Source organism: Lygodium microphyllum, chromosome 4 (genome assembly GCF_053477565.2).
Source record: "Lygodium microphyllum isolate KBCC chromosome 4, Lygodium_microphyllum_v1.1.10, whole genome shotgun sequence".
NCBI lineage: Eukaryota > Viridiplantae > Streptophyta > Polypodiopsida > Schizaeales > Lygodiaceae > Lygodium > Lygodium microphyllum.
In genome coordinates this window covers 169,258,442-169,402,620 of record NC_141138.1, presented here as the reverse complement: position 1 = coordinate 169,402,620, position 144,179 = coordinate 169,258,442, and the positions used below count along the sequence as shown (strand labels likewise).

General features: G+C 41.2%; 1 protein-coding gene across 3 annotated transcripts; it reads right to left on the bottom strand.

Moving 5' to 3' along the window:
- Positions 1 to 52,480: 52,480 nt before the first annotated feature.
- On the bottom strand, positions 52,481 to 129,835 carry LOC148037885 (Polyketide cyclase / dehydrase and lipid transport protein). Of its 3 annotated transcripts, none has more exons than XM_087676847.1 (3): positions 129,169 to 129,830; positions 113,654 to 113,821; positions 52,481 to 52,920 (listed from the first exon to the last, which is right to left on the bottom strand). In XM_087676847.1, exons 1-3 carry the CDS (start codon positions 129,685 to 129,687, stop codon positions 52,702 to 52,704), a joined length of 906 nt encoding a protein of 301 aa, XP_087532973.1. In that variant the 5' UTR covers positions 129,688 to 129,830; the 3' UTR covers positions 52,481 to 52,701. The 3 variants fall into 3 exon arrangements, with proteins under 3 accessions (XP_087532973.1, XP_087532975.1, XP_087532976.1); XM_087676850.1 differs by having other exon boundaries at positions 52,778 to 52,920; positions 113,674 to 113,821; positions 129,169 to 129,833; XM_087676849.1 differs by lacking the exon at positions 113,654 to 113,821 and having other exon boundaries at positions 129,169 to 129,835.
- Positions 129,836 to 144,179: the final 14,344 nt, after the last annotated feature.

Below are 144,179 nucleotides of genomic sequence, written 5' to 3'. Positions count from 1 at the left end.
TACTATGTCGTCATGGTGGCCCATTACACGGGATGTTTCAACCACAAGCATATTCCATCGTATATGAGCACTTTCCCATGGCATTATGGTTTTAGCATGATGACCTACTGATGCCATAACTACCCTAGTTTCCAACATGCTTATTTTATGCCCTCTAGGTTGATGGATGGTTAAATATGATTTCTCTTGGGTAGAGACCACACCAAGGCGAACCTCGGCCCATACCATCATATTAAAGGATGGGGTAACCACTAATTGGCTACTCTTTTCATCACATAAATTATCTTTTGCAGAGGAATCATGCTCTACATAACTAACTAAGTCCATTAGTAAGCTTTGTATGGGGAAAGCCAAGTTTTTCCATCCTTCAACAAACCCCATTTTATGGATAATTTAGGGTCCCTTTAAACCCTAGATTCGAAAACCGCCACTCATAGGCAGCTCCCGAAAAACGCACCACTGATGGGACCTGAAATGGGCCGGCACTGGCTATGGCACTAGCCGGACCTCATGCTCATGACACACAAACACCCTCACAGCCTCGCGGACTAGGAGCGTCAATCTAATGCTAGAGGACAAACTGTCCTAAAGCTTAATTCATGCGTTTATAGTTTATAGTCTAACGTTTCCCTTAAACTCCTCGGAGGGAGATCCCAAAGTACATAGGCATAACGCCTCCTCACATGCACATAGGAGGCACTCCACCGACTAATAGTCGGAGCCCCACTGCAGCTCTCCTACATCGCAGGTATTGGCCCTTTGATGCGCTGCTAAACATATAACACAAACTCCTCTCTTTTATATTTCTCGTATTTCCAGGAGATATACCATGTTTCCTCACTCAACAGTCCCTTAGGAAACCGACCCTCTATCCTACGGCAAGGGATAACCTCACACTCTCAATCGTGGGTCAAAGTCATAAGAAAATAATTGCTATGCAGTCCAAGAGATTTTTCTTCGATGCCATGAACCATGCATAGTGCATAATGTGAATGGTTTAGTGCACAAACAAAAGAAAATCAGCGTTGTGCATCGTGCGAAACCAAACTTTCCATGATTTCCATGCTAGCGTTTATATAATGAAATGAGGAGAGACACCAAGCCTTACGCTCATGCTACCTTTTCCTTTATTTTAAAACAACGGCCTATAGGCATGATGCAACACATAAATCAGAGTTAAGATTATACTTTGACGCTCAAACTCCTCTCTCACCCTACCGTTTAATGTTTTGCATTCGTTGATAGGTGAAAGAGTCATTTTATGTGTATTTCTTTATAGAGAAAGCGATAAATACGAACAAAACCATACAAACAAAGATAAACCGAGGCCAACCTCGTGCTCTACCTTCATTATACATTGCACAAAAACTTATGTAATTTTTTGAAATTTTCTTTTTATCATTTCCTAATTTTCTCCCATTTAAAACCCATTTTCACCATTTTTTATATTTTTTCTCTATTTTTTTCAATAAAAAATGACTAAAATTTAAAATTGATTATGGGCTGTGGCCCTTAGGTTCCTTGACAGCAAAATTTCATGGTTTTGTTGATGTTATGTCTCATATTTCCCCTTCATTTTGCAAAAAATCCCATTTTACCCCTTAAACACGTGTTCTACGGGTTTTATAACACTAATTTCAGCCATATCACTTATGATTTTCCAATTTTCAGAGCATAGACTGATCAAAATCATAGCAAACAACATTATGATGCATAATCAGCCCATGGGAACAATATTTCATCAACCAAATAGCATAAAAACTCATTTTTTCTTCATAAAATTTGAATTACCGTTTAGGCTTTGTGTCTCAGGATCTCAGTTTTGGTATGGGAGTGCGTATCAGCCCTCATTCAATGTCGAGCATCTTCAAAATCAGCAATCTTCATGCCTACATCGATCCGAAAGTAATCCGGTCCCAATCGGACAAGCTTTCCTTCACCCTTCTTCATTTTCCTCTTACACACAAGAACATCCCCTTAAGGGAGAGAGAGGGAGGAGAGAGAAATACTAGATCTGGTTCTCTTCATTCTCACAACCATTTCATGGGCAAAGACAGGCGATAAGACTGGCAAAGAGGGAGAAGATCGGGGGTATGATCGATTAGGTGGGTTATTTGGAGGCTGCAATCATGATCTCCATCTCCACATGGCGCATTTTTTGGCGTGAAGATGGTGCCTTCTTCCTCCATTCTCTCTCCACGTTTTTTTATGGCCCCCAAACTCAAAAATTGAAGGGGGGTTAAAATTCCCCCAAAGGGCACCCCTTTTGGCCCTCTCAAATGTCCACCTTTTCATATCTTGCCCCTTTTGTGGCCATTTCCCCATCCTGGCTCCGATTCAAGTGCTGTAAGTTTCTACGCGTTCGGCTTTACATCCCGCATTGACTGGTAACTCCTGACAACCCGCACGGAAACCTGAAAAATTATCAAAAATCAACAAGTGTTGCTCGGGCGCCTTTTAAGAGTCGTATTTCACTTGGTGCTTAAAATCGTCCTAGCTGGAGTCACCGCCTTCGATGTTAAATATTTTTCCCCTAAATTTTGGATTTTTTGGCAAATTTTAGGCACATCCTGAGCTCAAAACTCCGCTCTCATCATGATAGGAATGCATTCCAGTATGCAAACAAAGTTTGGATTCCTATGAGGCATTGCATGGTTCTCATGAGTTGTTTGCCGCACTAACTAAGTCTTCATTGCAACTAACTCCAGAGAAAATCCTTGATTTAATTTCAAGATTTAAGAAAAATCTTTTAGCTAAGATTATGTCCAATCAGGATAAAGTGCTGAAACATTATGCTATGGATAAAGAACAGATCTCAGAATGTCAAGTAGTGACTCCCACATAGATGGAGATGGTGGATTACAAGGTTCTGACTATTCAAGTGGAGTACTTGGGTAGTAAGTTTGATGATGTTCTTTTAGATGGAGGTTCAGGAGTTAACATTTTGCCTAAAGAGATGTACTTGGCACATAAATTGCAAGGACTTGTTGCATCATCATTTCAAGTTAAAATGTCAGATCAAAGAAGATTACATCCATTGGGAATATTAAAGAATAAGCTTATTCAAGTAGCTGCCGGGTTGAAGTTCAAGGTTAGTTTTGTTGTTCTCCGCATGGAAGGTTTAGGGGATTCATATAATATTTTGTTGGGAAGACCTTGATTTAGATTAGGTAAGTTGAAACAGGATTGGGGTTCAGATACAACAATTATTCCTCATGGGAAGTAAGGAGGTCAAGTTGTCTACAATTAATCAAGTGGTTTTGAAGCCTAAGTACCGTCTGTTAGTTGCTCATACAATTAATATTGCAATGGAGATTGAAGATGATGAGAAGGGACTTTTTCTACAAGCTAATCCTACAATTATACCAGTCTTTGAAGTGGATGTTGAAAAGGTTTTGTCCCAATATCATGTATTTCCAGCAGTATCATTATCAGATGTGGTTTTACTAACCGATCAGCACAATTACTCCATGCAGCAACATACCAAATCTATGCAGCAAAACAATTGCCCCATGGAGTAAAACAGTGAGTCTATGAAGCAGAGTAGTGGTTTCATGCAACAGAGTAATAATTTGGTGGTGGAAAGTAATGTTACTTCTGAAGAAAGTAAAAACACTAATCTAGAAACACTTAACAACCAAAAGAGGCCTTCTTTAGATGCAGAGGAGGATTTAGACAAAGCAAGTTAGCAAGTTATTATCGATGCAGAGCTGAAATATGAGCATACCATGCACAAGTCAGTAGAGTCTTTAAGGATGATGTCCAAGAAGTGTATTTGGAAGCTGAAACAGGTTCTAAACCCATCAAGTCAAGAAGATTGACATCAGTAAACCAACGCATTAAGTAGGGAGATCTTGTTATGGTGTATAATTCAAAGCTTGGAAAGCATCTGGAAAAGCTCAAGTTGAGGTATACTGGTCCTTATGAGGTTGTAAAAGATGTGGGTCAAGGAACTTTTGTGTTGGCTACTTTGCAATGTGAAGTAGTTAAGCCCACAGTGAATGGGTTTAGATTAAGAAGGTCAGTGCAACCAGGCTATGATGAGTCACCTCATGACATTCAGGAGAAAACCACAATTGCAATGAATTTGATTCAAATTTCAGTAGTGTTACCTCATGGAGCAAGTCATGGGATTTTACCACATAGAGTAGTTTTTTATTCTTTGAATCTCATGATTGTTTTTAGGGTTTCTTGGCTTGATTCTTTCCGCAAAGAACCATTATTCTGTTGTTAGATATTGGCAAATGATCTTATCTTATATATTATTCATGGTGTTCATAAAGAAGCTATGCAAACTTCAATAGTGCTCTATGAAGTGTAGGACATTTTGGAGTTGTTTTATGTCATGTTAGAAGTGCAAAGGAGCTTCATGAAGTGGAGGCACTATATGACATTAAAAGTTGGTCATTGGAATTTGCCTTGTGGGGACTATATTTCTAAGGCTTTCTCTCATGATATTATGCCTTGGCAAAGTGGTATCATGGTTATGGGAGATTGTAAATTGAAACGACTTTTACTTTTTAACCTTGGATTTGGGTATGACGGTCTAGAAGATCAATTGACTTTAACTTTAGCTCCTTTGGTACTTAAACTATATGAAGCTACAAAGTTCTAGTTGCATGAGGTGTATTTGAAGGGCCAAGATTCATATGTCAAACTCACTGAGTACAAGTGGTCATCAGTATGTTATCTTATCTCTCTTTTCAAGGAGTTTAACTCATTGTCAAGTAAGGCCAGAGAAAAAAGGGCAAAGTATGGCAAAGAAGGCTCGAGTGCTGACACCTACACCCATACAATAGCACCTTCCTACAAATCCACGTAAGCATACTCCATCATTTTCTTCATCTCTTTTCATCTCTAATTCACATAAGGTCATAGGTGATGTTACCATGGTGAAGGCAAGGCAAAGAAAGATGTCAAAGCTTCTTGTGAAGCGTGGGCGATAGCAGGAAGGTCCAAGAGCATGACGAAAGTTGGAGTGACAGTCCACCTGATACAATTCCATCAAAGGTCAAGGATTCCACACTAAAAGCATCTTCTACTATGTCTAGGCAGGATGAAGGTGAGTTGGCTACTCCAATGCTTGATTGCTCTATTCTTATGGATACCAATGAGGCCAATACCAGGGCTAGTTAAAGCAGATTGGTTTGCTTAGTTTTGTTGAGTTGCCATGGGATACTTGGGGAAACAATGTGCATGCTCAACAACAGTTGTCAACTATTAGAAAAAGTGGAAAGATTGGTGGCAAGTTAGAGCTTACTCCTCCTCGTTTAGCTCAAGTGTTTTCCCTTGAACTCAATAAGACCAAAACATTGGTGGTGTACCGATGAAGCCATGCAACATGAATTTGGAGCTGCTACTAGTGTTCGCAATCAGTATGTATTGAGACATGTTGATCCCAAGAGGAGGCTCTTTATAAAATGGTTTATGCAAAAAAAATTGTTGTTCATTAAGGCAGATGTAATCACAAAGAACACCTTTGGACTTTTATGGTATGCTGAGAATGTTGGGGTTCCAAATTGGCCGGGAACTCTATATGACAGAATTGATGCAGGAAATTTTGCCTCATAGAGCAGGTAGTGCAATTTTTCCTCATAGAGGAGTTTATGATTTTCTTACTCTTTCTCAACCTTATGCAATTTTATAGTAGTCTTTGTGTCTGAGAATATGGAAGCATTGATACATGAGAAAGACATGTTGTTGCAAGAGAAGTTTAATGCTTTATAGGCTGAGTATCATAGGATTGTGGACATGGTTGATGGATTGCAGAGTGCTAAGCAAATTGAGGGTGCTAAAAATCGGCCTGTGGATGTAGTTGATGTGGTCAAAGCTAACATTAGTGCTGTTTTGCAGGATCTTAACCAAGAGGTTAAGATTAGAGATCTCACACTTGAGAAGGTTCATGATATGGATGTTTTACCTCTTGGATCACATGAGCAGCAGTACCAGGAGCAGTCTACTACGGATTGCCATGATGCTCATGAGCCTCATAGTTCATGACTTACTTTGATGTACCACTGTCAAATCTGTTTCTTTCTTTCCATCATGCTTATTTCATATTTGACATGTATGCCACTATGATTATGCCTTTATGTTTTGTTTTGACTGTCTCTTGAGGGGCTTATATAATTGCAGTAGAAGGCTATAAGTACCCTACTAGAGAGGCTCTATTTATGGTTTTTCTCTATGACTTACTTTATGGTGAAAGGCTGTGGGTAAGGCATAATCTTTCTCATTAGGTATGTCAATTTTGGATAAGGCATTTGCACTTCATACATCATGTAAGAGTTCGTGTCATGGCTGTGCCAGGCTGTGCCAAGTGTGTTAGCCATGGTCATGGTCTCACAGTATATTGATCATGTATTATGCCCTTAGCATGGTTAGACCTTAGTTGTGTTAGTTCTATGTGTGAGGCAGCCTCTAATTGTCTCATGAAGTTCTTTGCCTCATGAAGTGCAGTTTTTTGGTAGTTGTAAAAATGTGACCTGATGAGGCATTTTTGTGTATCCTTCTTATCTATCTAATCATCTTTGATGTCTACTTCTAATGTATGATGGATTTACTTCAAAATATGAAGGATTTGGCAGTTGGCGCCATCATTTCTAGTGTATTTGTTCTATTTACAGCATACATTATGCATTATGGTTCTTATTTGCTAATTTGTAGTGCTGAGTAGAGTAGATATATGTTGTCATATGATTATTTCTAAGTTTTTGTGATTTTTGGGCATGATATGGAGTATTTTCTTCATGAAGTATTCTCTATTCTTTTATGCATTCTACATAGAAAGGGTAGCAAACAATTGTCTTAGAGATCAGATATTGTATGATAGTCTATTACTTATAGTTGGTGAATAGCTCTATACTTTGATATTCCCTCCTATTTTATCCTTATTTTGGCTAAGTTTTGGGGGCTGATTTGCGATCATCTACACTATCCCATTCTCTTGGATCTTACATTGGTATACTTTGATTATGGTTGGTTCTTCGAATAATCGCGCTACTCTTAATATTAAAAAACTTGATGGCACAAATTTCATGTATTGAGATATAGATATGGTAAGTATTCGTTCAAAAGAAGCATGTTAGGCCTTTGAAAATCAAGAGTATAAAGCCCAAAGGCATTGATCAAGATACTTGGGATGAGTTGGATGAGCTACGTAAATCCACTCTTATATTGTTATTGTCAAACAAGTTTATTTTAATATTGTGGTACATGAGGATAATGCTTGGCAATTATGGAAAAAAAAATGTAATCTTTATGGCAAGCAAAGTCCTACTTCACAAATGTATTGGTTGAAACAACTCATGGACCTTTACATGAAGGAAGGGACTAGTGTGTCTATGCATATGAATGAATTTCATTCTATTTTCAATTAGTTGACTTTTTCAGCTTACAGACCAAGTGTTCCAAGCCCTCAACTGCAAAACCAATGGGCTGCTGTACATATACTTCCTCATGAAGTTCCCCATGTAAAACTGCAATTTTAATATCCAGCTAATGCACAATCCATCCATAATGAGCAGCCAAAGCAACCATAGACCTGATGGTCATCATACGGGAAGTAGGAGCAAATGTCTCCTCACAGTCAATGCCTTTTTTCTGTGGATAGCCTTTAGCTACAAGCCTTGCCTTGTATTTGTCAATGGATCCATCTGCATTCTATTTTAGCTTGTAGACCCATTTTGTTCTAATGGCTTTTTTCCCAAATGGCAAAGACACCGAATCCCATGTTTGATTCTTAGTGATAGAATCCAATTCAGCTTACATTGCTGCCATCCAATGCACACTGTGTTGTGCATCTTCAAAACATTCAAGCTCCTCATCATCAAGGGTGTTGCTGGCATAACAAACTTCATGGTATGTGCAATATCATGCATACGAGCTTGCCTTCTAGTACGACCAGCCATGGGTGCATCTAGATGACTATCTTTCATAGTCTGTAAATACCATCCAGGCATTTGTCTTACCTCCTGACTGTGCATAAGCTCTTGCTGAATTTTTGTTTCAGCGCTTTGCTGAATATTCATATCAGCCAATGGCTGATTTTCTACATTTTCCAAAGGAGTAGCTGACTGAACATTGAGTTCACTTGCTGAAAGTCCAGCTGAATCACCAAATGTAATGGGCAGCATCCCTTCAAATACATCACGGGCAGCCTGATATGTGTCTAAACCAAATAGGGACAATTCTAATTTTTCATCAAATAATACATCCCTACTGACAAACACCTTTTTAGAAACAGGATCATAGAGTCTATAGCCTTTGCTCTCACTGCTATATCCCATAAAAATGCATTTAACAGCCTTGTTATCCAACTTTTTCTTGAGTACCTTTGGAATATGTGCATATGCAAGGTACCCAAAGGTACGAAAGTGTCCAACAAAAGGTTTCCAGTTGTTCCAAGCCTCAAAAGGTGTAATTTTCTTCAAAGCTTTGGTGGGGCATCTGTTCAAAACATGGCAAGCACACATGATGGCTTCCATCCAGAAACTGTGAGGCAAGCTCTTTGCCTTCAGCATACATCTGGCCATCTCCATGAGTGACCAATTCTTTCTCTTTGCAACCCCATTCTGTTGTGGAGTATAAGCAGTAGTGTACTAAAGGACAATACCCTTCTGCTGCAATAAAAGCCAAGAACGCATCATACACTTCTGACTTTTTGACCAAAGAGTAGATCCAGCAAAATCGAGTTAAAGTCATCAATAAAAGTCACAAAATAGTAACATCCTCCCAATGACTTTGTTTGCATAGGCCCACATAAATCTGAATGCACTAACTGCAACCTGGCTGTTGCTCAAAAGCAACAACACGAGGAAACGAAAAACGATGCATTTTTCCCAAAATACATCCTTCGCAAAAGTGCTCAAGAAGTCTCTCCAGTAGAGATAATCCATCTAGCATCTACGTACGCTGTAAGAGCATCAAGCTGCCAAAGTTCACATGCCCCATCCTAGCATGCCATAACTCTGTTTGTATCATAGCAGGAGTAAGAGTGGATGTCAAATACGCTGACTAATCAACTAAAAGAGCATCCAACTCATATAACCCATGACATAAAGTGCCTATCAAAACCAAATTCATGTGTTCTTTGTCTCTCACTATGCATCGGTCATCATCAAATGTGACCTGCAATCCACAACATGCCAAAGAAGAGATAGAGAGAAAATTCTTCTTTATGCCTGGCACAAATAAAGCATCCTGTAGGCAAAGAATAGAGCCATGAATGGCTATGAGCACAATCTCCCCAATACCTCTAACAGGGTATGATGCATTATTGGCACACTGTACAGACTTGCCAACTAGAGCTACATGAACAGATGCAAATAAATCTCTGCAAGATGTAATATGCCTAGAAGCACCACTGTCAAAAAACCAAGTGCTTGCATCCTCAATAGAGCTGAAGGCCCGATCTGCCCAAGATGTGTCATAACTACATGTGTAAAAACAATAGTCCCTGTCCCCCACAACAAAGGACACGGACTCAATAGCAATGGAAGGAGCATCAGAAACAGACATTCTTGACTTCTTTTTCTTCTCTTTGGCAATGCGCTTTCTGCACTCAGTGATGTAGTGGCTTGGCTTCTTGCAATAATGGCATTTGCCCTTTTTGGCTTGCGTGCCCCCTTGTTTTTTGTTTGCATGTGATGTGCCAGAAGTCCCGAAACTTTGCAGAGCATTCTTCACTTGGCTGCCTTTGCCCTTCTGTCTAGCCATAAAAGCTTGCTCAGAGGCTATAGCATCCACACTACTATTCCTTCATGTTTGCTTTTTGAGCTATTGTTCTTTGTGGAAGTGGCTGAAGTGGAGCAGGTTGAGGTGCCCATTATGCACATCCTCTTGGAGGAGGAGTAGCTGGAGCCACAACTCCAAGTCAAGCTTCTTCTCCACTGACATAATCCCAAAGATTTTTTGCCACAAGTACATTCTTCATCATGAAGGACCAAAGTGAATAGTTATTTCCATCCAATCTGTCCTCCTTGGATACATAGGTGAAGACATCTCCTCCATGATTTGCCATGATAATCAAGTACCAAAAGAAGCAAAAGAGCAATGTCAAAGTGGGACCAAATTGGACATCTGAAAATTTCCAGAAATTACAGGAAATAACTTTTTGCAATTATTATACAGAGGTGCACTCTGTCAAAACTATCTTTAATGCATGAATCCAAGGTGCAATCAGTATTCAGCAACATTGTATCAGCAAAATCCCCAAAATTTCTTGCCCCAGATTTGTTCAAAACAGTCTATAAATGACTATAACTGCAGCATATATGCCAATGCCCTCAAAAAACATAAAAGCCCAAAAAAATTTATGATTGTGCCCAGAAATTTACATCCAATGTATCTCAGACACATATCCTGAATTCTGTGCATGCTACGTAGAAACCCCCTCTTCCAAAAATTTATTTTGGAATAAAAGGATAAAAAATTTAAAAAAATACTTTAGTGATGACAGGCTTTCGCTAACGACAGGTGGGTGTCAGGGGAGTCGTCAACGTGGCTGATGTGAGGGCAGTCGAGCTGGTCATCGTAGGTGAGTTGGCGGGCGTCAGAGATGTGGCGAGCTGGCACAATGACGAACGGGCAACCTGAGCAGGCTTCGAGATGTAGAGCATGGATGGCATGGCGACTGCTGATGGGTGGCACAAAGAACAGTCTACTGAGGCGTCGTAGGCTGACAAAGCTGTTGAGAAGCGGCACAGGAGACGCGACAGACGGGCAGCACTAGTGAGACTGACGGGCATGACGTGTGTCGAGTGGCACAACAGACAGAACTGGCAGGACAAGCTGTTGGCACTTCAGATGGACTGGTGGGGCAACTGACGTGGCGTGCAGCACAAGGGCGGACAGGAGGCAATCTGGCATGTGGTGCAAGAAGCAAGTCAAGCTGTTGCAAGTCGTGGCGAATCTAACGGGGTAGAGTGAAAAAAGCCAGAAGCTCCCAAAGGCTGAGTGGAGCTGATGAGAACCTTAGCTTTAGCTAAACAAAGCCCATGTTGCTCTAATACCAAATGTGAGATAAAGGCAGGATCGAAGCTCAACACAGAAAACCAGTAGATAGTAGAGAGTGAAGCACGACACCCAATGTGATAGATTGAAAGAGTGTAAACTGAAACTACAAGGTTCAACCCTTAAACCTTAGGGTTGTAGGGGGTGTTGACACCCGAACATGGTAAGTGCCCGTAAGTGTGTGTCATAAGCACATACGAAATAATACCATAAGTCTGGGGGGGAAAACCTCTCCTACCGAGAGTAAAAAGTGCCCTAGTGTCCTACTGATCTGTGAGTGTAGGCGTAAGTGAGGCATGAGTGAAATACCCAACAAAAACCATACATAGGATTTGGTTCCTTTTCCCAATGGGAAACATGCATTGCCATGCAAATGGCTGTACAAGTTGAAAAGTACCCCTAGATGCCCCAAGCCAATATATAAGGCCAAATTGGTTGCTAAGGATTTTAAGCAGAAGCATGCTATTAACTTTGATGAGGTCTTTTTTTCTTAAGTCAAGATAACTATCCTGTGATTGGTTTTGATCTTGGTTGCGTAGTTAGATTTGAACCTTTATCAAATAGATGTGAAAATAATTTTTCTGTATAGGGACTTGCATGATATTTATATGCATCAACCTAAGGGCTTTCAAGAAAAGGGTAGAGAACACCTAGTATACAAGTTAAGAAATAGCTTTTATAGCCTTAAGCAAGCACCTAGGAATTGGTATCATAATTTCAATGCTTTCATGCATTCACAGGCATATACTTGTAGTAATATGGATCTGTGTTTATACATGAAGAAGGTTTGTGATGGTAGCTTTATCATTTTGGTACTTTGTGTCAATGATATGTTGATTGTTGGGAGAGCTTGTGATGAGCTAGATGCTTTAAAGACTCGGCTTCAGAAGAGCTTTGAGATGCAGAACATAGGGCAGGTCTCACATATTCTTGATATGCACATCACACATAATCGCTCTAAGGGACACCTTTACTTGTCACAGCAAGTGCGTATATAGAAGGTACTTGAGCGATTTCATATGCAAAATGTTAATCCTATTGGTTATTCTTTACCTTTCCATGTGAAGGTCAGCTAGGTTAGTTGTCCCCACTCAAATGAGCAAAAGGCCAAGGTAGCTAAGATCTCTTATGCATCCATAGTAGGTAGTTTGATGTATGCCATGATAGCCACTTGTCTCCTGACATAACATTTGTACTAGGATTTGTGACATGTTGTATAGCTACACCTAGCCAACGATGTTAGGATGTCATGAAGGGTAATGTGAGGTACCTGAAAGCCACTGCAGATATATGTGCTTGCTATAGTGGCCAAGATACTATAGTCGTGGCTTAGACTATGTAGAATATGTAGATAATAGGAAGTATAATGTCTTCATCTTTGTTGGAGGTGCTATTTCTTGGATATCTAGGGTGTAAAAATACACGACCTTATCTCCTAGTGAGACATAGTATATTGCAACCACTAAGATTTGTAAGGACACCCTATCATTAGGCCGTTTGTTGGTAGATTTTGGTATTACTATGACTCCTACACTGCATTCGGATTCTATGAGTGCTATTCCATTAGCCAAGAATCTAATCTTTCATGCAAAGAAAAGTACCTTGAGATACACTATCACTTCATCAAAGGAGGTGGTAGAGGAGAAGTCTATTGAGCTTGTCAAGATCTCAATTAACAAGAATCCTACACATCTGCTCACTTAAAGTTTCTCAGCAAAATATTTTGCCTTAGATAGATGATGGGCATAGGGTGAGATGATGTCTATTCCTCATCCTGTTATACTTTATGTACATTTATACATTATCACTTTTTCTTATTTTCTCCTCACTAGAGGCACATTTGCCTTCAAGTGGAAGGTTGTTGGGGATAAAGGTGAATGTGCCTATGCCGCCATATATTTATTATACACACTGTGACCACACACATGTACGCTATAGGTGGTGGGTACCCATCATTGAATGAAGGCCATTCGTATTGAATATGTGGTAAAAAAACAAAACTTTTAAACTAGAATAGGGTACTGATGCCCACTATACATGTATTCAATGCAACTTTATATAAGGTCTATCCATCTTCACAACTTGCATAATGACTGCTCCAATGTATAGGGATACTACTAGAGTATCTCATTTTTTATTTCAAATGCATCAAATGACAATTAATATCCCTACTTATGCAACCATTGTAGGATATATGCAATCTTACCTTAAAGATAATGTGACTAGCTACTTCAATGCATTTACTTGTACCACTTGGATATAATATCTTTTATGATGAAGGTAGGTCAAAAGCACGCTGAAGTTGCTTTAAGCAATGGAGAGACCAAGAACCCTTAACTTGTATCTACTTATGCAACATGCTAATTCAATATCTGAGAATATGATGAACGATGGCCAAGGCAATCAGTATTGGTATGCAATGTTAAGTGTCATATGGAGTATATGCATGCAGACATTATGAGGATGGCCAAGGTAGTCAAGATCTAGTCTAGTCTATAATGATCCTTCACCATTTGGGGTATAATGAATGTGAAGCCTTTACCTAATCGAAATTACTATTATGTAGCTATAATTACTTGATTATATTTTTGCACTTGTATCTATAGTCACCCAATTGCGATAGGATAGACAAGCATGCCTAATATCTACACATGCAGATAAAACTCCCATCACTTTCATGGCCGCACTGACTTTGCATGGTGAAAAAGGAAAAGTCTAAATCAGTCAATAGAAGGAGCAAATATTGCCAATAGCTTCAATGGAAAAATGAATACTTTATTATTGCTAGTGTGCTTGTGTTGCAATAAGTCTCCATCTATCAATCTTGAAATGCTCACCAGGCCTAGTCAAGCATATACTGCAATGGTCTATTTGCAATCAATCTTCAAAGTGGCCTAGCTTTAATCCTTACATATAATCGACACATAGTAGTGTGCCATCCAAGCTTGTGTTTTCATAGCTTGTGTTTTGACTACTCAAAAGACCCATCTCTCAAAGGGTTCTTCTGAGCTAAAGTAGTCGCAATGGTAATAGAAATGAAAGAGATGCAATACTTATATCATAGACATAAGTCATGCTATATCATAGGCATGAGTCATGTTGATTATTAGGCTGATACTCTCTCCTATGGCCCACTTAATTTGGTTTCATTATCCTCCTACTAGTAAGGGAGCAAGTCATGCATTTGCATGCTAGAGACTTGATTAAGGGTTGTATATATTAGTTAACTCTTATGGCCCACCCAATTTTCCACTTAGGAAGGTGCCAAATCATGAGGGGTAATTTCTTTGAATCATTGATACAAAATGGCCCTATGGTGTAAGTGAGTGAGTGATTGAGTGTGTGTGTGTATGCATGTGCATACACATGTGTGTGTGCACGAGTAAAGATGGATAATCCATGAAGAAGTATGCGTATGTACATATGAGGAAAGTGGTGTTAGAAAGACAAGTTCAATGAAATGTGTGAATGTAGGTGTGTATGTCAACATTAACAATAAAGAGACAAATATTAATGTGTACATAAGTGTATATTTCACAATAGGGGGACCAATACTAATGTGTATATGTGAGGGGTTGCATTGTGACCCCTTGCATGCTCCACCCTTCCCTAGTATATATAATTAGTATCAATTGACTAATTTTCTGTGTGTGTGTGTGTGTGTGTGTGTGTGTGTGTGTGTGTGTGTGTGTGTGTGTGTGTGTGTGTGTGTGTGTGTGTGTGTGTGTGTGTGTGCGTGTGTGTGCGTGTGTGCGTGTGTGCGTGTGTGCGTGTGAAGTACATTCATGATTGTATACATGGATTGTAAGCCACTAAGTCCAATTTGTATATTGTGTAACAAATATACAAGCATAACAAAGACATTTACATCAATCCAAAGCCACTTGTTGTGGCTTGTAGTATTTGAACAATCTACCTACTATACTATATTAATCTTCTCTTTGTATTCTTTGTCATAATAATGGGGCTGTCCACTGTTAAAATTCTAACCATCAAAATCCAATATTTGTAAATCACTATTAAAAGAATGTTGTCCAAGAAGAAGGTGACCGTAGGATTTAACTTATGGTGTGCCAAAGTTATATTGTCTTCAAAGCTTCTCTCTTGCTCATTTGACTTGAGCTAGTATTTATCATATTTGGGAAACTCTTCATGTGAAGATCACTCTTGGTTTATTATCCCATGAGAAGATTGATTGATTGAGGATAAAACTTTCATAGAATGGATCACAACCATTCACATCCTCCTCCCTAGGGTTGGAATCTAAGTCCTCATGATGATCATGATTCCTTGGGGTAAGTTGTGGTCTTCCTTTGAATCTTGCATGAGTAACGGCTAGCTAAAATGTATATTTGATCTTTAACAGTCCTCCTAATTCAAATGCATAGTCAACATGCTAATTTGCTTGATTATTCATTGTAGGTCCATTGGGAATTAAAGTAGAACCCAATTTCTCAATTACCGTGCTAAATGCTACCATTAATTGATCAAAAATTGATCACATGCTTTGGTTGGCTGCTATTATTTGATCAAAATTGGAACTCATAGTGTTGTTGAGCTTAAGAATACCTTCATTCATGTGCTTAATATCATTGGAGAGTTGGGCATATTCATTTGAACCATGAGAAACATTAGCTTCCCCCATTTTTCATTGGCATTTGTAGTGTTAATACCCACAACATCTTGGCCAACATTGGAAGGATTTGGTTTACCATAATATGCATGCAAGTCCTCATTTATATTGCCCATTACTCAATCCTGGTTTTTGCTCTTTGCCATGCTTGTGTAGATGCAGTAAAGAATAACTAGCAATATATTGTTGAATACTTGTCCAATCCTAGTGATTTTTGGCTTCAAACAAATCTCATACAAAGGAAAATAGCAGATATACTAACATCTCAATTTGGAAATAAGTTGATGGTTGAAATCAACACAAACAATGATTCCCTATCACGCTATCTAGGTGCCATGTTTTAAAAAAACACTATCAATAAATTGGCTGTAACTTTAGCTCTTGATGTATGATTGCCTAGATTTGTAGTTGAGATCATAGGGTATGAAAACTCTTCTAATTCGATATGTAAGTTTTCCATCTATATCTACTTCTCTGAACCTATCCAAAATAGGACAAATACTTGTTCAAACTTGTGGAAATCGTGTTTAGCCCCTATTTTAGTCTATATGCCTTGTAAACCTTGAGAAACCTATAGGGAAACTTATAGGGACCCTATTGCACCTGGCAATGCCCTATATGTGTTGAGAAATGACAAATGATATATGCTCCAAGAAGAGATGTCCTAAATCCCACATGCATAGTGAGGAGAGTGGAGAAAGGTCAGAGACTATATGATGATGTACTTGGTTCACTTTTCAATGCAATGTCATAGTACTTTTGTCCTTCAATCAAGTGTCTGTGTCATTGCCAAACACATGGGATTGTGTTTATGAGTCCAAGTCTCAATCTTGGAACCTAATTCACTTGTGTGATAGTTGATCTTGTCTGTGTCTATGTCCACATGAGTCATGTCTACATCTTCCATCCTCCATAGCTCATCCCATGCTCTAGATCCACGTATTTTGACATGGTATCAGAGCTTAGCTGAGCATAGCCCAACTTAATCTAGCTCTCCTCTCTGCTCTCTCAAGCTTTCTTAACTTCAGTCTAGCTCAATGCTAGCTTATGACCTCATTTTCACCTCTACCTTCATTCCAGCTTTCATGGCTGTCGTAGCTAGAATAGTACCTACCCTACTTTGAGCAACTAGATCTCTCTCTATAGGTCATATCTTCTAGTTCTTCTTTTTGGGAAAGTGTTTCTTGACTTCTAAAGCTTCTCTATGGCACATCAAACACCAACATTGCCCCAACCAGAGCCCAACATTGTCAAAATTGAGCTCATTGTCTAGAACTGTGCCGTACGTTGATTTGCCTCTTGCACTACTACATGATTTGTCCTGCAACTATAGGGCTTTCAAAGAGCCATCCTTAAGCTCTCTCCCACTTAGAGGGTTCCCCAAATGATCACCTTTATGAGCTGCAATCTAAAAAAAATCAGACCCATGTCTGCAAACCCTAAAGGGCAGCCATAGCCAAAGCTTCAAAGCTTGACATTTTCATTGTTTCTTCTCACTAAAGCTATCAACAATGATTTTAATCACTGAGCTACACTCTCTAGAGCTCACTACAGATCTAAAAGTGCCCGACTAAGCTTAGAATTCATCCACAAAGATTTAAGACAAGACCAAGACTCCATACCCATTTCACCTCAAGCTTTCTTTTCACTTCATTTTCACACCTCTCTTAGCTCAAGGAAATTCCTGCAATTCTGATTTGTTGATTCACTCAGTTTTCAGCAAGTTCTTTCCCATCAAATCAGAAAGAAGGGGAGAAAACACTAGCAACATCAAAGTCAACATAAAGATCTTCAAATCTTCAAGCATAATATCTATTGATACTCAACTAGCATTATTTGGCACTAATCTACTTGTGTTCTTGGGCAACTCACTTTCTGGTATTATCTTAGCTATTTGAAGCTGATCAACATGGCAAAACTTGAGTGAATAGCCAAGTTCAATGGAGAAGGCCATGTACCACCTTATGTGGACGTACTTGTGGGACCTGTTTGAGGATGATATAGATAGCAAGAAGGAAGATGATGAAGACGGGTTCATTGAAGAAGACTAGATCAAAACAAAGGAGTGGAAAAAGATGAACAGCAAGGCTCTAGGCATCATTGCAAGGGAACTATGTGATGATGTATTGCACCATATCTCTGGCATTAAAGATGCTAAAAAGTCTTGGGATGAGCTTGACAAGATCTTTGGAAGTCAAGCCTAAAACTCTAAGGTCAAGTTGTTAATGCTGTTCTATAAGCTTGACGTAAAAGACAACACTTCAATGACTATGCATTTTAACAAATTCAAAAGTCTAAAAACTCAACTTGCCACTTTGAAAAAAACAATAGATGAAGATGAAGCCATTGCTTTACTCCTTACTAGTGTAAACTGGGATCCTTATGAAAATATTGTCTTTACTCTCAGCAATGTACCTAATTTGTCACAAAAAGATATTGAGCACTCTCTTCTTCATGAAGAGAATAAATAGAAGAACAAGAATGCAAAAGATGGTGTCCCATCATCTAGGGAAAATCTCTTATACACCAAAGGAGCTGCTGGAGCAAAAGGCTGAGGCCAAGGATTCAACTCCGACAACAAAGATCGAATGGCATGTCATTATTGTGGTAAGATTGGCCATATAGCCAATGAATGTTTCCATCATAAAAGATCACAAGTGTAGAATGGTAACCATCAAAATCAGTTCATGAATGAAAGAGAAGAAGAAGAAGATGCTTCCACAATCAACAACAACTTTGACAGATTGTTTTGAAGAAATTATCTTTCCATATGGATCTTATGTTTTCCCATAGTGGATATCGTTTCCCTTAGTGGATTTGCTTTGTAAAACCAAACCCTTACCAAAGATGTAAAGTTTCAAGCCTTAACTTGACTAAGCTGCCAAAGAGCTAGTCTCCCGAGCCATGTCATCATAGGGGGGCCAAAAGCTAGCAAGAGTAGAGACTCGTCATTTGAGGGGGGGGTGTTGAGAAATGACAAATAATGTATGCTCCAAGAAGAGATGTCTTGAATCCCACATCCATAGTAAGGAGAGTGAAGAAAGGTCAGAGACTACATAATGATGTACTTGGTTCACTTTTCAATGCAATGTCATAGTACTTTTGTCCTTCAATCAAGTGTCTATGTCGTTGTCAAACACACAAGATTGTGTTTATGAGTTCAAGTCTCAATCTTGGAACCTAATTCACTTGTGTGATAGTCAATCTTGTCTATGTGTCTGTCTACATGAGTCGTGTCTACATCTTCCATCCTTCATAGCTTATGCCATGCTCTAAATCCACATCTTTTGACAATATGTATCCAACTTGCAAATCCTAGTTTAAAGATATAATCAACCTATAACTACCTTGCAACTACCTTCAATTGACTTGAATATTCAAGATGACTTCAAACTTCAATGCTCCACTTAGATATTTGTGGTAAGGAATATAGTAGTAGTCAAGGCTCCCTACATGGGCTTAGGAACATAGAGGGTGTGCAAAGTTCCTGTTCGGGCCTAGTTGTACACCCCTTCAAAGTCCTAAGTAGCAAGAGAGGGTCACCTCTCTTTTTCTTGCTACCTCATCCACCAGCATCAACCTTGTCCCTCGATTGGAATGATTGACATGGCAAGGGTATTCTACTCTGATGGTGCAAAGAATTGAAATGTTATAATTTTCAAGAAAGGAAATAGAAAATGATGGAATGAACTACCTCATTCTTTAAACGTGATTATTGATCGATCAAATGATGTGCCCAATCATTGATCAATAGATGATTTCTCTTTAAAAGAAGCTCCAATATGATCTTTAGCAGCTCCAAGATGGATTACAATGCTCTATTGACAAGATTGGGACTAAATATGTGGTTTTCTCTAAAAATATCTAGCTATATGTATCAATCTTGCTCAAGATATCTTCAATATTGCTCCAATGTTGTGATCTTCAATGTATGTCCAACAATGCTTGATAACGAAGAGACCAAGGCCAAGAAATGAAGCCTTTAAAATAAACTTTGAAGCTTCACTGAAGGTTTAACTGTTGCCAATAAAACTCCATGTGCCCCATTGCAAGAAAGGCATACAATCTTCCATACTTGAACCTTTGTTGGTATTGGCCTTCACAATGGGTGTTGTAAGAATGCTTGAACTTAATCAATGAGTAATCTCAACGCTTATTTAGAGCTCCCATGGCTACCATCTTGCTATCCAAATAGGGTTTTAGGTTGAGGAATGTTAAAAGGATGAGTTCTAAGGTTCAAAGATTAAGCAAGTTCAAGTAGAAAGCCAGAGCAGGAGGTGGAATGATGAGGGATTCATGGCTACGCCAAGCCAAATTTAGAGCAAGAAAATAAGAAAAAATGGCATTAAAAATCACACCAAATAGGCTGATCACAAAAGAAGTAATGGATCTCTAGCACTATTGTGCTCGATCTACAACAAATTAAGTGTAGAATCTTTCTCCTCAAGTCTCACATGAGTTGGAGCAAGGTAGAGAGATATATGGCTTGTGATCCTCCATGGAAGCTTGGCAAGAGCTTGAAGAAGAAAGAGAAGAAGGCTGCTTTCAAAAAGTAGAAGGGAAACTAGTTGCCTCTAGACCATGTGACCTTAATTTTAGTGAAATATCTTCAAAATATCTTCAAACTTAGTGACAACTTGCTAAATCCTCTCCTAATAGCACCAAGATTTGTCATAGTTAACAGTTAGAGAGCTTTGCTAGTCATAGTTATGTCTTGTAACCAAACTATGACTAGATTGTACTTGTTGTTCCATGTTTGTAACTTGAAAGTGACTTGAAATGCTTCAACTAGGATCAAAGCAAAGCTCTAATACCAATTGAATTGGAGGATTTCAATTGAAAAAAAAAAACTATTGCTAAATCTAAGAAAATACAAGAATACTAAAAAGATCATAGCCATTTCTCATTGAGCTACTCATGGATAGAAAGCCATAGCCAAGAACAATGAAAAACTCACAATGGAGTACATGATATACACATCATGCATGGTGGCCATGGAAATACATCTCCATGAAAGGTGGAAGGAGACCCTCAAAGCTTCACAAGGATATGTACAATTGATTGGAAAAAGATGTGTACAATGGCAACTTCTTGCCTTTTGTAGTAAACCCTAGGTTTCATGTTTAGTACAAAGGCTTAAGGTTAGAATGTCTGAAATTTTCTTCATTATGCATGAGCATGCGCACACACGCACGCACGCATACACACACACTCTTTGTCTCTCTATGTCTCTCTCATATGGGTCTCATGCATTAATCTAAGGATATAACTTAATATTAATGTAACTAGGAGAAGAGTATCACCTTTACCTTTTTGATAAGCTTCTATGAAGCCAACATAACTACCAATTGCATTTTCATCATGGTCTTCTTGATCTATGTATCACATTTGCTCATCAAGCATCTTATATCCTATGCCATTTCAAAATTTTCTTGTTCCTTCTAATATATCAAATCTTCCAACTATGTATAAAAAAGGGTCATACATAGTATTTATATATAGCTAAGAAAAGCTTAAGTCATAAGAGAAACCATGTACTTTATGGCTTTGATTAGGTTTACTATAAAGAAAAAGTATTCGCATACAAATGAAATCTTGAAAGCCATTTCCATTGAATCTATACCTAATTTCACACCTCCTTTTTCTTGTTCGATTACTTGTTAAAAATGTCCAATGATAGGTAAAAGACTACTAGGTCTATATTGAACCAAAGATGAATGTGTCTTTCCACGGTTTCACAACCTCAGAGCTTTGACATGATCATTAAGGGCTTATGATTTCTTCCTCACCATATTTAATGCTCTTCTTCCAATATCGCATGATTATGGATCATCCTTTTTGTTGACTCTTGATTTCTATTTGCAAGCTTTGTTTCTTTGACAATTTTACTCTTGCTTTCAAGAGAAAGAGTGGATGACACAAAGCACATATAGAGGGAGTCCACCATGCCATCAAGGTTAGTGAATGCAACATCCTAGTTACACAATCTTTTGTAGAATTGCTTACTTTTGTGTACAACTCCACACATCCAACAATCACATAGCACTATCAGGCCTAAAATACACACCAAGATCATCCCCTAAGTGTATATTCCATTCTTAGACCCTAGATTTTTGTGTGTAGAATTGGACTTCCATGTGTTAGACTGTGGATAACACTTTCTTAGCATGTGCGCATTTTATGTTTGCATGTTCCTTGTATGTTCTTATACATCTAGATAGGTGAATATATTAAAGAGTACTATCTTTGTGTACCTAGAGAAGAAAGGCATAGAAAGAGCATGGGACAACAATAGCTAGTAAGCAACAAGAGGCCACATTGGCTATGATATTAGCATTGGCGGAGCAAGGGGGCAAGGTGGGATACCTAAGGTTGCAAGGGATGCCTCAAAGTAGCTAGCAAGAAACAATGCCTTTATGGAGATCTAGGTCACATGCAAAGGGGGATGCCTTGGCAGGCTTTTTTGCATTCCAACTCCACATTGTTCAATGTGTTCGCACGCGCACGCACGCACGCACACGCACACGCACACACTCACTCTCTCTCTCTCTCTCTCTCTCTCTCTCTCTCTCTCTCTCTCTCTCTCTCTCTCTCTCTCTCTCCAACATGGTGAGTAATTATATCTTCAACAATTACATCCATCTCTCCCTCAAGACCAATGAGGGACATTTTCCACCTATTAAATAGTCAAGCATAAGTTACATGAGTCACAACTATAGGCAATGAAAAGAAATTAGGAGAGAGGGGTAAAGCAACCTCGAGCACCCACACACACACTTTGGGTTGCTATGTATATGACACAATAATGAAATTCATCTCCTCTAATGAAACTCCCAAGTGGTATACATAATATAGGCTATGAGCCTATGTTTGGCGATAAATTGGTCACGATCCAATGCATTTATCTACTGAATGCCCCATGTTGATGATGATTTTCATGAATGATATTTTCCCCTTGGATGAACCTTGGCTAGAAGAGCAAAATGTCACCTATCTTCAATCCCACCTTCCTTAATTAGAACAACATAAAGAGTGGCCTTAGGCTATAAAATCCAGGCCACACAATATTACAGTTGGATTACCCCAAGGCTAATATTCACCATGCACCATTAATGTAGCATCTTTAACCTTCCAAAAAATGGTCCAAAATCATTGTCAAGCCCAAGACTTTAATAATGACTTGAAGTTGTTGAGCTTGCAACTATATTTACCATTGCACGAAATGCCTATTTCTTGCTATGAGTAGTTGGGATGCTATATAACCACTCATGGTAATCATTATAGTAGTAAGCTGTCATCTAGTCCGCATCAATCCTAGGCATGACTTCTAAAGGTGCAAATCTACATGATACATGAGTTTCTAGATTGTGCCATATAGTCTGAAAAATATACTTATGAGTTGTTGGCAAAATATATATGCACTATGTGTAAGATTTGATGCATTGGCACTATTCTCATGATGGGCATGTTATGTTGATATTACACTACTATAATGGCTTAAACACAATGTTCACATAAGGCAGTTTAAGACATGATTTAGTTCCTTATTAGGTGTAATGCTCGATTAAATACCATGTTAATACACTGTATCAACACTAGAGTTTAAGGTGCATATTGTTATCATTACTAGGCTTGCATATAAATAATGTTAACATGATGCATTGGTGCTGCTCTTGTTGAAGCATGATATTGTCTAATTATGATTTTGTTTTAGGTATGCACTAATTGAGCTACAACCAAGATAGTTGAAGTAGCGAGATATACAATTGCATGCCTTATCATCTCCTCGTGGCTTGTTGGATTCCCTAAACAAACCCAGTATTATGACAATAAAAGAACATTGTGGCCATGAAGTTATCTCTATCTTTTGGGTAAATTTATAGTCCATCCATAGTTATTGGCCATGCTATCTTGACAGATGACCTCCCTCACTCTTGCCTCTTTAAGAAAGTTGGCAACATGACTATGCTGTTAATGTTTTGCTTCCATTCTAAGGTAAATTGTTATTTCTTTTAATATTCTTTTTTCAAAAAAGTGGAGACTAAAGTATTGCATGGTCACAGTCTCTTTGATAGTCTAGCAAATAGTGAGTTTTTGTGTCCCTAAACAGGCACGGTAACCCATATTACCTAACCCTCGTATTATGTAGCTCTAAAACCTGCGCTCTTTTCAACATGCAAACTTTGAAGTTTGATTGATTTGGTAACCTTTAAATACTCACGCTTATTGTAGAAAAGGACCAACTATTGCTTTCATATAATGTAGCTCCCACACGATATGAACAAGGTATATAGTTAGTTATGGTGAAGTTTGATTGACTAGTAACCTTCAAATATTCATACTTATTGCATAAAAGGTCTAATTGTTGGTTTCATATAATGTGCTCCTACATTATATGAACAAGGCATATGGTTAGATATGGAGAAGGGGATGGCAACCAAGTTACACCTCCAACACTTGCAACATAGGATAGCTTGTATTAGTCCTTACTAATCAGCTACCATGTGAGTTTTGTAAGTACAAGTAATAACCTCTCCATATCCTTTTGTGTACTTGGTTCTTCAAATTTTGCCATCTTTGTTGTAAGAAATTCTATCATCTCTATAACCCTTCATATGGGCTTAGTTGTATTTCCCATGTAGTCCATAATGTTATATATGCATTTATGTCTATTTAGCAATCTCCTCACTTAATTGTCTCTATGATGCAATTGGTTGTCACTTTGTATACTTAGCTTTGTAATCCTATTGCTTCCTTGTTCACACACACACATATATACATATAATCAAGACTTGAGCACACAGAGAAGTAGGGCTAAAATTTTCTTCTTCTTCATATTTTTCTTCCACACAAAAGAATTTGGTCTACAACATGAAAAAAGACAAATATGAAAGTATTAAAACACACATACATGCAATCACTAAGTGTCAACCTATTAAGGATAGATGAGGTAGCACAATGAGTATGTCATAACTCAGAGTAGACTACATAAGTGTAGTCCAATTGTAGAATCATTGACATATCCTCCATATCAGTAACCTAATGTGCAATGAGTAAAGTCCTACCATATCACCAAGCTATGTAGTCAATGCTAACTCATGTGGAGCTCAATATCTCAACACTCTTCCTCGAGCTCCACATGAGCTCATCAACTCCAAGCATAGTCCTAAAACAATGAAGCTTCTTAGCTCTCGAGGCCTAGGTGAAAGTATATGCAACTTGATCCTTTGTACTAACGTAAACCAAGTCAATATTACATCTAGAATCCTCTCTCCAATCAATGAAGTGATAGTGGAACTCTATGTGTTTGGGTATGTGTATGATATATTTGGTTCTTGGCCTATTGTATGCTACTAAGGTTATCATAGTAGATGATAACCTCTTACTCACCTATAGGCCCAAATCACCAAGTAGCTTGCATAGCCAAGCTACCTCACATGTTGCAACTATAGCACCTTTGTATTCTACCTTAGTACTAGACAATGCAACTATAGGTTGTTTCTCATTGCTCCAAGTAATAACAATTCTCCCAAAGGAAAACATTAAAAAATCACTAGGCAGATCTCTTGTCTGAAACATTACCAATCGGATTTGCATCTATGTAACCATACAAGTTATAACTTTGGGATTTCTATCTCTTTTTATTTGAATCAATGGTAAACATGTAGCATAGAACAAAGCATAACCAAGTGTAAATCGAACATAGCACAATGTGCATTGGACTGCACCAAAATTTCATGGAAGCTACGTAAACCAACTCTCCAAATCAACTATGTAGTTTATGTTTGGCCTAGTAATTGACAAATAGATAAATTTCCCCCAATCTTTCTAAAGATGTTGACATACTCAATCAAGTCACACTTATACAGATTAAACTTAGCATTAACATCTAGAGGTATAGAAATTGGTTTACAATCAACCATAGTATACTTTTCTAGCATATCCAAACCATATTGTCTCTTTGACAACCATATCCCCTTCAGAGTTCTGATTATCTCAATGCCAACTTAGGAAATATTACAACTTTTCCAAATCCTTTATTTCAAACTTAGTCTTGAGAAGACCATATGATCAATCTCTATCTCATTGCTATATCCACAATAATCCGATCATCTATATTATAGTGATGAGCATAGTACCTACATTACTCTCACATACATAATGTGAGTCATCCACATGGGCTCAATGAAACTCAATGCTAACAAGGTATTCTACAATCTTGTCATTGCTATGCCCTAGGTGTTTGCTTTTGGACATATAAGCTCTTATGAAGCTTACATAAATAGTTAGAATAACTCTCATCTATATAACCAAATGGATGCTCCACATAAACTTCTTATTGTGACTCCCGATATAAGAATGCATTTTCAGCATCCATCTGATGCATGATCCAACCCTTTCATGTAGACACTGCTATGATAGAGCTCACATTAGTCATTTTAGCCATTAGAGCAAAGATCTCCTAATCATCAATGCCATGAGTTTGTGCATACCTTTTGACAATCAGATGTGCCTTATCGTGCTCAATAGATCCGTCCAATTATGCTTTACCTTATCAACCAATTTGCAACCAATAGCTTTCCTACTTTTAGGTAAAGGCATCAAATTCCATGTGTCATTTGCCTTAAGTGTAGCCATTTCTTCATCCATAGCATAATCATAATGCTCACTACCCATTGCATTCTCAAAACTAGTAGACTATATATCATGTATAACCTTACGCATGTATACAAAATGATGAACTACATAACTATTATACATCAACTGCTACATTGGCTTTTTCACTCTCATTGACTACATGGACCTATAATACTACCAAGTGCCTTAGCATCATCTTGTGCCTTTCTCACATGAGGTGTCTTAATAGTTGGAATTCTAAACTCTTCATCCAAGTTCAGCTCAAAGCCATCCAAATTTTCATCAACATTAGAGACTTGCATTTTCTCAACACCAATGATGTGCTTGGTGGAGTTATTGTGACTGAAATCTACTACTCTAAGGTCTATCATCAAACCCATGACTAGGAGACTATTGTGGCCCACTCAACATCTATGATTATTGACATGTCTTCTACACAACCACACTCTCATGCACATTAGCCCCAATAGTACTTTGCACATTACTATACTAACTACTCATTTAATCAAAGACAATATCCTTGTTTAACTCTCAGCTCATGCACAATAGGATTATAACGTCTATATCCCTTCTATTCAAGAATATCCCAATAATACACATTTTTTTGCTTCTGCTTTGGGATCCAATTTTCTTTACAACTCATTAGAAATGTGTATATAAGGAATACATCCAAATACCTTTAGATGGAATATATTTGGCTTTTTACCTACATACTTCTTCTCAGGTGTCACACCATGTATAACAGCCATGGATGTCTTGTTCATTATGTATATAAAAGTAGCTTTAGCCAAATAATAATAAGACAAGTTTCTTGTGCATACTAATGCATGATCTAGCTCTATAATATACATGTTTCTCCACTCAAAAACTCCATTTCACTAGGGAATATATCTACATGCAAACTACCTCAGTATATCATTTTTCTGCAAAAAAACAAATACTCATTTGAGAAGTTTTCTCCCCCTGCATTTGATCTTGGGCATTTTATTTACAATCATGTCTTCTTCTCGACCACAACTTTAAACTGAGTGAACACCTTACTTTTATGATGCATAAAAATAAACCTATACTTTTTTAAATATAATATTTGCATCCTTGCATAGTTGCTGTCTTTATAGAAACCCACATATCAAAACATATAAATAAAGTGACTTCTTACATATATTATTTTCATGTGAAAATGCATGCCTTTCCTACTTTTCAAATCGATATGTTACACATGCCTTATGCATTCCGTCAACTCTAAACTTTGGCAAGCCATTGACAATTTGTTTTGACTACACATTTTTCAGATGCTGCACATTTACATTACCAATCCACTTGTGTGAAATTCAATGCTAACCCATGACACTTGAACCTTATGTAAACATAGCAACATTCATTTCATGCAAACTTACATCAAAGGGTAAACAATTTGCTAGCACGCTTACCTTTTACAACCAACTTATAACCATTTCAAGGTCCTCTACATAACATCCATTAGATGTAAAGCAAAATTGAATATCTATTCTATCATTTGACAACAAAAACCAAGTTTTTGGTTATGCTCAATATATATAGCATATTAGCAAAATATTTTGTTTTACCATTCTATATACTCAAAGGAAAAATTTCAATGTGAGTAATGGGGCAAGCTGTAGCATCCCTTGTCTCCATACATATAGCTTGGAGAATCTAAACTTTGCATCTCTCTAAACCACTTTCCATGAGATGTCATATAATTAGAGGCCTTTGAGTCTCCATCATCTATTAAGATCTGTAGTTTGCCCTCTTTGGTTTTGCCTTCCTCATGATTCTCCTCTTCTATTTTGTTATGCATCGTAGCTTATGTCACGATCACCATCTTCACCTTGGCCACAATCTTTGTCTCTACTAGTAAAGTAAAAAATGTGTTCAGATTCATCCTTGCTTTGAGAAAAAGAGGAGTCCAAGCCAATTTTCTTCTCATCGAGTATTAGTATAGAAATCAAATTTGCAAAGTTAGGGATATCATTCATGGTATTCATAGATGACTTGAAGCTCTTATATTCATCTCCAAGTCCATCTAAGCATGCACTTACAATATCATTATCATCAATTGTTACATTGATAGATCCAAGAGATTTCATAATTCTCTTTATCTTTGATGCATAATCATTGATAAACAAATTCATTCTTTTAACATGATTCAAATTTGACTTTACTTGTAGCTTTCTAGCTTTTGTATTTACTTTAAATAGCCCTCAAATAGCCTTGTCATATTCTTCCATGAAATGGTGAGTGTTTCAGCTTCATACAAATAGCCCATCATGCTATCTATGATAGTCATAGATAGCTAATATATTACTTTAGTCAGTGTCTAGTCCCAAATGTTTCTTAGCCTTTACTTATTATGCAGTAGTATCTCTTGAAGGAACTTCATGTGCCATTGAATTGTCTCCTTCAATTCATTCCAAATATCTTTACATTTCAAGAAATTCATGCTTTTTTGGGAGCTTAAATATTATACTTCTAACATGGGGGGTTTTCTTTTGGAGCTAATGGTTCACTTTTCTTGGCTTGTGTAATTGTGACAATGTCAAATTCCACTAAATTGGATGTAGGTTCTTGACTCATCAATACATTATGATGTTACCCTTCATAGGGGCTAGACTAGGATGGTCACTTTAGTAGTATAACCTTCACCTTTGTATCTATTGTGTAAGGGTTTGTAATCCATGGACCTTCTAGGGTTTGGATAGTTTGAGGAAATATGACCCTTCTCTATGCATATGTAGCATTCCATTCTAAACTTTGTTTGTTTTTTGACTATCTTCCTCTGTAGCTTTGAGATGGAAATCTCCTTGGACCAAAATTAGGTCCAAATTCTCTAGCTTTGGTTTGATATCTTGGGTTGCCATCTTGGATTCCAACAGATTGAATCTTGCTTCCTCACCTTTCTTTTCTTTTTCATGTATCTCCTTCAAGGAGAAAATATCCTTGGTGTGGTTCTTCCTTAGGTAATATGAATAGAATGCTTCTGAAATGGTTGATTTTTGGGCACATTGAGTGGCTAAATGTCCCACTTGGTAGCATTTTCTACACCAGACATTAGATCTTAGGGTGTCTAGGAATGCTCTTGTGGGATTAGAGATGCTAGCAGTATTCACTTTCAAAGTCTACAATTGCTCTTTTATCACATCCATTAATTCATTCTTGATATTTGCTAATGAGTTGGACAAGTAGTCCTTCAAACTTTCTCCTCTTGATACACATGCAGTGGGATTTTGAGATGTCCCTATGATTACGGCATAGACCAAATGGATCAATGCAAAAGGGCTTCTACTTTTATTCTCATTCAGAGATCCTATTTGGACTGTTGGCTTGTTAATTCCACTTGGTAGGGTTTCACTATTGTTGTTGATTTTCCTTTGGGGGAACTGTTTGAGGCCATTGTTGCTATGGCTAAGCCATCATTAGAAGCACCATCTATAGACTATTGTTGGGTTGGAGCACCATATTAGGGCATTGTAGTAGGCACCTCTAGTTGGTAGGGTAGGATACAATCCTTGGGACTATGTATAGGCTGGTATACTGCTCCTGGCATTGAGGAAGGAAGGACCCCTCATCCTTGATTCATGGCCAATCTTGCCTCTACTTCATCATACAATTTGGTACCTTCTACTATGGTTTTCAGATTTGTTGGCCTTCTTAATTCTATGAGCTTATGAACTTCTCCTCCACTGTATTATGTGGCTGCTCCTTGAACACCAAATCACTGCTTATTATAGCATTATTTGCCTCTTAGTTATACAATTTGCAAGCCTTTCGCCCATTATTAACTTTACTTCTCTCTTTCCCTCTCTTTATATATTAATCTCTTCCTCTCTCTCTCTCTCTCTCTCTCTCTCTCTCTCTCTCTCTCTCTCTCTCTCTCTCTCTTCCTCATTTTCTTTATTTCTCTCTCATTCTCCCTCCCTCTATTTCTCTCTCCCTCTATTTCTCTCTCTCTCTCCCTCCCTCCCTCTCTCTCTCTCTCTCTCTCTCTCTCTCCCTCTCTCTATTTCTCTTCTCTCTCCCTCTCCCTTTCTCTCTTTGTTTCTCTCCCCCTCCCTCTATTTATTTTTCTTTTCCTCTCCCTTCCTCTCTCTATCTCTCTCTTGCTCCCTCTCTCTCCCTCTCTTTGTTTCTCTCCCTCTTCCTCCCTCTATGTCTCTATCTTTCTCTCCCTCCCTCTCTTTATTTCTCTCTCCCCCGCTCCTTCCCTCTCTCTATTTCTCTTTCTCCCTCCCTCTCTCTCTCTCTCTCTATCTCTCCCTCCCTCTCCCTATGTATCTCTCCATAAACAAAAAAAAGAGAGACGAGAAGAAAAAATGAAAACAAAGAGAGAAGAGAGAATGCACATATCTCAAAGCTCAAAGAACAATCCCTTCATGTTTCCCTCATTCTTTTTCTCCTTCATAGCTTCTCTCATTTTTCTTCTTCTCACCTATCTCCTCCTTCACGAATGGCGATGGCAATGCCACGGCAGTGGCTTCTCTCTCTCTCTCTCTCTCTCTCTCTCTCTCTCTCTCGTTTTACAATCCAAAAATGCCACGCTCGACTTTCAGTGTTTTTTTTTTTCACAATATATCATCCCTGATTGCATCACAAAGCATTGCTATGTGTTGCTATTTGCATCGCTATATATAGCAACACTTTTAGCGACATTGCTAAATCTCATTGAAAACGACCGTCGCTATGCTTCCATTTCTTTGTAATGTTTACAAAATAAAGTATAACTTTACCTTTGCATAATGTATTTGTATTGTGAAAGGTAAAGTATAACTTTTGCTTGACACTTATGCTTGAAAGAAAGTACTAAGCCATGCTATTATTGCTTATTATTTGGAACTTTTTCATATGCACTTTAATACTTTTTAGTTTTGTGCTTGAGGGTGTCACTCATAAATATGTAAGCATATCACATGGGTTCAAAAAAAGGAATTAAAAAACTATTTTTATATATTTTTACATATAAAAGGGTGCTACATAAAGGAGCAATTTACATAAATAAACCTTTACACGTGATATAGAGGGTTTACATATAGTGAGCCCCCTAAGGCTTTGAATGCGTGTGATATAGAGGGTTTACATATAGTGAGCCCCTCGAGGTTTTGTATATGCAAGAACACTGATTCAGATATTTGTGAAGTTAAAGGATTAGTTTCTCTAGTTTACTCATTTCATACTAATAATGTAATCTTGATCTTCAAATTGTACATCTTAATATAAGAAGAAATTTCAAGTTTTGATTTGATAGAATTAAGGTGAAAAGATAGTATTCACAACTATAACTTTAAAAGTCACATGCTTTAATAGTTCTTACAAAAGAACTTAATATTAAGGCTTATACTCGAGAGCATCCAAATAGAAGCATCATTGCTAAAATATGAGTACAAAGATATCATTGCCAACAATGATCATAAAAGAAGCCAATACTTTTCTTTTGTGATGTCTGTGAGGATTGCTTTTGAGCTTTCTTATATTCATACAACTCGATTAATGTTCATTTCTATATTTGATAATTATAAAATCACCCAACTTAGTATTAAAGTAGTTACTAGTAGCTATTAACATGAATGATCATATCCTTAATGGGACCAACCTTACCTTTAGAAAGCTATGTCAACTTTCATGAACGTAATTTACCACAAGTTCATATGTTTTGAAAATTATATACCATAAGTTTTAGATATCTTAATCCTTGTAGTGTTTGCCACCTTTGTTTTGAGGTATTGAGGGACTTAATAATATGCTTATGAGATAAATAAAGTGAAAAGTTAATGACATTATTTATTGAATGAACATAGAATCAATAGAATGGCATTATTGAATATCGAAATCACATCATTGTGGAGATGGCAAGAAGTGTCAAACTAGTTTCGGGCCAAAGCTATGAATACTGTAGTCTACATTCTCAATGGGATTTACACAAAGGCTGTTGAGGAAAAAACTCCCCATGAGGCCTATACTAGTAAGAAACCATGTGTCTCACACTTTAGATATATGTCACGATATACATGGAAATTAGAATTTAATTAATGCTTTAACTTTTCAGAATCCTCTTTCCCCTACCGTTTATGTTTTGCAATCGTGCACCGGTTTAAGAGGGTGTTTCATGTCATTTTTTCCATGTAGAAAAGCGATAAACACACACTTTCACATAAATATGGAGGTAGACTGAGGCAAATCCCCATGCCCTACCTTCACTATATATATACACACATGTACCTAGTTTATTATAACTTTTTATGCATAAAACTAAAAATTTCCATAAAAGATCTATTTTTCATAACTTTTTATCATTTATTTTAATATTAAGAGAAATAGATGGAGAGAGAGATAAAAGAAAAGGAGAGAGAGAGAGAGAGAGAGAGAGAGGGAGGGAGGGAGATAAAAAAATAGAAATTGAGGGTCTGAAAATAAAGATAGAGAGGAAGGAAAGGAGGCAGGGAGAAATAGAGAGATCGGGAGATATATATATATATATATAGAAAGGGGACAAGGGATAGAGGGAGAGGGAAAGAGATAAAGGGAGGGAGAGGTAGAACGAGAGAGAGAGAGAGAGAGAGAGAGAGAGAGAGAGAGAGAGAGGAAGGGAAATAGATAGAGGTCGAGAGAGAGGGATAGGGATAGGGATAGGGAGGGGAGAGAGAGACACGGAGATAAGGAGAGAGAAATAGAGAGAGGGAGAGGGAGGGATAGAGATTGAGTGAGAGAGAGGGAGGGTGAGTGAAATAGAGAGAGAAAGGGATAGAGATAGAGAGAGAGGGAGAGGCAAAAAGAGAAATAAAGAGGGAAGGAGTGATGAATAAAGAGAGAGAAATATATTGCCCATTACATAGAAGAAATGGACAAGGAAGAGGGTTGCGATGTTGGAGATCGAGAGGCATATCTCAATAAATATATCCATGTTCTTGTACTTAGTGCAAACTTGCAATTTGATGAAAATGTTACTTGTCTATAAACTATGCATAACGCTTCGGTGAGTTTAGTCAAAAATCAATGATCAAATGGTCTTTGACTTTGAGTTAACAGTGTATAAAGTGTAAACTAATCATGCTTTGCGATCAAAATCTGATTAAAATAAATTTTAATAATATTAAACATGTACTAAAAATATCCATAGCAAGATACACGTTCATCTTAAGCAATGCCTCTATTACGGGTGATAAGAAGAGTTTGTGGATGTACTATGGAAGGAGCACCCGAGCCGACAAACCTTCCTTAGATCTTAGAGCCTCAGATGGAGGCGATAATTGATGCATTATTACCCATGGATGCTTAGTGATTTGATCCATCAAGAGAGGAGGTGTCCATACTATTATATGATGGGGTCGAGTATCTCACTTAAAAACACTCCTTGCACTCCTAAGTATACAAGTAAAGTACAAATGAAGTGATGCAAGTGTGGCTGAGTTGTTCATGTACATACTAAACTCTGTTTTTACTGTATAAACAAGAAATATTTTTTATTTCTTCAAGGTGTTAGGTTTTTTTCAAACAACTAAAATGTCACATATCTCCATCTCGAAACACGATGTTTGAGTCTCACGATGATGTGTGACAATGTTGCGAAAGTTAGGTATGGATTATAACAACATTTATGGATGTGTCAATGACTGTGCATTCTTTCGAGGAGCATACATGTCTATGGAAACATGTTCGAAGTGTGGTGCTCACATGTATTGATAAGATCTGCAGGGGCAAATTGTCCCTTAAAAGGTTCTCAAATACTTTTCCTAATACCACGCACTCGTCACATGTTTCACATTTTAGGCATGGTGAGCTTGATAACATGGTACGTGCAAAATAGGTCTATAGATGGAATCTAACAAATACCAATAGACTCGTAGACATGGGGTCACATTGATTCCACCTTTCTAATCTTTGTACAAGAGGCAAGAAATCTTCAATTCAGTCTTGGTATGGATGGCGTGAATTTGTTCAAATTCTCCTCAACTTCTTAGTGTGTGTGGCTAGTAATCATTGTAAACTACAACAACTCACCATGTCTTTCTACAAAGAAAGGATACCTAATCCTTAGCTTGCTTGTACTCATACACTATAAAGTCAAGACTATGAATGTCTATCATCGTCCATTAGTTGAGGAGCTTAAGATGCTGTGAAAGGAGGGGGTTACTGTAGAAGACATGAGTAAGCATATTGGGAGGTGGTCCATTAATATGCAAACCATTCTTATGTGGACCATTCATGACTTTTCGGGTTTCGGTGAGTACTCAGGTAAATGAGCTTTTGTTCTCATTGCTAGTATTTAACATCGCACATTTATGTGTGTATTGACTAGATATAGATATTGTGGCAAGCCTAGTCACCTTAGGTTACCATGCATGTCCATTGTGTGGATCAAAGTTGTGGACTCTCAAGGATTGTGGATGATGAAAAAGATGGTTTATCAGGGCCACGCTGCATTCTTGACGAAGGGCCATGATTTGAGAAAATGTTTCCTTAGATTGCCCCCTATACAAATGAATGCCCAAAGCTAGTATGAGTGGAAGATGGTCCATGAGGAGTCGCTTTCAAGTGGAACGCGACAATTTTCAGTTTTCTATGATTTGCCATATTGGACCCATTTATCGATTAACCATTTACTAGATCCTATGCACATTTTCAAGAATGTTGACAGCTTGTTGTGGAACCATATCACGGGAAAGAGAGACACTCTGGAGCCACAGATGGACTTGAAGGAGATAGATAAGATGGAGGCATATTGTCCACATAGAGGAGCTCTAATGGTCGTGTGCAACTACCTCAATGTGCTCCTTGGGTCCTATCCACTAAAGAGGAGTATATGGTACAACAAATTATCACATCTATCCATATGTCGATAGGTATGACGCATTCTCTCGGGTTCACATTTTCTAAAGATGAGCAACTAACATGACTAAAATCCCATGATTGACAAAAGATATGCTAGGTTTGTCTCGGCCTTGATAGTACTTAACTTGAGTACTCCTAGTATTTTTTTAACTTTGCATCAATCTATAGTTCATAATGCAAAGTTTTTGCAATTCATACTTCTGATTGCAATCACAAGTTGTCTCACTCTAGATATATGTTCAATGGTTTATAAGTTATCAAACTTGGTGTAGTGGATCTTACAGAAGGACATAAGGGCATCCTCCATTGAATTTGCAAGGAAAGGAGCTGTGGAGATAGTATGTCTCTTTGAGAAGTACTTACCCACAAGCATCCTCATGATACAAACTTGACTTCTAGTACATCTTGTGATGAAGTAGAGATTGTAGAACCGGTCCATTAGCCGATGGATGTTCTTCTTGGAGTGCTTTATGAAAACCATGAAAGGCTTTGGGTGGCAATGGGCTCGTCCAACAACATGATTGAAGGTTGGCTCATGTCAAAGGCATTTGTATATATTTCAAAGTGGCTGTTGACATTGGACTCAGATAATAAGATGTTGTGTATGCTGAAAAACGATGACAAACTAACAAGAGCTATGGTAGTTGAAAATGGGATAGAGAAGAAAATGGATGGAGCCATGGAGAAGAACGTAAATCATTTTTTCCATATTACGCCGTGTATCCATGGAAAAGTGGCAAGGTAGGTACGAGCATGTTAGAATGAAATGGGAGGCAGCTTTATTAGAATTTTAGTGTAGTATATGTCAATAGTCAGTTCGATATCATAAGGATATGGAGGAGTTGCTGCACTTCATGTCTCTGATATATTTACATGGTGTCCTGACAATAACTTCGTGCAAAAGAGAAGTCTCTAGTGAGGAGTGGGAGTCCTTGAGGGGATGTAATCCAAAGGTAAGCATGTGCTTACGCGTGTTTTCTTTGTTTATGTATCTAGCAACTGTATGTAGCAACTAACCTAGGTGTTTCAATGTACATTATAACCTAGGGCAATATTTTCAAGTGGGATGCATTGACAAAGTACACTCCATGACGGATTGTGATATCATGGCAAAGTTAAAGTAAGAGGATCAACGGTAGGCTACACATCCAAACATTATAGTGGATGAGATGGAGTATTTTGACAACCTATAAAGTGTTATTTCACTAGATTATCATAAATTCTCCATGATAATATTCAATGTACAATGGTTTAAAGTGGTGTTGAAAGGAGCAAGGAAAACCGTACGATGAGGGCCTTTTGGATTCTTGGAGATAGATTCTGAGAAAACATGATACGATTTGTGCGACACGTTTGTCTTAACAAGTCATTGTCAGCAGATGCATGACCTTTTTTAAAAAATTACCACAGTATAAAAAAAGTCACAAATGTTTTTGTTCTCCGTGACATGCTCTTAATTGATTTCAAATAGGCAATCTTCTATCCTAACCCACAATAATCTTGTTGGTGGTATATTGTGTCTGCAACACATTGGATGCAGCAAGGAAAAGTCATGCACCTGGTAGTCATAGTGTTTATTTGGAGGACTTTGTAAGTTCTCTATTAGATATGTTTACTTTCTTATTTTATACATTGGTTGTATTAATAACCTAATTTCTAACAATGCTACTTTGTGTTTTTTGCTACAGTATATTCGAACATACAAATTCCAATCCTATGGGATTGAAAACTCAATATGCAGAAAGATATGGTCTTACTGCACTCATCAACAGATTATATTCGCATGGTGGTCCAGTAAGTCATGCATGTTTCATGTTTCCAGTTTTTAGTCCTTGTGATGCATTGTGTACTTTAGATTAATATTTGGTTGTTTATATTTTAGAGTTCGTTTCACTATCTGTTGCATCAAGATGAGCTCTCAGATGGTGAGAAGCTATAGCAATCGCTTAGATTTATGGAGTGCACATCTCTTCCTTTTTTGGTCCTATGCTCCATGCATACTCTTTCTATGTAGCTTTTCTTTATGTGATTTTGATATGCAAATTTCATACTCATGAGCAACCAAGAATCAATTTCGCCTCCCTTATTTGAATTTCTCCAACTCATGACATCAGTGCAACTTGAGATGTGCAACAATAATCAAAGCACGTGATAATTTATTGGTATTATGTACATAAGGAAGAGTTTTGCATTTGCAGGACCAAGAATTGCAAGGCGATGTTTCTCAAGCTACGAACATTCCACAAATTTATTCCTTGCGACTCGCGAATGTTGCTTGCAGACATATTTCTCATCTTCTTGATATGCAGTACAAATCAACAGCAGCCGTCACAGCACTTGCGAGGTCATAAGGTGTGGCATACCGGCAAATGCCCACTTCATGCTCACACGTGTGCTGGCGGAGCTGCCTTTTCCCCACCAGCTTTTTTCCAGGCGCAGCTGCGGCTCGGTGGTGGCGGCACGATGCCCATCCTCCCACTAGGCCTGCACCTTCGTAGGTTCACCAATCTGCAAATTTAAATCCCACGGAACTTGGTCTCGATTGTTTTGCTAATGATGTTGATCACGATCAGGTTTTGTTCGCGTTGATGTAGGCGCCATCGATTGTCGAGGTCCAGAGCCAAGGTGACGCCATTAATGCGGCATGCTGAGCAAGCTGGGTGATGTGGATACCCGAGGGATGTCTCGTGTGATGAAGTAGGCGATGACGCAAATGTGCAGGGGCGCAGAAGTTGATGAGTCTCGCATGCACGAGGATGGCATTCCCCCTTCAAGCGGTAGCGTCCATCGTGATCATGCAGTCAACGATAGTCATTTGCCTAAGGTTCATGAGTATTGTTGATGATGACGACGAGCTGCAGAACGCAAGACCAATCAGTGCAGAAGACTGGCCTGATTTGACAAAAAGCTGGCATTGTTGATTATGATTGTCCTCGGTGCGCTGATCGATGATCACTTATTACGTTGTTTGCCAGAACTAGCGCTGTCGCTACTAGCTAGAGAGGGGGGATGCCCTTTAGAATTCAGACCGTTAGTATATCAAATGTTAATATAGCATTCAGGAAGTTGAAAAGGGATGTTTATGGTGCCTAGGGCCCCCATTGGACCTATCTTGAGATCCATATCTCTCAAATCAAACAACCCCTTGCATTGTCTACAAAAGCTCCTTCCATATGAGCACTCGTAACTTGGTTAGTCGAGTATCTAATACCTCAAGCTTTATGATTCATTACTCGGTGCTTTTGCTTCGGAGGATACACATCCCAATCTCGGTCCTCATTTAAGCTTGGTGAGCCTAATGGAGAATACCTCTAGCTTATCCCCAATTATCTCAAGCTAAGAATTACATTGAACCCACTTCTCCTTTATGCATAACTCTTTTTAAACTTCAGCCTATTACCTCAAGGCTAGGCCCACATTAGCTCAAGCTTGAATTTACAGGATTTTGGGCACCTAAAGTCTAGCCATAAACCATAGGATCTCTGAGGAGCACCAACTTGGAGATTCCAATCATAGAAGTATGTCCAATTATGAAGCATGGTTAGAAACCCATTTGTCTTGAATCTCCATAAATACAACCTACACTTGGTAGAACTACCCGCTAAATGTTTTATTGCAGAAATAAATGAAGTTTTTAGACCCATTTGATCATGTAGAGCTTGAAGATATTAAGGATTGAAGGTGGTGGTGTAAGTCAATGGAGATGATCTATGGATTACTCAAGGTGTCATGCATCACTTTTGGACCAGTCATGGTGGTGTGGACCATCTTTCGTATTAGTCATAGTGATGTGGATTGATATCCAAAGGGTGTGTAGTACCTAGATTGGATTTCAAAGGTGTGGACCACCTTTCAAGCCAAACTTAAAAGGGAGAGGCTAAGGGTTGAGGCTATTCATGAAAACCTATGCATATAATTTGTAAAATGAAAGGAGAGTCTCATTCTTGAGTGTACAATTTTTGAATTCATGCTTTGAGAGAGAGAGAGAGAGAGAGAGAGAGAGAGAGAGAGAGAGAGAGTGTGTGTGTGTGTGTGTGTGTGTGTGCGTGCACGTGTGTGACAGCTCGTCTTTATCATTACAACCCATGTGGTGTTTCTTCACCTTCATTGCCCATTTGAAAGAGGAAAAAAGTGTAATTGAGTGAGGAACCATGAGGGAGAAGCCTCTTCTCCTCCTATATTATTCTTCTTCTACACGACCTAGACAAAAGCAGATCACCAGGTCATCAAGCTCTCTTTTGCTAGTGGACTCCAATGAAAAAGGTGAGACTCCGTCTATCTATTATAGACTTTTTAGTCTCTATTACTTTCTTGCGTGGGTTGAGAAGAGAGGGCCTAGACAATTCAAAGCTAGAGTATAGGCTAGCTAGGTAATCTAAAACCACAAAACAAGTTTGCTCTTGAACAACTATGTCCAAAGTTCCATTTGTTGTGTGAAAGCCTAACATTTTTCGTTTCATTTGAATGGTGAAGGATAGTTGTACATGGAATGGAATGTAGTCCTCGGATGTCATCGAAGAGGAGAGAAAAGATTACAAGCAATCACCGCACTCCAAAGTTTGAGGGACAGCAGGGCAACTTGCCTCTAATTGAAATGCAACAAAAGAGATCCCAATGACAACAAAACACATCATGCTAGGTCTAATCATGTGTAGGAATAGGAGGTTGTGATTCCTCAAAAGGATCAAGCCATATTGCTCTCTGATTATTAGAGAAGGTATGGCTAATCAAAACATGCACACCTAGTTTAGGATAACTGTAATAGCCAATTAGGATATTGAGATTGTTGAAAGAATACAACCTAAGCTTTGAAGGTTCAATAAATTTCTAATTGACATTCATAGGCTATTCTAATCTTACTTTAAGACCTTACTACTCTCTGTTACTAAAGTTTTTGAGTCACTTTTTCTATATCTCTTCATATTACGTACCAAGAGAAAGCTCTTGCAAAGTAGATTATAAATGTCTTAATTTAGCAAGTTTAGAGTTGATTTCCCATGAATCCATTTCTCATAACTAAAGCTGACATGACACTTCTTAGAGGACCTAAAATTCAGTCCAAACGAGGCCTAATGAGACCACATAGTGTAACAGAATTGATATGTAGCCCAAACATTGTTGTTAGCTTAGTTTTGGATGTGTTTAATCCATCACCCTAACTAAAAGCAACCTTCACCTCAACTAGATGCTCTTCAGACTTAAAACTCCATATTTGAGTATTTATTGGGGCTAGAAACAATTTGAAAGCATCTATGAGATAAGCACTACATTTAGAGTGTCCAAATAAAGCACTATGTGAAGTTTGAGCCCAAAAACAAAAGGTACAAAGCATCACCCTAATTAGATTGCTACATCATTTGAGGCGTAAAATCTTTACTAAACCAGGTTTGATTGTTACACAAATCACAAAGCACCTCTAGGAAACATGTTCTAGCTAGTACAAGTCAAATGGAAGTCTTTTTGGGAAAATAGACTAGTCTATGCACTTGAACTAATCACCTTGACTAAGTTTGACCACCTTTACTAGATCACCTTCACCACTTCACCTCCATTACATCATCTAGACATATTCATTGCATATTTCCACTCAAGTTGATTCTTCACCTTGACTAACTCAAATACACTCCAGGTGGTCATTACCTTGAGGATTCCAACCGTCTTGATCAAGATGATAATTTTCATATTCTATAAAACCACTCGAGGTGGTATTAACCTTGACTAACCCATTCCACTCAAGGTGGCCTTCCCATTGACTGCATGTCATCCATCATCTTCAATCAAGGTTGTTATCACTTTAAATCAGCATCATCTCGACTAACTTGCATCCTGATCAAGGTGATCATCACATTAACTAGAACTATCACCTTGATTAGATCCATTCCACCCAACATAATCTAGCATCACCTCCACTTAAGGTGATTACTATCACATCGATTACATCCATTCGAATTGTATTCCATCACTTTCTCAAGGTGAACCACTTTTAGCCTACATGAAGCATATAGACTAGGACCATTAATAATCTATGATCTCTGCTCGTCTTGGACCATTAACAACCTATTATCTCCACTCAAGGTGATCTTCACTTTAATTGCATAGCATCAAAACCACTCAAGGTTTTAGCCATCAACTTGACTAGAATTATCTTGATTGAAAAAACCGCATTCATTGGACTTTTTCACTCAAGGTATTTCATGCATTACACTTCCACATTGACGAGACAAAAACTAACAAAAAGTTACATAAAATTTATCATAATTGGGTTGAAAAACATCACCCCTAGTCCATCCTAGATTAGACACCTTGTGTAACCTAGGAAAAGACTTAACATCTACACCACAAATCAAAGTAGTGCTTTGCTACCAAGAAGCTAGAAAAGTACCCAACTTCTAACATCACCTCGAGAACCATATCATTACCTCGACTAGTAAAAAATCAAGAAGTAAAGCTACATGTATCTAAACCCTTTCTTGCAAACCATGACTACATAGATTGAGAAGCTATCCAAAAAAAAGTGACTCTCAAATCACGACAACTACATCAAGGGAGGCAAAAGAAGTAGGATTTGACAAGTTGTGAAGGCATAGATCATCTATATATTGCATCTACATACACATGTATCAACACAAACTCCTCTCTTGGCAAGTGTAGTAGAATCATAGATTTTTCATCAAAGAATTGAATCAAAATTTTAAAAATTGGATTGATTGTTCTACTTGTTGGGAATCCGTGTTTGTGAAATTGATGGCATGTGCTATCCTTTATATCACCTCAACTTCTTTACAATCTATAGGATGCACAAAAATATTTACCACAAGTACATCAAAAGCATCTTTGCTGCTTGTGTGATTCATCTACCTTGCATCCTTCAAATTTATCACTCATATCAATTTGAAGCCATCCAAGGTGGAAAAGCATGTAGATTGCTCCGTGTTGCAAAATTTTGGTTGAAAGGCTGACTTTCTTCCCCTTGTGCTATGGTTCAACTCAGTGTGGATGAGTTGCATGGTGGGTGCATCTAGAATGTAGGGCATCAATCTAGGGGCCATGGATCTTATCCATATGTTAGCCTATGCAAACCAACATCCTATGTCTCCTCCTATGGCAATCTATTGTAAGAATCATAGTGCTAGGTAGAGGTACCTATCTTGAGTCAACTCATATAGTAGGAATGTACGTGACTTCCTAGAAGAGAGACTCAACCACACCATGAGGTAGCAACTAGCTTTTCTCACACAATCTCATGTGGCATGGATGGTTTGTTGCATATCATCCAAAAATTAACACCAATGGATCCAAGGCAATGTCTCTCTAGGGCTACAAGGCTAGAAAACCTCATATGATCCTAGCATTAGAAGCTCTCCTCATAGAGAATTTTGGCCCAATGAAGGTGACCCCAATGCAAACATAGGATGATTCTCATGCTCCACCCTTGTAGATAAACCATGATGCTACAATGGCAATCCAACTAGTTAATGCATTAAAGATTGTGGTCTTAGTCTTCCCTACGATCATTGTAAGATCCCTCTCTATGCAATAATCATGTACGACATCAAGATGATGGCATAGTCCGCAAAACAAGCTAACAATAGCACAATGGCATAGGCATACTGTAAGATTGGAATCAAGACTCCAATGAGAGGCTTCCTTGGTCCACAAATTCTATTATAGAATGAGTAATCTATAGTCCAAAGAGTGTGGGAAAAAGTAGGGTCCCTGCTTCACATAATTGCGATTTGGACTCTCAAAAATACCACTGGGCTCTCATATCCTACTTGTCACACTAAATCACAATTGTGCACAAATCCCCCACACAATCTCTAGTGTTACTCCTATGGCATGTATTTAGTATAAGAGTGTAGCCCATTGTACTTTATCGAATGCCTTATTAAAATCTAAAAAGAAATAACATATTCTCAATCTATGTGCCCAACCCTCCTTAATGATGGAATATAGCATGAAAATATCATGAAGGGTGGAGCCAACATGTAGCCAGTCATAGTCATTCTATAGTTGTTAGGCTCGATGGGGTCTCCTACTTTGTGAACAAGTCCAATATTGTTGGTGCCCAACTAGATGGGAATGTCTCACATAGGGTTTTATAAAAAATGTACACTAGAAGGGGGATAGGAACAAGTCCCTTACATGTGAGAAGTGCTCACCAACTAGTCCATCACGATCATGAGCCTTGCCATTTTGTAGTCAACCAATAGCTTCCTTACCAGGGTGGTCTAAAAGAATAATGAATGGGTAGGACACAATGTTGAGGGATAAGTGAGAGGGGGATGATATGCATAGTAGAGAGAATAAGCATATGTATACCTAACCTCTAGTGAGATGATGGGGATCATGTGAGGGTGTGTCTAGAAACTCTTCCAAGCCTCATTTACAATGATGCTCACGAAAAGCTAGTTGAACTAGTCAACCCTTGCATAGTGGGCCCATTTCTTGCACCTAATGAGGAATCAAAAGATGCAACATTGACACATAGTATGTGAGATACCCTGCCTTCTCCTCTCTATTAAGCCATGCTCACATGATGTCACATTCCTCATCATACTAGCTATTCCATAACACACTTCCCACATACTCCAACTTGTGTATGAGGAGATGCTACCATGATTAAATGTGTAAGATACCACTAAAAGTACTAAAGTGAGATCCTTTAGAAGGAATCTTGGGTCTACACTTGAGAGGCTCACATGTGTGTGGTTGCTATGCACATGGCTAGTGGCTCATGCAAAATGAATCATTGAATGTCAAGGTGGGACTGTAGTACTACTAGCATAGTAACATATAAATGTGAGGAAATGACCAAGTAAGCATAATCTATTGCCACTCCAATGGGGGGCCTAAGGCAATGAATCTTGAAACAAGAGGTACTAGAGATTGAGAGCCTATCAAAAAATGCAATGTACTTCCTCCACCATTCCCAAAAGGATAGCACAAGAATCTTACAAATGATGGCCACCATGGCATGCCATTAAAAATGGCAATGTGGTGTGCTCCTACATCATCCAAGAGATGTCTTCCATATGATTGTACCTTGTGAGGTCTTGTGAGGCCTATCTCATCTATGTTTATCTCCTCATGTATGGGCTTTGGCATGTTAAACAAAGAGATATGTTAGTTGGTTGTGTAGTGGTAGCATATCTAGACGTCGTTGGAGCAAAGCAACACATTGCAATAGATATATTCGTAGGCCTTTCAATTTGGATACTCTGATTCCAGCCTCCTCACCTTGCCAAAAATATGTATAACCCCCTTCAACTCTTTCACATATAGTATGCTTATCCCTGAGTCACAAGTTCCCGAAATTGCGTGTGTCTATGGTCGGCATGTAGACTCCCATCGATATCCAAGTACTACTAGAATCTCCGTGTGCAACATAAGGTCACAACAATTGAATGTATCTACAAATAAGCTTGCAAAAAATATTCTCATGATATCATCATAGTTTCACATGGCAATCTTCAGAGTGGTCTCATAAGTTGCATATGACACCCCTATTTAGAGCCACATGGGGGTGTCTTGATGGCATGCCCTCACCCATTATAGTACTTTGCTCACTTTCCCACCTCCCGAGCATATTGCATTTGCTCCATTGAGGACTTTTTGTGTAGCACTTGTGCTTAGTAAGATCTTCTCACAAATATGTACATTCTTCTCTTTTAGATCTCCACTCTTGCTTAGGAAAGCTTCTCTAGTTTTGTCATCATGAAATTTTAGGATAATTGGTCTCTCTATATATCTAATCTTTGCATATGCATCCGTGAAGGGCTTGTCTATCACTCTAATCCCAGAGCATGGGGATGTGTCACTAAGTGGTGGTTCCCCCTCCTCTAAACTTGTCACTCAAACATGTGGTGCCCTCGTTTTTCACCTTTTTTCCTCCACTACCTTTTGGACAATTAGCCCCTGAGAATCCTCTATTGGCTTTCCTACCCCTTCCATCTTCTTGACCACCTTAATCCATTGTGCACCCAACTTTCCTTTAAGCTCCGTTTCAACACTCATAATCTCATTAAGATTGGCTCACATGTGTTGCAAAATTTCCTGTGCCCTTCCATGTTATTCCTTATCGACTTTAGGGTCTTGATCTCTTGCCCTTGTAAATGGATTAAAGATTCGAGAACTTTCCATGTATGCTTTTGTTTTGTGCATGTGTGATTGCCCAACCATTATTAAGAAGGAAGATCAATAAATTCTCCTTGCTTGCAATTGTAAAGATGAGAGAGATGGCTTGACTATGGATATGTTTAAAGAGAGAGGTCTACTCAAGGAATAATTAAGGAAATTTCGAGGGGAAGAGCATTTACGTATGGGTATGCGTGATCACAACAACAAAATGCTAAAAGGGATTCAACACTCCCTCCCCCCCAAAATGCACATTGTGGTGAGGAATGTTATTGAACTGGCGAGAAGGGGGGGGGGGGGGGGGGGGTGGGTGGGTGTGTGATAAACTTGCACTCGTTACGCACTCAACACGGCACAAAAAGGTAACACGATATATGAGCTCAAGGTATACTCTTGTATTATTCAATCCAAAAAGCGGGATAACATAGACACATCCCAGGAGTACACCCTCGTGACGCCGCACATAAGAGGGTTCACCACTGGGTATAGGGAATCACACGTAGAGTGGAAACAAGGCAGAGCTTTGAGTCACTACTACTCCCTATATAGGTCCATTCGGTAGCATCAGCATGGTATAGCTACAAAGCCCTTACACTCACCCCCGCTATGACTGGATTGCTGTCCTCAGCAATCTAAGGGTAGCGTTTGTTATTTGACTCATGCGGGGTCTTAACACAGCTTTTCCTAGCAAGTTGGTCAGTACCTGCCGGCTTACGGGGACCGCGGGGTCTTAACATAGTCTATACTATCAGACTTGCCAGTGTCTGCCGCACTAGGACTTGGGGGTCTTAACACAGCCTTTTCTAGCAAGCTGGTCAGTGTCTACCCATCTAGACTGGAAAGTTGGGGCTTTGTTTTTGGAGTTACTTGATGATTGTTACCATGCAGGTCCACCCTCGACTCGATTACATTTGAGGAGTGGAGGCACATTGGGGTCTATGATTGAGAACCGCATTATTTTTTTGGTTTTCTGGAGAGGCTCAAGGGTCATGGGGCAGGGGGGTTCTCCTCGAGTCAAAGGGCGAAGGCATCCTCTCCGCGTTTGCGGGCCTCCGCTTCTGAGATCCAAGTGGCCTCCTTGAGTGGACGCCCGCGCCACTTGGTGAGGTATTCGGGAAAGCCTCTTTGTTCTCGGCGTCGAAGGAATGCTTCTACTTCGAAGGGACCGTTGGAATGGAGCATTGGTACGCGCCGTCCCCATTGGTTGTCGGGATAGAACCTGCGTAGAAGAGGAGCATGAAACGCATTATGAATACAAACACTGTCTGGCAGGTCCAGTTTGTAGGTGACTTCGTTCAGCACTTGAGTGATTCGGTAGGGTCCATAGTAGCGGTGATTGAACTTGGGGATCATGTTTTTGGGGAGTGACATATTCTTAGAGCTAACTAGGACCATGTCTCCTTTGGCGAATAGTACAGCCTTTCTCTTCTTGTTTGCTTGCTTTGTCATGGTGATCTTGCTCTGCTCGAGGCTTTGCTTAGCTGCTGCATTTCGGTCTCTCCATTTCTTCAAGAATTCTTCTACATCTTGATCTTCCGCTTTGGCTGCTCCGGATGCTAAGGCCAGTGGGGTAATGACTTCTTTTCCTGTGGCTAACTCGAAGGGGGTGTACCCCATTGTTAAGTGGATGGAGCTATTATAGTGGAATTCCAAGACATCAAGGTACAAGGCCCAATCTTTCTAGTCCACTCTGGCATAGCTCCGGAGATAATCTTCGATGCCTTGGTTGACTCGTTCTGTCTGTCCATCTGTCTCTAGGTGGAAGGACGATGAGAATCTCAATTGTGTTTCCAGGGTCTTGAAAAGTTCCTTCCACATGTCGCTCATGAATCTTCCATCTCTATCTGATACAATGGCCAGTGGTAAGCCATGAAGTTTGAATACATGTGTGAAGAAGAGGCATGCTACCTCCTTGGCATTCAATGGTGGTTTGGCCAGGATGAAGTGAGCCTGTTTGGAAAAATACTCCACCACTACAAAGATGATTGTGTACCCATGGGACTCAGGTAGTTCCACAATGAAGTCCATGCTGATAATGTCTTGATCGTGGTGCTTTGACTAGTTGGCAAGTGGGGCAAGTTTTGATGTAGTCTATTACTTCTTCCTTCATATTCGGCCAAAAGAACTACTTCCTAAGGGCCTCCAAGGTTTTGCTTTGCCCTTTGTGGCCTCCAATTTTGCCATCATGTATCTCATGCAGGATGAGTTTCTTCAACTCCAAATTGTTGGGGATATACAATCTCTTGCCTAAAAATAGGATACCCTCCTCTAAGGTGTACATTCCATGTGGGGTCTTCTCTGCTTCCACATCTCTGATTATCTTGTGCATTTCTTGGTCTTGCTCTAGGGCCTCTTTGACTAGTTCTATGAAGTTGCTGCTAACCACACTGACAGCTTTTAGGTCAGCTTTCCGGCTCAAGGCATCTGCTATCTTGTTAGTGGAGCCAGGCTTGTGCTTAATCTCCAAGTCAAATTCGGCTAGGAAGTCTAGCCAACGGGCTTGCTTTGCCGATAACTTGGGTTGAGATTGGAAGTATTTGAGGGAGATATTGTCGGTGAAGACTATTGTATGCTTGTCTTGAACATAGTGCTTCCATTTTCTAAGGCAGTGGATAACTGCCAACATTTCCTTCTCATGTGTGCTCCCCCTTGTTTCAGCATCGGTAAATTTCTTTGACTCATAAGCAATGGGGTGACCTTCTTGTACCAGTACACCTCCTATGCCGTAGTCGGATGCATCTGTAGAGATTTCAAAGGGTTTGGTGAAATTCGGCACCCTTAGGACGGGAGTTTGGCTCATGCACTTCTTCATCTGCTCAAAGGCTTCCTATTGCGCGTTCCCCCATGTAAAAGAGTGATCTTCTTTGGTGAGGTGGGAGAGGGGGGCAGTGATGAGGCTATAATCTTTGATGAATCTCCGACAAAATACTGTAAAGCCGAGGAACTCCCGCACTTCTCTTACAGTTTTCAATACAGGCCATCTTTGGACGGCTTCCACTTTCTTAGGGTCCACTTTGATTCCATTTACTCCTACAATAAAGCCTAAGAACTCCAACTCTTTCACTGCGAACTCACATTTTTCCGGCTTGGCATATAACTGATGCTGCCGCAGTTTCTCAAAAACTCGGCGTAAGTGCTGCTTGTGCTCTTCTAAGGTCTTGCTGTAGACTAGGAGTCATCTATGTAGATAATGACAAAGATATCTATCTCCGGTCTAAAGACTCCATTCATGAGGCCACAAAATGTGTCTGGCCCATTGCTTAGGCCGAATCCTAATACCAACCACTCAAAACTACTATATCGGGTGCGGAAGGCTGTTTTTGGGATATCTTCTTCGGCTATGCGGATTTGGTGGTATCCTGATCTAAGATCAATACGGCTGAAGTACTTGGCCCCGTGCAGTCTATCTAAGAGGTCTTCCACTAGGGGCATGGGGTATTTGTTTTTTATGGTGATTTTGTTAAGGGCCCTATAATCTACACAGAGTCTAAGTCCCCCATCCTTCTTCTTTACAAATAACACTGAGGCACCAAAGGGGGATTTGCTAGGGCGAATGAATCCTTGTTCTTCTAGTTCATGTAGTTGCTTCTTCAATTCCATGAGTTTAGTGTGGTTCATGCGATAGGGAGCTCGGGCCGGTGGGGCAGACCCTGGGATTAGCTTAATTTTGTGATCCACATCTCGCCTGGGTGGTAGACCCTTGGGTAGCTCGGCTGGCATTACATCTTTGAATTCTTCAAGTATTTCTACCACCTCTGTGTTCTTGTTCTGTTGTCTGGGTTTCTTTCCATTTTCTTTTTCTTCAATCGGTCGGATCATACACAGATAGACCCTATCTCCTTGTTTGACTGATTTTTCAACCTGCTTGGCACTGCATGTCATGATACGTGGCCTGATAACGGTCCCTTGGACCGAAGCATTTTGGGTATGGCCCTTTGGTTGGGTTGTAGTTGGTTTCACTGTTTGGCATGATACTCCTGGCTTATTCTCCTTCATTTACACTTTGATTGGGGTCCTGCCAGGCAGTTGCATTCTTTCACATGATACTCTGACGCCTTCTCCTTGCATATCTAGCATCATTTCATTTACACCTTTACCAAACATTGCAATGACATACTTGTCATAGAATTCCAAGCCCAATATCACTTCAAAATCATCCATGGGGATTACTAAGAAGTTGAGTTTTTCTTTCCACTTGTCGGCTTCTACTTGGACTGCAAAGACTTGTTTCACTTCCTTGGCTTCTCCTTGTGCGAATGTTACTCTTAATCCTTCTGGGGCCTTCGATAGTTTTAATCCATGTTTTGCTGCACACCCTGGTCATGACGTTGTGTGTTGCTCCTGTGTCCACCATGATAGGTTGGTCTCCTTCGCCCACTCGGCCTTTGATGTATAGATGGTGAACTGCCACTACTCTGGCTGCCATGCGTTGGGATCGGGCGCTAACTGACCCTACCCTTGGGTGGTCCATGCTTTCCTCACTCCCATTTGGGATTTCTTGGATGCGTGGTGGTTGTGGTTCTTCTCCTCCATATGCGCTAGTTGCATTCACCCTTGATCCACTTGATGAAGCTGTATCTTCTATTGGGCATCTGTTTTGGTAGTGTGAACCCCCCACATCTGAAGCATTTGATTCCAATGGACGGACCTGGGGGTCTCCACCATGATGTATTTGATCTTGAGGGCCCATATGATGTGCTAGGGGTTGGCCTGTAGTGATTATTTCCCCATCTTCCTGTTGCTCCTCTTGGTACTAAAGCGGTTTGTGACACAGCCGTAGTGGTGGTGGTGTTTTGGCTCCTTGTATCTGTGAATGCCCCTCTAGGGGCATTGGGCCTTTGGTTCCATGAGTTGTTGTTGTTGAAGGTGCTGTTAAAGTTGTTGTTGAACTTATTTTGGTTCCCTTGTGATGTTCTTCTGCCTTCCAGGTCCACTAGTCTTTCGGCCATTCTCATGGCTTCTGCTAAGCTTGTTGGCTCCTGTCTCTCCACATCTCTTCTAGCCCATTCTTGCATCCCAAACAAAAATCCATGTAATTTAGTGTCTGTATCCATGTTTGGTAGCTACAGCATGATCTGCATATATTTGCTGACATATTCTTTCACCTTCCCTTGTGTTTGCTTGAGGTTCCTCCATTCATCTCTCACTTTGAATTTTTCCATCTTTGAAATGAAGTAGTCCTTCAATTCTTCCTGGAGTTCTTCCCACGAAAAGATGGTGTGGCCCTGCTCTTGTTCCAGCAGGTACCAACTGGCAGCGTCCTCCTCCAAGTAAATGGTTGCCACCTCCGCCTTCTTGTCTTCGGTTATTCGTGAATACTTCAAGTACCTGTCCACCTCTGCGATCCATTTCTTCAGAACCAACCCATCTCTCTCTTCCTTGTACTTGGCTAGTTGGGGCATCTTGAATTTTCCATAATCATCTTCTGAACTATCACTATCTTCCTCCTCTTTACGGTAGTACTTTTTCTCCTTCTTTTTGTCTTTCCTTTTACTTCCTAATTCTACTATTTTCTCCTTCTCTTTCCTTGTATCTTGCGCCCTCCTAGATGTCTCCTCTCTACCCATTCTATCCATCTCCTCTTGCATTCTGTGTCTTTTCTCCTCTTCTCGTTGTTGTATCACCCATTCTCTATAGCCCTGCTCCACTTCTAGTTTTTTTTTCCTTTCTTCCTCTTCCTTCATCTGCATGTTCCTCCATATTGACTCCAGCATGCCTGACATACCATCTAATTGTCTTTCTAGTCCGGCCGCCTTCTCCTCTTGGGCCACTCTCCATTCTTGCCCTCTACTTTTCTTCCTCTCCTCCATTGTTGGGAGGGTGACATTCTCCCTTTCGTCCTCCATATGGTTGGTGGTGGTGTCGACGCGGGGAAGCCGCGTTTCGCCTGTGGTGGTGTGGGTCGTGCCGCGGGGAAGCCGCGTCACGTCTTGAGACGGTGGGGTGTCGAGGTTGGGACGTCACACCGGGGCCGATGCGTCGGGGGGCGTCGCGACGGGGGCGACGTGACGGGGGGTTGACGCAACTTGGGGCGACGCGATATGGGGCGATGCAACGGGGGTCGAGGCAACGTGGGGCGACGCGACGGGGGTCGAGGCAACGTGGGGCGACGCGACGCGGGGCGTTGCGCTGTGGGTCGTTACAACTTCGATCTCTTTGGGGCACTGGATCTTTCCTCCTGCTTCCGTGAGCACTCCTTCACTCAGAGCAAGAGTCGCTCTGATACCAAGTGTGATAAACCTGCACTCGTTACGCACTCAACACGGCACAGAAAGGTAACACGATATATGAGCTCAAGGTATACTCTTGTATTATTCAATCCAAAAAGCGGGACAACATAGACACATCCCAGGACTACACCCTCGTGACACCGCACATAAGAGGGTTCACCACTGGGTATAGGGAATCACACGTAGAGTGGAAACAAGGCAGGGCTTTGAATCACTACTACTCCCTATATAGGTGCATTCGGTAGCAACGGCATGGTATAGCTACAAAGCCCTTACAGGGGGGGGGAGTTTGTACCCGATTTACATATTTGTTTGTGGCCTCATTGGCAGCCAGCGTTAAACGCATGACCCCATCCTTAGAGATGGAACTTAACAGTGTGTACCAAAGAGTCATACGCTATGCCCTGTGATTATCCCTGTGCTTATGTCAACCTTAACATTGCGCAGCTCTCCCATCTGTAAAAGTATTGTCCTGTTACAAGAAGGGAAGGGAGCTCGCAGTGCATGCTTGCTCGGTTCACCATGGACTGTCATGATTGTGGAAGTCAATTTAGCTGCCTCTTTTGACTGAAATTTTGATGGGCCCAAGAATTTGGTTGATGAGCTGATATCTGCTGTTCACAGCCTGCTATCAACATTCAAGGTCTTGTCGACATTGTCGGTTGTACAATCTCCCCTAAGGCTGTGCAGAAACTAAAGTTGCTGTTAGAATACATGTGCTACTAGGTGCAATTAGGATTGGATTGACTCTGCAATGTTATATAGATCGAAATCTTTTGTACTGCTGCAGCAATTTCGTCACTGACATAAATACCGCAAAATATCATAGGATACAGTACCTAAGACCTAAGATTGTATGCACTGCAATTTTGTAATGGGCAAACATGGTTTAAACAGTGATCTGAATGCTGACATGGGATAAGTATAAAGCATCATTTGACATGCAGGATCAAATACAATAGCCTACCTGAAATACAAGCTCCCGCAGTTTGATGCTCGTAGTACTTTGTTATATAAAAATCTGTACATCATGCAACATTCGAGTATAGAGACCCAGCAGCGTGAGATCTTTAACATATAGACAAATAAAACAAATGTTCTGACCCCTGCAGATGATATAAATGCGTTGATTTGACACACAGCATTTCTTTGTATCAGCTTGAATGAGACAACATGTTTATTCTATATAAGAAATAAAGATAGGCAGCTTTATGGAGAACATGAAGAAGCAGGCATTGATGTGTGACATTTTAAAACTTGGTCGCGCACACACACAAGATTGGTTTGTACTTCCTTGCTCAGTCTGTTTTCTACCAATGACACAGGAAGCCAAACCTTGGGCTGCACATCCACCATGTAAGTAAGGATTGTCTTGCCTGTGAAGCCAGCTGCAGTGACACCTGAGATTTCAGAAGTGTCATCTGTTTCCTGCAAGATGAATATTAAAAAATCTGTAATGAAACAACCCACCACTCAATCAATAAGACCATGCATAAAGTGCAGCCTCACTTAAAAATATTCTATGGGAACTACGGGTCTTTTAGCATGATATTGCCCTCTGTTTGTATTGTGATTCATCTATTCAAATTGAAAAGACTCAAAAGGAGGAAGTTAAAGTGTAGTAACAAAGATCCTCTTCACTTTGCTGGACCAGAATGTTCACTTCCTAGCAACATGAGATGTGCATGTAGAAGGATAACATGAGCATATATATTTTAGCCTGCTCTCAGTTCTTAAGCGCAGTAGTAAGCAAATTATATATGGTTTTTTAATGTGAGAAACTAAAACACGCAAATAATGCACATTTTGGTCCTTTTCTCAAGAAAAGAGAACTCTATTGAAAAACAACTCCATGACAAAAATCGATAAGGTAAAAATAGTACAAGGATTCCAACAATAAGAAGATATAAAAACGGGATAGACATCTCCAAAGTTGCCCTCTTAATTTGGCCACTCTCCAGGGAGAACATCTCATACAAGGGTTGTATAAAGAACCATGAACCCAAAGTGTGGCACACCGTCAGTAGCTCTAAGGAAACCACCCTGTCTCCTGAACTAACTTTAAGTGGATGTGTGGCCTAGATTTAACCTGCTCCAATACTGGTCATCCTAGGCAATCTAGTTCTAGAAACGCTATACCCTCGGGGCTGAGGTGTTGGCATGGAACACATATCAACTTGCACTTGGGTTCATGGAAAGTGGCAACTACTCCCACAGCCTCAAGGACTAGTACTCTATCCCCACCTTTCCCTTAAACAAGTTAATCCAAGGGAGCTGTCATCTTAGGCTAATTACTAGTCTATCACTTGTTCTATTAGAAAGCTAACTTAGTAATAGGGTCCACCCATTTGTAGAAGGCATCCATCTAGGGTATCATCCACTTACTTTCCACACATACATCTGAATTATTTTTAGTTATCTAAAAAAAGCATTCTACTACATTGTGTAAGATATAAAAGCAACTTCCTTAATCAACCTTTCACACGAGGTTCCTTGAACACATTCTATAGGCACATACACGTAGACAATGCAAAGTCCTTTCAAATTTGTCTTTTATTGAAAAAACAGCATTATAAAACTTGCTTCCTTTTAAGTAGATATTCACTTATTTAGGCTTCCTCTCCATCGAATGACCAATAAGGGGATTACAACCATGATCAAAGCCCTATTGGTTCCCAAGCTACCATAGGAGTGAAGCCTTCCTCTCTAGAGACCTACTATCTCAAACATCTGTCAAAGCTCTGAACAATTTATTCATAACCCTCGTCAAGAGCCTCACCAATTTCTAACAGCCCAGCAAAGGCCTCGAGGAGGCACAACATTGCTGTTCTCTCTTTTTATATGGCTGAAGCCTGAAATACATGGGTATCAAATTTTTTGCCTCCTTCAAAATCCTTCTAATACGGCTGAAATACATGAGGATCAAAGTTTTTGCCTCCTTCAAAGTCCTTCTAAAGCAGGGTTGTCAGGTACAATACAGTATGGTATGATAAAATACAGTACTAATTGGTACCTTATGATTTTATAAGGTACGATACGATATTAGTACGAAAAAAAAAACAAAAACTTGGTTATTTTGGATTATAGATAATAGAACACATGTTTAGAGCTAAAATAGCAATGTCACTTGAATTAATAGGATGAATACATGAGGATAACAAGGAAAAACCTCATGCACAACATGCGCAATACACTACTAGAAGATAGATGGGAGTGTATATGTAATACATTAGAGAACAAAGCAAAGTTTAGGGTGGATGGACAAACATGCTCTTCATTCTTTTGTGTGTGTGTGTGTGTGTGTGTGTGTGTGTGTGTGTGTGTGTGTGTGAGAGAGAGAGAGAGAGAGAAGGGTTCACGAAAAAAAAAAGAGAGAGAGAAAGGGGGGGGGAGGGGGGGGGGAGGGGGGGGGGGTTTTGGGGGAGAGGGAGAGGGATGCTCTTGGAATTGCATACTCATCTTGGAAGTTGGGAGAGAGAGAGAGAGTGAGAGAGACTTGAAATTAATAAACATAATGTTACGTTTATGGTGTAATACTTTGGGGAACAAGTGCAAGAGAAGACCGTATGGGGGCCTTGGGCACCCGAATGGGGCCAAGGGGAGCCTAGGAAGTGAGTGAGTGCAAAAATAGTATAACTCACCTTAAGGAGAGAGCTGGCGGGAGACACACGAGGAGTGAGAAGTCGAACCAACACTTCCTAGACATGGCAGGGAGGAGAAACAAAAAAACAGTCTCTCGTGCTTTTATGACTGGTAACAAAGGGGGCACTTAGCAGAAATCTCCCGTTAATGTTTCTCCCATATCAAACATTGACTGGTACCTAATACTGGTATCAGAACCGTCGGGCTACGTCTTCTTGAAAAGAGCCATCGAGCTACATCTCTCGGAAAGAGTCGAAAGGGCTTTTGTCCTCCTCTGCAACTGAAGCGTGAACAGGTCCCGTCTTAGATGTTTCCGTGTTGGCGACAGCTGCAGGATTGGCGCACCAGGTATCTCTCAGGCGACAGCTGCAGAATTGGCGTGCCAGGTATCTCTCAGGCAACGACAGCTGCAGGATTGGCGTGCCAAGTATCTCTCAGGCAACCGCTGCAGGATTGGCGTGGTCGGCAGGATTCGAACCTGCACCGGTGCAAGTCGGGCAAAGTCCCATTTTAAGTCATAACTGTAGTCACAGTTGGTTCACACGTGACCTAGCGGGGGCAGAGGGGGGGAAGGGGGTGTTTAATTCCCTTCTTATCTTGTGTTCCTGCCCGACAGACCTTATTCCCACGCGACCTGCACAGATTGGAGGAAAGTCGAACTGTTCCTCACATTTTTTGCCATCACTAAGTTGTAAAAGCAATTGACATCTGCCCTATCACTATAATCAAGAAAGTACCTCATCTTGTACGCAAATTTCTTATATTTGCTTTCTAATTCCAGTGTATTAATAGAGGGGAAAGAGAAAGAGGGTGTAACCGAAGGCTCTAGTTTCGAGGACCATCCTATGGTGGATCCCCATGAAACGGAAATTCAAGAAGAACAATGGGAAGAATTTTTTGCTACATGAGAACAATTTGATGATTTAACTGCTCATGTGCAAGCACAGGGGGTCCAAATGGAGTTGCTAACTCAAGCACTCACCGAAATAAAATCCCAATTAGCCTTACTACTAAAAAGGGATAAAGGTAAGGAAAAAACCTCAAATATTCCATCTTCATCAAAAGATTTAGATGTGACTATGCGAGACCTTAGGGAACCCCACCAAAAGCTGAGGGATAACCCAGTGTTAAAAGGTATGAAACCCCCTCAGTTTCACGGGTAGGAAAAAGATAGAAATAAAGACACTATCTTTAATTTTCTCCAAAAATGGGAGGATTTGCACAAACTTAAGAATACTCCACCACATCTCCAAGCGTTGGAGGTCAGTCTAACCTTGGGGCCAAAGGCATATAAATGGTGGAGAACTTTAAAGGAGGCAAATAAAATACCTGAAACTTGGGCTCAATTTGAATTGGTCTTTTTGAAAGAATTCCTTCCTGAAAATGAAATGGAAAGAAATTAGGAAGATTGGGATTATGTCAGACAAAAGGGAAGACCTTTGCTGATATATCTCGAGGAGTATCGTGAGATAATCCTCAAATTGGAAGGAATAGATGAATTTCAAAAGACAAGAGGATTCATAAGGGAACTAGATAAGGCCTGTAAAAAGGAAGTGAAAAGGAGTTCACCCAAGACGCTTGAAGAGGCAATTAAATTTGCATTAATCAATGAAGATAATACGCGTCCAGGTGCACTCACTAGTCTCACTAATACGGAGCCCAAGACTAAGGAATTTGAAGTCTTAAAATTTGTAAGCAAATTTAAAAGGAAAATGCCATTCCTTAAGGGTAAGAAACAACCCTTTGAAAAGAAACAATATGTAAGGCCAAAGTTAAATCAAGATGACTTTGATAAGGCCAAAAAAGAAAGGTTGTGTTTCAATTGCCTATCCCCTAACCATGTTGCCTGGAATTGCCCTCAAAGGAAAAAGGAGAAAGATAAAGGAAAGGATAAGGACAAGTGCAAGGGAAAAGACAAGCAAATCCATGTAGTGCAGACCCTAGAATTAAAGGGGCATGAAAAGTATAAATCTTTAGAGGTCTTGCACAAGGATGCACAACACAGGTGTTGTATGTCAACTTCTATGTGGCAGCCTACTTTCGGCCCACATGATTTAGTTAGAGTACATGGATTGATAGCGGGAAAGAGGGTTAGAGTCATGATTGATAACTTTGCCATCCACAATTTCATAAATTATGCACTTGTCAAAAAATTGAAACTTCCCCAACAAAAGAGTGAGCATCAATATGTTGTTCATATGATGCAAGGTCAGGATAATAAAATATGGGATACAATGGTATCCAATTAGGAAATCGAGATCCAAGGATATAAAGGTAAGCTTGATTTCCAAATTATGAATATGGAAAGAGTTGATATTGCTTTAGGGAGGGAGTGGCTATGGGGATTGAAACCATCATTAAAACGTAGTTATCATCATAATACATTGGAATTTGAAAGGGATGATAAGACTTTTGTGATTCAAGGTGAACATGAAGTATCTGATAACCCTTTGATGTGTTCCATTGAAGTTCAGAAGCTGATAAAGAAGGAAGTTTGTGAGGTATATATGTTATGGTCCCTTCCTGTACAGGACACTTTTACTTTTTGTAATATAAAGCAACAATTTTTTTATGTTTGTGAGTTGAATGTAAGTAATGAATTAAGTAGTTTGTTAGATGAATTTAAATATGTGTTTCCTTCTGATTTACCAAGTGGCCTTCCACCAGATAGGGATGATGTGAATCACCCAATTGACATAGATAGGGATACACACCCTATTTCTAAATCACCTTATAAGCTAAGTGAAACACAGCACCAAGAAGTCGAAAGACAAATTAAGGATTGCCTTGATAAAGGGTTTATACAACCTAGCAATTCACCTTGGGCTTCGCCAATTTTATTGGTAAAGAAAAAAGATGGTTCTATGCGATTTTGTGTTGATTATAGAGCACTTAATAAAATAACGGTGAATAATAAATTTCCTATGCCCAGAATGGAGGATCTTTTTGACCAATTACAAGGGGCGAAATTCTTCACAAAGATAGACTTAAGATCAGGCTATCACCAAGTAAGAATTAAGGCACGGGATATTCCTAAGACAACATTTTGTACTAGATATGGGCATTATGATTTTTTGGTGATACCTTTTGGCCTCACTAATGCACCAACTCAAACCAACTTACAGGAAAAGGGAAGAGCTTTAATTGGGGAACAGACCAAAATAAAAGTTTTCAAAAACTTAAGGTACCTATTGCTACAGCCCCAGTACTATTAATTGTGATAGGGCAACAGTCACGGTCTTATTACAAGAAGGTCGACCAGTTGCTTTTGAAAGCAAGAAATTAGACCGTGCAAAACGGAATTATTCTGTTTATGAGAGGGAGCTGTATGCAATAGTACATGCAATGAAGAAATGGAGGCACTATTTGTACGGTGCCAAACTTTTGATATTGTCGGATCATGAAAGCATCAAGTAAGTGGCTTAATGACCAACCGGATCTACAAGGGTATAACACTTAGTAGAATGCCCATCATAAATGAATTGAGTTTTACTCAGTTCACTTCCGATTTACTTGAATCCTTAAAAGGGAAATGCCAGGTTGATCCAGCATATTCCAACATATGGGAAGCAATAGAAAATGGGGATCCAAATGTTCAACAAGAAAATGGAGCATCAGGGGTTGCTCAAATGGGATTCAAGTGGAACAAGTTTGCCATTGATAATGGTTATTTACTCTACAAGGGTAGGGTATGTATCCCAAAAGTTGAAGAAATAAGGTGCCAGATACTTTTTGAGTGTCATGATACCCCTAGTGCGAGACATCCAGGCGTTAATAAGACTTATAGTCTTATTAAAAGGCAGTTCTATTGGCTTGGAATGAATAAGGACGTCCTTGACTATGTGGTCAAATGTAATAAATGCTAGGTTAATAAAGCTAAAAGATTGAAAATGGGAGGACTTCTCCATCCATTAGAGATTCCTTCGGGGAAATGGGAGAGTATCTCCATGGACTTTATTGTCGCATTACCCAGAACGCAGAGGGTACACGACTCTGTGTGGGTGATTGTGGATAGGTTAACCAAAATGGCTAGGTTTATTCCAACTTCAACTGATGTTAAAACACCAGAATTGGCTAGATTGTTCATAGAGAACATATACCGATTGTATGGCCTTCCGGCAAATATAGTTTCTCATCGAGATAGAAAATTTGATAGTCAATTTTGGCGTGCTGTATTTAGAAAGTTGGATACTAAACTTAGCATGAGTACGGCGGAGCACCTGTAAACTAATGGGCAAACTGAAAGAGTTAACCAAATCCTTGAAGATATGCTCAGAGCATATGTAAGTAAAAGGCAAACTAATTGGGAAGAGTATTTACAAATAGCAGAGTTTGCATATAATAGTGCCAAGCACTCTTCCATTGGATATAGTCCATTTATGCTAATGTATGGGTTTCAACCCAAAGCTCCTCATGCAGTAGGACTGTATAAGGAAAAGGTTCAAGCAGCCAAGGACTTTTTGGAGGATATGAATAATATGTCAAAATTTGCTCAAGAAAATATTAAGAAAGCTCAAAATTGAGCTAGAGCTTATGCAAATCCTCACCGAAGAGACATCTCCTTTGAAGAAGGGAAATTGATCTATCTTAAAGTGCCTGAATAAACTAAAACCATGAAAACGGGACGATGTCCAAAGCTATCACCCAGGTATTGTGGTCCTTTCACAATACTTAAAAGGGTGGGAAAACAGACTTACAAGCTCCAACTACCTGCTGATAGTAAAACACATCTAGTTTTTCATGTAAATAAGCCTAGGTGATATGGATAATCTAATCTTAAATGATAATATTGAGGAGCCATTAGATGACCAATCTAATCCACATGAACTAGAAAGAATTTTAAATGTTCGTAGCATATGAACAAGGAATACTATTTATCAAGAACACCTGGTCAAATGGAAAGATTGTTCGGAAGAAAGCTCAACATGGGAGCGAGTAAGTACTTTAAGGAAAAAGTTTTCCAATTTACAATTGAACCTTCCAAGTATCGTTTTCGAGGATGAAACCAATTCTTAAGGGGGAGGAAATGTTACATTTATGGTGTAATACTTTGGGGAACAAGTGCGAGAGAAGACCGTCCGGGGGCCTTGGGCACCCGAAGAGAGAGAGGATTTAGTTCCTTGGCATACGGTAATCTCCTCTGCTTCATTGCCATGATTTTGTATCTTTTCCATCATCTAACTTTTGTACTCGTTCTATGACTTGATATGATATAACAGCTCACTATGGAAAGAGAGAGAGAGAGAGAGAGAGAGAGAGAGAGAGAGAGAGAGAGATGCTTTATGGAATGTTAAAAGGCGTTTCTTCTGGCAGTAAGCAATATTGGTTGTGCAGAATTGTTTTTGTTGGTAATTGGGATGGTTTTTGTGCCATGGAGCACAAACAACATGCTTTGGCAGGTTCTTCTTCTTATATAAGGATTATACATTGTTTTTTAGTGGATAGGTTCCACATAAATCTGGAGTTATGTTGGCTGTTTGATCTTCCTTGTAGCCATCCTTGGTTTCTTAGGATGCTTGGGCAGATTTCTAATGCTAGAAATCATATGAGGGCGAGGTTTTGTGGCCGGTGGACGTGTATGCTCCTACTACTCGGGAACGCCATCAACTTTGGAATGACTTGCACTACCTTTCCATGGCTAGTCAAGGGGCATCAGGCTTGGGATGCACTCGCAACTATATCTTTGAAACAAGACATGTGGTCTTGGATGCATCCTTCATAGTCTGGATATACTTATTGCTCTCTTTAGCATCCAAATACTTGGGCCAGACTTGATAGGATATACATTTGTCAAAGCAATTCTTTTCTTCCAGCAGCGATTGATATGTGGGTGGAGCAACAGCATGTCTTGTCAGATCACTATCCCTTGGTCTTGGAATTGACTCATAGGCCGGTTCATGCCTTTAAGGCTCTGCTTGCTTGTTTGCCTCTGCGTTTCAATAAATCTTTTTTGCTGCAAAATCTGTTCTTGAAGTGTATCCAGCAATTCATTGCTTCTTTTAGCTTGGTTCTATCTAGGGGCATGGAAGCATGGGCTGTTTTTAGGGATAATGCACGTGCATTGTCCTGGCAGTATGATACTCAGCATGCTGCTTCTTTTCGAGCTGAATCGCAACATTCACAAACTTTGTTGGGGATACTACTGATGACTTGGTTACATGCATTGAATGGTTGAAATGTAGAGTTCAATCTCTTTAAGAGGAGGAATATGCTAAATACAAATTGCTGGCCCAAGCAGAAGCTTTGCATGATAATAACTGTCAATCTCATCAGTTCTTTGCTCGTTTATGCCAAAAATAAGCTCGGAAAAATATTGTGCGATATTATCCGACACTTGGGTTAACCTATTGGTGTGGAAGTAGCTCCTCATGCCTTGCTTGATTGGATGTCATCCCGTATACATGATTGGTTTATGTACTGGAAATCTCAAGGTTGGCCTCTTCATGTGAGACTTCAAGTTGCTTGATTTATCATGATCAATATGGTCTCATTTTTTCTACCCTTACTTCCTTGGACTAAGATGTCTCTTTTGGAACTGGTTCAGCCTATCCGCTTCATGTTGTGGAAAAAGAAAGGGAATCGTTTGGAACAGATGTCGATTTCTTGGTAGCATGAGACTACTCCTAAAAGGATGGGGGGGCAGCACCTTTATTGGATGTTAATTTCCATATGGTTGCTTTGAGATTGGAACTTTTGTAAGCTTTGTGTGTGTAGAGTCATCCCTGGATAGATATTGCAAATTTTTTCATTGAAAAGACTGGTATCTCGCATGGTCACACGGTTATTCAAGTTTCTTGGTGGCATGTGCTCAATTCCACGACGCCTAATAAGGTCTCCCAGTCTTTTCTCCTTTCTCATTTGATTGCATCCTGGCAACAGATTTTGCATTTTGTAGTTTGGCGCCCTCCTGATCTTCATAAGGAGGAGAATTCATTGCAAGGAGAAGTACTGGCTACCTCCAGGTTGTTGGATTGGACTGATAAAGACTTGCAACAAGATAAGTTCAATTAGATGGCTTGCTTGGGGTTGTAGACAGTCCATGATGGTGTCATTCTTGGGCAACCCTGTCTTTATTCTTTTCGGCGTATTTGTCAGTACTATTGGGTGCCTCGTGGCTATCATGACATTTGGTCGTTCTTACAGGAGCAGCTTCTAAGATACTCTCCATTGCCTACTTTACAAGCAATGTCTCCTCTAGGGGATTGGATGTTTATGCTACTTGATGATTTCAAGAACAGGTGAGCTAATCAAATGTATCATTAGATGGTCGAGGTCAAGAAATGGATCACTGGAAAGACCAATAAATATGGCATATTCAAGACAGCAAAAAGAAGTGGCAAGAAAAATTCCTCCAACTTTGAAAGTCTAATATTCCTTATCAAGGTAAAGTTTTCATATGGAGGTTGCTTATTGGAGGCCTTCTAACTGGGGATGTGTTGCATGCTTGCAAGATCTCCCATGGTCGTTGTGTATTTTGCACTACGTGCGATGAGAGATTGCTTCATCTCTTTCTCTTTTTCCCTATTGCTCAACAGATTTGGAGTTTTGTTTCCCATGTTTGGTCGTCGGTGACTCAAAAGCAGATATTAGCTCATTCGTGGATTATGGGAAGGATGCCTTCTATGTCCGCCTTGCAATCAAATCATTCCTTCCTTTTCCATTTCCTTAGTTGGACAGCTCTATGGCATATTTGGCATACTTGAAATGCCTTCATTTTTTATTCTGACTCCAGTATCCATGGTCATGTGGCCCGTGTTTGTGGTTTATTGTTATGGCAAATCTCCTCTATGGTTTCAGCTGACCTGGTTCTTCTTGACATTGCTGCTCCTTGACTGGATATTGTTCGCTCCACTCCGGTTGTCCTTTCTGTGTGATATTTGTGTGTTATGGTCTTAGAGGCCTTTTGGCTTGATTTGTGTTTGTTCTATTTTTCTTACCTAAGCTGATGGTCTGATGTAAATATTGCCATTTAATTCAATTATCTTCACGAGAGAGAGAGAGAGAGAGAGAGAGAGAGAGAGGTCTATTGAGGCCAAAGTTGACCTATGAGACATAGCCATGTACAATAATAATCGTCACTAAATATCAAAGTGTGACATAGTAAAATGTGATGAACGACGAAAATATACAATGCAAAGAGAGACTGAAGTGGCATATGAGAGAGGATACTAGGGATCAAATAGAGGGATGGGTGGTGGGGATATATGTGGAGCTATTTACATTTAGCTCTATAGCCGGGTATGAACATACAATTAAATAGCTTTGCCTAGTCAAGATTGGTGGGTAGAGTAAGTCATACATCTCTGAGGAGATAGTATAGAGGTAATATCCAGTCTGATCTCCCAACTCTGCTAGGTATTGATCATGGCACCGGCGAATCTCTCTCATCTCTCTGGTGTAATCTTTGCGATTGGTACCCTGGCCTCCATGGTCAGCATATTGCTCTGATCTCCTTGGCTATCTAAATTGTCACCCCTCTCTATGTAGGTACTATGTGTGGTCAATGTTTGGAAGAAATCGGTGAGTTGTGACCACCTATCCCCCCCCCCCCCCCCCCCTATGTAGTGCCATCTTGTGCAGAGCCTCGAAATCTCAACCAAGAACTGACCTAAGCGGTCTTGATCCGATGACTCCATGACAAAACTAAGAAAGGTGTCCTTGAAGAGTGTGGAGTATCTGGCTAGACCATACTATAAGCTCTACATCTGCATACGTAGTGCTCCTTGCTTCCATCTCCTCTCAACAAAGTCTATAGATATGCTTAACTCAAGCAATATGAGGTGCTCTCCCTGCCTTGATCTTGAGCTAATGAGATGAAACCCAGTCAACGTGTTGCTCCATGTCGATCCCATATCCTATGAGTCATTGCTCCAGTTGTACATACCATGACATCTTGTGTCTTGCCTAGCATAGCTCCTAGGAGGCCTCAAATGCTCTTCTATGTAGTTTTGTCTGGATGCAAGGCCTACTTAGCTTGCCTTGAGCAGGCCCCATAATCCTTGTCTCTTTCATTTTATGCAGTGGACCGGTCCCTGGCACATCTGGCGGGCTTGCAATGCTTTCATATTTGACTCGGCCTCGTGCATCCATGGTCATCTAGGTCATGTGTGAATATTGCTATAATTGCAAATTACTTCCATGGTTTCAGCTGGTCTAATACTCAAAAAGGTGCATGCTCCATGTCTAGATATTGTTCGCACTAACCCCTATTGTATTCACTCCATGATCCCTCTCCCTTATCCCTATAGCATTGTAGTTGTTGCCTTTTGGCTTTATCAGTATTTGTTGCTTGTCTATGATTCTGTTTGGCTAGCCTAAAGGCACATTGTAAAATACTTCAATTCATTAGTTCAAACTTCTTTCATGAAGAAAAAACACAAAGAGAGCACATGTAATGTTGTGTTGTATACTGAGAAGGTATAAATATTTGATCCATTGTAATCTATATCCAAAAGAAACAACTTGACAAGGCAAAAACAATCTATTTGTGAAATTGATCAAGTAAGAGAGACCCATTAATGTTGACCTCCTTTACTATATCAAGGCCCTCCATTTTATTGAACCATGCCCTTTTCAACTTGTGCAAGCGCGCGCACGTGCACACACACATAAAGGACTTCTAATTGTCTATGAATGGCTTCCTTTATCCTAACCATAAGGCAAAGGACTTGAACACATACTTCAATCACTTCCCTCCATTACATCCTACAGCATAGTTAGCAGCACTCGGATGTAGTGATTCCAAGGAGAGCCGTGTGGGTCTCTATAAAGAGCGCAATTGTTGTTGGCCATTTATGCTAAATGGCCAATGAGATAGGAGACAATTTTGGACTATCCTAAGTCAATCTCTACCATAGGTCAATCACTGGACAGTAGGGAGCAACTTTAATATGATTGAGGTCCGAGAGGATAGGAGAGGTAGATGCATAGAAACTATTAGAGGGGGAGAGCAGGCTGCCTAGGAGGAGTTCTTATTTAGATCCAAGGGCAAGATCCATGGTTCATAACACAAATTCACAAACTCCCTTCAATTTTGTTGGAGAGACAGGGCAGTAAGAGCTAGGACTTTCTCTAGGATCAACCAGTTCTATGTGGATGTTTGGGCCTATGACATAGGTGGCCTAACAAGAGTGGCATGACCCTCTGGGACCACTTGCCGATCTAGCTACTTCTCTTTAAGAGTTAGGGGACTTCACTCCAATGTTACAATCCTAGAGCACCTGTTCTACGAGGATGACCTTAGAGAGACAGTTGTACAAATTTGGAGATCTAGACCCTTCTCAACCTAGATAAGTGACTAGTGACTTGGACAAGAGCCCACAAGAGATCAGCTCCTTCAAGGAGGCCACGCAGAGGAGAGAAGGCCTTCTAGAAAAGGAGAGATCAGCTAGAGCATCATTAGAGAGAGGAAGAGAGACAACCATACTAATGATGGATAGTTAAGAGAATGCACATTGCTAGGGTAGAGATTGATGCCATGAAGGAAGCCACATTAGAGCATAGGTTTCACACGAGAGCTTCCTTTTGGACTTAGACTAGTGATAGGTTTAACATTGAATTTTTCCTCACCACAGAACCAAAACACTCTAGACACGGTATTCAGAGACTCTAGAGAGCTAATGGATCCATTCCACAAGGCCCTTTGGAGGTAAGACAAAGCGGCTATACAACACTACAGAGCATTTCTAAGGTCCACTACTAGTCCCCCCTCGCTATGAGAGGAACAAAGACATAGTATGGAAAAGCACCAAGAGAGTGGTTACAAAGAGAATAATCATATATCTGATGGCCCATTTCATAGAAGAGGAGAGCCGGAGAAGGCACTTCTAGCCCCACCTCAAACAAGTGTCTAGGAGAAGATGGATTGGATAAGTCCTTTTTGAACTACTAGGATCTTATTAGTGTAGGCCTCATCTCATCTTTTTGGGAGATAATGGCATCAAGGGTTATGTCAAAGAGACTTTCCGAGGGGCTAATTCACCTCATCCCGGAAGGAAGTAGAGACAAGCTAGAGATCCCATAGTGGAGACCAATCACTTTTCCTGGAACTACTTATAAGATCCATGAGAAGGCGATCAGTCTCCACTTTTTTTTTGGCAGAAAAAATACGGTTAATTATATTACTCAAAAGCTGTTTACAAAGAAGTACATGTACTCAACAATCTAGCTGGAGCTGAAACAAAATCACCAATCAATCATATGTACAAGCCTCTCAAGGCAGTCTAGGGGGTATAGGGGCAAGAAGCCATGGAGGAGTATACCACCACCTCCGTCTGCCTGCCTACATCATGAAGAACAAGTCATTGCTGTCCCAAGTGAGCAAAAAATGATGATGGAGCTCCTATCGAGCTCAAGAATTGCCCTACACCTAGTCCTGGCTGCCATGGAGGGAGTGGATGATGGAAGTCCACAGCTCTTCCAAGGTCACGTATATTGAGAGGCACTTGCTGCCAAAAATCATCTAATAGCATGCCTTCCAAATGTGCCACCCCTGAGAGGCTCCCAATGATCTCCCACACCTCTAAGCACTTGGCTGTGGGATCCAATACCTGGTGGACAGGCTGTGGGATCCAATACCTAGTGGACGGGCAATGCATCCAAGCCGACCAGAGCACAAGAACCTAGCTCAATGATGAAAATCATGTCATCCTCTCAACCTCGTACAATAGGTGGCAGCCTTGGCTAACTGCCTACAGACAAAAAGCCCCCCAAGTTATACACCCCAAGCTGGGCGCCATATAACAAAGAATACAGCAAGCTCCTCTCCACACCAAATGTGCTGCCTTGCATGACCAGAGGCAATGCTTTGGAGTTTCCAAGTGCTTTTGTGGGCAACACTAGCAAACTCCATCCTACTGCATCTCAGCCAACTAGCTCCCAAAAATCAAACCTTCGTGATCAGTCTCAGACTATCCACATTGATGCTGGATATCATACACCCCACCCAGACAGATTTTGTTCAAAAGTGGTACAGCTTGCACAACATCTTCACTTTCTAGGAACCCACTGCTTTGGCTCAATCTAGTAACCGAGTCCCTATTGTGCTCCTCCTTGACTTTGAGAAGGCATATGACCGTGTGGATTGGGAGTTCTAAGAGGGCACGATACTGAGGATGGGATTTCCAAAGCAATGGGTCAAGGGAATGGCAGCCCTTTACTCCTCAACACATAGCCAAGTTATGATCAATGGAGAGAGAGGAGACAGATTCAACATTCAAAGATCAGTCTGACAATGGTGTCCACTAGCTCCTTTCTTGTTCTCATTTATAGCAGAGGCCATGAACTCTTTGAGAGAGAGATCCATAGGTATCAGACACATTAAGTTACCCATCCTAGAGTTTGAAGAGCTTCTTCATGTGGAGTTTGCTGATGACAAAGCCATCTATCTAGATGGGGATGAGAATAGCTTTAGGGCCCTTGTAATGGCCATAGAGATATTTTGCAAAGCAACAAGTGGCTTAAGTAATTAGTATGAGTCCTATGGATTTTGGGTATGCAACACTAGAGAGTCTAGTGGTTACCTCTTGAGGATTTCATGTGGGATCCCCGTGGGACTACACTAAGATATTTGAGATGTCATGTGGGGATGACATTACCTCAAAGCAGCAATTGGCACCTCTCCTCTTGAGCATTAGACAAAAGCTTCTTTGTTGGAGCTCAATGAGACTCTAATTAGCAGGGAGAGTAGTGGTCACCAACCAAGTTCTTCTTGTGTCCATGTGGTACATTACTTCCTATTGGGCATTCTCTAGGTCATGCATCAGCCAGGTCAAGCATCTCATCAAAAACTTCATTTGGTCTAGAGGAGACAAGAGCCCAAGCCGAATGAAGGTGTCTTGAGATGTCATCCTACACCCTACATCTAGAGGAGGATTGGGGATCATGGATCCAGATAGCCAGAGCAAAGCATTACTGGCTAAGCTCATTGTTAGGGATCTACTTCCAGACAAGGAGCCCTAGAAGAAACTTCAGGCATTACAATCTAATCATCATGAAGTACATGTTTTGGGTCAAGTATATAGGCTTTGAGTAAGCTCACATTCAATACATCTTGTGCTTTGAGATGGGATGGGAGTTCTAACTTACAAATATTCATGCCAAAGCTCTTACTATTTTGGTAAGGTCCGCAATATCTCGTACTTTGTTTCTTGTACTTGCCAAGCGATAACGAACTCTTCTTAGGTCAAGCTCTCAAGAAAACAATGTCTCCTTCCTTGACCCATTCCAACCTCTTCGGATCTACATAAGCTTTCAGCATGTCTTGGACAGCCTTAATGTCTTGCCTGATTGCTTAGACTTGCTCTTTCGTATCCTCAAGCATCCTTTTAGAAGTTCCAACCTTGAGGATAGGATTGAAAAATTTAATGGGGACAAATAATCCTACTTGTACAAAGCTTGAAAAAGGAGTCATACCTATACTTGATGATGAAAGCATTGTATGCAAATTACATTGAAGGAAGGTACTCGATCCATGTCTTACGTTCATAGCTACAATAGGCCCGAAGGATATCCTCAATGAATTGATCAACTCTTTTGGTTTGTTGGCCATCAGTTTGAGGGTGGTAAAGCATAGCTATGTACCAATGGGCTGAAAGAGATGGATCCAGAATTTGAAGGTGAAGAGTATGTCTCTATCACTTACAACTCTCTAGGGCAATCCATGTAGGTGGAAGATCTCCTTAATGAATAGCATGACTATAATAGAAGCCTTGAATGTCTCCTTGACTAGAAAAATGTGGGCTACTTTGCATAACATATCTACTATGATTAATATGGAGTCGTAACCTCCTTATACATTAGGAAGTCCAATGACCAAACCCATATTGGGAAACTAGTTCCAATTAGATTATGTAGCCTCTAGCACTTAGGCCTATATGCCCATAAGCTAGCTATTAAGAGAGAGAGTGCAACAATATTCCACTAGTGATAGATTCATTTCAATCAAGGATTGTGTGCCTATTATAGACATATCTATAAGAAAATTTTAATGCATGTCCTAATAGACTCAAGTGTTTGAACCTTATACACCAGTCTTTGGTCTTGGATAGCCAATAGTTTAGTTGGCCACAAAACAATCCTTCATGCATGAATTTGTGTGTGAGTGCCTACAATATTAGCTTAACAAAGTTCAAGGGCATAATTAGGCACTATAGGTTCTTTATCCTTTCCAAATTTCCAATGGACTTGTACGCTCATGGAGTGTTGTAGGAGGATTGCTCCCAAATAGCATGGCTATGATGCAATCTAGGTCCTAAATTGAATAATTGCTTTAGATGGCCTGTTTCATTTTCACTAAGGTAAACATGCAAAAACCCACTTGTTTTTTGTTTGTTGAGCCTTGATACTAATGGTTTGCCTGCTGAAATCAGCAATGACCATTAGTCCATGGTTGTTTCTAGCAACCAGCTTTCTAGCTGTTGGAGACTTGCATATTATTGCAAATGAAATTGTCAATGACCGTCTTCTTTAGCTCGCATACCCATTTCTAGAGTCGAACTTCTCTATGTCATCCTCACAAAGTATCTCAAGACCAGTGGATAGACCAAAATGAATCATCATAGCATGGAGAATATGCATCAAATATATGTCTACCATTGACAATTTGATTGGGGGAATTTCAATCCCGGACAAGATTGAGTTCACTTTAACAGTATTACTCTCCTAGCTGTCCAATACAGCCCATTGTTGCTAATGTTATGAGCCAAGGTCACTGATATTGAAGGATTCTAACTCACTACACAACTACACATATTATAAACTATTTTCAAGGTACTGCAGATTAGTCCAAAGTACCAAGAAGATAGTCAAGTATCTTCTACTTGGATTCAACTCTAGATGTTTGCATTTATCTAGTGATTTATCTGGTGTCTAATATGAGCCTTTGAAAGAATGCTTGGACCAAGACAAACTTATTGTCTCAATTGAGAAAGTCCTATACTATGAGGACACAATTGTTAGCAATCATGTGGGTCTTGTGTGGTCATCTCTTGCCTGTGAGCATTAGTTTGAGTCAAATGAGGACATTAAGAGCTCTAGCATTGTCTGTCTATCATTTTATGTGTTTTAGACACTTTAGGTGGAGGGCACATTACTGTATTTCTTTTTGGGCACTTTTGGCTATTTTTTAGGGGTTTAACCATATTTCAGGTTTTGCTTCTTTTTTCCCTACATATATAGGCGGCCTACCCTCCCATTCTCATTATCCATCATTGATCCTTCGTGATCAGCCAGCCCTCCTCATTCTCTCACCCCCTTGCTACTATCTGGCACCCACACTGATGCATAGAGTTGCGTATTGGAGCTGACTGTTGCAACCTCGTACCTTCAGCCATTGTAATCACATTGTTCCTTCTCTCTCCTGTGTTCTCTCTTTGTCTTCTTCTCTCCGTGTTCACTTTCCTCCTTCCGTTGCACACTCTCACATGGTATCAAAGCCACGTGTGGGAGCCGGAGATCTTGAAGAGGAGCATGCTCCACGACAAAACCAGCTGGGTGCCATCCACACATGTTGCAGTCCCTGTGTTTGACATCCAACAGTGCAAGAAGGTGGCCTGTTTTCAGCCCACACCAGGCTGTGTTAGGCATCAACACCTTGCGTTTTGCATCAGGGCGCTGCCTCTCAGTGCTGGGAAGCCATTATTCAGGCTGGGTGGCCATTATTCAGTGCTGGGCGGCCTATTTTTTGGTCTGCCCTTTTGTTTTTTGCAGGCACCCCCTCTCACATGTGTGCAGCAGGTTTAGACCTGCATTTCAGGCAAGCGACACCCTCCTCTTGCTGGGGGCCGCAGTTTTCTCAGTTGGGAAGCATCATACCTAGCTGGGCGACCTGTTTCTCACCTGATTGGCAACCTCCGGACAGATCAGCATTTATTGCAGCCATATCTGTGTTTTGCAGATCTGCCCCTCTCTAGTCAGCATCGAGTCATCTCTCACACCTCAAATACTCCCCCGTCTATATTGCTCTCTGATCAGCATATCGACGGAACCCATATAGGTGGAGGACATCCCAATGGCAGCATCTTCTTTGTTTTCTTGCAAGTATTTCTTGAAAGACATCTATCGCTGACATGTATGCTTTGAGGGATCATGTGCTTCGGGATCATTTTAGACCGACCACCATCCTATCACTCTTTCCCATTATATTCTTCCGGGGCTTCCAATCCCGGATTGGCATTGATGGCATTTCCTAAGAAAGTGCCAATCCTACACTCTCTCTCCACATCCAACAAGTTGAATGGGATGAACTACCCTCTCTAGTCATGCCACATGGAGTGTCTCCTCGAGGATTGTGACCTTTTGAGATTTAATTACTGTCCCTATAACCATACCTACCGTGGATCCTCATGATGGTGTGATTGTGGATTTCGCAGCTTTATGGGATCAGTTCAATGCCAAAGCCTGCTTTTTTCTTCTTTTGACTTGTACAGATTTTGTGCTCATGCATGTTAGATGTATCCGCACCATTGTAGAGGTTTGGAGGAGATTGGCATCGATTATGTCTTGGGCTGAAGCTACGACAACTTTCTATCGCAGATTCCCCTACAAGCCACCATCCCCTACCGCTTGGCCCTTGGTCCTTGTTGCATACATGCTAGCAACCTTACAAGTATATCATTTTAGAGCCTAGGTGCAAACCATACACATCTACATACCAACTCACAATGACTAGTACACTGAATAGTAATCCCAATGGCAAAAATATTGTTAGTATACAATACCCTAGACGCAAAACCAAATAGATCCAAGCTAGCAACCTTACAAATGTATCATTTCAGAGCCTAGATGCAAACCATACAAATGTCCGTCACTACCAGAGTAGAGGTGCAACCTCCCCCTTAAGCATCAAGTAATACTCTAGATCCTTGCTTTGTTGAACTTGACTAAGCCCAATCCAAAATCAGCTCTAACTTAAATGCATAAGGTAAAGTGTATCACTGAGAATGATTTGCCAGGTCCTCCTGCTCCTGAAGGGAGTGAGCCCTGAAGTGGAAGCATGGAGTGAAAGCAAGAGCTATGGTGGAAGGAGCAAGAGCACGAGAGAGAGAGAGAGAGAGAGAGAGAGAGAGAGAGAGAGTATATTAACGTCTCTAAAAGGCCAATGTGGCCTATGAGACCAAAGCAGTACATACAATGATGGTGTGTTTCTCATCTAGAACGAGAAAAAAGATGAAAAACATGCCTATAAGACTGAAAAGGAAATGAAATAGTGTCCCATAAAAGGGAAACATGTCAGTGATCTGAAAGTGAGAGTAGAGAAAGGAAAACTCTCCATCAATGATATGTCTGTTCTCTAGGGAGGTGTATCTCTGCATAGCTGAGGCGTCTTGGCATCTGTCTCCTGTGGCGCTCAATGATGGCTTTAATTTGTCTGTGGTGTGGATGTCTAGGCCTTCGTCCGGGTGGACGTGGGCGCCTAGACTGGCTAAGTGCCACTGCTCTATCCAAAGGGACACCTACAGAAGATGAGGTCCAATGATGATGTACTCCTGTAGGCTGTGTGGCAGTAGTAGTGGTATCTGCCATACTCTGTCGTGTATCCATGAAAAAGTCAGTGACTGCTCTCTGTCTATGTGAGCCGAGCTGTGGGAGCCTCCTACTCCGTAGAATTGTTGCTCTGCGCCTCTGGAGCTCCAAGAGGAAAAATCCCAAGCATCTCTGATCCTCATACTGCATGATCCGTCTCAGGGGTCCAAAACCCTCTCGAAACAGACAGTGGTATCTACCTCGTATGTCGTAATATACAGTGCATCGGCAGATGTAGTGTTCCTCTGTCTCTGGCTCTCTGTCGCATAGTGGGCATATGCGTTCTTCTGTCTGTATACCCTCCCATTTGCCTGTCTCAATCCTCAGGTGGTGGGATGAGGCGCGGATCTGACCAATAACTGTGCGTAGTCCATGAGGCAGCTGTGTGTCCATGTAATTGGGTCAGGTGATGAAACCATCCTCAGATACCTGGAGGAAGTGGGTCTGGTAGTGTGCCATCCTCGTGCCATGGGGCGAGGGGGGTCGGATCCAGGTCTTCTCCGTATCTAACTTCAGTATGTCTGCTCTGATCACATGGTTTAGCTCTGATCGGCTTAGGTCAAGTGTAGGGCAATCCAGGCTATAGTCAAAGGGGGGTAGTCTGTCAATCTGCAGACCATGTAGACGCATCCATGTACTCATCTGAGCATACCAACAGTGTCTGTCACCGTCTGCTGCTAGTTGTCTAGAAGAGGCCAAGGCTAGCCGTGGGTATCTATCTTGGGGGAGCTCCCATAGTCTATGTATGAAAGTCACTGCCTGAACCAAGGCCTCAGCCACCATGGGTGATGCCCCCAACTCAGCTCTGATAATCTCATGTGGGGTCGAGCTCTTCGCTCGTATCATGCGTGAGATCATCATGACCAATGGTCTTTCCATGTGCTCCCATCCATCATAGTATTCCTTCTCTGGTCCATCCTCGTCTCCCAAAGGCTGTCTCCTCGTGTGAAACAGACTCGGACCCCAAATAGCTGCCCCATATAGGAGTGTGGGTGTAACCAAGGTGTCAAAAAGCCACAGTTTGGTACGCGGCTCATGAAATTGTATGTGAGCACATTGCCTCTCCAATGCCCCTAAGGCTGCATATGCTTTTGCCAAACGAGCCTCTGATGTCTCTCTCCAAGAGAACTGTGGTCCCTTCAATGTGACCCCCAAATAAACATACTGCCTAACCATCTCCACTGGCTCTCCGTCAAAAGTAAACTGGTGCTCAGCTCTTGTCACCCAAGCAGCTGAAGTGTTAAATACCATAACTTTAGTTTTTCCAAGGTTCACCTTAAGATCTCTATCTCTGCAAAAAGCTGATAATGCATCCAAGTGTCTATTTAGTCCCTCAGGTGAGTCAGATATAAGTACAATATCATCGGCATAAAGCAGTAATGGTATCAGCACTCCAGCTAGGTTGGCTCCGGCCCCACCCGTCCTATCCACATATTCTGAAATTTCATCTATATACAGCCCAAAAAGTGTCGGTGAAAGTGGACAGCCTTGTTTCACCCCAATGGTGCTATTGACTGTATCTGAGATGCCCTCAGGTGTTCATACTCTGCCTGTCACTGTCTCATATAGGGCATAGATACTCCACTGTATCTCTACGGGCACATCAATGTTTTGCATTCTTTTCATGAGTCTAGCACGTGGCACTGTGTCAAAGGCCTTGCGAAAGTCCACAAAACAGCAATAGATCTTTTTCTTGAATGCCTTGCCTTCTTCAATGATTGCCCTCAATGTAAAGATATGGTCTAGAGTTGTATATCCCCTCCTGAAGCCAGCCTGGCCTTTTGACCTCAGGCCATGCATCTCGGCCCATTCACTCAACGCTTGTTCCACGATAGAGCCATATATCTTGGCCAGCATGTGTCCAATCATGATAGTTCGGTAGTTACTAGGTAGCACGGGGTCTCCACTCTTAAAGAGCGGCACAATAATATGGTCTGACCAACAGGTTGGAAATCCCTCACAAACTGCCCTATTAAAGATGTGAGCCAGCGTTGGTGCCAGAATATCACAGGCATGAGTGAAGTGTTCAGCCACTAAACCCTCATGGTCTTGGGCTCTTCCATTTTTCAGCTTCCATATGGCATTCCTCACTTTTTTTTCTGTGAAAAATCTGCAATTTGCTGGTCTTGAGGTTGAGGGGAGTGGCATAGGCTCTTGGCCAGGGATATCATAGAGTGTGCAAGCATATCCATGCCAATCATCCGGTCTAGTAATTTGTAGGGGTGGCTGGCTCTCATGCATCTTTTTCCATGCTCTCTTGCTGTCCTGCCCCAAGAACATGGAATACATTTCTGTTTCTAGTCTGCTCAGGTATTCCTGCTTCTTTTTGCGTACCAACCGTCTGAAGAGTGTTCGAGCATGCTTATGGGTGCATATACCAAGTGCCAGCTCTCGCTGAAAACGTGCTCGTGTCTCTCTGCACTCATCATCATACCAGCCATTCTGTGGAGCATTACCTCGTGGAGGTTTATCTGACGGTGTAGTGTGTGGGAAAGCATATGCTGCTGAAGTGTGTATTATCTCGGCCAACTGTCCTGTAAACTCATCCAGAGAAGCCTGTGTGTCTAGCTCCCTCAATGCATCTCGCACAGTAATGCTGTATATGTGTGAGGTCGCTTCCACAAAATCATAGCGTGGTAATTTTGGTATATGTGACTGTGCTTCATGTATATGCCCATATTGCATTGTGAAAGCTAGAATAGCATGGTCTACTACTAATCCAATTGGTCTGTCTGAGATTTCAAAACTTTTTATGTCAGGTAGCAAGTTGGGTGATCCAATCAAATAGTCCACTGTGCTTGACCCCTTCTTGTTATTCCAACATGTGAAGCCATTAGATCTTGGCCACTGTGGTAGCCCGTTAAGGATGGCCAAACCATGTGCACTTCCCAGTGCCAGTAGGTGTGTTCCATATTCTGTTATCTCTCTATCTTGGGCTGATCTAACTAATCCCACTTCATCTAATGCAATATCTCTGAACATCTCATCACTAGTGTCAAAGAAAGCAGATTGGTTGTTTCCTGTGCGTGCATTAAAGTCTCCTGCTAGTAGAACATCTCCAATTCTCATGTATCCCATTATGTCCTCATATAGTGGTGTATACGGGGATGCCTCTTTAGGGGCAAACTTAGAGTATGCAGGGGGAAAATAGCATATGGCAATATACATGTCGCGAGTTCTGCTTGTACGTAACCTGACCCACATGTATCTTGCCTCTACATCTCTATGTACCACTTGGACTGTATCTCGGAGCTCTTCTCTAAATAGAATTGCCACACCTCCTGATCCCCTCGTCCCTCCAGGCCGTCTAGGCTGAGGGCGATATACACTTTCCTATCTATATCCATATACATCAGGTAAACGGCTGTCTTTACATTGATGTGTCTCAGTATACATAGCAATGTCTATACCTTTGAAAGTATCCTCAAAATAACCTACATCTGTCTTAAGGGAGCCATTGCAATTCCACAGTGTGAACTTCAGGGTCTCATAGGCCGCGCACCGTCATGCCGTCCTTTTCTCTGTGATGATGACTCTTCCATCTCTGTATATAGCCCATTTACCTGCTTTCCGTGCCTCTAGAACACGTGGCATATTTTCCCTCCTGTGGGCTAACTGGGCTGGGGTGAGGTCTTCATCTAGGTAGATCTTTTCTCCTTTGAGAGCGATCCTCTTAGAGAGGAAGGATCTCTTCTTTTCCAGGTCTCCAAACTTCAAGATGAGGACTTTTGTTTTTGTGTTAGCCTTCCCGACTCGCCAAGCCCCAATGATGGGTACATTTGTAGCTCCAATTTTGGTGGCAAGAGCTGTAGCATCTTCAATTGGGGAGCTTTTCTCGTCTAGTCCAACCACTCTTACGTGGAGTGCGCGTACCCGCCTTTTTGCCTCTTCTTCCAAGGTGGCATTCATGACTTCCACTTTGTTGCCATGCATTCCTTTGTTCCGAGAGAGAGAGAGAGAGAGAGAGAGAGAGAGAGAGAGAGAGAGAGAGAAGATGTGGGAACTCCAACAATCACAATGTGTGACCGGCCTTCCTTTTATTCAAATATCACTGAAAGAATAAAAAATGAAGTAACACTAATGGGTGCTCGCCAGCTACAGGGTACATGTGTGTGAGTATTGCCAATGTAACTAATACACGGGCAGCTAGACACAAGCGTCTTACCCCCAAAAACCTCCCACTTAAAAGGTGCTTGGGCCCCTAGTGAGAAGAGAACAAGAAAAAGCCGACAAAGTACAAGTGTACACAGAGTACAATAGGATGAGGAAAGACGTCATCTCATCCGACACCCATCAACTTCCCAAGGCAAAACGCTCTGCTTAGAGACTTTTAGTGAGCAGATCTGCAAGATTTTGGTTAGTTGAGATCTTGACAAGCTCCTCAATGAACTTGTCCTCAACGACCTCTCTAATAAAGTGATAATGTACCTCAATGTGCTTCGTCTTCACATGGAAGACCGCATTCTTAGCGAGCTGAAAAGCACTCATAGAATCCGAATGCAATGTAGGGACCACATCACTCTACCTCTGTAGTAGATATGGGCGTGCATTTTTGCGCCCTGGACATCCAAGAAACAACACCTCTAGCAAAGTTAAAGAAATAGCTAGAGATGGACTTTCTACTATTTGCATGTCTTGCATAATTAAAGTTAGTGTACCCCACGACTCCTGTGAAGAAAATACCCTAACACAAAAATACAAATAACACCGTACGACAAAGCACAGACTGATAGAAAAACACAGTTAGGGATAGGGTAACTTAGAGACAATGAATACAGTGAATCAATGAAATGATATGACTATTGAATACACAATGCTCATGCAGCAAACACACTATGCAGTGAATGAATATTATACCTCAAACTCCTGTATCTCAAGGATTAGGGCAGGGATAATGAGTTGGAGAGTGTATCGTACTCCAAACGGATCCCAAATCGTAGCAATGCAGCCTTCGAATATCGAACACCAACAAATGCAACCAATAAAGACTGGATTTGATACAGACGGCAATGCAAGAGAGAGAAATACTAAAAACGCAAGTGAAAAGCAAAAAAGACTAAAAATGCAAGTGATGAGAGAGAAAACAACAGTGACAGACTGAGGAGAGAGAAAACAGCAAACGCAAGCTGAGGAGAGAAAATCTGTAGAGCGATGACTGAGAGGAGAGAGAAAATCTGTAGGGCAACAATTGGAGCCTGCAAACGTAGCAATATGCTAACATGGCAAACTGTACGACAGCTGGATGGATGGACAGCAGCAGTCGCCTAGCTAGAAACAACAGCAAAATGATGATCGAGGGCTGAAAACAAGCACTAGATGAGTGAAGATTGCAATGAATAGCTTGGATTACGATGTCCTCTACGAACATAGTGTGGGCAGCAAGCTGAAAACACCTGAAACTTGCAAAAATGAGATTAGGGCTGAATGAAGGGCAATATACCTATTTATAGAAAGTTCGGGCCCTCCCAAGTGGATTTGTGCTTATGGGATATAGACACTCTCTAGGAACGCATTTCTTTTTAAACAAACAAGGTTTCTTAATTAAGCATGTTTTAGGGCTGTTTAAGTGAAGCTAATGTATTTTTAGCTCAACACCCTCTCTCAAGCCCAACAACGGTGCCACAAGAAATAGGCCAATCAAGCTCCTTTTTTTGTTTTTTTATCTTTTAGCCCACAGCGTCCCACCCAAAGCAACCAAAGCATCGGACAAAGACTGTGCATCAACTACACAATGGCCTACTAAGACTACAGAGGCAATGGTTATCTTACCAAGGGAGCCCAAGTGATCACCCCAAAGAGTCCAAGGCATCGAACAAAGGTGCACGACAACTACCCAGTGGCCTACCAAAAAGGTGCATGACAACTGCCCAATGGCCTACCAAGTCCTACAAAGGTGGATGGAATTAGCCATGGACTTTTTCTGTTTTTAGGACTTTGTAGTTTTGATAGATTTAACATTAAGTAAGGGTTTCACATTAGTTTTCGTCCTATTGAGTATCCATGCCCCAAACGGAAGAGTGATAAGAGATGGTTAGACCCAAGACCTTCACAAAACAAGCATACTATCCCTACTATTACTAGGTGTCAGTGAAAGAAAAAAGGATAAGGTGTGGGTAATACAAATATGGCAAAGATGTGAAGTAAGCAAGACAAGCAAAGCAAGCAAGCTAGGGAGAACTGCCTTGGAGATTGACATGTGCAATGCAACGAATATGGTGGATCCAGAGTTGACCACTCCAAAAAACCGAAAAGAGATAAATACGCACAGATGCATGTTTACATGAACAGAATGCCAATGCATGGGGAAATACAAAGAGAGATGCAAGATGTCATGCTCATGCAAAATGCAATGCAATGTAACAATGCAACTTCGACACTGTCCTCACAGGGAAATTATTCACTTGTCCAAGTACCCTTTTACAATTATGTCAGCTTGACAACACCGATGAAGTTACAAATGTCCATAAGTACAATATAAATGAATAAATGAATGTCGAAAAACTATAAGCATCATCACTGTCACTATCAAGAGAAGTAGACGCCTCCTCTCAAACTAGAAGGGAAAGAAATAGGAAAGCACCCTCTCCCCGTCAATCTAAAGAGGTAGGGAATGATGTATCCAAGCCGATCCCGGATAGAAGGTACTGAAGAACCGGCCGGTTGATCACTTTGGTCAAATGTTTGCAAAATTGTCTAATGAAGGCACAAACTCTAGAAGGATAGTACCTAGCTCAACTTGCTCTTTGGAAAAGTGGAAATGGACTCTCACATGCCACACCCCGTGGTGCGATGATCGGATTGCCCACAAGGGCAATGGCACTCTAGTTATCGCAGAGTAGACAATGGTAGGAGAGTCACAAGGAAAGTGAAGTGCCGCCAATAAGCTCCTTAGGTTGATGGTCTTGGTGGTGCCATCGAAGAGAGCCCTACACTCTGTCTTGGACGTAGAAGCCACCACGGTCTCTTGCTTACCTGTAATCAGTGCCATGTATCCAGCTCAAAATGTGCCATGTAATCAACGGTAACAGCAACACAAATGATACCTGAGATGCAAGCCGAGCAGAACTTCTAGGTCCCTCCTCCGGAGTGGAATCAGGTGATAATATCCCCGAATTCTGCATGGTCTACTGGTACCAACAAGGTAATGGGTCTCGCGGAGACGGCCAAGGAGTTGAAGAATCCACAAGTAGGGCAAGAGCGGTAGTAGACCAGGCTCAATAGACACGATCTCCAATTATGTTGAAGGAGGAATCGGATCGGAATCCGGTGCAAAGGGACTGCACGATATCCCTCTCGTCAAAGATGACGTCCCTCCTAACGATCACCTTGTTCGTTCGAGGATCAAACAAACAGTAGACTTTTACTTTGGAGGAAAATCCAACAAAGATAAGGAGATCAGCTCGAGGAGTAAGCTTTCCTATTTTATCATCAGGCGTGTGTATGTATATACGCCACCTGAAGACTCTACAGCGAAATATGACAGGCCGAGAGCCAAAAAATGTCTCGTACTAGGTCTTTTGAGGAAGAGCCGTAATCGGACACTGGTTGAGGATGTACAACGCAGTGTTAGCAGCCTCAACCCAAAGGCGCTAGGGAGCTCTACTGTGCGAACAGCATAGAGCATACCATTTCCATGACTGTCCAATTCCTACACTCTACAACTTCATTCTAAGAGGGAAATTTGGTAGAGGTGAGCTAGTAAGAGATGCCATACTGTTGTAGAAATTCGGTAAACTTGTGGGAGTTCATAACTCACCACCGCTATGACTTCTCATGTAACCAACACGACGACCCGTCTGGTTACGAACTAGTAACACCCGAGCAGAGAAATATGTGAAAGCATCAGACTTATGCTTGAGGAAGTACATCCACATGTATCTCAAATGATCATCCACTATCAAAAAGAAGTACAGTGTGCCATTCAAGGCCACAGTGGATATTGGACCACAAAGATCAACGTGAATCAATCTAAGAGGCGCCTCAGCTCTATGTGTAGATTGCTGAGGAAACGGGGTACGGTGCTGCTTCCCAAGCTAACATGCTTTACAGACATCTCAAGCTAGCTTTAAGCGAGAAAGACCCTCAACCATCTCACAACAAGACAACTCATAAAGAGAGTTATAGTAGCGAAGATGCCCTAGGCGGAAATGCCAAAGACACTCATTGTTTGTAGGCTCCCAATATGTAGCTAATGCCTGGAAGCTATGGAGCACAGAGCCCTCGGCTGTAAGCTCGTTAAGAAAATGGGTCATGTGGTATAGGCCATTAGGCTGTGTCTCATTGTGAGCAATCACTAAACCAATCTAAGAGTCAAGGACCTCAACTGTGGTTGTTGTAAAGAAAACTGCTCGCCCCAACCAGCAAAGCTGCTGAATATATAACTAGTTTACCCCAAAGCTAAGGAATATGTTAGATATTGTCCAACACAACCAGATCCGGACCCTTATCAGTGGCAAAACTGATGCAACCTTGAGCCTGGATCTTGACCGAGGAGTTGTTTCTTATACGGACCCATCCGGCTCCAGGGGCTCGTGTACAAAAGATGCCCTCTACAAGAGTCATGTGATGTGTAGCTCCACTGTCCAACCAATCTAAACAAGTACTAATGTGCTCGGTTGTCACAAGTGAACCTTTACAGTAACCTCGTCAGGAGGCAACTCACAGATATGAATGAGACTCATATCGGATGTCTCTACGGAGACGATGTGGCCCTCTGCAAACCAGTTAGACAAGCCCTCTGGAGTTGAGAACGTTGTCTGCTCAGATGGCTAACCAATGGCAATGTGGGTCTGACCTTTCCACTGTCCCTTGCCATCACCCTACCTCCCTTGATGGGGTTTGCCCGACTAAGAAGCGGGGGTCTATGACTTGGGTTTTGGTACTGTGCCTCTTGCCTTTGATTGAGACTCCTCGTCAAAATGACCAATTTTTTGGCAATGTTGACAATACCTATTTTTCTTAAGTACAATTTGCCACCTGGGTTTGAGTTGAGACTGAGAATTTCCTTGTGATTCCCCTACTTGATTTTGATTTTGATTTGAAGTTTGATTTTGTTTACTCTTCCCTTGCTGCCCCTTCTGAGAATGAGCAAGAAGAGCCCTCTCTGAGAAATTATTCATATGAAATTGATCGAACAGCCGTGCATACCGCAATAGCTGACACTCAAATTCATAGAATGTGGGTAAATTGGGCAGAGAAACCACTTGTTGTACAAATTTAAAGTATTTTCGTGCCAACTTGTTAAGAAACAATGTGGCCTAATCGTTAGAGAACTTGGGAGTTCTTGTAGTGGAAAATTCGGCAAGGAGACGCCAATACCTAGTCAACTCAACTTTCAAGTCATCCCGGTTAGAGATTTTGAAGTTCTAAAGCTCATGGTCAAGATTTATTCGATAGGTCCTATCTCGATCTGCATAGCGGTCAGTCAAGTATGCCCATCGCTCTGACACGAAGTCAAAATACTGAAGCTGAGAATGAAACTCAGGTAATAAGCCCTGCATCAACTCGACAATAGAAAAGGCATTCCTAGCCTTCCATGAGCGGACGACCTCGTATGGAACAAGTGCAGAATCGAGTTGGGATTCCAACCCTTGCACAAGATCCCATAGGTTCTCTGAGTCAAGGACATGTCTCATCAAGTTTAACCAAGTTGTAAAATTTGACCCATTAAAATTAGTCTTGTCATTGAATACATGTTTGGTGGAAGATAAGATAGAACCATGAGATGTCGGTAATGTGGGGTAAGATGGTGTAATGAAGCATTCAACCAAGAAAAGAAATCTAACTAAAAACTGGAACAGACATAAAATAACAAGAGAATTATTGCACCAAGACATCTTGCCATGTATTAATGATGAGAGTTCCAAAAATACATAACAGCCATGGCTGATGCTTCATCAAGCAAGAAGAAAGCTAACATCAAGAAAAAGAACAACAAAACTTAGTGAATGAGCCAAAGGATGTCTTCTCCTAGCCTCTTGCCTTCTTTATTCTAACCCCCTCATTTCCAAAGTTAAAGGCACGTTTACATAGGCAAGGGCTGAATTTACAAGGGCTGGAAATTACTAGGTATGAAATTAGCACGATTCCAAAGTACAAAAATATAAGTATTTTTCCTTCATGACAAACCATCCCGTCCTAAGATGGTTTTGTTCTCAAAACCAAGGATAAATGGACCAAATCCATGCCAAGGATGATAGTAATCATGCCCATGTAACTCCGATATGATAGGAAAGCACTTTCCATGTAAGAGAGACCTTTATGTATACCAAACTGTGAGTTAACTGGCTGCTGTCCAGACAAGGCTGATTTACAAAAACTATCATAACTTTTGATAGAGTGGTCCAAATGACACATATGAGGTATAAAAATAAAGTATGCAATCCCTAGTATCACCCCATAACATCAAAATCAAATTTTTATAAAGTCTTGACAGTTTTATTGCCGACAGTAATATCTCACAGCAAGTTGTCCCTGCACAGTCCATGCACAGTCTGTCATGTATCATCCTGTAACAACCAAGGAAAATCATTCACATAAGTGGATGGTTGCCAAGAAGATTCTTCTATAGGTAGACTCTTTAGGGCCCCTAGATGCTCCGTCAAAGTATAACGTGAACGTCCACAATGGGTTCACACAACCAACCATCAAGAACTCCCCTATTTGTAATGATGATAATCAAAATTCAACATATTTAGAGGATGAATTGACAGCTCCATCCCACCTTCTTCATTAAACGCAATAGGGATTATTGTCAAAATTTGTAAACAGTGATGGTAGAAAACTTTGATCTCCCACACAAAGGTGGCAACTCTTCCAATATATGCACATCAGGTCCAACATACTTCTTAAGCTGTGAAGCATGAAATACATCATGTATTCTAGTGGAAGAAGGTAGTTGGAGCTTATAAGCAAGCTCTCCAACTTTGTTCACTATCAAATATGGCCCATAGAATTTGTGAGCAAGCTTAGTGTTCCCACCCTTCGATGAAGTATACTATGCCTTGGATACTTTAAGAAACACCCAATCTCCAACTTTGAAATCCAAATGTCTTCTCTTCTCATTGGCATAGGCTTTTATTACTTCTTGTGCTTTCCTTATGCTGTCCTTGCATTGTCTCATGAGCATCTCCATCCTTTCTAACTCTTCCTTTATTTGGGGATTGATATCTTCATGAAACATAACTGATGGAATTTGAACTTTGTACCCATAAAGTGCTTCAAATGGGGACATACCTATGCTCATGTGATACGTGTTGTTATAGCAAAATTCAACAAGGTGAATCCAACGATCCCATAAAGCTTGTGTGTCATGACAATAATACCTAAGGTACACTTCCACGAAATGATTGACTCTCTCCGTTTGCCCATCGGTTTGGGGGTGATAAGCTGTACTAGAAGTGAGAAAAGTACCCATAGAAGATAATAGAATTTTCCAAAAGTTGCCCATGAATTTTATATCTCCGATACTATTCTCATTGGCATACTATGTAGCTTCAACACACCTTCCATAAATTGCTCAGCCACTTGCCTTGCTGAATATTGTATTTTGGTTGGAATAAAGTGGGTTGATTTAGTCAATCTATCAGCAACTACATAGATACTATTCCATCCATGACTAGTAGTAGGTAATCCCGTTATAAAGTCCATGGAAATGTCAATCCATTTGCCCGTAGGAATAGGTAAAGGCTGAAGGAGTCCAGCTGGTAATAAGGTGGAATCCTTATTTTATTGGCACTCTAAACACTTAGATACATGCTCCTTGACGTCCTTCCATAAACCCTTCCAATAAAAACTTTTATGGACCTTGTCAAAGGTCTTGAAAAGACCCAAATGACCAGCCATTGGTGATGAGTGCATCTCATGGAGCACTTTTAGCTTGAATTTACTGTTAGGAACCAAGTACACTTTACCCTTAAACCATAAGAGTCCATTATGCACTTTGAAATTTGAAAATTCTTCATCATGTCCTTGCTGTAATTTCTGTAAAATTTGGACAGCATGCTCATCCAGCACATATTCTTCTTGAATGTCGTTTATCCAATCCTTATAAATTGTAGACACTATAGATAAACTACATGCCCACATTTTAGATAACGCATCAGCCACAACGTTATCCTTTCCAGTCATGTATGCTATTTTAAAATCATATGACTGCAAGGTAGCCAGCCATCTCTTTTGCTTGGGAGAAAGGTTGGGCTGTGAAAGAAAATACCTCAACACCCTATGATCGCTTTTGACTTTAAAATGTGTTCCATAGAGATAATGATGCTTTTTCTTGATCGTATATAGAATAGCAAGCATCTCTTGCTCGTACACATGCATCTCCCTCTCTTTATCATCGAATTTTCTGCTCTCAAATGTAATGACACCATGCTCCTAAACCAAAACAGCCCCTAAACCTCTACCACTAGCGTCCGCGTAGATGGTAAAAGTCTTGGAAAAATCAAGGCAAACTAGTATTGGTGTTGAAACAAGCAATTGCTTCAGCTCATTAAAGCTCTTGTCGGCGATTTCGTCCCAAAAGAAGGCCTCTTTTTTCAGCCGATCGGTAAGAGGAGCTACAACATGAGCATAATTCTTCATAAACCTACGGTAAAAGAATGATAATCCAAGAAAGCCTCTTAAAGAAGTGGCATTAGTTGGAGTAGGCCATTCTTTGACACATTGTACCTTCTTAGGATCCACTTTGATTCCATCTTCTCCCACTATATGACCCAAGTATTCAACTTTCTTTGTCATGAATGAACACTTAGTTGCCTTGGCAAATAGTTTGTGCTTCCTCAATATATCGAAGACCTCTTTTACATGCTGTAAATGGTCCTCTTTGTTCTTGCTATAGATCAAAATGTCATCAAAAAACACCAAAATTGTCCAAAATAGCAAAGGCTGAAGTATCTTATTCATAAGAGATTGGAATATGGCCGGAGCATTGAATAAACCAAAAGACATAACCATGAATTGATAGAGGCCTCTTTCCATCCTAAAGGCTGTTTTAAACTCATCCCTTCCTTCATGCGTATTTGATGATACCCCAATCTCAAGTCAATCTTGGAGAACACCTTGGCATCCTTCAATTCATCTAGGAGGTCATCTATTCTAGGTATTGGATACCTATTCTTGATAGTGACCTTGTTAAGATCACGGTAGTTGATACACATGCGAAAAGAGCCATCTTTCTTATTTACAAGAAGGACCGGAGAGGCAAAAGGTGATTGGCTTGCCTTGATGAGACCCATTTCTAATAGCTCTTTCACTTGGTGCTCTACCTCTTCCCTTTCCACTTTGGAGAGACGATATGGTGGTTTGTTAATAGGCTTGGTGTTGGGCAGCAAGTCTATAGGATGATCCACTTCTCTTGTGGGAGGAAGGGAAGTAGGTGGCTGAAAAATATCATCATAATCCTTCAGCAACTTGCAAAGACATGGATCTTTGTCATTGGTAGGAGGAGAGGGTTGGTCCTCATCAATCTTCGAAAGAAGAATAGTGAATATACATACCTTTGCATTTATCTCTTTTTTTATCTTCTTGGGGCCGATCACCTCCATTTTCTTCTTCTCAACACCATGTAGAGTTACTTGCTCTCCACACCATTGAAATTCCATTTCCAGCTTATTAAGATCCATAGTAAATCTGCCCAAAGATTTCAGCCAATTGCAGCCAAGTATAATGTCAATGGGACCCATTTCTAATGCGATCAAACTCACTGATGTAGTACACAATGGAGATAGAGTAATAGGAACATTTGGGCAGCATTGATTGCTATTTTCAAAGTCTCCATTTGCAACTTGGATTTTGAGGGAAGAAGGCATATCGTGTGTACTCAATTTCAGCCCATTGAGTGGTTTGGAATTAATAAAGCTATGTGTGCTGCCCATATCAATGAGTATATGAGCGGTCCTTCCATTGATTTGGCCTTTGAGACGTAGGGTATTGTCCCCTCTTGAACCACTCCATGCATCATTTGATATGGAACATAGTAATGGATGTAAATCAGTCCAAGAATCATCCATGTAATGACCGCCCGAATCAAAAGGAAAGCCATCCATTGGGTCATAAAACTCATCATGGATACTCTCTTCATTTTCATGCATCTCTTCTTGAGTAGTAGAGCCTTCAAGCTGTGCAAGACTCCCCTCAATAGGTTCAGCATTAGAATCATCTTCATAAATCATGCTAACCTTCAAATTCTTAGCCTTGCACTTGGACTTATGGTCGGGTGACCATTTCTCCCCGCACGTCCTTTGGCATACATTTCTTTGAGTTTGTCATTAGACACATGCTTGCCTTAGATAGGGGCTAAATTTTTTACACTAATATCAGTCATTTTTCCATCAAACTTATTTTCAGCATTAGATCTGAAATTGTTGCCCTGCTTTGGTCCATAAACAGTGGGGAAAGTTGGTGTCTTGCTGTAGGTATTGCTATGAACATTTATTGGCTTCCCACTATGCTGAAAATCAGTCCTTACATGCCCATAATGGCCTGATGTCTTTGGGGACTATGTAGGCTGAAATAAATGCCCTGTTTTTGGCTGAAAACTCTTGTATTTCTGCCCATAACGCTCAGCCAATTGAATGGCAGCTTGCAAGGATGTACGCTTCATGGCTCCAACTTCGGATGATAAGGTAGACTCCAAAACAAATATATACTTGTTCAATTTGGCACTATCGAAGACTCCATGAACATATATTGAAAGGTTTAAAAACTGATTTGAATACTCTCTAACCAAGAGACCACGTTGCTCAAGGGCGTACCATTTCTTTTCCAAGCGCTCTTTTTCAATGGGAGAGATGAAGACTTCAATCATAGCATTCTTTAGTGCTTCCCAAGATAAGAAGTCATGCCCAATTCTTGTCATATATCTCCACCAAGTATGTGCATAGCCTTCTAAATGAAGGGCTGCAAACTTCACTTTGGCATTTTCGGGCCTTGGATAAAGGGAAAAGTACATCTCCAATTTGTTAAACCACTCCTCCAACTCCGTGGGTGAAGGATTCTCTCCTTTGAAATTTGAGATAACAATTTTCTCTTTATACTCTCTCTCATATTGAGGTGGCTGCCCATTGTGGTGTTGCTGTCCATTATGGAGTTGCTGTCCAAAAGAGTTACCAAATGAGCCTTGCCTAGGAAATTCATTATTCCAAGTTCCTTGTGCATATGGGGTTTGCTGTCCATACTGCATACCATAACCTTGTGGCTGGAAATAATGTCCTTGAGGCTGAAAATGAGTATTGCCCATATTGGAAGGTTGTCCATGGTACCCTTGATGTTGTCCATGCATAGGAGTATTAAATGGTAGTTGCTGCCCACTGTTTTGTTGAGGCCAACCATGATTGGATAAGGGGCTTGGTCTATTAGGCTGAACTTGAGTATGAGAATTGTGTTGTTGCTGTCCATAGGAGTTTGGGGCTGAGTTCACATGCCCTTGTTCCTGCCTCCCAATATTTGGTTGAGGATAGAATTGTTTATAAAATGGATTGCAACCGTGGATGTCCCCTTCATGCCTAGAGCTTGCTTAAACCCTATCATGTGGATCTTGCCCATGTGGCTGGGAATAGGCCTTTGATTGATGGGGTTGAGGCTGAAATGAAGTGGGCTGAATAAAATCTTTAGCCTTTGACGATTCCCCAATCTCAAATTGTCCTACCACCTTTGAGTAGAGGGTTTGGGTTGCTCTTCAGTCAAAAGAGGGTTTGGAACATTAGGACCAACTGTAGGCAACATCTTTTCACTAAAGATAGCCACTAACTTGTCAATACTCATCCTCATACCATCAAGGCCTGATTTCATGTCTTTAATATCATTTAAGAGTTGTTGTAGACTGTTAGAGTTCATGGAAGCATGGGACATCTCAACTCCATTCGTTGGTTGATTGATAGGAGAATAAGTGGAGCTTATATCAACCTCTTTATTCTCATAATGCATGTGGTATATAGCTTCTTGAGGGGTTTCATATTCATGTTCATGTTTGTATTCTCTCAACTCTTCATTGATGGTCTCCAAAATAGGATCCCTTTTCTTATTTCTTGCCATGAGTAACTTCATGTCCTGTATATACAGCAGAATAAAAATTCAAATATCTTGAGTTCCAATGATCCGAATAACGAACTCTTTGGCTCTCCTTGAAGCTTGAGAAGCCCCCTTTCTAACGAGCTATCAAGTATTGAAAGTAGTTGAATACAGAAAATTCTGTAAGTAGTTTACTGTAGCTGTCTGGAAATTTCTGCAACATCTGCCAATATTGAAAATAACCTCTGCAATAAACCAAGGATTTAACAATCCCACTGTATGCTACAAAAGAGAGGTCCATTCAATGGAACTTTGTTGGAAAACCCTGTTCCAAATCTTTTACTACTGACCCAATTAACAAATGCCAACAATAGTATTCATAATGCTCAGCATAACTTTGTCCACATTTGCCACTTGCATTGCATTATGTTGCCATATATTTGCTTTTGCATCATGTAATCCCATGCCAAATATACCATGTTGAAGGTTGAATTCTTGTTCCCTTGAGTGGTACCTGCACCTGAACTTAAATGCGTGGGATCCGAGACTTGAGGGGTGTGCAAATTTCCCTCTCAAGCCGGTTTGTGCTCCCCTTCAGGGTCCTTATCAGTAGGGGAGGGTCACCTCTCTTTTGTCCTACCAACTCGCCTGGCATCCACTTTTCCTCGTGGGTATATACATGGCAGTTCAACGCTAGGCTCTAAAAATCAACATGAAATGCAAGGAACGAAAATAATTTGATTGCCCTTTTATGATATGCAAGAACTCGAATGAAATAGGCTGAAATTTAAATGGGGATAGGTAAGGGATAACCTCAGCAGTGACTCGCTGCTTAATAATTCTTATTCCACTTACCATTGGATAAAATTTCACTCATGACAATGAAACAATAAGACAAACAATTCAATATCAAGGTTAGGTAAATGAAATGGGAATTTGAGGCACTTGGAAGTGACTATTTCAATGAATGAGAGTAATTATGCAATGATCAATCACTAAGATAGCTCTATGGATTTTCCTTGAAACGCATTTGATAGAATGGATGGGATTTTTTATCATTTTAATCCCTCTTTCATCAATTGGACTTAGCTCAGCAAGAGGATTTAAAGAGAGATTAAAATATAATTAGAGTACCTCTTAAGCTTGTAGGAGAAGAGTGTTGTTGTTGATGAAGGTATCTCCCACAAATAGAACTTGGCTTCAGCAAATAGAGCTTGACTTCAGCTTCTATTAATCTAAGAAATCCCCATTTTAGCTTTCCAATGCTAATATCCAGCTTCTTAATCAAGAATCTTCATGAAGAGTGCTCCCATGAATCATTGGACCCAAAATTTGATGAAGAAGGCTTCAATAGAGATGCCACTTGAGTTGAGGATGCTGATTACTCTTCATTGTATGAAGTAGGCTTCAAAGAAACTTCAAAATTTGAAAGAGAATCCAATAATTCCCTTCCTTCAAATGACATTGGCTGCCCCTTCCATGAATCCTTCAAGAATCCACTCCATTCTTCCACAATGATGGGAAATCCATGCAATGTTGGTACTATCCTTTGTGTAGAAGCTTCAGGAAGTGAAATTGACCAAAAGCCCCATGATCTTGATAAGAAATTTGTGAAAATAAGCTTGCTGTCCAAAACTGTCCCCCAATTTTGGTCCAAATTTTGGTCACGACCTATCAAATTGGTTGGAGCCCGCCATTTCCCACAGGGTAGTGCCAAGAACCTCCATCTTTATCTCTGTTTGTAGCAGATCTTCAAATATAACTCCAGTTATGAAGAAACCAAGTCTTGCCACTCAAATCTAACTGCGGTTTGCACTCCCTAGTCTATGTAACTGGATCAAGTATATGAAAAAGACTGCTGACAAAGGATCTAACTAGTACTCTGATACCAATGTAATGAAGCATTCAACCAAGAAAAGAAATCTAACTAAAAACTGGAACAGACATAAAATAACAAGAGAATTATTGCACCAAGACATCTTGCCATGTATTAATTATGAGAGTTCCAAAAATACATGACAGCCATGGTTGATGCTTCATCTAGCAAGAAGAAAGCTAACATCAAGAAAGTGAACAACAAAACTTAGTGAATGAGCCAAAAGATGTCTTCTCCTAGCCTCTTGCCTTCTTTATCCTAACCCCCTCATTTCCAAAGTTAAGGGCACATTTATATAGACAAGGGCTGAATTTACAAGGGCTGGAAATTACTAGGTATGGAATTAGCATGATTCCAAAGTACAAAAATATCAAAGTATTTTTCCTTCATGACAAATGGATGTGGCGAATAAGATGGTGGTGGTGGTGGTGGTGGTGGTGGTGGTGGTGATGTCTCATAAGAAGGAGGAGGGGGAAGAGGTGGGTAGGTAGAAATAGGCTGTGCATATCCAATGAGTGCCGATTGATACAGAGGCACTAGAACATGAATGTTTCCATAAGGTATCGGTGGAGGTGGAGGCAATGGGATACGTAAGCCCTGTCCAAATGTTGGTTGGGACACAACATAATGACTAGAGGGTCCACTAGGTAATGCCATGGAGGCAAACTGTGGTACCAATTGATCCACACTCGAGAGAGATTGGGGCAGGGTTGTCACATCTGACGGCGCCCAATAAGTACCATCCGATACTAGTATGGTACTAATCAAACTAATAAATCTTGGACTTACATCTAATGAAAAAAATTGTACATATAATTTTAATATCTATATTGAATGTTCAAACTCAAAGTAATACACTTTAAACATTTAGAGACTTTATACTAGAAGTTTACATATTAAGAGCTTGAGGATGAGGATATAGCCAATGGAGAGCTTGAAAGTGGAGGCAGGGTGGATATATGGCGAAGGAGAGCTTCAAGGAGTGAGATTAGAGAGCTTGAGGAGAGAGAGTTTGAGAATAGAGAGCTTGAAAGTTGAGCTTGAAATTTGAATTTGAAATTAAAGAGGAAATAAAGGAAAAGAGCATATTGCTAGAAGGGAGGCGAGAGAGAGAGAGAGAGAGAGGACGCATGGCGACACCTTCCTCATGTGCCTGTCGTCTTGTCAAATCCTACTCGTGTTGGGTCCGTTCTGCCCACGCGTATCAGTGATCCCCGCTTCTACCTACCTGTAAATACCCTGTCGACCCCTGGTGCTTGCTGGCCGTGACCTTCCGTCCATTGGCGCCCTGTTTCGTGCGAGAGGTACTGTGTCCGTTCTGCCCACGCATATCAGCGATCCCCGCCTCTGCCTACGTGCTGCCACACAGCGAGAGAAATAGCGTGAGCGAGAAAGGGAAAGAGGCGTCATGTTCCCTGCTTGTGGACGTGCCTTCCCTGCCCGGCGGGCGTCTGTTCCTGCTAGCGCGCTGCCTGAGCCCCTTCGTCCAGTGCAAGGTTCGTTCTGCCCGAGAGAGAGAGAGAGAGAGGCCTGGGTCGTTTCTGCCTCCCGTGAGCTCCTGGCATGTCATCTGACCGGCACAAGTAGTAATACAACATGGCTGGTCTGGATATGGCTTTTATAGACCAAACGGTGGCAGCTCTTGGTCTGGATTCTGATACAGAGGAACCAGGGGATATGGTTCCTTGCACAGAGAAGATGCCCCCTGGTCCTGACTTCCAGCCTGCGGGCAAACGCACCAAGCATACTTCGGAAGAGACAATGGATCATCAGGAACGTTCTTATGCTCACGTTGCCTCTGATTCTGTGGATTCTCAGGATGTTGACTGGAAGCATTTGTTGGAGTTTGCCAACACTCTGCTTCGCGATTATGTTCAACATAATCATGAAGCGTTTTCTAACTCTGGAACTAAAGATGTTCTGGACGCCACTGTGGACCCGAAAAATGTCTTGCGCTCATTTTCAGTGTTTTATTAACGTGCTGTTATACTCTTCTTCACTGGTAGGATCCCAGTGCTTTCCCGTATTCACCAGTGGCTGCACAGTCTGCTACAAGGGAAGTGTGTTGAAGAGATTTTTGTTGGGCCCCGAGGCTTTTATGAGGTGTTGTTGAAATCTGAGAAGCATCGTGCTGATCTCCTGTTTAAATTGCCATTGTTCTTTGATCGCCGTTTGGTCCATGTTGTGCCATGGCGCCCAATAGCAGATTTTCAGCGCCTGCTTCAACGTGAATGCCCGGTGTGGGTTAAAGTGGAAAATTGTCCGGCTGTCTATTGGCCATTGTTAAAGGATGCCATGGCCGTGGTGGGCACTGTTCCAGTCCCCCCGAGCCTCAGGGCCATGAATCGTAACCGTTTGTGTATGTTATGGGACACTGCTAGGAAAATGTCTGCTTGGTTACGTCTTAATTGCTCTGGCATGCATCCTTTGCACTTTCGTTTGAAATGGGGCAACTTTGCAGGGCATTGCTTTTCGTGTGGAAAATTGGAGCATTTTATGCCCGAATGCCCAAAGAAGCAACCGACTTCAGATGCTGAGCATGTTGTGCTGCCCATGGAAGATATAGTGCTTGATGCTCCGTCGCAGGATGCAACCCAGCCACCTAAAGTTTTGGATAAAGGTAAACAACATCTTTCGGGTTTGGATTCCCGTGGCAATGACTGGGTAGATGTACGTGCAAAAAAAGGTAAAAGGTTTAATGCTGGCATGGCGGATACTGTGCCTATTGCTTCACAAGATTCCATACGCACTTATATGCGCAGGAAAGAAATGTTGTCTTCAGAGCACACTACTCATGCTATGGTTTCTTCTGCCCCCCGTAATCAGCCTACTAGAAAAGTATATACGGACAATCCAAAGGGTCCACCTGCTAAGTTGGCTTTTGATACGAGAGGTAACGTGATTACCCCATGGGATCGTCGTTATCCCCGTTCCATCCCCAAGACAGTGGATGTACCGTGTACCTCCAAATCTGGTTGTCAGAACTCTTTTGCCGTGTTAGCTGATTTTTTGGATGAGGGAGTCCTTGACATTCTAGCAGAAAAGGTTAAATCGAGGCAAGCTGTGCCTCGTACCTGATTTTCTTTTTTGAATACACATGAAGATAGCCACGTGGAATGTGCGAGGCATTTGCTCTCGCCATAAGCAACATGCCATGTGGACTGTATTGCATGAGAATCAGTGGGATGTCTTGTGTGCTGTTGAGCACAAGAGTCACGGTGAAGCTGGAAAAGTTCTGGATTGCCATGGGTTTCGCTTGTTTTATGCAAGGACACATGTCATGCATTATTCTGGTGTGCTTATGATTGTACATGAGAAATATCAGCCTGTTCTTATTAAAAATGATGTACATGGCCGTTTTGTGGTGATTGAAGTTTTATTTGAAGGAGAGATCTTATGGTTACTTGGCCTCTATGCTCCGAATGATCCTTTATTCCGCCGGGATCTTTGGAATACTTTGCAGACCTCCTTGTCACTTGGCAGACGGGGTTTTTTTATGGGGGATTTTAATATATGTGTTGAGTCTTCACAATCCACATCAGAGCATTCGGTGATGGACGCTCCGAAAAGTCGTGTGTGGAATGCGTTTTCTCTTACCGTACTTAAGCAAGATCTTTGGTCTTGGCTACACCCCTCTTCTACAAGGTTTACTTTCCATTCTGCGCAGTATGCAACTACATAGTCGCGGTTGGACCGCATGTACATCATGCAAAATGATGATTTTCTTCCTGAGATGCTCGAAATGAAAGTGTTGCAGCAATATGCCTTGTCAGACCATTTCCCTCTACAGCTTGAGATACTTGCACAACCCATTGTACCTTTTAAGCAATTCCTGGATAGACTCCCTTTGCATTTCAACTCGTCTTATTTGAAGCATTCAATCTTTCAGGGCTATATGCAGCAATTGATTGATAGATTCTTATTGGACTTCTCCTCTGAGAGCAATGCTTTGTTTGAACAATTGCTCGCTAATGTGCAGCGGGTTGTTCGGCAGTATGGGATCCATCATGCCTCTCTTTGTCGGCGGCGTCGACAAGCAGCGGAGGACTTACTGGCTTTGGTTCATTCTCTGCTGGTGGACACTCCATATGATGTATTTCTGCTGCCACTGGCGATACATTTGGCTGATCTTATTAAAGAGTTTCAGTTGAAATCTTATCAGCATGCCAAATTGCAAAATTTGACATAGAATTTGCAAGATAGTGCTTATCAGACTCATAAGTTCTTTCGAGCTCTACATGCATCTCCTGCTCGAGAAGATATGACTAGACTCCAGGATCCAGAAGGTCAAATGGTCATTGATCCTCAGACTATTGTGAATATGTGCAGGAATTATTTTCTAGACCTTCTTGGTTATTCTCCTTCACCTTCTGACCAAGTTACTCATGCACGTTCAATTTTCTATGATTTGGTCCGCAATCAGGTTCCACATGACATGCAAACTACTTTGGAGACAGATATTTGTGAGACGGAGGTTATGGATGCTTTGTTACACCTGCCCAAGGATAAAAGTCCAGGTTGGGATGGTCTCACCAATGAATTCTTTGAGGTTTTTGCTACTCAACTGGTGAAACCATTGACGACTATGTTTCAGCAGGTGTGGGAAACGGGGTTCATGCCTTCCTCATGGAAAGAAGGTCTTATCAAACTGCTTCCAAAAGTTCCTTCGCCGTCAATGTTGAAACATTGGAGACCAATTTCTTTGATGGGTTCAATGTATAAAATCTTTTCCAAAGTGATGGCGAATCGGCTCCACAAGCATCTTCCGGCCATTGTGCATCCTCTTCAATATGGTTTCATTAAGGGCCGAAACATTTTGCATAATATCTTAAATGTGCAAATGGCTATTGACTATGCAAGGCACTCTAATCAGGAAGTGATATTGATTCAGTTGGACCTGGAAAAGGCTTTTGATTATTTAGGCTGGTCTTTCATTGCAGAACTTATGTCTACTATGGGCTTTGGTACTCGGATGTCCCGCTTGATCTACACCATTAGTGCTGCGGTTTCTTCGCGAGTTATGCTAAATGGCGGTGTTACCGAGCCATTTGTCCTTGCACGCTCTGTGAGACAGGGTTGCCCTTTGTGTTCTCTCTTCTTTGCCCTTGCGACTCATCCGGTTCTTTCGATGTTATCTTCTATGGCAGCTTTGACTCAGTTGGCTGGATTGTCGCTTCCTTTTGGACAGCACTTCATTAGACAATCTTTGGCTGATGACAGCTTTATGATTTTGCGTGTGGACAAGGATAATCTTCGCAAAGCATTAGATGTTTGGACGCTCTTTGGTCAGGCGTCTGGTCTTCATATCAATGCTTTCAAATCAGCCATTCTCAGTTACACGCAGTCAGATTTACAGTCATTGGGCTGGCAGGGACTGGTTGTTCCCCGTGGTTCCATTGTCAGGCATCTTGTGTACCCTTTGAATGTTGGTGTTTGGCCAAAGTAACTACTAGAGTGGATTTCACAGAAACTGGCAGCCAAGTTTCTGTATTGAAAGTCGCAGGCTTGGCCCTTCCATGTTCGCCTCAAAGTGGCGCAGACAATTATGTTGCCAATGCTCACATATTTCTTGCCATTGCTGCCTTGGACTACTACTACTTTGAATGCTCTTACTCAGTACATTCGTTTCATGTTATGGAAGGACTCCTTGCATACAGGCATTTCATGGATTTCTTGGTCGCATGCATGTACCCCCAAACGCATGGGTGGTGGGGCTATTTTGGATGCCAAAACTCATATGCTGGCTCTTCGTTGGTCTCTTTTTCGTGCCATGTGCTTGGATTATCACCCGTGGGTAGTTATAGCCCGTTATTTTCTTAAGGATCACGGGCTTGTGCATGGTAATACCCAAATTCGGAGCTCCTAGTGGCATGTTCTTAATGCAGACTCTCGGTTTTCTAGTCCTTCCTCATCCCTGCTTGCTCATTTGGTATGCTCCTGGAAATTGGTCCTCCAGAAGACTCAATGGCATCCAATGGAGGACCGCTTACATACTAACTCTTTTCAACTGGAATTGTTGGCAGCCTCGCGATTACTTTCTTGGAAAGGCAAACATGAGCTCAGACCAAAATTTAACCGCATGGCGCGTTTGGGCTTGACTTCAGTTGCAGATGCCACCCTTGCCAGTCGCAATGTGTTGATATTGTTTCATACAGCCATGAGGCTTTTCAAAATCCCTCGTGGATACCGTGATTTATGGGAATAACTTTTGCTAGTGCTCCAAAGCAGACTACCGTTTCCTGCCCTTGCTTTGGATCGTCTTTGGCAGGACTGGGACCTTGCAGGTCGGTTGAATTTGGAAAAGGCCTCAGCTAACCAGGTGTATCATCTTCTGATTAAAGATCATCAATGGCTAGTTACTAAAGCTAATACTGTATGGGGATTGCGTAAATCTTAGTCATGGTGGAAGGCAACTGTGATGGAGGGCTGGTTGAACAAGACACCTTTCAAATGCAAGGTCTTTCTTTGGAGAGTGATGATTGGTGGTCTTCCTCTTGCTTCCGCCCTTTCCAAGCGTCGAATCTCTAACGGCAATTGTTTCTTTTGCACCACTAGTGTGGAATCGGCCCATCATCGATTTATTTCTTGCCCTCTCGCTAAGAATATCAAGTCACTCTTATCAGTGGTTTGGCGAGCGGTGATTAGTTTCTCACTAAGCCCTTTTGATTGGGTTTTTGTACGGCCCAAATACCCCACACTGGCACAATCGCATATGAAGATCTTGTTTAACTTTCTTAGATACTGGGGCTACTAGCATAATTGGACCACTCGGAATGCCTTTCTTTTTTATTCGGCCTCTGATATTCCGGGACATATTGCGAGGCTTAGAGGTCTCTTGCATTGGCAGTTAGATCTCATTCGGCACTCTGACTTACTCCCTAGGGAGGACTTACTTCCCTGGCATATGGCAATTTCCTCTGCGTCTTTGCCATGATTTTTGTAACTCAATGGCTTAGAGCCATCGTGTATCTTGTAATCATGTAAACTTGTACCTTTTTTTCGTAATTAATACAATTACCTTTTACGAAAAAGAGAGAGAGAGAGAGAGAAAGAGAGAGAGATTTTGGGTATGTAGAAGTGTGTTGTGGAGAGAAAGCCTAAACAACACCTACAATTTACGCTAAAAGTGACCCCAAATGGTCATAAATAAGCACTTGAAACAATCGGATAGTTTCCATTGGACGCCATCGGACATGTCATATTGGATAGCACGGATCAGACAAGTTGACCTATGCATCGGACGTGGACAACTAGGGACTAGGGGGAATACACAAGCTACAATGATCCCAAAAGTGTGCAAGGAAAAGGTGAAACACCACCCAGCTGAACAAGAGATGAGGTCCTAATGGTTGTGCCTAAGTTTCTCAGAGAACCCGGCTCTAATACCATGTGAAGAAAATACTCTAATACAAAAACACAAATAACACGATACGACAAAGCACAGACTGATAGAAGAACACAGTCAGGGTTAGGGTAACTCAAAGACAATGAGTACAGAGAATCAATGAAATGATACGGCTATTGATTATACAATGCTCATGTAGCAAACACACTATGCAGTGAATGAATATTGTACCTCGAACTCTTGTATCTCAAGGATCAGAACAAGGGTAATGCGCTGGAGAGTGTCGTACTCCGAACAAAGCCCGAATTGCAGCAAGGCAGCCTTCGAATGTCAAACACCAGCAAAGGCAACCAAGGAAGGCTTAATCTAATACAAACAGCAGTGGAGGAGAGAGAAAGACTAAAAACGCAAGTGAGGAGAGAGAAAGACTAAAAACGTAGGTGAGGAGAAAGAAAACAATGAACGCAGCTAGGAGGAGAAAGAAAACAACAGCGACAGTCTAAAGAGAGAGGAAACAGCAAAAGCATGCTAAGGAGAGAAAAAAACTGCAGCGATAGCTAAGAGGAGAGAGAAAATCTGCACGGCCGCAACTGGGACCTGCAAATGCAGCAGTATGCTAACGTGGCAGGCTATACGACAGCTGGATGGGTAGACAGCAGCAATCACCTGGCTGAAAACAATAGCAAAATGATGATAGAGGGTTCAAAATAAACCCCAGATGAGTGAAGGCTACAATGGACAGCTTGGACTATGATGTCCTCCGCAAACGGAATATAGATAGCAAGCTGAAAACATCTGAAACTTGCAAAAACGAGATGAGGGCTGAATGAAGGGCAACATACCTATTTATAGAAAGTTTGGGCTCTCCCAAGTGGGTTTGTGCTTATGGGATACAAACACTCTCTAGAAATCCATTTCTTTTTAAACAAACAAGGTTTCTTCCTTGATTAAGCATATTTTGGGACTATTTAAGTGAAGCTAATGCATTTTTAGCTCAACAACTCCTGTATCATGGCCACCATAACAAATGCTGTTGTGCCCTTCAGGTATCTCATGATACCCTTAACAGCATCCCAATGCCATCTGCCAAGTGTAGCCATATAGTGTGCCACAACTCCCACTGCAAACGCTATGTCAAGATAAGTGACTATCATCATATACATCAAATGTCCACTGTGAATACATAAGGGATCTTGGCTATCTCGACCTTCTACTCATTAGACTGCAAGCAATCGGTCTAACTAACCTTCACATGAGAAGGTAAATGACAATCAATAGGCTTAACATCCTACAAATGAAACCGCTCAAGGACTTTCTTAATGTACTCCTTCTGTGACAAGTAAAGGAGCCCCTTAGAGCAATTGGACGTAATGCGCATTCCAAGAATACGTAAGGCATGTCCCGTGTCCTTCATCTCAAAGCTCTTCTTGAGTTGACCTTTCAAGATACCTGACTCATCATGAGCACTCCTAGCAATCAACATATCATCCACATAGAGTATCAAAATCATAAGGCTACCATTATGAGCCGCCTTCTTGTATAAACACGTATCCATATCACTACAGGAATATCCCTGTGAATACATAAAAGCATCAAACTTGTATCATTCCCTAGGTGCTTGCTTAAGGCCATAAAGGCTCTTTCTCAATCGGCACACTAGGTGGTTCTTGCCAGGTTCTGCAAAGCCCTTAGTGTTGAGCTAAAATATGCATTATTTATTGATTAGTCTCTTAAACAGCCCCAAAACACACTAAAAATGCTCTTTTAGAGTAAAACCCTAAAACAGGGAGTGGTTCGAGAGAGTTCAATGGAAACCCCAAAACGGGGAGCGGTTCGAGAAAGTTTAGTGGAAACCCTAATTTTTGGGACGCCCTTCCACATCTATAAATAGACAGGCTGCCCCCATTCAGCCATTGTCCTTATTTGCAGGTTACACCAGCCCACACACCCTCTGCTGCTGTTGGCGCCCAGTTTCCAGCCTGCAGCCCGCCTACATCTGCTGTCCAGCCATCATCGACTGCAGCCACATCATCTTCAGCCTGTCCATTGCTGTAGGCGACAGCTCTCAGCTGCTGGCAATTGCTCCAAACTGTTCCAGACTGTTGTTCAGCTTGCTGTCCATCATCTCCAAGGTCAGCCAGCCTGCGTTTTCAGCATTGTAGGCCCTGACACTCTCAGGCACTTTTCAGCCTGCTGTTTACAACAGACTATGCACAGTTTCCAGCCCCCGATCAGTGGTACACTGCTGCGTTTACCAGTTTCTAGCCTCCAGACTACTGCGTTTTGGTGACCAGCCTGCTGCCATTCACTATTCAGCACTCCTTCACTCCAACTGGTGGTCACAGACTTGGGATCCGTCTTCGGTAGACGTCACACACCGGCATTGCTCTGCCCTTGAGCACACTATACACTCTTACATTCATTTACATCATTCATTCACTTCAAAGTTGTGTTCTCTCTTTCCCTTCTTCTGTTTGTATTTGAGTTTTTGTGTTTGAGTTTTGAGTTTTGCGTTTAGGGTTTGAGTTTTGAGTTTTGCGTTTAGGGTTTGAGTTTTGCCCTTTGTGCCTGTATCTGTGTCTTTGTGTTTCTGTCGTGGTCGTACACTCTATGTGTCCTCAGTGCAAACCCTAGCAGTCTTCTTAACACTTAGGCAGCTCCATGTAGATCTTATCATGCAAGTTCCCATCAAGAAAAGCCGTCTTGATATCCATCTAATAAAGATCCAAGTCAAGCTGAGCAACCAAAGCCAGTGTCATCTTCACAACAAGAGAAAAGACTTCATTAAAGTCCACACCATGCTCCTGGTTGAAACCTTTAGCAACCAATTTGGCCTTATATGCTAGCTTGGGTGTCCAGGGGTGCTTTTCAACTTGTACACCCACATGCAAGGCAAAGCACGCTTTCCACTAAGCAAAGGAACCAAATCCCACATATGATTTTTCTGCAATAAGTCATACTCTAACTGCATGGCCCTCTCCCAAGAGTAACTATCACCTCTATGCATGGCCTCATTATAAGTAAGAGGCTCACTAGCATTTGTCACCACAACATAATACATAGAGGGCACAAAACGTTGAGGCTATCATCTATCTCTAGTAAACCGCCTCAAAACAAACTGTGGGGCCTGTACATCTTGTGGAGCATTAGGGACCTGGGCCACTGAAGCATGAGCCGATGCTATAGGCTATCTAGCTGCTTGTACTGTAGCAAGAGGCTCCTCCTAAAATATCACCATACATACCTCAACGACATGCTCAAGTTGCTTATGCATTTTTTTCTCATGGAAAACATCATGGTTGCGGATAATTTTCCAAGCATGCGGATCCCATAGGCAATAGCCCATCTCACCTACATCTCCATTGTTATCTTTCAGAGATGCAGGTAGTGAGGAAGACACAGAGTGAAGCAACATGCTTCCTCTCTTCATTCTTTTTATTATTCATTCAACACACACTTTGTGCATATACAACCTAAGGTCATAAGGACCATTCACACCACAAGTAGAACCGACTTATTTAATGTACCTAACTGATCTAGCCAGACTAGCTGTGTCCAGCTCATGTCGGTCAAACACACATGTAAGAGCTTGATATTCTAACACTCCCCCTCAAGCTCAAGACAGCATCTGTACTCCAAGCAGCTGTCTAAAACCACAGAACTTATCTTTACCCAAGGACTTGGTAAAGATATCTGCAACCTGTTCATCTATCTTTACATGCATAAGATCAACTCGTCCTGCAAGAACCGTCTCTCTGATGAAATGGTAGTGTACCTCTATGTGTTTCGTCCTGGCATGATAGACTGGATTCATAGCCAGGAGTACACTACTCAAATTATCACATAGTAACTTCACTGGAGCATCTACTTGTATGTCCAAATCAGCCATAAGCTTGAGCAGCCATGAAATCTCGCATGCTGCCAATGCAGCTCCTCTGTACTCTGCCTCAGTACTCGACAAAGCAACCGTAGGCTGCTTCTTGCTGCTTCAGCTAATCATGCCGCTACCAAATCCAAATGCATATCCACTCGTAGATCTACGGTCATATGAGCAGCCTGCCCAATCTGCATCCGTGTATCCAGTCAATATCAAGGGCTTATCTCTGACATAGAAGAGCCCATACTTTACAGTGGACTTAACATATCTCATAATGCGTCTAACTACATCCAAGTGCGGCTTTCTAGGCTTCTGCATAAACTGGCTTATGAGCCCTACAGCATAGCTCAAATACGGCCTAGTGATGGTCAAGTAAATCAAGCTGCCAACCATCTGCCTGTACATAGTCACATCCTCTACTTCAGCCCCAGTGTTCATATCTAGCTTGACATTTTGATCAAGAGGTGGTTTGCATTCAGCCATGCCATACTTCTTCAGCATCTCTACGGCATAGTGCTTCTGCATCAGCTATAACCCATTGTCAGCTGGAACTACCTCAATGCCCAAGAAATACTTCAGTTCTCCCAAGTCTTTCATGTCAAATTCAGATTTCAGCATCTTCATTACATGTTGTATGCCCAAGTCATCATCACCAGTGATTATCAAATCATCAACATATATGACCAGCACTACTAAACCACTACCAGTCTTCTTTGTAAATAGGCTGTGATCAGCCTTGCCAACAGCAAAACCCAATCTCTGCAAGTAGTTATTGATCTTAGCATGCCAAGCTCTTGGAGCCTGCTTCAGCCCGTACAATGCCTTTTTTAGCCTACATACATAATGCTGAAAATCAGGGTGAACATACCCTTCCGGTTGAACCATATAAACATCCTCTGCTAGGTCACCGTTAAGAAATGCATTCTTAACATCCATCTGCTGCAATTTCCAGCCTTTAGCAGCAGCCAAGGCAATCACAGTGCGAATGGTTGCCATCTTGGCAACAGGGCTGAATGTTTCCTCATAATCAAGTCCATATTCTTGGGCATACCCCTTTGCAACCAGCCTGGCTTTATATCTCTCCACACTGCCATCTGACTTGCATTTGATTTTGTAGACCCATTTGCAGCCAATGGTCTTTTTCCCTTCAGGCAGTGGCACTAAATCCCATGTCTTATTTTCAGCCAAGGCATTCATTTCTTCATCCATGGCTACACACCAATTCTCATCTTTCACTGCTTCAGCATATGTACCTGGTTCTTTGACCTCCATCACTTTTGTCATGTAAGCATAATGCTTTGCGGAGTAGCCACTGTATGTCAACCTGTCAACAGGGTATCTAACCCTCTGTGAGCGTCTAAGCTGTGGTGCACTACTCGATTCCCCTCTCTCATGAGGCGGAATATACCTGCTCTGCCTTGTGCCACGCGTATAGATAGTCGGAATACCAAGTTCGTTGTCTAAAGTATCACCAGACTCATAGCCAGAAGTCATTCTGCCAAGTGTCATCATACCAGATGCATCCTCAATAACTTTCTCTTTTCCTTTGCTATCCAAGACATCATGTCTCCCCCTCACTGACATACTGGTGTCAGTGGACGGCGAGCTCCTCAATCTCCCTGTCCATGGGGATATTGTCTGACTACGAGGTCCTGTCATAGCAGTGCTCTGCTGTAAATCAACTGTAGAAACATGAGTGGGAGGCATATCCGCTGGCACTGCAACTGATGATACATACCAAGAGCCCATCTCATCAAAGATAACATCCCGGCTTACCAAAGTCTCCCTGGTAGAGGGATCATAGCATTTGTATGCCTTCTTCTCCTGCGAATATCCAATGAAAACACACTTATGCGCTTTGGGATCCAGCTTCTTCCTTTTCTCATCTGGAATATGCACATAAGCAAGACAGCCAAAGACTTTCATGTGACTTACATCCGGCTTATAGCCATACAGCTTCTCAAACGGTGTCATCTCATGAATACCTGCAGTGGGAGTCCTGTTCAAAATATATACGGCTATCATAACAACCTCTGCCCAATAGTAAAGCGGCATATGCTTTTCATTCATCATGGCCCTAGCAACTTCCATCAGAACCCTATTCTTCCTTTCAGCTACTCCGTTCTGCTGCGGAGTGTAGCTGCAGGTGAGCTGCCTACGAATGCCATTTTTAGCCAAGAAATCATCAAATTCATTTGATACATACTCCCCACCACTATCAGATCTCAAGCAAGAGATGTAGCATTCAAACTCCTTCTCAACCTGTGCTTTAAATTATTGAAAAACAGCAAAGACCTCATCTTTTGTTTTCAATATGTAAAGCCAAGTATAGCGACTGTAGTCGTCAATGAAAGATACATAATATCTGGAACCTCCCATAGATACATTATGAGCTAGCCCCCAAACATCAGAGTGCACTAACTGCAATGGGCGTGTACTCTATCTTACATGCCTGACAAACGGCAATCGTGACTGCTCACCGAATTGGCAAGCCTCACATACATGACCAATATCTGAATATTGGAACTTGGGTAAACCTGTAACCAACTGTTTCTTTTGCATAATTTGCAGCCTTTGCAAATTGACATGCCCCACTCTCTTGTGCCATATTTCCAAATCCCTAACAGTGCCAGAACCATGGGCAAACATAGTTGAATTCAGCTCTGGCAAAGAAGCATCAAGAGTAAACATTCTGCCATTCCTATGACCACGAGCTATCAACTTGCAGCCATTGCCAAACTCTTCAATAAAGCAACCATGCTTATTGAATCTAACCTGCAAATTCTGCTCCGTCATCTGACCAACAGACAACAAGTTCTTCGTAATTGAAGGAACATGCAAGACATCATGCAAATTTTTCTTCCTGCCATCATGAACCACAAGAGGCACTTTGCCTTTATGTTCAATGCTATGCTGCGTGTCATCACCTGTGCATACATAGCCATGCTTTTCAGCCACCATATCAGTGAACCACTCACCGTGAGGGGTCATGTGCTTCGATACCCTTGAGTCAATGTACCACACTGCATCATCAGATGATTTTTCAGCAGCCTTATCTTTGACATATTGCATGGCAAACAGTCTATCACCAGAGTCATCTGCCTGACTGGACGTAGCATAATGTTCATGCTGCTTGCCCTTCTGGTTTCCCTAATTCTTCCAGCAGTCCTTTGCAATAAGCCCATACTTTCCGCAGTAGTGACAATCCTTATCCTTATTTGGATTGTCTGACTGACGTTGTTGCTACCATGAACCTCTGCCACGGGAGTTAATTCTCCCCCTGCCTCGAAAATTTCCACCACCTCTTGCATTTGATGACTGCTGATTGCTATTAGCATAGGATGCATTTTACTGGCCTCCTCTTCCAGATCCATAACCCCTACCACGGCTGCCACGGCCACGCTGATGCGAGTAAAAAATTACATCCTTATTCTTTGAATTGCTTGACCCTGTAGCTAAGCTAAGCTTCACCTCTTCATGAATCAATAATACAACCAGCTCATTAAAGTCAGGCATTTCAGCCCGCACAGACACTGAAGTGTCATTGTACTCAGGACCCAAGCCATTTAAGGTCACTGCAACCATATTCTCATCTTCAACCTGTGAACCAACAGATGCCAGCTGATCTGCTATGGTCTTAACCTCTGTGACATAATCTTGTATGGATCTGTTCTTCCTCTCCATGTTATTGAATTTCTGCTTCAATTGTATCTTCCTGGCACTTGTGGTTGTGCCATAGTATTTGACTAATATATTCCATGTATCTGCTGGGGATTTACAGTTCATGATCTGCATCACCATAGCATCCGAGATACATAATGACAACCAATGTAAAACCCTGCGAGCTCTTTCCGTCCAAGCTCGATGTGCTCGTCTTTGATCAGCTGTAGGATTCCTTTCTGGAACTTCAGGTTCAGCCTCAACACCTGTCACTAAGTCCCAGTATCCTTTGCCTATTAGAAAGTTCTCCATGCGGAACTTCCATATTGCATAATTGTTGCTATCAAGCTTTTCTCCCACAATTTGGGTTACATTATCAGTTCTATCAGCATTTGCCATGTTGTAGACCCTGCCTGACTACCTGCAAACCAAGATCTTCTTAACAGTTCAACTTCAGTCCGAAACTGTTTATGACAGTTTTCTGCAATTAATTGCAGTAAAAAAAACAGGGTATTTCAGCCCACTGACAGTCCAAAACAGCCCACAACCAAGTGGCCTAACTTGTAGGCAAAACAGGCAGTACAGATGCAATGTATTTACTTCAGTTGAACCTCTTCCAACCTCACTGCCAAGATACATACATGCAGTCTGAAAACTGTAATTCTGTGAATGACCAGCAGTGATTTCAAGCCCAAAACTGAGTGATATACATGTCATACATGTCCCAAACCTTCATAGACATCTGCTAGTACATGTAGCAATCCGAGCATAACCAATGGGGCACAAGTCAGTGCATAGATAGCAGGTATAAGTATCAAACCTTCTGCTTACAGATTGCAATCAGCAACTTCTCAGTAAACCAAAGTCAATCCAGCTTCAAAGCAGCCTCAAATCATGTCAGACATTCACTTTGAAGTGTTAGGTTCAATACATGAGCATTCGGATAACTATAGGCATCCTGTCTTCATGAATCCAATTCATAGATTGCATTTACTGCTTGCAACCACTGAGACAATGTCACTGCAGTAATCACCAGCCTTAGACTTCAACTTCCATGATCACTTGATGCTCAACCCAATCCATAAACCTCCAGCAGACATATCCCATGTCATACATATGATAAATGCCAGCCAAGTGTTATGTAATGCTTCAATGGAAGCTAATGCTTGCTGCCCACTGTTTTGAGACAGGTTTCCAGCCTGTTTACACTTCCAGATTTGAGTACTTCCTTCAAGAAATTTCAGCTCAAAGGCATGAGAACTGATACATATGTCTTTCAGAGTGCTCCTAGGCTCCAATGAGGTCCATAAAGCATGTCAGAGAGCTTCAAGCTCCAACCAAGATCAGATACAAGCTGCCATATCACTGTTTACAGCTGAACTGCTGCTATTTCAGATCTGTAGATCAGATCTGTAGCTCATAACTGAGCACACATCCAAGTAATAGCATGCCAAGACCTTCAACCACCTTCCAAGGTGTATAAGCAAGCTGTAGATTGCTTGAGGAGCTTCAAATGCCTTGTGTTGTAGTGAGATATGCCTTCAGCCACAGCAAGCGCAAACACACAGACTGGTCTGGAGTGTGCAGCAGCAGCATTCGATGACAATGATGACCATAGAGCACACTCTAGTGCTTAATGATGCCCTGAGAGACTGCCCAACAAGCTATAACAAGCTCTTGCATAGATAGAATGCATAGACCCTGACACATACCTTGATAGAGTAACAATGGCAGCCTTGTTACTTCATAGATACACTCTGTCTTCAAGCTTCAAGTCTTCTTTTCCAGTGCATTCCACCAGTGAGCCCATTCATGGCTCTGATACCATGTTATCTTTCAGAGATGCAGGTAGTGAGGAAGACACAGAGTGAAGCAACATGCTTCCTCTCTTCATTCTTCTTATTATCCATTCAACACACACTTTGTGCATATACAACCTAAGGTCATAAGAACCATTCACACCAGAAGTAGAACCGACTTATTTAATGTACCTAACTGATCTAGCCAGACTAGCTGTGTCATGTCGGTCAAACACACATGTAAGAGCTTGATATTCTAACATCCATAACCAAGAAAGATGCATTTCACAAACTTAGGATCCAGCTTATTGCACTTATTCTTGGAAACATGGCAGAAAGCCTCACAACCAAAGACACACAAATGAACATATAATGGAGGTTTTTCAAACTATACCTCCTCTCTAACCTAATAGTCAAGGGTAGTACATGGAGATCGATTAATCAAGCGTACAACAGTAGTAGCTGCCTCAATCCAAAAATGCTATGCTAAGTATGCTTGGCTAAGCATACTACAAACTCGCTCTTGAATTGTCCTATTCATGCACTTAGCTATACCATTTTGGGGTGGATTGCACAAGGCGATCAACTGACGCTTAATACCCCTCTTGTTACAAAACTGCTCAAAGGCTTTAGAAACATACTCACCCCCATTATCTAACCTTGGGCATTTCAGCCTATACCCAGACGGGTTCTCAACTAAAGCAAGCCAATGTTGAAATGTAGCCAAGACTTCTGATTTCTGCTTAATAGGATAGGCCCAGACCTTATGTGTACAGTCATTAATGAAAGTAATGAAATACTTTGTGCCACCTAATGACTTGCAGGGCATGGGACCACATACATCTGAATGAACAAGAGCTAATGGCTCACCCATACGTGTCATATCAAACTTTTTATGCATATTGCGTATTTGTCTGCCATATAAACAATGATCACAAGACTCAAAGCACTTATAGTCAAGGGATGAAAGATACTGCAAACAAGTAAGCATTTTCATTCCTTTCAAGGACATGTACCCAAGGCGATGATGCCAAAGAGATACATGTGAAATTGCATTCACTACCAAAACATAGTCAATTGATCCAGATACAAGCAAGGGGTAGAGAGTATTGGACTTAGCATCACATGCAATGACAAGATTCTCATAGGTGATCTTCCATGAGGAATCGCCAAAAGAGACAATATAGCTTGCATCATCCAAAGTGTCAAACAAAGATAAGGCTCTTCGTGAGAGTTGGTACATGATACACATCATGAAGAGTGAACATGCTGCCTAAACCAAACTGTAGATGGACATCATCAATACTAACTATCTTTAATGCTAGGTCATTACCCAAATGGACAGATCCAGTCATACTGCGATAGGAGTGAAACCACTCTCTATGAGGCATCACATGAAAGGAAGCCCCTAAATTTATCAACCAACATTGAGTATAGCCTGATAAGATATCAGTCAGCTGTGAAGTATCAAGAGAAAAACGTTCGGGCTTGACACCCTCATGTTTCAAAGGCTTAATCTACATTTTCTACACTAAAACTTGCCAGAATTGGGCCTTCCAATAGCTGTAGTTGGTGCCATTAAACTTGTCAAATTAAAGATAGCACTATCATTAGAACCACCAGCCATGATGGGACCAAGAAAGTGCGCAGAAGGGCAAAGCAAGCTGCTGTAATAACCTGCAAATTAGCCCCAAAACCACTGCCAAATCAACCTAAAACCAAGGGAACTGCCAAAGTAATGAGCTGTCCACAAACTGTAGGCAAGAAACTGTCTGACCCAAGTGACTGCCCTCAAATAGAATGAATAGAATTGAAATGACAGGTTGCTGTAATAAATTGCAGCAATATGCAAACAATCAACTATGAGCAACCAAGAAAAGAAAAGCCAGGAACAACTGGCACTAAAGACTGTCACAACTCCAATGTGTCAATAACCATACATACAAGAGGCATAGATGTCATGCACAGGATAGGTCTCAAGATAAATGAGGAGAATCGCCAGATGCATAATCCACTAAGCAAGGCTCAATACATAACCCGAAGGCATATAAATACCACTGACAACACTTTGACAGACATAAGTACTAGGTCTAAGACAAAAAATCAAATCAGCCCATGATAGGGTAATTGCATCCAATGAGTATCAAGAGAGCATATACATGTCACAATGAGTCCCACTGTCTCACTGTAATAAGCTCAAGCTCAACTATATAACCAAAAGCTCTGTAGTACATCCAAGTGTCAAGTAGCGGCTCCCATTGGAACAAAAGTCAAATGCTAGATGAGCAAGCAAAGCTCAAAACTTCATGTGAGTAGCATCCATGCATCCAAGATCCAAGTAACAAACATCAGGAGTATCAAAACCCTAAAACCTCATGTGAGTAGTATCCATACATCCAAGATCCAAGTAACAGACATCACGAGCATCAAAACCCAATGTAGTCAATAAAGCTCTTATTGTAGCATCCAATGAGGTAAATAACAACCAATGTCAAGTATCCAAGCTCCAAGATAGCTCAAGTGTAAGTCAAATGCGAAGCTCAATGTCCATCATAACACAATCAAGAATGTAGCATCCATATCAGAATACATCTAGCAAATGGGTCATGTATCATCCAATGATAAGAGGCATGAAGTGTCTCAAAAATGCTTGCTGTGAGAGATGACAGTGAAGATTAATGAGACCGAGCTTCAATCTCAGCCCAAGCATTCCAAAAGCATAACCAAGTATGTGGCGTCAACCATAGACATCATTGTAGCATGCCGAATAGTTGGTAAGCATCAATAAGCAATAGGCATGAAGTTTCTCTGACAAAATAGCATTCAGCCCTGCTTATTACAGCAGTAAAAAAACCTCTGTAAAACTAAGCAAATGAGTGCTCAATCTGTCCAATAGCATTCCAAGACATTGACATAGCATCTCCAAGTGATCCCACATCAAATAGACATCCCGGGAAGCATAAGTGACCTCTAGACAATGAGTGAAGGGCTGTCCAGAACTGTATTACAGCAAACTGTCATAAACAATGAGCTAATGGCTGATCCCAGGAGCTCCAATTGATGCCCAAACTCATGCCAAAGGTGTCAGCCTTCAAGTACGATGCCAAGTGATTTCCCAAGGCCGGAAGCAATGCCAAAATCTAGAGATGAGGTGGAATGGACCAAGTCTAATCAAAAAGAGGGGCAGCCTAGACAATGCAAATTATGCCTGCTGTCTTGGGCTCACTGCTAGTTGGGCTGATGCCAATGGGGCTCAAGGGGAGCTTAGGGGAAGCTCAATGAAGCTCCGGAACATGCCTAGACAAGCTGGGAAGTAAGTGAACAACAATACATACCACTTCAAGCTGAGGCATGGCTACCATGAAAACTATGAACTGAAGGTATTCTCCATAAGCTGAAGCAATGCCGGATCAGGCTCGAGTACTCGGGGAAGATGGCTCTGATACCAGTTGAAGGGAGTGAGCCCTAAAGTGGAAGCATGGAGAGGAAGCAAGAGCTATGGTGGAAGGAGTAAGAGCAAGAGAGAGACACACACAAGATGTGGAAACTCTAACAGTCACAATGTTGACTGGCCTTCCATTTATTCAAATGTCATTGAAAGAATAAAGAATGAAGTGGCAGTGATGGGCGCCCACCACCTGCGGGGTACAAGTGTGCAAGTACTGTCAGTGTAACTCATACATAGGCAGCTAGGCACAGGCACCTTTACCCCCAACACATCCATCCATTTGCATCCATACATAGGTGAAACATTACTTCCATTCATTTGCATCCTTACATAGGTAAAATAATAGTTAAACTTCACCAAGAAGCACATGGAAATTTTACCTCTAACTTCACTTGCCTTGGAACCTCCACTAGGCCCTAGGCCTTTATCTCTCTAGAGCATGGAGATCCTTTGTACTTTCACATTACTATAATTCTATATTAACCAGCATGAAACCTCGCATCCACTTTACTAGCCCCTCATGAATACTTGACATGCTAGGAGCACCACATGCACTAGGAAACATTCTTGTTTGCATAAATTAGACTATTGCAATGTGACTATGCATAGGAATTTTCAATTTGCATACTACCAACCACACTAAGATATATTTTCCTATACATTGCATGCATTGATAGCTACATTTCTCTCATGATCAGCACTATATGAAGCATTTGCATAGCCAGCATTAATACCATGAGTCCCAAACATACTGGGCTACATTGCCAAACTTGCTTTTTTGTGCCCCAACATCATACCAGCATTGCTATATATTGGGTTTCTCATTCCACTTTCCATACCTAGATATATTGGGCCTTGCATACCATGCATAGGTGGCTGTATACCAAATGCATTTAATTCTTGCATGCCCATGGTTGAAGCATCATCAACAATTGCTTGGAAAACCAAAGTACCCCAAGTGACCTACATTAGCATGCATGGATTGGCACTTTCAAGTTAGCCTTGCATATGTATCAATTGCCCCACTAGCATCATTTGCTTATGCTCACTACCCACATTTGAAATATCATGTTGCTGCATTAGCTCTTCCTTTGGTGCATCTTGTTGTCCTAAATCTCTTGAAGATGATTTCCTCTTCTTGCCTTTGCTACCCTCCTATAAGGGGTTCAAAAAGTGCATAAACCGAGGATCTTTTGCCAATTGCACAAGCATTTAAGCTCTTATCCTCAGTTGATCTTTAAACTAGTCATCAAATTCCTCTCCTTCTTACTGATCATCAGCTTCAAGAGACCTAGAAGGACCCATCTCTTATCCAATTCCCTCATTCTCAGCTTGTTGCCCATGCTAAGTGCATTGTCCAAGATTAGGCATTGCCTTTCCTTTCAACATTTAGTGAATTTTTTCAGATTGAGAGACATCATCTCTACTTGTAAATGCTCAACTAAACACAATGTCAGCACTAGAGTAAAGCTTCTGACTTCCAATTAGGTACTGGGGGCACCAAGTCAAGGGAATTGATGGTATCCCAGCAATGGAACCACGTAACCAACCTTCCTTCTCAGATAGGATAGTAGATAACCTGATTTAACACTAATTACAACAAGTATAAATTCACATAAACTGAAAATGTAAATGTTACCACTTAATCTTAGACATTGGACACCCATTGGCCCTGAAACTGGGGCCCCTTGTAGTATTTCTTTAACTTGTATTACTAAAGGTTTAAGTACACTGAGATCCAGCCTGATTTCCTTCAATCTTCAATACATGTTGCTATCCATAGCAATCAACAAGCTTTCAAATCAATTGGTTTGCTTGGGGATTAGCCTTCAATGTTAGTTGGTTGGCCTCTTGAAGTTCCCTGAAATCTCCATATTTCAGCTACTGAATTTCAATCACTAGGCCCTGATTTCTAAGCGTTCATCCCAAGGTAGCTGGTGAACCCTAATTTCTACTGTAAATTAGGGTTTAGCAATTGAAATTCTTCAATTGCACCCTCTTGAGACTGAATTTGGCTGAGATCTCTTTAGGGAAGCTGTGAATTAGCTGAGAAAATGGAGAGAAAGCCGAAGCGAGAAATTTCAAAGTTTCATCGCCAAAATTGGCTGAAATCCAATGCTGCCCTGCTGTGAATGCCTGATTTAATACAGCCCACCGTGAATAGAAGCCCCACATCCAATCACCTACTCTTGTATGCTTGAAAGTGGGGGGGGAGTGGGCAATGGCAAGGTGATTGTGGTGTGGGTTCAAGGGGTGTTTATGACACAACTAGCAGCAGGTGTGGGGCAGCATGCAGTGGGCGGGGGGTAGGGAGCAAAGCACGTAACAAAGTGCAGTATGTATGGCAGCACAAGGTACAGGGTGAAGGGCAAGGCATAAGGCACTGCGCAGCAGAGCAGGCATAGGGCAGCAAGGTACAATAATAGCACAAGCTGCAAGTTGCAAGGTGCAAGATATGGGATATGGGATATAGGGCAGCAGGCAGCAAGAAGCAAGGGGACGAGGAGAGGCAGCATGGACAAGGGCCACTTGTGGAGGGCGGTAGGTGGGATGTGCTTTGTCACTTTCACCATTTCTAGTAATATCATTTGATCCTAGTATAGCAAAGTGCCCCATGAATGCTTCTCTCAAGTGTCCTTTCTCTTTCCTCCCTCACCTTAGCAACTCTGCTTAAGCTGCAATTTACAAGAATTAAACTTACTAGAAAAATCCAATCAAATCTATTTAGCATATTGGAACGTTCTTGACAGCTTCCAAGGTTAAAAAGGAACCTTTCTCACCAAAATGGATCCTAAGATGTGATTCGATAGAGGGAGATCTAAAATACTTTGCTAGACCAAAATTGGCTCTAACACTTCCATCAATGCCAAATACAGTTGAAATTCAAAAGATCTAGGAGGAAATTCGTGTTGATACATGTTCCTTTTTTAAAAAATATTTAAATAAGGTAAGATATCCAAGTAGGAATTTATAAATTCACCTGCTCCATTCGCCATGTACCTTTGAAAACTTTAAAGTCACCTTCAATCATCTCAAAATCAATATCACGAGAAATACCACATGAATAAATTTTCAATGAGTTTTCATATACATTGATGACCCCTTTTGCTTGGAACTTCAAACCAAGTGTCAAATTTTGCTCGCCAATCTGGTTCCAAAATGGGAGGGGAGAACAAGTTAATCCACTTGCAACATTATATTTTCAATACTATCATACATAAGTGCTAAAAGAGAATTACTAACATTTACAAGTACATGAATAATCATGTTTAAGAGAATGGAGAGTTCATGACAAAGAGAATATTGCTAGTCAAAGGAAGGCAGCAAAAGATAGAAACTCATTGGATTTATTCAAATTATAACTTAACTTGAAGCCTGGCCTAGTTTGAAATTATGTAGTTCAATCAATGCAAAAAGAAATCCATTATATAACATGTTCAAGCTCTAAGATGGTGGGAAAGGACCTACTGGACATTTGTAGTATCTCAAGAGTGAGAAAGGCACTTACTCCTCTCAACCAATCAAAAAGATCAAATACTCATTGTTAACAAGATGGAAAGAGTAAGCTACTTCTTGCAATACCTTTTGGTCGGTTTTCTAGGAGGTCACTGACAACGTTTTTTATCATCCCATATGACACCGTTGAGATTGGCTCCAAGTCCTCTATTTTATAGGGGGCAATGTCATTATCGTTGAGGACCCATCGGTGCTCACATTCTAGATAGAAAGGAACCTGTAGCTGAAGTCCTTTATGTATTAGATTTATGTTTTAACCTTCTTCTCGTTCATGGACTCACACAAATGGGGACCCACATGGCCAAGTAACATGGGACAGGTTTTGGGGACGTGGACAAGGATGGGAACAAGGATAGAAATTGCCATCCCCTATCACCATGAAAGGGGGCTCTAACATGGGGATGGGACTACAATGGTATGGGGACAAGATGGGACTAGGATGGGAAGTTAGAAAATGGCCGTACCATGTTACCATGCCACATGCTCTTCCCCAAGGAGGCAATTACCATGGAGGACAAGACCACTAGAGATGTGTTGTGGTTGTGGACAAGTACACAAGAGGGCTCTACAAGCTCACAACCCTGATAGCATGCTTTCTTCAGCTCTTGGGCTACTTTGGCATGCCTACTATGGGCATCTAAATTTTGACTCCATAAGACGAGCACTGTGGAAGGGACTTGTTGAGAGTCTACAAGATTTCCCTTCCATTACTACCTTGTGCCCTAACTATTTGAGGGGTAAACAGCATCACCAACCCAAAGGCAGCTACCAAACGAGTTTCTACACCATTAGAGTTGGTGCATACCAGCTTGTGCAGACCTATAAGGATGCTTCCTTAGGGAATGCCAAATACTTTATGCTTATGGTTGATATTTTTTCCAAATACATGTGGCCTTGGCCCCTATTTTTTGGAGTGTCTTAGGCATTTTTTAGTTTCTATGGTGGAAGGTATTTGTTGAGACAATTTCCCTTTCAGATTTGAGGGGTTTGAGCCAATCTTGGTGTCGAGTTCCATTCTAAGGAGTTCAAAAAGTTTTGTAGACAGGATGGAATTGATGAAGTTCTCTCATAGGAAACACACCATCAAAGAATGGTGTGCTAGAGCAACAAAATCGGACCATGTTGGAGATGACTTCTTCAATGTGTTAGCGGATATGTCAATTCATGTGTGAGTTTGTGCATGCCGGAGAGGGCTTGGCACATTCTAGATATTTTAGGCATTTTATATTTGTCATTTTCATGGTGTTTAGGGCATTTATTGCTGGCTGACCAGCATTTATTGCTGGCTGACCTGACATCATTTGTGGCTTAGATTTGGCCTATATATTGGGGCTTCTCCTTAGTCATTATCATCATTCACCTCCTACATATTCTAGAGAGAAAGGGAGCAGGTGTTGATGCCTTGATAGCCATTGACTCATATTGGATCTGTATTGTGTCACATCTTGGTATATGGATTCCATTTCCCGAGTATCTTCTAAGTTCTTTGTGCAATGTTCTTTTCTTTTGCAGTGTTTCTGTTTTCCTTTGTCTCTTGTGTTCAGCAATCTATTACACCATTTTTCATTGCATCATTGCATCCACTTCTGACACAATGTTGGAGAATCGAGGACTTTCTCACACCCTTTGGGCTGACTCCTGCATACTTGACAAGGTCGACCTGCCTGTGGGGGTGCCGTCCTGTTATCCTGCCTGTCTGTATACAAGCTGCCCTGCTCAAGGCTGCCCATTGATTCTCCTGTGCAGTGTTCTTCATCGGCTGTCCCTACCTGCACACCACAGGAACTTTGCTAGTCTGCTTTGCTGACTGCATGTTGGGGCAAGGTAGCATGTTGGGGCTGTCCCTACCTGCACACCACGGAGGGACAATGACCTGACAGGCATGCACTTGCATCCGCCTGCTATGGACGCATTACTTGCAGCCCTGGGTCCGGACATGGAAGTAGAAGAAGATGCAGCTGAAGAAGAAGACACGGTAACCTGCATCGATGAGGTGGCTTCACCCCACCTTGATGCCCAGCCATCTGTCAAACACAGCAAGCATCTTCATGATGAGTTTAATGTTGCTCATGAGGCCTCTAACAGGGTGATTCTCCGCCTTTCTCATATGCTCAGGTGGCTTCCACTTCGCAGGATTTGCAAGAGCCAGGCTAGGAACAATTGCTTGAGTTTGCAAACTCCCTTCTAGAAGATATGTGTTGAGCATAATCACCGAGCTATCCCTGCCTATGCGGAGGAGGTTCTGAACGTAGAAATGCCGACTCTCATGAGGTTCTTTGCTCTTTTTCAGATTTTCATAAGCAAGGTGTCATTCTCTTTTTCACAGGTCGGATTCCCATGCTTGACAGGATCTGTCATTGGCTGACCTCTATTCTTCAGATCAACGGTGTGGAGGAGATATTCCCTGGTCCGCGTGGATTTTATAAGGTCATCCTTCACTCAACTTTGGCCCGTGATCTCCTCCAAAAGCAGCCCCTCTTCTTCAAGAAACTGTTGATGCATGTTGTCTCATGGCGTCCACTGCCCAAATTCCAATCCTTACTGAAGCAACAATGTCCTATATGGGTGGAGGTAGAGAATTGCCTGGTTGTTTACTAGGCCTTTGTCCATGATGCAATGACTGCCAAAGGCCATGTTTTGGTACCCCCCAGCCTGAAGGCAGCCAACAGAAATTGATTGTGCATGCTATGGAATACTGCCAAGAAGTGACCCAATTGGTTGCACCTCAATTGTATGGGCATGCGGCCCCTTTGGTTCCGACTCAAGTGGGGTACTTTTGCTAGCCACTGCTTCTCTTGTGGTCAACTTGGTCATTTCATGGGCAAATGTCCAAAGCACAAGAGTGGCTTGGTGGATCAGCCCTTGGACAAGGATCAGAAGATGTCCCCTCCTTCTACCAAGCAACAGACTATTCATCTCGGTCAGAGTCCAAAGGCAAGCAATCCACTACTTCTGCACACTTCGACACCCAGGGCCTGACACGACAAAGTAAAGGCAAAGGAGACTTTTATCCTGAAAATACCTTCTGGCCCTTCTTCTTTACAGGGCTCCCTCAATAGTTATTCATGTCATCGAGACAAATCTTCAAATGCACCTACCACTTGAGTCTCTACTGTTGTCAAGCACACACTAGCCCCCAAAGACGAACAATAACATCAGCAATCATCCCGATCATCGCCATGCACCCGCAACCCTCCAACTTAGTTGGCTTTTGATGCTACTAGTAGAGTTATCACTCCATGGGATTGCAAGTACCCAAGCTCTTCCACCCACCCAACTGACCTGCCCTCTTTCTCACGAGCTAAACACCAAAGACCCGATCCCTTTACGGTCCTCGGAGATTTCCTTGAAGATGGTGTACTAGAAACATTGGCAGCCAAGGCCCAAGCCCATGTAGCCAAATCTTGTCAAAGCTCTTGATTCCCTGTGTCATTCTAGTCCTAGGGTTCCTTTTGCACTCTCATCTTCTTCCAGTTCCTGAATCTGTTGTATTTGGTTTATATATGATGGCCTAGAGCCAACCTACACTTTGTAATCTTGATACTATTAGCTTCCTTGTGTTAGTCATGTCAGCCTGTCATCTCCTGGTTGTGAGCTCCTGTTAGAGTCTAACGAAGACATAGGAGCTCTGGCAATTTAGTTGCATTTTTCTTTATTTGTTGGCTTCCTGTGTGCATTCCTAGGCCAGTTATTGCTTTCCACACTCTGCCTACACCCGCCAGACATTGTCTTTGTTATCCAGGACTTCTTCGAGGTATCCCCTATTTTTTCTAGCATTTCTTTCTATGTGACCAGCATTTATTGCTGGTCAGCCAGCATTTTTGGCCTCCACCAATGCAAGTCGGCCAGAATTTGGGCATTTATAGCTATCTATAGCCAGTCCCCCCACTTGGCAAACACACACACTCTTCAGACTTCAGTCTTCCCCTTTGCAGGTGCACACTCCGATGCTCCGACTCTCCGCACTTGGTATTGCCATCGTCATCAGCCTGATCTAGTGCCCTCACAGACACTTTGGGCTGCGTGCAGGGACTGATCAGTCCATCATCCTTGTATTAGCATTCTTCTTCAGTTAGCGCAATATTCCTCCCTCATCTTCTGCTCTCTCTCTCTCTCTCTCTCTCTCTCTCTCTCTCTCTCTCTCTCTCTCTCTCTCTCTCTCTCTCTCTTTTCGTAAAAGGTAATTGTATTAATCTCTCTCTCTCTCTCTCTCTCTCTCTCTCTCTCTCTCTCTCTCTCTCTCTCTCTCTCTCTCTATGTTCATGTTTCTCTTCCATTGCGCACTCTCACATGATATCATCGCCTAAGTAAGGACATGATCTGAAGATTTCTTGCAGAAGAGCAAGTTTTCATCGTAGAGGAGCAGCCAAGATTTCCCAAATGCAGATTTTCAGCCTGCCCTTACTGCCCAAATAGGTGATATATTGCCTGTTTGCACCCCCAGCCAACAGGCGACAGTCTCCACAAACCAAAACCCTGTGTTTCATGCTCGCACAAGGCACATCGAGGTTCAATATCACTATGTTCGAGAACGGATCGTGGATTCCAAGTTGGTGGTGGCCTACTGTCCCATGGAGGACAATGCAGCAAATCTCTTCGCAAAGCCTTTGCCCAAGGCTTCTATGCTTCATCACAATGAGGTTGTTGGGTCTTCAAACACTCCCAGGATTTGAGAGGTGTTAGCCTACTTGTGTTAGTCATGTCAATCTATCATCTCCTGGTTGTGAGCTCCTGTTAGAGTCTGACGGAGACATAGGAGCTCTGGTAGTTTAGATGCATTTTTCTTTATTTTCCAGCTTCCTATGTGCATTCCTACACAGTTATTTCATTCTATATGACCAGCATTTATTGTTGGTCGGCTAACATTTTTTGTCTCCATTGATCCAGGTTGGCCAGATTTGCATTTATGGCTATTTATAGCCATCCCCCCACTTGGCAAACACATACACTCTTCAATCTTTAGTCTTCCCCTTTGAAGGTGCACACTCTGACTCTCTACGCTTGGTGCTACCATATGGCTGAATATGGCTGCCCCTTGTAATCCATCCATAACATCATTGATCCGAGGAATCGGAAAGTGATTCTTTATTGTGATCTTATTCAGAGCACGATAATCAATGCACATAGGCCATGAACCGTCCTTTTTCTGCACCAAAAGCATTGGAGAATAAAAAGAAGATAAACAGGGCTGAATCAATCCTTTTTCTAGCAGCTCATTCACCTGATTCATAATCTCCTCTTGTTGGGCTACACTAACTCTATAGGGTGGCTTATTAGGTGGGCTACTTCCAGGGATAAGATCTATGCCATGATCATCTGGCCTTTTAAGCAATAGCTACCTTGGAAGTGACTAAGAGAAGCAATCAGCATACATTTTCAAAAATGACATGCGATCCTTCTCTAACTTAGACATGTTCCCAACATTCTTACTATCATCTTTATCTTTAGTAAAATTCAAGCACGTTGAAAGATAATTTTTCATTACTTTAGAAATGATAGCTGCAAGTACAACAACAGGGACACATTCACCTTCAATTTTACATCAAGTGTGAGTACTCTTCCCTTATGCTCAATAGTGATCTCTTTTGCACAAGAATTAATCACTACATGCATACGGTGACACCGTGGCATACCAAGCAATACATCACAACCCTCAAGTGGAGCAATGAAAAACTCTTCGTTGTCCACATATCCCTATATATGCAACCAAAGCTCTCCGATGAGCAGTGTGACGGGCTCTTCATGGCCTTTACATGCCATTCCAACTTTCCCCATGGGTCCCATTTCATCCTCTCTAATACCTAGGGGTTGCCATGTCTACAAAGATAAAGTTGGCTCATCCACCATTATCAAAGAAAATCAATGCATGTTGATCCCTAATTTGCCCCATGCTCTACACAATTCAATAGCATTATCATTGTGCTGACTAAGAACATCAAGCACCAATCCCACTGATGTTTTGGGCTTTTTTCCTTTAGAATCTCCCTAATTTTCTGATTTTCCAACTTGCTACCTATTGGGACATTCCCTTGCAATGTGACCCTCCTGTTCACAAATAAAACATTTATTTGCAGCCATTAATTTCTTACGTTTTGCCAATGATTTCGAGCCCTTTCTTTGCTATTTAGGCCTTTTTATAGGCTGATTTTCAGATCTGCCCCTTTTCTCAATCTCAAACAACTTTTTATTCGGCTTCTCCCCACTCTCTAGTAAGCTCGAATCCTTCCCACGCAGCAAAGCATCGACTATAGCAACAATCTCTATGAGCTGAGACATGCCAGACAATGGATTTAATGCAAAAATTATTGATTCCTTTGGGCAGTCCACAAACATATTTTTCCACTTGCTCATGAAGGGATACAGGGCGATAAGAAGTAATAGATAGTAATACATCCCAAAACTTCTTATTATATTGCTCCAAATTCTTAGATTTCTTAGCATCTAGCTTATTCCAAGCTGTCATAATGTCCACCTCAAAGATACTTGTAACCAATTCGATGCAGACATTTGCTTGACTTGTACCCACGTTGATGGTGCTCTACCTTGCATCAAAAGAGTGGGCCACCACTGCAATCCATTCCCTTTCAAGAAAGTGGCTACCTTTCGAATCTTTGAGGACTCAATAAAGTTCCCCCTTGAATAGGCTACATCAAACTATTGAATGAAAGTTAAAGCTTTTAGTCCATCTTGTGTGCCACTGAAGGACTCAAACTTCACTGCTTTTCCACCCTCATCATAGTCTTTTGCTATCCCTTTGGCTGTCAAGTTATCATACACTAGCTGCTGCAAAAAGGGTGCATTTGCTGAATTTACAACAAAACCAACACCAAACGAAGCATTCGCATAACCAGCACTCATTCCTTGAGCCCCATAAGCATTCAGGGGTGCAAATGCATTACCAAACATGCTACTTTAAGTCCCAAGCATCAAACCAATGCTACCATACATAGGGTTTTGCACATTTCCAGCCATACCTTATTGGGCCTTGCACACCATGTGTTAGTTGTTGCATATACCATGGGGATTTGTACCATACATTCCCATATGCGGTCCATGTCCAACCATAGCATGAAAAATTGTGCTTCCACCAAAATATCCTGGCTACCTAAAATCCATTGGATTGGCACTTCCATGATGGCCTTGCATTTGCATTTCTTGCCCCGTAAGTACCAATTGTTTTGTTTCATTGACATCTTTGGGAGCTTCAAATGAAGGGTTTGGCATTACCTCCAGTGCACCTTGCTATCCCAAAGGTGTAGAAGATGTCTTCCTCTTCTTGCCTTTGTTGTCCTTCTTCGAAGCATTCAAAAATTGGGTAAATTGAGAATCCTTTGCCAATTCAACAAATAGATATACTGCTGTCCTCATCCGATTCTTAAACTAGTCATCAAATTCCGATTCACTTTGCTGGTCATCAACCTCATTATGCCTTGAAGGCCCTACATCTTGCCCAATTGCAAGATTTTCAACTTGTTGTCCATGGTTTGAGCCTTTGTCCAAGGTCAAACATTGCATTTCCTTCATTTCCATGTGAATGTTTATACTGAGAGGCATCATCACTGCTTGATTGCATCTCACTATATGAGGACATATTGCTGTAATTTCTCAGCTGAGAACAAAAATCAACACTAGCACAAAGCTTTGGCTTGCAATCACATGCCTCGATCCCACCAAATCAAGGGATTAAATGGTATCCCGGCAATGGAACCATGAAACCAATGGGCGATAGTTCCTTGATTAAGCACTTAACTACAACAATCAACAAATGAATATAACTTGAAATGCACAAATTACCTCAATAATCTCAAACATTGGACACCTTGTTAGCCCCAAAACTAGCGTCCCTTTCGGTATTTCTTTAACTTGATTGCTAATGGGATGAGTACAAGGTAAGATTCACAATCTCCTTTGCTATTCCAAAAAGCCTCTTTGCTATAGCAACAATCAGTAATCAATTCGGTCCAATTGCCCCTTGATTTTTCACCCACGACTTGCATTAAGGGAACCACCAATTGGCCAAATGCTACCCTAAATCACAATGAATGGGCTGGCATCTATACAAATTTCAGGTGCTGAATTCAATGTACGATGCCTTCACCAATTGGCACGGATCCTGAGGTGGCTATCAAACCCTAATTTCTACAAAAATTTAGGGTTTATAATAGAGATCTCTCTGCTATCCACCAAATTCGGCTGAGATCTGGTCAAAATGGCTACGAAATGCTGAGATCTCCTGAGAATGGGTTGGAGAATGTGAGAGAAAGATGAGAGAGAAATCTGATTTTCTTTGCAAGAAAACCCTAAATTCTGCCTGTTGCTTGCTCCAGCTTGCATTTAATACAGTCACATACTACCAGGCACCTCTAAAATGCTGTCTCTTGATCAGCAATGTTGTTGCCAGCCCTTGGAAGGTGACTCCCTCATGTTCCCTGCCTATTGAGGACACTAGATGGCTGTCTTCTGCAGCAAATTGCTATTCTGATCAGAAAATGGACCACGAGTTCTCTTTCTTCCTCTCCCTAGTTGTAAATTGATTGAATGCTGAGACCCAACCACCCAAAAACATTTTCTCAGTTTGCATGGGAATTTTTGCCGAGTGGTAGCCTTCTAAACCCATTTTCCAGCATTATTCAGTCATTTAATTAATTTTCATAATTAAATAATCCTAAAAATTAATTTCAGCCCTTCTGACCTAGCCCAAAATTAAATGTGCTCATCCATAATTGAATTGGCTAGGCCATTTATAACCTGGAGTAGTCCCCAAGCTCTATTAAACCTTAGACTGGTATTAATTAATTAATTAATGCTAGTCCCTAATGTCACCACTAACACTTACTGGCAAATAACCCCAAAGATAGCATAACTTATCACAACTTTTGCCTTTGACACCCACTCCATCCTCGGGGTCCTTGGCTTATTACCATGAAATAACTGCCATGTGTATCACATGTGCTAAACAGCCTTGCACATTTAATTAATAGCTTAGCAAGTTTAAAGCATCTCAAAATTTCACGTCCCTGAGACAGTCAGCTAGCATTTATGGCATTTTCAGATTTCGATTGGCCAATTTAAGGATTTTATGGCTATTTATAGCTATTCCCCACTTAGCACTCATACACATCATCATCCTCCTTCCTTGGCAAGTGCACATTCTCACTCTGTCATCTTGCTCCATCTCCAGTGCTGTCGTCATCATCAGTCTGATATTGTGCCCTCATTGACACTATAGGCTGGGTGCAAAGGCTGATCTATAGACAAGTATTTCTTTACAAACATTGGCCCATTTGACCTATCCAATCTTGCCCGATCAATGTAAGATACACAATTTTACATTTAGCTAGTCCTGTGAGAGTCCACAACAGAAAGGAAACACAAGCACAGAGACAAACGAACAAAGAGCGACTGCAAGAAAAGAAGAAAGAAATCTGCAATGAACAAGGAACAAATGTTGAATATAGGAGGACTGATTAGTCCCTACACTCAGCCCATAGCTTCAGCAAGGGCACTAGATCAGGCTGATGATGATAACAGCACCGGAGTGGAGGAAGATGACGGAATCAGAGTGTGCACCTGCAAAATCTGCAAGGGAGGAGTGGGAGATGATCTACCAAGTGAGTGAGAGGTGGCTATAAATAGCCAAACACTCCTAAATCAGGTCGACCTGATATTTGGGCCTAAAATATGGCCGACAAGCATTAAATGTTGGTCTGACCAGCATTTAAGGCTAGTAAAAATGCCATACAAGCACAAAAAAATCCCAACAAATGTGGACAATGTCTTACAAGTGAGGCAAATTGATGTATGCAAAAACTGCCCAAAAATACACACAAAATCCCAATTGGAGGAGAAAATGCACTAAAAGGCAATAAAATGATTGCTCTAGAATGAGCTACCTCCTTTGTCAAAACAAGGGATAGATAAGTCAGGGCTCCTAAAGTCCTCATCTGACTCTCAGACTGAGGCTCGTAGGCAGGAGATAATTGTGAGAGTGCGCAAGGGAAGAAGAAACACGAACACAGAGGGAGAGAGAGAGAGAGAGAAAGCAGAAAATGAAGGAAGAAAATCTGCACTGACTGTAATGAATGCTGAATACAAAACTGTGGACTAATCAGTCCTTGCACGCAGCCCAAAGCGTCTGTGAGGGCACCAAATCAAGCTGATGATGACGGCAGCACCGAAGACGGAGGAAGATGACGGAGTCAAAGTGTGCACCTGCCAAAGAAGGAGGGAAGATGATAATACAACTAACTGCCAAGTGGGAAATGGCTATAAATAGCCAAAAAACCCAAAAACTGGCCGACCTGAAATTTGAGGCCATAGATATGTCCGACCAGCATTTAATGCTGATAAAAATGCCAGGAATGCTCAGAAAAATCCCGGAAAGGGTGGACAATGTCCAGCAGGTGAGGCAGGCTGAAGAATGCAGAAACTGCCCCGGGAAATACACATAAAATCCCGACTAGAGGAGAAAATGCACTGAAATGCAATAAACTGAGTGCTCTAGAATGAGCTACCTCCTCCGTCAAAACAAGTGATAGACAAGTCAAAGCTCCTAAAGTCCTCATCTGACTCAGACTGAGGCTCACAGGCAAGAGATGACAGGTCATGACAAACATGACTGCTAACAATAACAAGGCATGACAATCATGACTACTAACACTCCCTCTCAAATCCTGGATGTAGCAGAAGGTCAAGGAAGAAACGGATCTTGGGGTGGCAAAAGAAATGCCAATGTTGATGAAGTCCGTCGAGGAAAACTGCCAAATGAAGAAGCTCCTCGAGATCCTAGAAAACCCCCTCTGAAACGCTAGGGGCCAAGAAATCCACAACTGCATCACCAAGATTGTCCACCTCTAAGGGATGGGGGGTACAATGAAACCACCGGAGGAGAGGGTGGGGGATGGGAAGGACCCTATGGGGGAGGATGCACAAACAGGACCGGGTGTAGCAACAGACAACTGCCTCAAAGGACCCTGCATAAGCTTGTAAAGCCCGCTCTTCTGCCAAACTATTATGATAACAACTCCAATAAAAGAATCCTCAATACAAATGGCTTGCTCGGTGAAGACAACCAAGCCTAGTAAGACCATAAATAGAGAGAAGTGGAAAGCCCAAGTCCGAAACATAAAGGGCCTGTGAAAGGGAGCTCGACGCGCAGTTGAGAAACAAAGGCAAAGTGCCAACACCACCACTAACAAGCATCAATACAGTGTCACCAATAGTGACAAAACCCTCAGAAATGGCATAGATCCTAGAACAAATTACCTTGTGGAGTCATATGACTAGAAGCTCCACTATCAACCAGCCAAGGCCTTGCAAAAAATGAGGCAACCTTTGAAGAATACTCCTCCAACTCAACAATATGAAGGAACATTGACTCATGGGTAACCACTAGACTAGAGGTAAAAGGCTTAGATATTTTAGCTCCATCCTTCGCTCCCAGACAAAGGTAAGCGTACTTCTTCCAACATTTCTCCTCTAAATGTGTCCCCTTCCCGTAGTAGGGGCATTTGGGCTTCTCTAAGTCGAAGTCCGAGCCTTAAAAACTCTCCTCTCGTTTAGCTTTTGACTTCCCTTTTGTCTTCTTCTCCCCTCCCGAACTTGCAACAAAAGCTTTGGTAAAGCTGGATCCATTGGCAAGCTCTTTGGCGTACTCGTCATGCTCCAAAACAAGCAAAACAAGCTCCTCCCATAGAAGCTTCTCATGGGTCCTTGATGTAAAAAGATTGGTGTAGAAGACATCAAACCAAGGAGATGGCAGTTGAGTCAAAAGAATCATGGCCATATCCTTTGAAGAGATCATCCTGCCAAGGGATGCAAGCTCATCCCTCATATCCTCCAACCTAATGATATGATCTTGCATGAAAAGCGAATTATTAACAATAAGCATCTGTAATTTCTTCTTGAGAGTAATCTAGTGAAAAAATATCTTTTAATGGTACAAAAAAGCAAGCTTTGTCCACACTTCCGCGGCTTTCCGCAACTTACACGCATGCACTAGAATAGAATCTTGTAAGTTCATAAAGAGGAAAGGTCAAGCTCTAGAATTAAGCCAATCCCATAAAGGTTGCACGATCCGTCAATGATCCAATGATAGGATCCTCCACTGGACCAGGATTAGGGTGAGTAACAAACTCCCAAAGATCGAAGGTATCAAAGATACACTCCACCTTACACGACCGAAGCGAGTAGTTTGAACCATCAAGCCGGTCTTCTTTGGGCAAAGAAGGGAGTACATGCACTTGTATAAAGGGATCCATGGATGGCATATGCAGACAAGCAAAACGGGCCTTCTGTGAAACATGGAGAGAACCGGGAGGAGAAGATTCCCAAACAAACGGGCTAGGTGATCTCCGTTCTTTACGATCCGTGCGATGGTCTTCGCGATAATCTCGCCACCATTCAAAGAAGTAATGAGAATACTCCTCATCTGTATTATCAAAGCTGTAGAACTAATTGTAAGACATCTTCAATATCTTGCAAGACACCCATAAGAAATTTGCATTTTAGCTATAGACAGCCCCGAAACAAGAGGAAACGGCTACTACAAGATCATAAGGAAGTTGACGTAGAGGAAGAGCTATCGGCTGACCAAGAAACATATGTGTTTGCTACAAAAGACTGTCATCTAATTGAGGAAGCCTGTCACCTCCAGCAGGAGAGGGAGTTGGGACCTGGCTCAAGAAAAGCTGACACCTCCAAGCATAAAGTTGTGTTTTCAGCAAAGCGTTGATGTGGCAAGGCCACCCAATAGTCTTGGTGGTCTCTGCGATAGAGCAGCCCTGTGTCTCTCTTAGGCTCTCATACCATGTGAGAGTGCATAGTAGAAAGGAAACACGAACACAAAGACAAAGGAACAGAGAAAGACTGCAAGAAAAGAATTAAAAAAACTGGATTGAATAAGGAACAAATGCTGAATACAAAAGGGGGACTAATCAGTCCTTGCATGCAGCCCACAGCGTCAATGAGGGCAACACATCAGGCTGATGATGATGGTACCACTGGAGATGGAGGAAGATGATGGAGTTGGAGTGTGCACCTACAAAACCTACAAGGGAAGAAGGGGAGATGATCTGCCAAGTGAGTGGGAGGTGGCTATAAATAGCCAAACACTCCTAAATCTGGCCAACCTAATATTTGGGCCTAAAATATGACCAACCAGCATTTAATGCTGGTAAAAATGCTAGATAGGCATAGAAAAATGCCAACAAATTTAAACAATATCAGGCAGGTGAGGGAAACTGATGTATGCAGAAACTGCCCAGGAAATGCACACAAAATCCCAACTAGAGGAGAAAATGCACTAAAAAGGCAATAAAATGACTGCTCTAGAATGAGCTACCACCTCCGTCAAAACAAGTGACTAACAAGTCAGAGCTTGTAAAGTCCTCGTCTAGCTCAAACTGAGGCTCACAGGCAAGAGATGACAAGGCATGACAATCATGACTGCTAACACGTCCTCCTTTGTTAACTCTGTCTCATGTGCAGGCCATGGCTATAAGTATTCATGATAATCTTGACCCATAATAGCATGTGAATATTGAAACCACGTCATCCCACCGTACTCAGATCATCCAAACATAGACATCGTACAAGTGCATTACACAAGATGGCCTAGAAAACATGCATCCTCCCAAACAATAATAGTGGCCTTGGGCTCTCTAACCTTGATGGCTATAGCAAGCAAGATGGCTACTAGTGGGTGGCCAAAAGCATTCTTGTTGTTGAGAAAGATTGGGCCGTTCTGCTGCATAGAAGTGTTGCAGTCATCAGCATTAAATGGTGGAAGAATATGGATGTTGTTATTACGGCCTTAACCAGGGTGAAGTGTTCTTAGGTAACTGCTCAAACTGTCAAAAGGTCTCTGAAATGCCTAGTTCAAGTGAAAAGATTTAATCACCCTCAGTCCCAATGCTAACGTAGCTCTGCCTTGGGCCTGTAAAGACTCTGTCTGGTTCGGCCTTCTTGTCCCCACTTTGCCAGAGAACCAGTAGAATTCAGGCTTTAAGGTTTTTGAAAATGGCACTACACAATGGAGGATATCTGGGATTTTCAGACCTGTAATTGGTTGCCCCTGGATAGGATTTGAGAGAAGTTCAAACTTGAGCAAAATTAGCTGACCTTAAGCCAAGTAAGCTGGCCTAGAAGAATCAACTTTTGTAACCCTTGCATTGCCAAAGCCATTCAGACAAAAGGTCCTTCGACCATAGGACCTTCTACTGGAATGGTAAGGTTCCCCTTCTCCCTCTTCCTGATCTGCCTGACCCAGCTGCTTGGCTTGCACACAAATCAACTCTAGATGATACCTCAACTGGGGGCCTGCTTGGTGGGACTTCTGCTTTAGGGCCATATGGGACTCTACCATTCAAGCTAAAATGTCCGACCGTCTTTGGCTCATTCTACACAAAGCAGTCTGGATAAAGCAATATAGACTGGTGAAACGCTCTTAAGGTTTTGTATAGTGACTGGGCTGTCTAATAAATATAATTGAGATATCTAGCCCGTCCCCTACCTCTTCATTCCATGTAGGGCCGACTATGCTAACCTGGAAAGAGATTCTTCTGGGTGAATCTTATTGTATGCTGCTGTTTGAAATCGGTTGAGGGTTCACTTTCTTGAGCTGTGAAAAACAGAAATCAGAATAAGAGGAAAGCGGACTCTGTCACTGCTATTCGGGCTACTATTCCCTCTTCGAATAGAATGGATATTGCCTTCACTCTGGCTCTGTTAAAAGACACCCTTCTGAGTCTGTGATCCATCTGCTACTGGATCTTTTCTTCTGTGATGGAATCTCCTGGTGAAAATATTTCTGTAAAACCCTATGGGATAGCATCCACGTTTAATCAGCTGTGCATATCTTTAGTTTTTGACTTATACACATGTTTAACTCTAAGTTTTCTTTTAAACAATCTGCATTTCTTGAGGTTCTTTTGTTTGAGAACGCTTTTAGAGAGAGAGCCTATCTATACAAAGCCAAACCTGAAATAATCGAGCTCCATTTTCCCATCGCTCCAGTAGTTCACAAACAGCGAGGCCAGGCAAAAACTCTGCTAATCCCTCGTAATCCGTAAGGACATTCCACACCGCTTCCAAGGGAGCTTCAATGGGGATAGAAACTGTAAACCTCCTCTTGTTTTGACCTGTTTTTTCAACTGACACGGAGATGAGATCTGAATAAGAAGCTTCGACTTCTTCTTCTGACTTTTCGTTTAAAATATGGTCGAATTGCCTGCTGGCCAATTGTCCTCCTCCTCCTTCTTCTTCCTTCTCCTCCTCTTCTTCCTCTGCTTTTTCTTTCACATCATTTGGTTTGCGGCCACCAAAACAAACAAGCGCACAGTGCTGCTGGGAATGGGTAGAGAAGGAGAGATCGAGCGAGAATGAACAGGCAGACCAGGAGATCCTTTCAATGAAAGTGAATCCAAGGCTTCGGCCGTTGCGAGCGGGGCAGAGAAGTGATGCGGGAGCGGGTTCAGCAATACGCAGTGAGGCGTGCATGTTGTCGTTGTGCTACTGGTGCATGAACTGATCGATGATCTCGCAACAACGTGGAGCAGCCAAAATTATAAGACACGTACCTATGCTCCCCTCGCAGGCAGCCGTCCTGTGCACACACACTACCTTTACATACCTACAAGAGCACTAGATGCCCTTTTTCGTGTTCAAATCGCAGCCGGGGGCTTCTGCCCGCTGGTGGATGCACACTAATCACATACCGAGGTAATGGCATCCTACTAAGACCTCACCCACGCGTACGTGCCAGAACCTACACAATAGTCAAATGTGAACTTGAAACACCACATTCATATGTAAGTCGAAGTCATGGTCCCAACTTAACAACTCCACATGGATCAAAAGGACATGAGGAGAGCGAGGGCCTACTATGGATGTGTCGATACCGTGTCAAACTAATGGATTGAGACATTGTGGGGTTAAATTCTGCAAGTTGAATAAGTACTACATGAACCGAATGAAGTGTTGATAGATGCGCTAGCAAGTAAATGTGGTAGTCTATTTCCACATATGTACACCTTAATTTTTGGACTCCGTCAACTTTGGCAAATCAAGTGACCTACATGTCTCTTGTACCAACAAAGAGGAAAAAATGGCCATGGAATGTAGTAAATGCAACCAAGAAGGTCAATGTGGCCTTAGCCCTGTGTGTACAGGGGCGGGGGGCGGGGGATATGCTTACCACATAAAAGCAAGGTTTTCATTAGTTCTTTAAAACATTGGTGGGCAAATTCCATGCCCTATGTGTAACTAGCCTTGGGCTAGATTTGCGAATATTCAAATCAACGTATATAAGCTTCATCTTTAGGAATTTTAAGCAAAAGATGGTTGTTTAGCACTTCAACGTTCGCACATATCCACCTAGCTCCACAGTTGAGGCTCATAATCTTCTTTGTTATACCAAAGGAAATGTTTCATAATTAAGCTCTAATCAACCCTTTCTACATGCAAAGTGGTGTGTGAGAGTTGAACGATCCTTGTTTTGTGTTTAGGTCTCAATTGTAATGCATGGTGCTTTTACAATGGTTCTAGGAACATGATTGATTATTTACAACACTAGTAAACAACTATACCTTGGCCACATAAGTGGACCTTAGGAAACCTACCATGTGCACTAACCACTAGCCATAGAGAGTGGACCTAAAATTGGAATGAAGACAAGCCCCTTAATGCCATTATTGCCAAACACATGGATTCACTGTCCCCTTGTAACAATTTTCTCGTCAATTTAGGACCTTTTTCCAAATACCCTTGATCTTCTTACATCCCCAAAATACGTAAAGAATAGACTCCTCTCTCTAAATCCATGAGCCATTTGAGGTAGAAGCCTAAGGCCAACTTATCGAGTGCCACTATTGCTTATCTTCCATTTGCCAACTTATTGAGTACCACTATTCTTTATCTTCTATTAGCCATATAAAACCTCTAGAGAGTTTCTCTCCCTCATGCCATGGAGACTTACAAAAGCACCCAAGAAATGAGTGTTGAGTCTCTTTCCATGCATTCATTCTTCCTATAATTTTGTCCAAATGCTAGTTGAACCTCATAGTAATGTCGAAGCCAAAACCCACTTATGTCTTACACCTTTGAAGGGAAATAAATCCCCTATTCAATTATCATCATCCAAGTGTAGCTTAAGAGCTTTTGTTTTCTTGATCATGACAACTCACAGAGACTCCTCCTAACCAACAAGCATACATGGTTCTCTAATCACTTATTATCAAAGCACCATTGCAAACAATAGTAGAGAAAGCATTCTTATTGCACAGACATTCTAAGAGCATCCATTAATACACACTCAAACCAACCTTTGCTAGCAAAAGCTTTGTATTTATCCACATTTATGAGGACAAACTTCTAGTCAAGCTTGAGTGCATAATCCATTGAGAGAACTAGATTTAATGTGACCTCGTGAATCCTACAATGCACAAAGCTTGGTTTAGTTTAGTAGCCCAAGCATTAACTTGCTTAGATAGCAATCTATAGTAATTGAGAGAGAGAGAGAGAGAGAGAGAGAGAGAGAGAGAGAGAGAGAGAGAGAGAGAGAGAGAGAGAGAGAGAGAGAGAGAGAGAGAGAGAGAGAGAATTGCTTGAAGAGTTGTTGCCCATTAAGATGTTGAGCTCCACATGAGTTGACATCTACTACATGCCTTGGTAATACTCACTAACACATTAGGTGATCGACATGGAGGATATGTGAATGGTTGTATGTCAATGGTTGTACTGCTAGACTACACCCACGTAGTAACTCTTGGTTATGGTGTATTCATTGTGTTACCTTATCCATCCTTCATAGGTTCACACTTAGTGGTGACATATACATATGTTTTAGTACTTTCATATTAGTCTTTTACCATGTTATCAACTAAGTTTTTTTCTTTGTGGAAGAAGAAGAAAGAATAAGAATAAGATTTCATCCCTATTTCTATGTGTGGTCAAGTCTTCATTGTGTATGAGTGTGCATGTGCACTGTGCTCGTACTTACTTCATCTCTCTCTCCTCTTACTTTTTGTCATGGTATCAGAGTCATCCCACAACTGTGTGGAGCTAGATCAAAGGTTGAGGTGAAGATGATGTAGTATAGAAGTAAACAAGCAAGCAATGGGTAAGAAAATTCTTTCATCTTGTTCAATTTGCCTTGGAATATAGCTATAAGAGGCTCCCAAGGTTGGCAGGGCTACAATCTCCGATCACAATGAAATTTGGTGAGCATGAAGAGTGGTATGTGTATTACAAATCTTTGCTTCAAGGGTTTCCTACTGTGATTTTTGCCATTTAGGACTTTTTTGGCCTTGGTTTTGGTCCTGCAAGTTGATTGATTGAAGTTTATAGGTATATTGTGGTTTTGGATGTATTCCTTTTACATATATAAATACCACAAATTTTGAATTTGTAAGGCCTTGGATATTTGTTGGATTGCAAACACAAAGGGCACCCGCATTTAGATTACAAATTGTAGTCACTATTGTATAGTTAGTGGAAAAGGTTATGTGCTTTGTTGCAGTATGCTTGGTGCAGTGGCATTGCTATATTGTCAGGTTTTTTTAATGTTCTTTAGCTTACCAACATGTTTGACAATTTCAACCATATTGTCAATGAGAATCTTGATAAGATCAACTATTTTTCATGGAAGTTCAGTCCAAGAGATAGAAGAGATGGATGTACCTTCAGTGGTAGAGAAAGTAGAAATGTACCCACTTCTTGAAGAAGGACTTGGATACATTTCATCCTAATTTGATGTTCCAACTGTTGTTAATATTGTCACTCAGTTTTCATAAAACGTTCAAAAGCATAGATCTGGATTGAGGATTGTTAACCCTACTATTGCAATCAATCATATTAAAGCTCCAAAGCCTATGAAAGAAGTGGATGTGACTAACACCTTCTTGGATCCTGGCACCCCAAAGATTGGAGTATGGATAGAAGGTTGCTTCATTGTAGATGTGCTTCATGGAGGTTCCTCAATGAACATAATGACTGATGTGGTAATGAAGGACTTAGGTCTATAAGGCATGCATCCTACTCGATGGCTCATTAAACTAGTAAATCAAAGCAAAATAAAGCCTCTAGGCATTCTTCCCTATGTCAAGACTACCCTAGTTCGAAGAGATTGCTAGTTGACTTTGAAGCTTGATATCATGCATGTACGACAATGTTAAAGGCTCATGAATCCTAACTATTTCACCTTAGTCAAAGCAAAGTTGTTAAAGCTTTTAGAAGCCAAGTTCATCTATTCAATTGGTCAATAGTGAACGGGTGTCACTTATCATGGTAATATCCAAAAGAAGAATGGGAAGTTGTGATTATGTGTGGACTTTGGAAAGTTGAATTTGAAGAAAAGAAGGACCGTTTCCTATTCCTTTCATAGACCAACTATTAGACACAGTGGTAGGATATGAGTTGTACTCCCTACTAGATGGATTTAGCACTTATACTGAGGTGCAAAATGCAGAAGAAGATTAGTCTAAGATGACCTTTACCATCAAATGAGGCGCCTATGCCCAAAGCTAATGCCCAAAGTGAGGTCACCAATCACATTATTTGCTCAACCCTAATAAGGACGATTACTACACATTGCCGTGATTAGGATGATTGACTTAGAGAGGCCTCTGGATGTACATAATCACTTACAAAGCCACAACCAAATAGACACCCTTTCAAATTGTATATAGCACAGAAGCTATCTTTCTAGTCGAACTCGAACTACCCTCCCTACGACAACGAGTGGCCATCAAAGAGTGTCTAGGGGATTAAATCACTACAATGCCACATTCTACATTTAGAATGCTCGGACAAGATATTATGGATGGCCTTATAGTGCATGGAAGCCACATAGGCCTATCATCGTAAAACCTACCATGATAACTTCATCAAAGCACAAAGAATTCAAGGAGAGAGACATCATTCTAGTATATGATTCATGCTTCAAGAAGTTTCTTGATAAACTTCAACAACACTAGATGGGCCCCCTATAAGGTACTCCCACTAGTCTCAACCCTACGGCTTTGTCTAAAGAAGTACTTCCCTCCTTGGGGATCCTGATAATCATAGTAGTGTGTCCCTTCTCTCTTTAGGCATGCCCTACTGCTACTTTTCATACTATTAATGATAGTTGTCATTATTATTCTGACAAGGTGTCATAGTTCTTACGTCCCCTCATCTCTAGCTCCCACTTGTGTTGTCTTGCCTTTCCTTTCCATCTAGCAAATGTTGCACGGATGGGTTTGATCAATGGTATACCAACCATTTGAAAAAAGAAACAAAAAAGAGAAAAAAAATTAAAAGTAATATTTGGTTGTGGAGAAAACTAATTCAGTCCTCCCTACCTAAGAAAAGATGGCAACACCCTTGGGGTAGGAAGCTAGCTACGAAAAATGTGGAGACACCCCATTGTCTAGAGCCTCTGAATCACCAATTGATATAATCACTCAAGAGGGAAAGTTCACTTTGTTAGCATTGGAAACTATGACATAGAAGATCAATCAGACACCATCATCAGCATAGCTGCAAGTGTCTAGGTACCTCATCAAGATTCCAAAGAAGAATACACTTGGTTCCTAGACTCTGGAGCTACTCATCATGTGACTTTCCACAAAGAATAGTCAATAAATTTTAAAGAGATGTTACTCCACTTAGTGTAGCCATGAAGGACAACAGCATCTAGCAAGATAAAGGCCACGATATCATTCAAGTGGAGCTTCCATCCAACCACATCATCAAGGTACACAAAGTCTATTATGTTCCAAATCTCAAGAAAAATCTTCTTAGCATCAATAAACTCACTTCTCAAGCCTCTCTCACTACTCACTTCTTTAAGGACTACTACATCTTGTAGTTACTTTCACATTCTCTCAAACTCACTTGTCCAAAATTAGGCAAATCTCATACTAATGCTTCGATTAATTCCACCTCACTCTCTAGTTCACCTCAAGACTCTCTTCTATGGCACTTTTGACTTGGTCATGTCTCTCAACATGTCCTTCAACAACTTATCCCCACAACAAACTTGTCCTAGGCATTCCATCTCCTCTCTCAACTTCCATTTTGTGAAGCTTGTGCTCTAAGCAAAGCCACAGACCTTCCCTAATCTAAATCTCATTCGATTATAGCTCAACCCCTTCAACTAGTACATTTCGACATTTGTGGTCCTATCAATCTTGTATCACTTACCTGAGCAAAATATTTCATGGTACTAATTTACTCTAGATATACTATTGTATATTTTCTCACAAGGAAGTCACAAGTATTTTCAAAGTTCCAAGAGTACAAAGAAGTAGTGGAGAATAAGCATGAGTTATGAATAAAGATTCTATGAATGTATAATGGAGGAGAGTACACATCCAATGAGTTTGAAGACTGTTGTAAAGCCTTACCATACTATATCATCCACAACAAAATGGAGTTGCTAAATGTAAGAACCACACTTTGTTAAATGTTGCAAGAGCTATGCTATCAGTGGCCCAAGCCGTATTGATAAATAATCTTGGGAAGAAGCAATTGCTATAGCAACTTATCTCCAAAACACGTTGTATTCTACCTCTCTTCACAATCACACTCCCTATGAATTATGGTTTGTTGGCCACCCTCCTAACTTATCATATCTGAAGATATTTGGATGCACTGCATTTCTAGTCAACACGGTAGGGGTTCCAAGTCCTACATACTATCTTCCCACTTCTCTTTCCATAAGACCTCCAGTACACATACACGGGACAAATCCTTCCATATGTGCAAGGACATTTAATCCCTCCAAGGTTCAGCAAAGGCCAAAATAATAGTAGTCTTCCCTCCAACTCATGTTTCAGCTCCACTTTTGCTCCTTGTGGCCCTATTTTAGCACCTTCTTCTCCTCTCCACTGTTGAGAAGTAAGAATGTGAACTCTCCTTATATTGGAGAGGATAAGGGTAGCTAGGTGTAAATGAACTAGAGAACAGGGGAGCAAGGGGAAACCCTAACCCTAACTTATCTAGAGGCTATATAAACTGCCTAAAGTGCACCCTCACAGTTGAGGAGAGTGTACTAGTTGTACCTTTGAACAACTTACTAAGCAAGATCATCTTCTTGTACTTGAGCTCTCTCTCTCCTCTTGTGCTTCCAACTCTAATTTTCCACATGGTATCAGAGCCATCTCTGATCCTTCAGCTGCCGTCAGCTTCTCTACATCATTAAGTGCACATGAGCTTTCAACTTCTACATCCTGCCTCTTGACCACCATAGCCACAGCTTGACCCACCTTTGTTGGAGGACCTAGGGAGGGAAAATGAGAGCATTTTAGCTCAAGATTCCTTCTAGAGACTTCATCCCCAACACAAGGCGCTTCAGCATAGCATGTCAAACGTGGAGAATGGGCAACCAAGAAGACTACATTGTACAAATTGTGAATCTGGCACAGTTTTTACAGTGTGACATTCCAAAGCTTCATGCTTGATGACGAAGGCACAATCTTGGAAGCTACCATGGGGCTTTGTTAGCCCCCCTAGTGGGCCATCTCTCTCTAAGAGGATTTGGAGAAATTCCTCCTCTATTGTCTGCTATGAGCAAAACCCTAATTGTGGGTTTCTGGCAGGCATAGCCAAAAAGCTTTAAGCTTTGCCATTCTCATTTTTTTTCAATTTGTAATCATTAACAATGATTCTAATAACTGAAGCATATGCTCTAGAGTGTGTCCCTGGTCTATGAGTAGCTCAAACACTCAAGGGACATCATAAGTTCACCGAGAAGTATGACTTCAATATCGATAATAAGTCAAGTGTATCACCAAGCTTGACAAGGTAATACCTAAACATCTCAATCTTGAGATGAGTGCTTCTAAGCACTAAAAAGACATTTAGTGGCAATAAATTTACTTGACTTAACATATCTTATCTTGAGATATTACATATGTATGATTTTCAAACTTTTTCATCTTTATAGTTTTAAAGTTGGTTATCATTTGTAGGGCTATTAATTCTGCTATTTGGTTCGTACTTGGCCACCTATAAAGGACTAGACGCTACCATTGCTTAAGGCAATAGGTAAGACCTTCCTATAATGGCCATGGCCTATGCAGACGTAAGGCCTCAAATTCGCAAGTTCAATGGAAAATATTTCCATCCCTGGCAAGTCCTGGTAAAATATAAAATGATGGAACGAGGCTACTGGCCCTTCATAAAAGAGACCAAAGTTATTGACCCATCCAATCCCCTTGATGTAAAAGATGATGAAAGAGCTCATGACATCATCATGCTTCATTTGGATGAATCTTTAATTCATCATATTGACCAACTCTCCACTGCCAAGGAGAAGTGGAATGAGCTTGAAAGGCTCTATGACGCTACAAGGAAGAAATCCAAGATATTTCTAAAGATTGAGTTTTTTTAGCTTGGAGTATAAACAAGGAGAAGATCTAAGCAAGTTTATTTCACATATAAAGGGGCTCATGGCATAGTTGGCCTCTGTTCAAGCACCAATTCATGATGAAGATGCCATTGCCATCCTTCTGAAGTCTGTGAAGAAGGTCTTTCCAACCCTTGTTACTACCCTTACTAATATCCCGAACCCAACCTTGGCAATTACCATCCAGTCATGCTTGGATGAAGAGAAGAGGAACCATAATGAAGGCACTTCAGAATTTACTTCCCGTGAGCAAGTGTTAGTCCATACAGCTTCTACAAAGTGCTCATTTTGTCATTAAAAATGACATATTATAAGTAATTACTAGAAGAAATATCCTAACAAAATGAAGTGCAATAAATGCAAAAAAACGGGGCATATCACTAGTAAGTGTCCTAGTGTTCCAGAAGTACCTAAGGAATTGGAGGCCAATTTTGCCTCCCAATCCACAGACAATCGACTTTTTTGAGTCTTGTAACACTCTCTACCTATAACCATCTTTTGTAGCATGATTTATAAAGGCATCTCATTGTGGATTAAGGGGGGGCATCCTATCATGCTTTATCTAGTGCCACCTGGCATTGGGGGGGGTGTTGAGAAGTAAGCAAATGAACTCTCCTTATACTGGAGAGGGTAAGGGTAGCTAGGTGTAAATGAACTAGAGGACAGGGGAGCAAGGGGAAACCCTAACCCTAACTTCTCCAGAGGCTATATAAACTGCCTAAAGTACACCCTCATAGTTGAGGAGAGTGTACTAGTTGTACCTTTGAACAACTTACTAAGCAAGATCTTCTTCTTGTCCTTGAGCTCTCTCTCTTCCTCTTATGCACACTCTTGTGCTTCCAACTGACTAAGCAAGATCTTCTTCTTGTACTTGAGCTTTCTCTCTCCCTCTTGTGCACACTCTTGTGCTTCCAACTCTAATTTTCCACATCCACTCCATGCCTAATCCTCATTAACACCATCTTAATGCAATGTAAGGTAGCCTTTCCATCATTTCCAACCTAAATCAAGCCAATCATAGGTTGTAGGGAATCCAAACCACGTCTAGTTATCCACCAATATGGCCCCTAAATATACATTCTAGCAAGCCATGTCTGCAAACTTCAACACACCTGTTTTCCTTGTGCCATTGCTAGCTCCTCTCTCATAAAAAAATCCATCCCTTAATCATTGCAACACTAGCTCGTTAGTTGAATACTCAAACTCACCTTCCTTCTAGCTCAACATTGATCATCAAAATGCAGATATATTAGTGGACCATACACAACAAATAGTAATTAGAATCTCATCTCCTCACCCATCACTACAAGATACGTGCCTCATACCAATGTTCAAAGCGACACAAACGTTCATTAAAAAAATTACCCCCATCGTCGCTAAACACATTGGTATCAACGTCTCTACAAAATCGTCACTATATGTGTCACTATTTTTGTTGCTTTTGCGATGCATATAGCGACTGTTTGTAATGCATATTGCAACACCAATAACGACGCACACAGTAAATTTGTGATGCTAATAGCAGCGGTTACGAAGAAAGAAAAAAATTGTGGCAGGGCAGCCACATATAGCACCATGGGTGTACTATGTAATATTCTACAAATGAATTACATGTTAGGTACGCAATGGTCATCAAGATGAGTGAAAAATGTACTTGAACCCACAAGAATGATACATAGAATAAGTACAAGATCACTTATAAAAACTCATGAAATTATGGCAAGATACAAAGAATGATAAGTACATCTAAGGAATAGTACATGGAAGATGTCTGCATAGATCACATGACCAAAAATGAAAAGGGTGTATGCTCCATGAATCCAAGCGCGAGCTATAGATCCTCGCCATCCAAAAGCTCATCCCGATGCAAAGAAGCATCGAATGGACTCTGCAAAATGAACAACTAAACATCAATCCAACATACATAATGCATTTTTAAAAAAATAGTAACTACATACAAGAAAGATGATTGACTTACTGGGCCATCGCATGCATACAGTCTATTGATCAGTGCAGTGAGACCGTGTCTCTCTGCATATCGAGTCTTTAGGCCCATGGGATCATGGTTTGTAATGAAGTGCTTCAAAGAAAATAGAATACGTTTGTTAGAAACACGATTGTCACTCAGTACAAGTGATATTGCAAATAAGAAAGCAAGAAGAATAAAAGAAAAACTTACAAAGTCCTCTAGATAAGTCATGTGGCCACCACTCCCCAGATGATGTATGACCCCTACCTCCAATCGTGCCATCGATGTCTCCTTCTACTATCGCTAACGTCCTCCTGGAGAATCTGTAGCCTCCTCCTTGAGTCTCCGCCAATCATCTGTATCTAGCCACTTGGGCTTTGAGACGCCACTCTTGAGTGCCTTGCATGCGTCCGTCGATCATCTATGTGACATGTATGCATGCATACACTGCATCATCCACCCAATGGAAAACCTCTCTACCACAGAAGGTACCGAAAACTCCTTGTGCAAGGATGCCACTATATAGTCATTCCTCCCCTTGGGTATATTCTTTGAATGGTCCAAGACATTGTGCCGAAAAACTTGTTGGCACAACTCTCTCATGCGAGACATCACCCTCCTCCTCTCATCATTCATGATCATAGCACATGTCCTGTCATCTACAAGATATCCGTATCCCTTTGGGGTATGCCTAAGGTGTGTCCTCTCAAACCTACAATCGCACTCTTGGGTATAACCAGGAGACCCTATACATTTGGTATACCCACAAGGGTAGTATCTCTCGAAGTAGCACCCATAGGGGTGTCCCCTACTACGAATGACTGAGCAAAAGTTGGAGTCACTGGAGTAGATGTCCCCACAAGTGGAGCAAATCCTACAAGTCACACGTCTCTACCAGAACAATGAGACGGAGACACTGCATCGATGCCTCCACAACACCCACCTGAGCCACCCTCTCTAAAACCTATACGAGAGTGAGGAGTAGCATCCTAGATACCAAACACAGGCTCACAACATCCACATCTCTGCAGCACCCCGCAAAACCACTCCCTCTGTCATCCGAGCCCAATTTGGAGCACTGACCTCATCTACTAGAAATCAAAGCTTCAAAACGTGTCGAAGTAGATCTCACAAAATGGCCTACTGGTGTCGAAGACAGCTCTTAGTCTACCATATCTCTAAATCGGGCCATCTAATCTGGAGACATACATGTGAATATCTCCTACAACTCATCGTCGCTCATCCCTCGACTCATCCTTCTTTCCAAATATCTTCAAAGGTAACCTATACAAAGAGAAAATGATGTTGGCATAATCAATATAAAGATTCAAGTAAAGCACGATAATATAACTCTGAAAAGAATGATGTTACTTAAAATGCATATTCTAGAGTACCCTTAAAAGTGATTCATCAACAAATTGAGTAGGCGGATGCAACAAGTATGACCTAGCCTACGGTCCCATGTCAATCTCCTGGCACAACTCTGCCTACACTGGAAGGTCTATAGATAGGTCACCACAGAAGGAGGAGTCCACTTCGTTCTCAAAGAATTCCTAGCCTCCTGTCTTTTCGTCATCGTTATTCGAATCTGCCTCCTCTATACGCTCCAAGCCTTCTTTGACCTCCACCCCTTGCAATATCGACCCCTCCACCTACATACTCTCCTCATCTACACTCGAAACATTACTTTCATCCTACACTCTCGTACTCAGACAAGCTGAAGGCACAATATACCACCATTGAGGTTGTCGTGGGTTTGGATAGAAAATTACTTGTTCAAAATCACATATAAGAGTGATTCAACATTTGTGATTGTTCTCTGTCGTGAATTTTTTTTAAAAAACAGTTCATGCACTTGTTTACAATGGGCCGGTGTAAGATAAACGTGTCGCGCAAATCCATCCATATTTTCTCGGAATCTATTTCAAGAAATCCAGATGGACCTCATTGAATGGTTGCCGCAACTCCTTCCAATACCACTTTGAACCACTATACATTGAATATAATCATGGAGAAGCTATGGTAATCCACTAAGATAACACTTTGTAAGTTTCCAAAATACTCCATCTCATCTATAACAGTGTTTGGATCCATGGCTCTCCATCGGCTCTCTTACTCGAACTTTACCATGACACCACAATCTGTTGTGGAGTGCATTTTGTCGATGCTCTCAATGTGGAAATGTCACCTGCGCGACCATGTCACATTGTATATTTTGTATTGTACATTGAAACAGTTAGATTAGTTATCATATATAAAATATGGATATGATAGCTTATAAAACATGTGGTCACCTTCAGACTATATCCCCTGGAGAATTTCCACTCCTCAGTAGTAGTAGAGACCTCCACCCCTTCGCGAGAAGCGATCACAACTCCATGTAACCATCGCATAGATTGATGCCATGAGGCATATTCCACGGTGGATTGTGTGAGACCACGATGGATTCTGTGAGGTTTTGCGATGGATTCCATAAAACTATATTTATTTGCTGGGGCTCGTACACAAGGTGGATTCCTTTGCGAGAAGTTGACAGGGACGCCTGTCCTTTTCGAGTGTCATGTTAATTTAATGTGCACGTGGGTAAGCCCATGGCGGGTGATTCCACAAAATACATATTTAAATTAATAGACATTTATGAGTTTAGAGGGCACTCGTATTAAATTAAGGTTAGGATGATAGAGTCCAACCTATTTATTTATTTTGTAGCTGAATACTGCAATGTACTTACTTTTTTCGGTTTAATTTTATTATTTTTTAACAATTGTGAATGCTTCAGTTGATGTGTAGAGCAGGCAGCAACGGTGGCATTGGGAAGCACTGGGTGATAGCGTGTATTCAAATTACCTAGAAGAAATTATCATTTTTTATAGGCGTGTGCCTTATCATTAAATGCATGACGTTAATATTTATTTAAGCACGCTTATTTATTAAAGCACTTGACAAATATTTATTATTTTATATGCATATGGATGCTCAATTTAAATATGTCATTATTGCATTATATTTGGGCACAACCCGACTTTTGGGCCACCCAACTACTTTATTCTTTATTTGGACAAAAGCAAACACAAAAGCCAAAGCATGTTAATTGTAAAATTGGGCTATTTTTTAGCTTTGAGATGAATAAATTTATAAATTCATGCCTTGTGAAGTGCTCACACAAGACATAGGGGGAGATTGTGCCCAATTTGTCTTTTTGCTTCATGTCGTGCAAACTCTCTTATTGCTTTTATGAGTTTTAGTAGAGTTCTTTATTCTTGGGGACCTTCTGGCGCTCGCTACATATGCATCCAATATCCGATTTGCACATCAGTGGTATCAGAGCGAAGCTGAGATCAAGGGCTTTCAATCGCTTACCATCTTGTGTGAATGCAAAGCTCTTGTAACAAACAGGCTCTATAGTCAGTCTCGCGACAAACCATTAATACCAGCATGTTCCTGGCAGTGAAGAACCCCCTGCTATGTTGTTGGACCGCGAAGGACCGCTCTCTATCACGGAGGACCACTTCTCAAGCTCTTGTGTTAAGACGTTTTTTTTTTAAAAGACAGAAAGAAAAAAAAACTTCATGAACATTAGCTTTTAAGCTTAATAGGAGCTTAAGAAAGAGCTAAGCCCCAAAATTTAGTCGTCCGCGGGCAGAAGCACGTACTCACTGCTGGCGACGAATGCGGTGAGAACATACCGCCATCCTGTAACAAATTTCCAAATTCCTCAAGCTTTTTATAAATCTTAAAGCTTATGAGTTTTACTAAGGCTAAAATTCCAAATTGCAATCTTTCCCATAGTGATTGTTCACACTGAACCAACCTCAAATCGATTTTACAACTCCAACAAGCCCCTGTTCGTACCTGCACTGTGACAGAGATAATTTCCAGCAAGCAGATTGTTATACATAGTCTACATACAGGAAGTATTCGTTTGGAAGAAGGACCTTCATCAATTACCGTATCGCAAAAGAAGAAAGATCGCAAAAAGCCATATTTTAAAAAAAAACAAAAGCAAGCCTTGTAAACCCATCCTTCAATTATGATCATCCCTCTAACAAGATTTCAAGTGTGTGAGGTTGTTTGAAATTTTGCACAATGTCCGATCAAAATATGGAAGATTTTATGGCCCAAGGTGATTTACCGGAACCAACGATGGAGCAAAAATTGGACCTAATTATGATGCACCTTCAAGAGGAATGAAGAGCACGTCAAACTTTGTAAGCTCAACTGGCTAATCTTCAATGATCTACTGTTGATCAAGATGGACCGCAACCCGAAAATGTTATACGACATACGATCGATGCAATACTCGAAGCACAATCTATCAAGTTAGAAGCCAAGATAAGTAAAAGAAATTTCAAATTCCGTACTTTTAATGGGCTACGTGACGAAAAAATTGTTCTCGCTTTTATCATTGAGTTTAATGATTATTTCCATGAAGAACAGTATGCCGAAAAGATAAACTCAAGTGTATCACTAACCATTTAGTGAACAAAGCATCATTATGGTGGATTATTGTCCACAAAAGTATTGATTGTCCTACTACTTGGGAGACTTTTCAAAAGAAATTTTTGCAGAATTTTCTTCAACCTCAATTCCATGAAAAAGCAATCAAACAGTGGGATCTTTTGCAACAAAGAG

Bases quoted from the DNA above. Each gene is read 5' to 3' on its own strand.
- LOC148037885 (XM_087676847.1), bottom strand. From the start codon at position 129,687: ATGCACGCCTCACTGCGTATTGCTGAACCCGCTCCCGCATCACTTCTC. The intron at 113,822-129,168 runs GTTTGGCTTTGT...TTTTGGAACCAG, and splicing joins ATGGAGCTCGATTATTTCAG to ATTGGCGAGCAAAATTTGAC. The intron at 52,921-113,653 runs GTGAATTTATAA...TTCATCTTGCAG, and splicing joins GTACATGGCGAATGGAGCAG to GAAACAGATGACACTTCTGA.